Raw genomic sequence first — 144,179 nt, forward strand, 5'->3', positions numbered from 1 at the left:
ACAAACTCTGAGTTGCTGCTTATGCAGCTTGATAGACTCACCAGTTGTATTAACTTGGTAATTATGGGTCAGTTTTGGCTGTTATTTTTGAAATGGCCTGACTATATCCTTTACTCAGGAAACACGTGAAATTAAATGGAAATGAGAAAGCAAGGGTGCAAAGGGGTCTCTCCTCACTCTGGACTCTCATCTCAGTTTTGTGAGGCCAGCAGAAGCCCTGGTGCATATTTCATTTATCCATTTCCCTGTTCCTTTACACCCCAGTACATGACAGACAATATAAGGAAGGAGAGGGACTTCTTTGGAGCATGCCCTGGAGACAAAGCAGTTCAAGCCCTATTCTGGTGCTCTATTTTTGGAAGTCTTTTATTTCACCCATATCAGGAAAAGATGGACATTAGAAGAAACTCCAGCCCCTAAGAAAGTTAAATTAAAGTTGCAAATCCAAATTTAAGTAATGGGTTCCCTTTCCGTAGCTGTTTCTACATCTGTAATTGCCATGTCTCTGTTCAATTTCCTTTTGATGCTCTGTTCCTCTTCAGTCACCTCTCCCGCCCTTCATTATTCCTTTCTTTGTGCTACTAAAGCTGTAGTGGAAGCATCTCAATCACCTTTCTCTTCCCTACCTTGGTGAACAAAAGCCCTGACAAACCAAGCAGCCATTGTCGCCAAAGGGAAGAGACACACATGCTGAATGCACTCCGTTAGCACTAGGCTCTGCGAGATGGGCGACTCATGCTCCAAGAGAATTAGCAGCCTAAAGGGAATGCCAAGGAGCTTAACTGCTTCCGAAGTTCAGGTAAGTGCTGCTTTTCTGGTCAATTGCAGCACTGCTGTTCAGGAGGGTTGGTCCCTCCTTGAGGAGCCAGCTCCAGCTGTGAGAAAGCAGCCCAGCAGAGATAAGAATGGGTGCTTTCAGGAGAGGAAATTCTTCCTGCTCTGGTCTGCAGCTGAAGCTCCTATTTCCTTCTAGCTTCCCCTGAATATTACTGATAGCTACACTAGAGAATTAGCTACATGGGAGCTTCTCAGTGCTTATCTCTAGCACCACCAGCTTGTTTTTCATAGGGTGCTGTTAACGAAGCTGTGTCAGAAGCAGATATGTGTGGGAATTTCACACTATCAGACAGATGAAAAGTGCATCCAGGGAGATTCTGTCCTTCTGTGAAAAATGGTTCCCATGTCAATAAAAGAATGGCAAAGCAGAATATAAGAGTATGAGAAAATGAGAATCTGTCACTGTGCGAATGGCAGAGCAGGGTGTGTCGGAGCTAACTAAGCTGGAGATGTGGGAATCTACGAGCGATAACAGAAAGCGCTGTGAAGAGATAGCCCCCTGTGAATAGGGGACATGAACAAAACAGGGGTGTGCCAGAGCTCTCTGAGCAAGGCCAGGGATGAACGATAACAGAAATCACCATGAGCATGGTAGATAGGAGACCGTAAAGCAGGTGACTGTGAAGATGCAAATAGCTGAGTCACAAAGACACCTGAGGAAGACTCGTTACTTCAGCCTCACGACCACCAGAGAGAACCCCAGGAGGATTAGCAGGCATGCGCAACAGTTCCAGGAAAAACTGCAACCGTTTTGGGCAATGATAAAATCTGGATTACACTGCTCTGTGAGTGTGTGTGTGAGCGGGGAATAAAAACCCTGCAGCTGCATGTGTGCAGTGCGCAGCTGTGGAGATAAACTGCCTGCGCCCAGCGCTGCTCCTGGCTTGCCAAAATAAAACTCCTTCAACTTAGCTCTAAGGTTTTGGTGGCTCAATTTTAACACTTCAGAAATGATTACTTAGCCTCCAGCTTGTCACATTCTCCTTAAGGACTACCCAAGCTTTCCTTACTGTGGAATTTGAAAGCACCATGCCCCAGAGGCTCCACTGGAACGTGCTTTTCTTAAAGCTTTTTTGAAGCCTTTTCAAAGTTTTTTTTCTTTACTTCGGGGCTCTCCCGATTGGAGAAACCCAGCAGGAGGCAAGAAGTGGCAGGATACAAGGCATACGCACGCTCGAGAGTGACACAGCAGGGGCGGTGCTGGAGGTGTGGGCGATTTAAACGAGGACCAGCAACAACGCCAGAGCCTGGTTCGGGAAGAGAGCAGCTCTCCGCCAACCCCAGCCCGCAGCCCTGCAGAAAGAAAAAAAGAAAAAGGAAAAAAAAGACCCCAAAACAACCAACCCACACCCAAACCAACTCCCAGCAGTTTCTCGAAGGGAGTGAGACATGGTGAAAACTTGGTCAAAGGTTAATTGTAAAACTATGGGCACACAAAGAAAGCCCAGCCGTAGGCATACAGGCGTCCAGGCAACTGGCTGCAAGGAGTGTTGGAGCCTGGCACGCCAAGTCGAGGGTAGCAGAGACAATGGCTACATTAGGTGCGAGCAGAACAATGGTCTGCTTAACCTAGTGGCTGAACTGAAGGAAAAAGTGGAAAGGCTAAAAGGGAATGTGAAAGGGAGTCAGACCATGCTCTGCAGATGCCCTTAGCACAGGAAGCTGACCCAAGAAACAAGGGAAAATGGACACAGGTGCCTGTCAGAAGGGGCAAAGGAAAACCCTTCCAGCCTCCCTCACCCCCTCAGTTGCCCTTGAACAACAGATATGGGGCACTAGAGTTTGCGGGTGAGGCGGTTTTGGAGGCAGAAGCATCACCATCTGGGGGTTGACTAAAGCATATCAGTTGCCCCCTCGCATCAGAACGAGTACCCAAAAGAAAAAGAGGAGGGTAATTGCTATTGGTGATTCCCTCCTGAACGGAACAGAGAGCCCATATGCTGGCCAGACCCCTCCCACGGGGAAGTCTACTGCCTCCCTGAAGCCCGGGTCAGGGATGTTACCAGAAGGCTGCCTACTGTAGTGCAGCCCTCCTATTGCTATTCCTCACAGCAGGAAATGATGAGGTTGATATCAGAGGTCTAAAAGCAATCGAAAGGGACTTCAAGGCACAGGGAAAAGCAATTGAGGGAGCAAGAGTACAGGTAATCTTTTCATCTACACCCTTAGTCACAGATTGGAATGCAGGGAGGAATAGGAAATCATACCTGGTTAACAAGTGGCTGAGGGGCTGGTGCCACCAACAACATTTTGGATTCTTTGATCTTGGGGAACTTTATATGGCCCCGGGTCTGCTAGCAACAGATGGGGTACAACCAACTCAGAGGGGGAGAAAGATCCTGGCACATGAGCTGGCTGGGCTTGCTGAAAGGGCTTTAAACTGGGCTGGAAGGGGGAGGGGGTTAAACACAGCAGCACTAAAGACAAACCAAAGGAGGCTGAGGGTGGTAGGCCAGGGACAGGGGTAAAGCCAGCAGCCCAGCTGAAGTGTATATACACCAGTGCATGCAGTATGGGTAAGAAACAAGAGGAGCTGGAAGCCTTGGTACAAGAGGCAAACTACGATGTTGTCACCATCACAGAAAGGTGGTGGGATGAGTCACGCAACTGGAGTGCTATAATCAATGGCTACAGACTCTTCAGGAGAGACAGGTGAGGGAGAAGGGGTGGAGGAGTGGCCCTATACATTAGGGATGCTCTGGATGTCACAGAGGTAGAGATTAAGGATGATCAGGTTGAGTCCCTATGGGTGAGAGTTAAGGGGAAGGCCAACAAGGCTGCCATCCTGCTTGGAGTCTGTTCTAGACCACCCAACCAGGAAGAAGAGGTTGATTTATTATTCTTTAAGCAGCTGGAGGCTGCCTCAAGACCACCTGCCCTTGTTCTTGGGGGAGACTTTAACCTGCCAGACACCTGCTGGGACTTTGACACTGCAGAGAAGAAGCAGTCTAGAAGATTCCTAGAGCATATGGAGTACAACTTCTTATCTCAGCTGTTACATGAGCCTACAAGGTGTGCAGCCCTGCTTGACCTGCTGTTCACAAATAGAGAGGGGCTGGTGGGAGGTGTGGTGGTCAGAGGTTGCCTGGAGTCCAGTGACCATGAAATTACAGAGTGAAACCAGGAGGGGCATCAACAGAACCTCCACGTTGGTGGACTTCCAAATGAGTCCACGAAGGTAGGACCTACTTCAAGAAAGAACTCCTGAAGGCGCAGGAACAGGGTGTGCCATTGTGCTGGAAGATGAGCTGACAAGGGAGACAGCCAGACTGGATGGGAAGGAGCTCCTGAAGGGATTAAAGAAAAGAAAGAGGGTGTATCACCTTTGGAAAAAAGGGGAGGTATCCCAGGAAGAGTTCAAGGATGTTGCTAGGTGTTGTAGATAAAAAATGAGAGAGGCAAAAGCCCATTTAGAGCTTAGGCTGCCACTGCTGGTAAGGAGAATAAAACTTGATTCTCTAAGCATATGAATGGCAAGAGAAGGGACAAGGACAACCTCCACTCCTTATTAGATGGACAGAGGAATTTAGTAACAAAGGATGAGGAAAAGGCAGAGGTGCTTAACACCTTCTTTGCCTCAATCTTCAATGGTGGGACAGGTAGTCTCCAGGAGAACTGGCCTCTTGAGCTGGCAGATGGAGACAGGGACCAGTATAGTCCCCCTGCAATCCAGGAGAAAACAGTAAAGGACCTGCTGAGCCACTTGGATCCTCACAAGTCTGTGGGACCAGATGGGATCTATTCTAGGGTGCTGAGAGAGCTGGCAGATGAGCTGGCCCAGCCACTCTCCATCAACAGTCCTGGCTCACTGGAGAGGTCCTCGGAGACTGGAAGCTGCCAAAGTGATGCCCAATCCACAAGAAGGGCCAGAGGGAGGAACTGGGAAATGACAAACCTGTCAGCCTGACCTCAGTGCCAGGCAAGGGCATGGAACAGGTCACCTTAAGCGCCATCACACAGCACCTACAGGATGGCCAAGGGATCAGGCCCAGCCAGCGTGGGTTTAGGAAGGGCAGGTCCTGCCTCACCAACCTGATCTCCTTTTATGATCAGGTTATCTGCCTGGTGAAGGTGGGGCAGGCTGTGGATGGAATCTACCTGGACTGCAGCAAAGCCTTTGACACTGTTTGCCACAACAAGCTCCTGGTACAGCTGGCAGCTCATGGCTTGGACAGATTCACTTTGATATGGATCAGGAACTGGCTGGAGGGCCAGGCCTAGAGAGTGGTGGTGAATGGTGCCACATCCAGTTGGCAGCTGTCATTAGTGGTATGCCTCAAGGATCAGTGCTGGGCCCAAGTCCTGTTCTGTATCTTTATTGATGATCTGGATGAGGGGATTGAGTTAAGTTTGCAGATGCAGACCCAGCAAGGAGCAGGTGTGGACATGTTGGAGAGTAGGAGAATCCTGCAGAGGGACCTTGACAGGCAGAGCAGAGGCCAGTGGGATGAGATTGAACAAGGCCAAGTGCAGGGTTCTGCACTTTGGCCACAACAACCTCAAGCAGCACTGCAAGCTGGGGACAGTGTGGCTGGAGAGCAGCCAGGCACAAAGGGACCTGGAGTGCTGCTAGATAGTAGCTGAACATGAGCCAGCAGTGTGCTCAGGTGGGCAGCAGAGCCAATGTCATCCTGACCTGTATCAGGAACAGTGTGGCCAGTAGGACAAGGGAGGTTATTCTTTCCCTGTGCTCAGCACTGGTCAGGCCACACCTTGAGTGCTGTGTCCAGTTCTGGGCTCCTCAATTCAAGAGAGATGTTGAGATACTGGAAGGTGTCCAGAGAACGGTGATGAAGCTGGGGAGGAGCCTGGAGCACAGTCCTGTGAGGAGAGGCTGAGGGAGCTGGGGGTGTGCAACCTGGAGAAGAGAAGGCTCAGGGCAGACCTCACTGCTATCTACAACTACCTGAAGGGAGGTTGTAGCCAGGTGGGGTTGGTCTCTTCTGCCAGGCAACCAGGAACAGAAGAAGGGGACACAGTCTCAAGTTGTGCCAGGGCAGGTCTAGGCTGGATATTAGGAGGAAGTTCTTGCCAGAGAGAGTGATTGGCATTGGAATGGGCTGCCCAGGGAGGTAGTGGAGTCACTGTCCCTAGAGGTGTTCAGGAAAAGACTAGAGGAAGCACTTAGTGACATGGTCTGGTTGATTGGACAGGGTTGGGTGACAGGTTGGACTAAATGATCCTGGAGGTCTCTTCCAAACTCGTTGATTCTATGATTCTATGACAAGTGGCTACAATGGTCACCAAAGATCAGAACCTCCACCACACTTGGGAGACAGTACAGAGAAGGAAATGGCCAAGGTTAGAGCTCTGGCCCAATGAGTTGTTTCATTTGCTCTAGGAAAATCCTAGAGTTTTTTGGCATGCTTGCATCTCAAGATCAACACTAGAAAACACATTCCAGGAAGAGGTCACAGGTTCTTTCTTAAAAACCAATCCAGGCCACTGCCAGTTCCCGTTTACCTGATGCCAACTTGGCTTCAATGATAGGCTGGAGTTAGGCCAAAGCAGAGAGCAGTCTCCTTTGTCAGCTGCTCCTCCATAAAGAATCTTTTGACACACAAATGTTTCTAAAGGCTAAAAACCTGCCCACAGGCAAAGGAAAAGAATATCATGGAATATCCTTTCAAATCACAGCCATTTCATGACACCTCAGCAAAGCTATACTCAAATACCATAGGGTATTTTGTTTGCTTAGTTTGATCAAGAGTGATGCTGATGTTGTAATACGATTCCCTGCCTTAGCTGCATTTTGCAGGTGAGTCATGAAATCCACTAACAACTCATGCTGCAACCATGCAAACTTCACACACTGAGCTTTAACTGGAAAATCCCTCTGCTTCTATGTCCTTTCTACACAAAATAATGATTTTTGCTGTTAGCACTATTCTAAGCAGAGTAAGATTCAACAGAGTTATTTTCTGAGTGAGGCACAGTGGTCTGTGTTATGCAATAAAAATAAACCTAAACAAATTTTATTGATTCATTGAATCTTATTTTAGATATCAAATGTGAACTTCCTGCATTGACTTTTATGGAGAAATATTCTTATCTACCAATTCTGGAGTGCCTAACCTTGTGCATTTGGACTACTCTAAAACTTTAATACTGGCAAACCCGAAAGAGTGGGGATGATAAGGGAACTGTGAGACAGACCATGGCTGAGTAGCAGAGGTGAACTTAGACAGGTTATTAAATAACCTGGAGAATCAACCTCTGCCTAAGTGGTTATGCATTCCAATAAGTGCAGAAAAGAACTAACTTGATGCTCTTTTACAGTGCTTGGGGTGAATTCACAGTCTCTGATGATTGTTCAAGTTGGTCAGTGAGATCTGTCTGAAGTCGCAGTGTACAACATTAGAAGATGTTAAATGCAAGTGTTTTTAAATCCCAGACTTTGGTCAGTTTACTCAGGTTTCATCTTGCATTATGTGGAGAGGCACAGCTGTGACCCTGAAAATATTTGCATTCTTTCTACCACGGTGCCAAACAGGAGTAACTGTTGTGTTGCTTTTTGATGTAATGTAGCCTGCTGATTTAATAGATTCTACAGTCAGGGTTGGAAGGGACCACAAGGATCATCTAGTTCCAATCCCCATGACATGGGAAAGGACACCCTACCCTACATCAGGCTTTCCAGAGCCCCATCCAGCCTGGCCTTAAACACCTCCAGGGATGAGGCCTCAACCACCTCCCTGCACAACCCATTCCAGGCTCTCACCACTCTCATGCTCAACAACTTCCTCCTCACATCCAGCCTGAACCTATCCATCTCCAGCTTTGCTCCATTCCCCCCAGTCCTGTCACTCCCTGGGAGCCTAAAAAGTCCCTCCCAGCTTTTTTGTAGGCCCCCTTCAGATACTGAAAGGCCACAAGAAGGTCACCTTGGAGCCTCCTCTTCTCGAGACTGAACAGCCCTAACTCTTTCAGTCTGTCCTCATAGGAGAGGTGCTCCAGCCCTCTGATCATCCTCGTGGCCTGTCGGGGTCCGGAGGCTGGCGAGAGGCGAGATCGGGGCACTGAAGAGTTGAGACAGCAGCTTCTATGCATCAGTGTGCTTTATTAAGGCAATACAGCAGCTTATATGCTACTTGGAAGAGGCGTGCACAACTTAGTTTGAGATTGGTACAAGTGGAAGGTACAGATTGGCTCAAAGTTATGTGTAAGGCACAGATAGGTTATTCCTTATCAAAACAGCCTGCGGTTCCACCTTAGGGGCTGGCAGGGTCAGCCCCTGGAGCTGTGTCCACCCTAGGGGCCAGCAGGGTCCACCCCTCAGCAGGTGTGCATGGGTTGCTCAGTCCACAGCCTAGCTTCCTTGGAGCCTGCAAGACTCCAAGGACATCTCCCATCACAAGGTCTCGTGTTTACAGCTCATGCCCTGCTGCGGGAGAAATTATCCCACAGTGGCCCTTCTCTGGACATGCTCCAGCACATCCACATCCTTCTTGTAATGGAAGCTCCAGAGCTGGATGCAGTACTCCAGGTGGAGCAGAGGGGGAGAATCACCTCCCTCGACCTGCTGGCCACACTTCTCCTGACGCAGCCCAGGATCTGGTTGGCCCTCCGGGCTGCAAGTGCACACTGCTGGCTCATGCTGAGCTTCTCATCCACCAGCAGCCCCATGTCCCTCTCCTCAGGGCTGCTCTCCAACTAGTCACTGCTCAGCCTGTATTTGTGATTGGGATTGTCCCGACCCAGATGCAAGACCCTGTCTTGCTAAACCTCATGAGGTTGGCTTGTGCGCACCTCTCCAGCCTGTCCAGGTCCCTCTGGATGGCATCCCTTCCCTCCAGCCTGTCTGCTGCACCATAGAGCTTGGTGTGTGGCGGACACAGCTTTAGTGTCCCCCAGGAAGGCAGCTGCCTCTTCAGATTCTATTTCTGCCTCCCAGGAAACTGCTTTTTTTTAATCATCCTGTGCTCTCATAGAAGGTGAGAGCTTCTCCACCCCTCTTGCTGAGCATGTCAATATGTACAGAATCTCAGACTTGTTGGGTGGTGTCATGGAAGGTAGCAGAACACTTTAGCAGGCTTCATTTCTGCTCAGAGTCGTGGCTCACATGAAGCCAGCAATTGCAAATACCAAAACAATATTTCCAGGCCCCTGAGAAGATTCCTCCCTAGGAAGGGTAAAAGGTAAACATTGGTTCTGCTTTGATTTAGGGACCTTGGTTCTCATGCTCAATGGACACCTGTTGGGGGCTGACCCCTGGGTGGTCCTGCAGGTTGTTTTGCCTTAGGGATTGTCCAGTTGTATAGATTGATTATGGCTTTGTACCAATCTGTAAGAATAACGTAAAAATCGCCCGAGCTGGCTGAGCACACCTCTTTTGAAGACTATAAAGGCACCTCGATACCCTCTGGCTCCGAACCCTGCTGAAGGACACCCTGCCTGCACAGGCATGGCTTGCAGCGTTGGGAGCTGCGGCCTGCTCGGCACGAACCCGGCAACGCCCGATCCTTGGAGGCCAGGGCCTACCTCGGCCTGGTCCTGCAGAAGGCTCGGACAACGCCCTGAGCTCAGTAATGCTTCAAACCCTGTTGAACTGCTCTGAACAGTGAGTAACCAACAAACTCTTACTTAAAGACTGAGTGACTTATCAAGACTCAAAAGACCTCTCTTAAAATCACAGACTCTCTTTATTTTAGTCATGCCTGCCTTCTAACCTGCGCGCGCGGACCAAAGAACTTACGTGGGATGGTTACAGGTAAGTCTGGGGAGGGGCATTTTTCGTATTTTAGCAATAAATCTCTTAAGCTTTGCAAATCAGCCTCGCATGTTTTTCCCCATCAATTCCCCTAAACTGCATTCTGCAACAGGTGGAACTATGTGTGTGCAACAGCAAGCCTGACCAAAGACTGCAGAATGGGAACATAGCTTAGGAACCCACGATCCAGCTTCTGCTTCCAGGGCAGCCTTCACACTTTACAGTAAGAGCCTGTGAGGCTGGTCCAGCACGCAAGGATGTCAGGAACACTGGTACCTATGGATTTATGCAAAGGGAGGTAGGCAGCATGGGAGGTGGGAGTTTTCATGGCAATTTTGAACCTTTTCCTGCCTAGGCTTCAGCAAATGCATCCAAGTGCTTATCTTTTCCTAGGTTCAACTTGTACTGAAACAAGGGGCACTTGGATGTGACATAATACTGAAATGCAATCTGTAGTGAGCATGGGATTCAGATCCAGCATGCAGTAAGCTGCAAATGGATATTCTGAGTTTCTTACAGTCCTGAGAGTGTTTTGCTAAATAAAACCAATCTCAAACAATTTTATCTTTTAATCGACAGCAGAGACACATACTAATTAAATCATATTAAAAATGAAGTTTCATTTTGCAGTATTCAGACAGGGAAATAAGCACTGTTGTCATGAAATCTACCAACCATCAAAAGCCAGATTAAAAGTAGAATTAGCACCTGCAGTGGAGTAAGGTGAAGCAGAATCCAAGTTTTGTTTGGTTTTAGGCAATATAACGGTATAAATAACCACAGTACATGGCTGCTGTGATGTTTCTTTTTACAGCCAGATTGCATTTAATTTGCAAATACAGTCAATTCTAATTTGCCCCTCATTTTGTTTCAGGATCTCTAAAAATACGGGATGCCAAATGCTAATTCAAAATCTCAACTAGAGAGCTCAAAAAGAGAAGCACTCACATGAATCAGTTCATGATAGCCTTTAAATTAAATAGTTTGTCACACTTTCTCCTCTGTCTGACGTTTGAATGGCATTTACAAATTCTCACTAGGAATGAGAAAAGGAATGGGACATACAGTCTCCAAAAAGGGGCACAAGTGCATTTCTTTTCCAGTACACTTTATTAGCATATGAGAAGCTTACACTTTGCTGAGAGAATAAACAGAAGAATAAAATCTTAGCAAATGGAACCCCCAACGATTTGGAATGCCTGAAAGGCTAGACTATCACACCTGGAAACTGAAATCACGGCACTCTTATCCAAATACTTGAAGAGGAACAGCTATCACAGTGGTTTATTGGACTGCAATGACATAGTGGTTTGTCCTCCACATCTGGTTTTGTTGTCTACTTATTTGGTCAGTTGTTTGGTGAAAGTAGCTTCAGAAAAGAACTGCAAGTAATTTACTAGCTTCCCCAGGGCATCACTGTTAAGTCATCACACTCCCATGGGATGAGGATCTTGCTCGTGGTTTTTGAGAAGAGGTGATCTCCAAATAACGTGAAGTATGCCTAGAAGATGCTGTTACATTGCCAGGTGTGTAAGGATGCTTACATGGAACTGTTGTCTGTAGCTCTTAGTGCAGCACTTGTGTCAGTGTCCAGAGGGGTTCTGAAAAGGTTGACAATACCCTCTCAGAACAATTTGGTTCCTGACAGGTCTGTTCTGTTAGTGCTTTGTCCCTGCTTTAAAATTTCATGTTACATTTCTCTGCCTGGTTTCTGCAGTAGACACCTTTACCCTTCTTTTTCCTTCAGCAAGACACTAACTTGTAGTCTCAGAGAGCTGCAGAATGGCAGCAGAGAAGGAAAGATTGCTTCTGTTCTCCCCTGACTGCAGTATTCAACCTTGCAGCTACTAAGTATAATTTCACAGAGTAGTATAGATTGGAAAGGACATCCGAAGGTCATCAGGTTCAAACCCAAACTCAAAGCAGGGCTTAGATCACATTACTCAGAGTCTTGTCTCATAGAGTTTTTACTATCTCCAGTCGCAGAGATCTCGCAACCCCTCTGGATAACCTGCTCCAGTATTCATCTATGCTTCTGCTGTAAAAGCTTACCTTTACACTTTATGCTGAATATCCATCTCCCCAGATCTTTTGTGCAGGGCAAGTTACCAATATTTAGCTTCAATTAATATTGCCTTAGGATAATATTAATTGTAAAAGTATAGAATAAAGGAGAAGGAATAGACTTGGTGATTCACAATATTCCTTTTAGTTCTTGTCTAAGGGTGTGATTCAGCTAGCATACTTAGGGGTATGGATTTAGGGGTTCATAAATATGGATCCACATGTGAGCTAGGTGTCCAAACTTCAGTTACAGTCAACAGGTATCTAGGACGGATTCAACTGCTCGTATGTGAGCTTTTAACACCATTTGAAATTACTTCAAGTATCTTGTCCCAGAAGGGACCATTCTGCTAAGCCCATGAAGGTTTTTCTCATACTTTCAATCTTCAGTGGCACCAGACACATATGGGAAATGCTATAGGAACTGTCCATGCGCATCGTTACATGAACTACAGAAAGAGGATGGGGCACCAAGAGCCAGTGGCCTGCAGGCAAGTGATTAATTCAAAGGCTTGTGGTCCAATTTTGGACACAGTGTGAACCTCTTCCTTATGACCTCCCCACTTTTGGTAGCAGTGTACTTAAACAAAAGGAGAAGACATTGCAAATGTTCAGCTCTGTGTAGCACAGCTTGTTTTCACCTAGCTGACTCTTTTTTCAAAGCAAGGGTCACCAGTACAAACCATCCACAGGGCATGTGAAAGTCACTTCTCTTTTCTGTATACATACACGTGAAAGGAAAATTACCTCATCATTTCAGGATTTATCCCTCAGGATTACTTCATGGCACATATTTTTCCACATATCTACTGTGCCATTAATCTTTATCTTTTTTCTGCCTCCTACAGAAACCTTATTTTCTCTCCCACAAAGGCTGACAGGCTCCTGCTCTTCCAGGGGTCACAGGTTGCAGAGGAATCCACAGAAACAGGAAACCAGACTTCCTCAGTCAGTTTTGAAACACCAAAACCTGTTTCCTTTCTACAAAAATAAAGCCTGTCAGGGCATCCTCTGAACAGGCACATTGTATGAGGAATAGCTCAGGAGGAGCAAGTAGCTACAGGACTTCTTGCATGGTAAATAAATGTACGACACTTTGCAGCATTCACAAATCAGCAGAATGAAGATGGTCTTCTTGCTACTCCTACTGCACTTACAGAATGGAAGTATTGGATTTAATACTACAGGGAAGCTCTGGAACACAGGCCGGGGTGGTGAAACCCACAAGAGTCACTCAGATGTGACTCCATCTCCAACTGCAGTTTTGGGATCGCCCCACTCTGAGATCCAAGTTGCTGAAGTGACTGCCTCACCTCCCTTTGCATCTTCAGGGAAGTCTCTGGGAATGAAAGCAGTGAAGAAAACCTCCAATCCTACAACCTCTACTGCAAGCCAGTCAAACAGACATAGTGACGGTGACTTTGACAAAGATAAGATGGAAAGCTCACCTAGCAACAAAAGGGTACAGAGCAATGCTACAGAGGTCTCCCTCCATCGAGAGCTCACTACAAGCCACGATACAGCTACAGAGAAGAGACGTCTTAAGCTGTCATCCCACAGTATGCAGCAGCAAGCCAACTCCAAAGCATCTGGCTTTGAAAGTACCAAGGGAAAGTAAGGAAAGTTACTTAATTTTTCTTGTCTCCTAGGTACTTCTTAGGAATGGTTGCAAGCTGGAAAAAGTCCAAGTAATTTCAGTAAGACAGTTTTCTGGGCTTAAAGGAAGCCCATCTGAACCAAGCTAGGAACCAAAGGAGCAGGATTTACTCAAACTCATGAACTTGTGACAGAGTGAATACTGCAATGTTTTATTCCTTGGTTTGGTTAACTCAAAACCAACAGCAATGTTGGAAACCAAATATATGGGCAGGACAAGGCTATGACAGGTGCCTCCCTATTTTATGCACAGTAAACTTTAGTATATTTTTTAAAACTAATTGTAAGCCCACTTTGTCATTTGGAGTCTAACAAAAAATGACTGTGTTTGCAAACTCCTCCACTAAAATGCAAATACAAGCAATCAAGTATCTGGCAATTCCAAACACCTTGTTCTTTGCTAAAAACTTGTGAGAAGTGGTGGGTGTTGCAGGTGAATGTGCACGTAGAGCTGTGGACCTTTACTCATCATAGTTATTCATAACAAAGTATATCAAGCTGTGCTATCTAGTCATACAGCTCAGCCATTTCCATTGTTTCCCAGTGCCTTTGGTTCTCAATGAGGATGTTAAATACTGACTTTGAGATGTTGCAAGGTTCATTCAATATACGATACATGTTCAGATAATGTTGGAAAACAGAAAAACATAAACATGAAAAATGGAAGACACAAATTACTGTTTTTTTCCCTTAGTCTTTATGGTGAGTGGGTTTCAGTGTATAGATTTCTGCTTTTGACAGTACTTGCCCATATGTTAGAATCCAAAAGTAGGAAAAATGCTTCCACTTAAATTCACACTAAGCAAAAGAATTCACCCCTCAGAAATTCTCCTGCTCTGTATGCCTGAGAGCAAACAATCCTTCAACTCAGAGAAAAGATTCCCATTGACCTGACCACATCTTGGATCACACGAGTGAAATAATGCAGAAAGAGCCACAGGAAAGGAGCCCTTTGCCTCCACTCCAGTGAGGAGCTGTGTTTCTCAGACAGTTTTCCTAGCATGCTTCTTCAGTTGTGCACATCATCTGTAACAAAACCTTACTGTCCTCTTTGGCAGACTGAGTGACCCTAAGTTAAACGGGTTCACTTTATGACTGAGAGCTGATAACTGCATCTCCAACAAAACAGCCCTTAACCTCAGTTAACCACAGAGTTTTTAGAGTTTTCTCAGCTTTTGTCAAGAAAAGTATTCTGGTGAAACCAATCATCAGAAAATCCTGTGAATTTTCAGGCAGTTTTTCCATCTTTGACACAAGAGGAAGCAAAAAACGAGTCTCTGGTGAACAGGGCATCATGTGTTATTTATCATAAAGAGATGTGGTTCCAAGTGCAGATAGGCAAGATAACCTGGTCTTACACTGGCTAGCATCTTGTTTCATGAGCAGTTGAGGAGCAGCCTGCTGTGTAACATGCATCAAGGGCTTTTGGTCATGGTTTGGGGCTTTGTAATTTATTTTATTTTTTAGTGTTCATTGAGCAAGCTAATGATAAAGCTAATGATAAAGCTAGGACTACATACCGGAATTACTGCAATGGGTAGCAGCATTAAACCACAGCAGAAGACACAATGCCGAATCCCCACTGTCCTTCTCACACTGCTGGGTGCCATAGCCTTCATCTGGCAAATGTCTGCAGTTCTAGGTGTGGCTCCATCCTTTCCACACTAAGATCTTCATGTTACAGGCCTTGCCTTCCCACCACACAGAAGTGCTTTTACAATCAGCTAATGCATTTTAGGATTTTCTTCCAGTTTTGCCACTGACCGCTGACCAAAATGTTTCCAGTTTTGCTGTGACTTCACTGTTCTGTTGCCCTTTCTCTATGAATTAGACCTGGATGCATAGCAATTGCCTTTGACTCAAATTTTGTCAGTAAAGTCATGAAAAAGTGCCAAGTCAAACGAGCTCAATTTTACTGATCACTACTGTGTAACATATGGAAAGCTGCTGTTAAAAAGCAATGCGTAAGAGCACAAGCATTTTTAGGTAGTATGCACAGGTGTCATTAATTTCTAGTGTCTGTTTTCTTTTAGAAAAAAAAAATGCATCTTTATTGGAAATAAAGTGAAAGAGATGATGTAAAACTTCCAACAAGGACATTCACCTTTCTGCCAGCTTTACTCATTTAATGCCCGAGCTCAGAGTGAACAACAGCTGATTTCACAGCTGGAAAATGCACTGCTTGTGAGAGATCACAGAAGCATAATTTGCATTGGGTTTTACTTGGAATTAAAGCAAATATTTTGTTACAGATTGTATTCAAAGCAGAATGTTTGAGTGACCTTGCAGGAACTGCACAACTGTCTAATCTTGTACAGCAACCCATTGTGCTAGCAATATGGGTAGAGATGCTGGTGGTAAGAGGCTCCATAAAGGAGGAATAGGAGAGAGAAAGGAGGAAGTCAGAGAGAGACAAGAGGAATAGTTTCTTTCATACTGGAACAGAATCATCCTTGCCAAAGACCATGACTTTATTTAAAGAACTCCTCTCAGGTTGGTTTTTTAGGTTCCAGCAGAACTTCTTGGGGCAGAGACATACTGCAATAGACAGTCAGCTGATGAGGAGTTGTTGTGGAGGGGTTTGAGTCTGTGTTTGGGGTGAGATATGAGGCCGATTTGAAGGTTATTAATTTATTAATATATACAAAGAGAATTTCCCCCAAACTTCTGTACAGCTAACCCACAGAAATTCTTTGTATACAGTTGGTGAAACTATTTTACAGAATGTCTATTTACAGCCGAATGAAGCAAGTTGGTAGAGGTTTTAGAAATGTTCTGGTCAGAGAGTCTTGTGGCATAAAGTGCCACTGGCAAAGTTAATGAAATTCCTTAGCAACTTGAATCAAGAGAGTTCCAATACTCACTAATTGGAAGTCTCAGTATATACATAGTGAAAGTCACGTAGTTGATTTCACGTGGAGCTGTTAGTTCAATTCGAATTGGGGCGCGCTGTCTGAGAAGGTCCCACGGGCACGATCGGGCTGATGCGGCGAGCTGGAGCGGCGGCGGCCGGGAACGCCTCGTTGGATCATCCACTGGATCGGTGCAGAGTGCCGTGGAGCAAAGGGTCACGGAAAGCGAACAAAGGTAGTGGCCCCAGGCAGCAGGCAGGGAGAGGCGAGCGGAGAGAGAATTTGGTGTCCAGAACAAAAATGGTGATATGTTCTTTTCTACTGAGTTCATGTAAGAAATATCTTTCTTAGCCTGAGGAGAAAGACAACTGCAGTATTTAATTGTATAAAGAAGATTAAAATAACAGTGATGCTACAGAGCAAGTAGCACCTGAGAGCCCTGGGACTAGCACACTCATCCTTCCACTCTGAACCCTGTTTTATTAATTACTATTCGAGGCAGCTTCTGAATACATGAGCTATTCATTCAGACTGTAAATTAGCCCCACTATCTCCAGACTGTAGGATGGTTCTACATTACTCTTTTCTTTTAGTATTACATATATTACATACCTTCCAATTTTCACAAAACCACTGAGGATCTTCATAGACTTCCTCTGCCATTACCTTGCATAGTGGTAGAGGTGACAGTATTTTACTACTAAGCGCAGGAAGGTTTAATACAAGGACCAAGGACAGATTTGCTTAGTTGTCACACATGGTTGCAGAGTTGTAATATTTCATTCCCACGACCAGATCTCTGCATTTGTCCCTGGAAATTGTTTTGTCTGTATCAGTTTGGTAGAATTTCAAGTGTAATGACAAATTAAAATGAGTGGTTCAGCTCAGCAGGTGGTTAAAAAAGGCAAGAGACATGGAAACCTCATTTAACTGTGCAGTTAATGCAGGGTTCACAGTCTCTTTTGATCATGTCACTGTTAATGGAACAGAGACAACCATTCTTGAGTTGATTTCTTAAAATTCTGCTTCACCGTGCATTTACAATTCATGGTGTAGGTTTCCACCTCACTGTGACCTGGCAGAAGGAACCTCTTATGCTCATACTTTTGTTGCCTTGGTGGTTAATTGTTAGAGGATGTTTGACAAGCAGTACCTGCTTTGCCTTCATGAGGTTATATTCTGGCCATACAGAAGACCTTTGCAATGAGCCTCTCTTGTCTAGCAGCATCTTGAATCTTCTTCTGATGTTTGGCTGTAAGTCCACAATCTAATTTTCCTCCACGTGCTGCACACAGTATTATTTCCACTGCAGTCCTAAAGACCAAAGCAAATCATTCATCCCTGTGCAGGTACTCACTGCTTCCTTGTAATTTCATCCGTAGAATAAATGGGGCAACACATAATTACACAATTCCATAATGATGCATGTGGCATGGTACCAAAAAATGTAACCATCCCAAGAGAATTTTAAAGCAAGTGCTTTGAGATTGGTGTTGTTTTCTGCTGAGCACAGAAGTAAAAGAGTTAACAGAGGACTGAGATCGCTGATGTGAAGCAACAAACACCTTACCATATCATGAAGATTAGGTACTTAGGGCAAGAGGTACACAAGGTCCCTGTGATTCATACAATTTTTGTTTTTATCATACATTGAAGAATATTTTTCCACTGCCAATGTACCATGCACAGAATGAATCACAGGGTCTGTTTGCTCCAATGTGGTGGTCACTCTGCAAGTGGTTCTAGCACTGGGGTGGGAAGGCCATTTTTTTCTTTAAGGGAGAGAACTGGTAAACACGAGTCCATACAATTCTGTGCTGTAGATGATAATAACTGCTGAAGACCAGACAAAAATTCAGGAAATATCCAAAGTTCTGGTTTTCTGAGACAGCCTTGCAGCAATGATGGCTAGGCAAAGCCATGACAGACTGCTTTCTGTAGCACAGGAAACAACGCTAGGAATAAAGTCACATCTCCACTCAGGTTATATTTGAGACACTTAAAAAGTGCATATAAAAGGCAAAAAAAGATCAGCATCTTCTTTTCTTAGCCTCCTTAGAGTCTGGTCACTTAGTTTTAACATGATCAGATTGACATAAGGCACTGCTGTATACAGACTACTTCTGAAATGTACTCTAACTGCTGAAGTAATGCTCATGATTATTTTTGCTCTTGCTCTTTGTTTTATCTGCAATTAGAAGAGTGAGGACTATGAACAGACTGTTTTCCATCACTACCCATGCCTCTTCACCCCTCTGCACATATGAGGATTAGCATATCAAACTGAACCCCGTGTCAGGATTTATCTCCCAGCCACTGCAAAACAATCAACCCTTTGTAGCATTTCATTTAAGGGACACTGGAAACATCCACTGAAGTCTGCAACAGAAAATGTGCATCCTTACAAATCTGAATGGAATTAACATTAACTGACACTAATTCCTAGAATAGGCAAGGACAAAAAAACAGTGTCAAGGAGTCCCTTTATGTTTTTTAAAGGATTGTCTCTGTTGACAGCTAAAGGACACAAGTGTTTCAAAAGACAGTTTTTAAGCCAAAGCTCAAAGCACCTATTCTAAATTACACTTCTGGTAATTTTCCTGGTCATGAGGAAAAGTCTAGGGGAAAAAATCACTTTGAATTCCATGGACTTTAGCTCAGATGCTATTTGTTCAAGAGCATTGTAAGAAATCAATCAGTGACAGTGTAAAGATGAAGCTCTTGCATGACTAACTGGCAAACCAGGTACAAAGGAACTGATGAAGCATTCAATGAAGATAAATATGACAAGCTGCCTAAAACAACCCTATCAGCAGATTAAAGAGCAACATTCACCTGGAAGGGGGATAGCTCCTTTTTCTTTTTGTCACTTACAATTATTTTATTTTTTTTGTTGGCATCAGTACTCTGTACTTTGTGTCAGTTAGCTGAGAAATAAATTCATGTTCTGGAGTTAAAAAAAATGCAGTGTTAAAACTTTTTAAAGAGCACTTTGCTTGGATTTTCAAATATGTTTTCCTGAATGATCCTCAAAACAGGTTAATGGATATCTTCTCAAAAGTCTGAATTCTGTCTGTGGGAAAGTTTGATTAATTTGAAAGGCTCCGAACACAGAAAGGGAGGTAAGATCTACAAGAGCTGATCTGATTCACCACAGGTCAACTTTTAAAATAAAAACATAGATCAGCAAAGTGCTAGACAAGTGAATATTCTGGATTAATTTTAGCAGCATGAAGTAGAACACATACTCGGTCACAACAGATCCCTAAACTTGGCTGTTTACAGTCCAAGGCTTCAACACGGGATGTACAAAAAATGGAAATGAATGATGAAAGCAGAATATGTGTTTTGCAACAGGCAGGACAAAATGTCAGGACCCTGATGCCTGAAAAAAAAACACATTAAACTAACTTTATGACTCTTCCCACCTGATACTTCATTGTCAACAAGTCAGCTGCTTCTCCACTACAAAAACATACCACATAATATATTTAATAATCACAAACTATACTATACTGCATATAAAATGCACTTTTCAGAGGTTGTCCAGGTTTTCCATTCCAATCACCAAGTAAAACAGACTTCCCTAGTGAGTACAGAACTTTTATTCCAGCTGTGATTTCAGAGCAAAGGAAGATAGGCAATGAAAAAACCAATTAGTTCAGGTTTATAATTTTGCTTTGAACCTGAATTTGTATTTTTGGAAGATGAGTGATGTTCATTTAAAGATGAAGAATTCACTGTATCAAAAAAGTGAGAAGTCTCTGTAGCACCCTAGTGGAATTCAAAGGAAGTTGCTGAAATCAAAACCTGATCTCTCATGCAATAGCAAAACCCCCTGTGACGGTGCTTTCTATATTTGTAATCTGAGTGCTTACATTTTGTTAATATTACCTCTCCTTATCCAAGCTTGGCAGGTTGTTTAAAACAAACTGAAAATATGTAACAGCAACATACTTTCATACAACCTAATTTCAGGACCTATACACTAATAACAGAATGATGGGATCACAGCATGTTAGGGGTTGGAAGGGACCTCTGGAGATCCTCGAGTCCAACCCCCCCTGCCAGAGCAGGAGCAGAGAATCTAGCACAGGTCACACATCCAGACAGGGCTGGAAAGGCTCCAGAGAAAGACACTCCACAACCTCTCCGGGCAGCCTGTGCCAGGGCTCTGTCACCCTTACACTCAAGAAGTTCTTCCTCGTGCAGAGGTGGAACTTGCTGTGCTGCAGTTTTTATTATTCCTTCCCAGATGCATGACTCTGCACTTATTCTTGACCTTCACGTAATAAATCCTAGCTTAAAAGAAGAAAAGGCAAGAAAAAAATTCCTTCCACACCATGTCAATGTATGCACCTAGCCTACTGTATTCAGAAGACCAACCGTACGACCCAAAAGAGATATATATGTATGTGTGTGTATATATATATACATCGTAGATAAACAAAGATCATGGGTTCACAGCACCATAGGAACATTCAGGTTGGAAGGGACCTCTGGCAGTCTCTGGTCTGACCTCCTGTTCACAGCAGGGCCAAGTGTGAGATCAGACCAAGCTGCTCAAGACTTGATCCACTCAGGCAGTGGCACGACCAGCCTGTCTGTGATCTGATCCAGTGCCTGGGTGCCCTCATGGGGAACAAGTTTCTTAGTCTGAACCTCTTTTGCTTCAGTTTGGGTCTGTCTTCTCTTGCCCTCCTACCATGTATTGCCAGGAATAGTCAAGATCCAGCTTCTCAGTAAGCCTTCCAGTAGGATCTGGGATGCTGCTGTTAGGTGCTCTTGAAGCCATTCCTTCCCCTACCTAAACAAGTTCTGGTCCCTCAGCCTCTTCTTTCAAGGCATCTACCAACTTCAGATGCTCATAATACCTTTGTACATCCTCTTTGATGAGGTGTAAAGGACAATATGAAATAAAAACAGGGGTAGAATCAAGATTAGTATTTCATAAACATGGATAAATCGCATACACTGTGAAAGAGGCACAATGATCGAGCCACACATGGCTCCATCTCCAGGTCCTTTTGTATTCCTTCAGCAGGACAATAATCTCATTTTCATGATTCAGTGACATTCAGCTGCACTGATTCAATAGCATTTCTAGTAAAATCCAGGTAATCCAATTTACTGACAGATAAAAATAACTCATTTACAGGTATAACACTAAAAGGGCAGAAAAAAATCTTTATCTGTGTGATGATTTGGGAATTAACTCACCTCCACACATTCACCAGACTAGACTCAGTTGGCTGGAAGTTAAGGAAGCTATATTTATAGCTTAGCACAATTTACAAGTATATATGTGTACAGTATATAAATATTTACAGTTCTACACAAGTAATGCAGAAACACAAAAATCCTTCCTTAAACATTCAGGCTGCAATCCTCTCCCCTCCTCCCTCTCTCCCTTCTTTCCCTCCCCTCAGAAATAACCAGATTAGCCTCCATATAGCTGCAGCGATAAAGATAACAAGAAAGTTAGAGGGAAAAGGGTTAGGTTAGGTTAGGTTACAAAGATCTCATGCAAAGGAGCAAAGGCAGATGCAACAAGCCACAGACTGACAGAGAGCTGAGAAGTGGTGAGTGCCTTATCTGTATTTTGTCTAGTTGTGGCTCTCAGCAGAAGAATGGGTGATATAGGTCACTGTTATTTTTCTCTTCACAGCCAAGGAATTTAATTTCTCTCAGTAAAATATTCCAATTAGCCTCAAATCAGCACACCTGTCACGGTCCAGCTGCCACCCTGGCTCTTGCTGAGTGGCTTCCAGAGCACTGCCAAGGAGCTGTGCTTGCAAGTGGAAGCAATGGTGCGCTGGCGTAGCTGGCAGGTTCTGTGAGGGTTAGTTTGTTTGGTTTTGTTGTCAGCAATGTAATCATAGAACAGTTTACCCTGCAGACCTGCTATGGAAGGAGTCCTCGCAGTCTCACAAACTCACCTGCCCACTGAAATCTTAATTTTTTAATGTTAGTGTAAATTATGTTTTGCTTTCCAGCAACACTGAGTATCACAGCGTCAAGAAGACTGTTTCAAAGCCTGCTGAAGTTCAGTATCTCTTCTGTGAATAGATTCAGAACAATTCCGTCACAGCCCAGACAGCAAGCAGTCACTGCACTCCTTGGCGGCAAACAAATTCCTTTTCTTGTCTTGTTGCCTTCCTGTCTGCAGGCCTTCTGCTCTCCCTGATCGCGTCCTGCGAGCTGGGCAGCAGGCGGCGAGGCAGGGCGGCCGCTGCGGCCGAGGAGCAGCGCTCAGGCACGAAGCTCCGCCCCTCTCTGTGCGCCCATTCACGCGGTCACAGCGCCGGCCTGGCCCAGCCCTCTCAGCCGGCGCCTTGAAGCGGTCAACGGCGGCTTCCCTCTGCGGGCATCGGTCGCCACCTGCCGGCCCTGCTCGGCAGCGCTCCGCCTCGCAGCGCCTTATGCCTTTAGCTCTCCACGCCGTCGCCTCACGACTGCCCCATCACGCAGCCGGCAGCCGTCTGCGCTTTGAAGCGTGGAGGGGGCGCGGCCAGGCGCCGGCAGCGGCAGGCCGATGGTGACGGCAGGGCAGCCGTGGTTTCCGCACTGTGGTAGCAGCCGGCGGGGGCCACGGGGCGAGCCTCCTGCTGCTTCTCCAGGGTCAGGGCGGCAGTTCAGGCGAGGCACCTAAGATACCACCAAAGAAGTAACAGAGCACAGCATAAGACCTGCCAATTAGGCGACGGTCTTAAGAGTGCTGGCAGTAGGCCAGCGAAGCAGTAATGGCTTTGGGGCCCCTGAATGTCCTCTGAACCGGGAGGCAGGGAGTGATACATACGAGTATGTGCCTGTCCTCTAGTGCAAGTAGTGTTTCTCCCATCGTATAATGCCAAGTCCAGCGTCAGGAATCTGCACAGTAAATAAGGACACAATGTCTGTGTCTTAAGAAAGTCTAAACAAAAATCGGTAAATAACAGCTGCTGAGCCATTGCCCACTGTTGGTCCGCTAGCTGTGCGTCACAGGGCAAGTTTCTGAAGGCCACGTTTTCATTTTGCAGACAGAAAAGTAGCTGTTGGCAGGGCATCAGGGCCCTCGGAAATGGTGAGACGTTGCTTAGTAATTCACAGTGTCATAGATACACAGACAGGTATTGCCTCATTGTGAGGCTTTTGTGAATTGCTGAGAATGAGCTGATTACATGCAAACACCACAGTAAGCAGTCTTGCACTGTCAGAAATAAGCTCTTCAGTTTGTTCAGGTGAGGGAAACAGATCTGTTACTGGTACATCTTCAGCGTGAACTGGGCATTGGAATTCTTGCCATGGACACACAGCAGGCAGACCTTGCTTGCAGTTGCCCAGAGCTACTTCTGTTTCACAGTTATCCCCAGGCTGCATCCTTTCTAGTTTCTGGCTGACTGTGGAAAGAAAGAAATGCTTTAGAGGAGTATTTTCTCTGTGGAAAAGGAAATATGGCTTGTATAAGCAGAAGAGAAGAAAACTTTTCAAACGGTCTGGATAAGCTGTACAGGACATGTAAGATCCCAAAAGCTAAAGGCACGTTTAAAGGCACTGTCTGGCTCTTAGTAGTGCCCTGCCAGTGTTAGGTGCCTTGCTCTACAGCACATTAGCTTTGAGTCTGCAGTGGCTATCAATCCTGGAGAACTGAGGCCCACCAAGGCTGCAGAGTAGGCACTGCTTATTGCTTGCAAAAGGAAAACACACTGCTCTTCCTACCACCTTCTCAGACAGAGGTGAACTGTGCTTGATGCAAAGCTGAGATGGCAGTGCTTTGATTCTGTCGTGGAGGACCTGTAGACCTGAAAAGAGGCTTATTTATGCCTGCACATGCCTGGACATGTTTTTCTGCCAGGACCCCTGGTTGTAAACAAGTTGTGTAAACCACACACACCCAGCTCTTGTCTCCCTGGGGCAAATTCATGTGATCCCCATATTTGGGAGAGTCCAGGCAAGAGCCTCCTGCCTATTATGGTAAGATTTGGCTAACTGCCAACCTGATTGGTCACTCTGGTGGCCAAAGAGGCCATTGATCTCGGGTCATAGTCAATAAAGAGGGGTGCACAGCTAGACACGTGCTCAGCTCTCTGACCCTGCCTGCAGCGCAGCTCAGCCCTCTCTGACTCACCCGCAGGTGCTCTCTGATTCACCTGCAAGGATCAGACACAGCTCCGACCTTCACCTGAAGCGCTCTGCCGCTCATACTCACACGCTCAGAAGCCATTGCATAGCTCCGATGTTCAGAGGCCCAGACCTCACACTTTGATTCATTCGCAGCTTACTTGCCTGCGTACCTTAGATGCAGAGCTCATTTAAGCCTGCACATATACATATAAAAGGAGCCTATAGCCTTCTAAGCCAGCTGTGCACATCTGCAAGCTATGTTGATTTACCTACAGAGCTAAGACTCCTAGCAGCCAAGCACACTTCACATGCTCGCCGCTTATCATTGCCTGGTAAAAGCCATTGCCACTGAGACAACCAGGGACACAGACTTTGGATTATCTGCTAACACACACACGTGACCTGAACCCGTGAAGGAACTGTGCCAGAGACTGCACGGAAATTCTCTTGCTCCTGTAATCCTGCCAGTTGATATCCCTGGACACAGCATCCAGACGAAGACAGCAGCATCAAGGCAGAGATTGTCCCTCGCCAGGAGAACAAAGGTTAGAAAACCTATTTCCCCAGAGACTGGGAAGATTCACCTATCTCCCCTCAAGCTGGGAAGATTCCAGCCTCAGAGAGTCCACAGGCAGATCCCCTGAAGTCTGGACACTGGGCACAGGCTGTGACACAGCCCCAGAGCGTGATCAATAATTGATAATAACTCTTGTGAGCAAAGCTTTGATACCTCTGTAATATAAGTTATCTCTGCCATAGAGAAGAAAGAGTTTCAGCCCACCCAGGTGGGCAAATAGCATAGAAAATCCCAAGAGGCATTAATCCTCAGGGAAACTCCTCTCTCTGTTTACAGTTTGATGTTTGCTAGTTAAATAACGAAATCCCTGTATATAGTCTGTCCTAAATTGTTTTCATAACCTTGCACATAACCTTGCACCGAACTAAATTTTAATACACAGTGGTTGGAGGTGGTGAGAGTTCATAAATAATAAATTTAATAAATTATATTTTAATATAAAATTTATATAATCTCAAATTAATTTCTCTGCCAAATAGGTGTAGGCATAGAGAACCCCCTCCACAACAGATTCAAACTGGAAATATCACTGAAAATATCACGAGCAAAGAGCCTGTTTCAAAGGCCTGAGGACTCAGAGGTACTCTCCCACACTTTGCTGTCAGTGAGATGTCCTTGCCAATGTGTACAGGAGTAGGATGAAGTTTGTCACATAGGCTTTTTGCTCACTGGGAGCTTGCACCACTCTCCAGGCTGAATTCCTGTTGTATATTGCAAGGTTTATTATGTTTTGTTTGTAAATACAGCCTGACTGAAATCAGGCTAAATGCAAAAGAAACACTAGGATCCTGCAGCGCTCAACAAAGTCTGCATGTTAGAAGCTTGTGTTAGAAGCTGATCTGGAATACATTATTCCATGGAGGCTAAAGAGGATTTTCAGCTTTTCTTCTGGTTTTCTTTAACAGAACCTATCATAGTTCTTCCACCATGCTTCATCTTCTAGTTCCAAATCTACATTTTTTCACACAATTTGATTTCAAAATTGTATTTACATTTGTAACATCTCTTAATGAGCTTATTTCATTGGTAGAGTAAACCTAATTATGAGTCACACTAGGGGCTCTTTTGCTGTCAATACTTCCTCCAGTTTAGCCCAATCAAAGGTTGCTGGACCACGTGAGAACCACAGCTTCAGACATTGTACTCACATAGCTTAAGAATGAGTTAAACATTTTAAAATGAAACAATCTGTTTGAGCTGAGTTAAATTTTGGTAAGTGCCACAGATTAGTTCAGACTACCTTTGAAAACCAAGAGCAGTCCTTAACTGATGCATTTGAGATTGTCCTACCTTGTTTTTCTCTGGAGGGTAGAATCATAGAATCATAGAATCAACCAGGTTGGAAGAGACCTCCAAGATCATCCAGTTTGGGTATCCCCAAATGGGCAAGTTCCAATAGCTGTTACCTCGAAGATAGCCACCTTCAGTATTAATAACAATTAGTGGATTTATATTGTGAACTTTTAAAATTAGTTGGTGGTTTGTTTGGGGTTTTTTTGTTGGTGGGTTTTTTTTTGTTTGGTTTTTTTTGTTTGTTTGGGTTTTTTTCTTTTCAAAATGGACTCTCTGTATTCCAGAGCTTTCATGTATTTTACAACAGCTTTTTATGTCTGTTTTTATTGGGTTTATATTTTCATTGACCACATCAGCTCAGATGTAAAATAGAATTAACTTACCAAAAATTTTACCCTGACCATATGCACTGCAGAAAATGTTATCACTAACACAACTGTTATGTGTCTTCTGCTTAATCCCTTTCTGTCTGCATGTGAGAGTAGAGTGCAAAGTAGGGAGCCAGGAGCTCTTAATCTCACCGTGGTGGCCACAATTTTAAAATCTGGCTCCTCTGTTTGGGTTCTTGATATGCAGAGGAGGTGAGTTTAGCAACCAATTACTCAGGGTGTTAGGTCTTTGTTCCCCTCTTTCCAGACAGTTAACGTGCAACACTAGAAGAGATGTGGTACTGCATAACTGCTTGAAATGATGTTACCACGTCAGATGTCTTCTGATCATATTTTATGTGCTACCAGTTAATTGATGAAATCTATTCAGGAATTTTACTGTTTACGTTCTCTGTACTGAGTTTTGCCCAGTATAACTTTCTGTAGCTGTCAAGAAATGTTTAGTATCCCACCGAGATGCTAAGAGATTTGTATTTTTCATAGTCTTTCATTATAGCTGTGAAATCACAGAATCACAGAATATATTTGTTTGAAAGAGACCTCCAAGCTCATCCAGTCTAGATCAACACTAAACGATGTCCCTAAGCAACAGTTCCACAGGTTGCTTGAACCCCACCAGGGATGGGGACTCCAGTACAGCCCTGGGCAGACCATTCCAATGGTTGAGAGCCCTCTCTGGGAAGAATTATTTCCTAACATCCAGCCTGAACCTCCCCTGGTGCAGCTTGGAATGATTTCTTCTGCTCCTGTCCCTTGCCTCCAAGGAGCAGAGGCTGCCCTCTTCTTGCTCCAACCTCCCTTCTAGTAATTGCAGAGCGCAATGAGGTCTGCCCTCAGCCTTCTCTTTCCAGCCTAAACAGCCCCAGCTCCCTTAGCCCCTCCTCATAGTCCAGGTGCTCCAGGCCCTTCTCCATCCTCACTGTCCTTTTCTGGACATAAGCTGAACCTCAATATCCTTACTGTAGTGAGGGACCCAGCACTGAACACAACACTTGAGGTGTGGCCTCAGCAGTGCTGAGCACAGGGAGATAATCCCCTCCCTGTCTCTGCTACCCACCCTGTTTCTAATCCAAGCCAGAATGCCATTGGCCTTCTTGGCCACCTGGGCACTGCTAGCTCATGTTCAGTCAACTGTCAACCAATACTCCCAGGTCCCTCTCTTAAGTTGTAGCTTTCCAACCACACATCCCCAGGCCATAGCTCCCCATGGGCTTGTTACACAGGTGCAGAACCTGGCACTTGTCCTTATTGAACTTCATACCGTTAGCCGTGGCCCATCAGTCTAACCTGATTAGATCCCACTGTAAATGGTGAGAAAAGGGTTCAGTAGCAGTGCCCTGGGCAAGTTAACAAGCCTTAATCATGCTAAACAACTTCACCTGAAACCTCCACCCACACTTGTGAATCAGGAGCTTCATTTAAGCTGAGGTCTAAGCCTGTTGCCTGTGGAAAGATGGTTGTCCTTTTGGACTTGATTTGTTACCTAGTCTCTAACTGATACCTGGAGGTCTGCTAATTGACCTCTTCCTGTCATTCTGCTGCTGCTTGCTTGTCTGTTGAGCTGTGGTACTGTATACCTCTGGTAAGGTCATTGCCTGGTATATTGTGATGGTTGGGTGTTACCTGCCCCCCCCCCCCCCCCCCCCCCCTTATGAAATCACCCAGGCTTGACTCAGCTGGCTGGAAGTTAAGGAATGAAGCTTTATATTTACAGCTTAGTACAATATACAAGCAGACATCTACAATGTATCATGAATATGTGCTGCTATATACAGAAATATACAAGTTGAAAGTGATACAGAAACACAACACTCCTCCCAGAAATCAGAGTCCCCAGAAGTGGCTCCCTACCACCCTTCCACCTTCTTTCCACCCTTCTACCTTATCCCAGAGTATACCTTACGTGCAGGGTGAGTTTGGAGGATTGGTAAGGAGGATTAGAAAGCAGGAGGATTAGTTACACAGAAGCAGCCCAGGGCGCCCTCTGCGACAGAGACACACACACACTGACACTGTCTTGTCTATGTTTTGTGTTCTTGTTGTTATACATCTCATCAAGCCTATGAATGAAGCAGATATCACCACTGATTCCTTTTCACAGCCTATAATCCATTTTTTCTCATTAAAATATTCCAATTAGCCTCAAACTAGCACACTTATGTAGCTCTCCTACTCCCCTTCTATTAGAGAAAAGCCCAGTTCTTGCTGCTCCGTGATGCTCAGCAAGGAAGCCTCATGGAGGAACTGTCTTCCTTGTCATGCTTTTAAGGGAAACAAGGGCCCTGCCGTGTCCTGCTTCTGCTGAACACTTGGCAAGATGGGGTGCCTACCTTTCCTTGCTGCTGCAGAGCTGTGCTGAAAAGGGAGCAAGCTTTCTCTCTGGCTAACTCTTGGCAAAGCAATTTTTTTTGCAAAGTAATGTTATTACAAAGTAAGATGTGACAGAGCAGAAAGTAAAGGACTCATATGCCCCAGCCAGTGGAGTGGTGTAGGTCACTTCATGATCCCTCTACGAACCTTGGAAGATAAGCCTCCATTTGATTTTTGCAATTCCATGTCAAACTCATGTGGAGTTGCCCCTGGTTTCTACAGAAGCAGTGATAAATGTACTTAATCTTTAAGCTTGTGGTCGAGTGTTGCATTTAATTTTTAGCAAATATTTATTCATGGAGTCTCTAATTTATACACACAGGCTATACCTAGAAGAGACAGAATGTAAAGGCAGCAGTGAACAGAACCACAGCCTATTTAGAGCCAATTAAAAAGAACTATCATCCTAATGAAAGCTCTCAAGGAAGTGGAGAGTGAGTGAAATCAGATCAAAGAGACTCAATAAAAACTCGTATTATATGGAACACATTATGCAGCAGTTGAACAGCATGTGTTATGTGAGGGGACACCACAGCATGATAACAACAGCAGAAATGCTGGGGGGTTCACTCCGTGGACCTTGCCTAGCATCTCACATCCCTGATTTACCCTTATATTTGCTCAGAAAGAGTTTCCCAAGTAAAGCACTCCTGAGTTTACTATGAGTGCACAGGTGGGATCTCAGTAAACCAAAACAGGCACATCGGGATGTGTTTTGTGTCATTGTTCTTGCTAGAAACAGTGTACATCTATGCTAATGCTAGCTAAGTAAATGGAACTAATCTGATCACAATTGTATTTGGATTTCTGCTGTGTGGAGCCCCTATGGCAAAATACTGATTTCAAGGACAGCTGCGTGATGAAACATTGACAGAACTACTACAACTGGAACCAAAGGTTAGCAGCAAAATATGATTTTGGAAGAAGAACTTCCAAGTTCTCATACAAAAATACTGTATGGAAGTACCTGAAATTTCACAAGCCTTATGACTGAAACAATGCTATGTTACTAACTTGCCAAGTCAAAAATGAAACATGTGGCAGCATGAATATGACTCTGTGAAAGTCCGGAGTGAGTTTTTAAAAAATCACTACTTGTCCAAAGTGAGGTTTCTTCCACTGGCAGAAATGCAATGATGCCTGCTTCAAGTTGCCTTCCAATCTGAGCTGCAGGACTTTCTGAGGCAGAGGTTAATAGCTACAACCTTATGTTTTAAAAAAACTCAAAATCAACAGTACCCTGATGGCATGTTTTCCCATTAAATCCTTCGTCTGCGTTTTAAAATCCATTCTGGCTTCCAAAACATTCAAATCTGGCACAAGCCTATTTGTGGAAGCAGTCCACTGACACTTTATTTTACTTTAAAGTTTAAACTCGGGGCTTATTTTAATACTTATTTGTCACAACACGCACACACACACTGATAGCTGAATAACGAATACCATGACTTCTTTTTCTGTTTGTATCTTTTCACCTCTCTTTAGGACATAAGAATGAAGCTGAATTCTGTATTAAAACTGTGGGCTAACCATGAGCTCAGTAATGAGCTGGTGTACTGAAACAGTGATTTCTGTGGGGGGGGGGTGGGTTTTTTTGTTTTGTTTTGTTTTTTTCTGTAGCCCTTCCCTAATAATTTAATGTATTTGATTCACTAGTGAATGCAAAATGCTTAACTGGCTTACTTAAAGAGTTAATCACAGTGACTCCAATACCTTTTTCCTGATGGTAGTCAATTTAGGTGGTCATACTGTCTGTGCAAGGCTGTCTTTCTTTGTGCCTGACTCTGCATTACAAAACTGGTGGAAGGTTCAAATTATGCATTAAAGACATGTCTCTGCATGTCCTAACCATGTACCTGCATACCCACCTTGCCCCACCCTTCCAGCTTCTTGGGCTGGAAGAAGTGGGAAAAGCAAAGGCCTTGGTGCCTCTCAGTCTGCCACAGAAATGCTGTATTTGATCTTGTTTGGCACCCTGCTTTGCTTCTAGTAAGCACAGGTCATGATGCTGGGCATGTGTCTCTCCAATTTTTGGAAAAATTACCAAGGATGGGCTCCAGGGGCATCTTCATTTGTTGCTATTGGTCAAAGACATTTGACAAAATGCTTAACATTAGCCGACTTATCTGTTTGCTGCTGCTGCTTTTGTTTGCTTGCTAGCGATCTGACGTTGTGTGCCTCTGCACTGCGTGTGGCTAGAAGCCTCTTCCACAAACAGCAGACACTGGCTCTGCTGTCTCCCGAATTGAGCCAAGGGTCTGAAACTGCTTGCCCCGCTCTGGGAAGCAGTTGTCTGTCTGAGCTCAGCCGAGGCTAGGTTGGTTGACTCTGGCTGAGTTTAGTAACCACCTAGCAACGAGCTGTGACATCGGGGACCTGCTCCTGACCGATAGTGGACAGGGTCAGCCCCATGCATCACATTCTCTGGACAGCTCCAAAGCCTGTGTCAGCTCCTGGATCCTCTTTCACCCAAGTGGTTGGCCAAGCCAGTAGGTTCCTCAGAGCCACTGTGGGTTTGCTTTGTGTCTGTGGACCTTCTTAGACAACCCGTTGAATTTGAACTGCGTAAGCAGCAAACACAGACACACACACCGTGCCCACACCATTGCCACATGGGAAGGCCATCACCTGGCTGGGACTATGTTTTCCTCATTTACGCATCTGCATATAATTTTGGATTACCAATATTGAGGCTCAGGACAGTGAGTAAACGCACTCTTCTAAAGTTTGTGAAGGTTTATGCTTGTGTTTCACTTTTAAGCAGCAGTTTATGCTGTAAGACTCTCTTCAATAGTTTAATAATGTTCTTAAACTTTTCTAAAGTTGGTTAAGTCAACCTAATTGTACAAATACATTCTGCAAAGATAAGTTTTACCAACCACGTAACAGGACCTCTGCGTGTTGATTGTAAATATTTTTTCTTTATATTTAATAAACAGTTTAATATTTTTTGTATCAGCCTCATTATAATTCACATCTAACCCAGATTAAAATCCCTCCTTAAAAAAGACCTTTTTCTGACATTTTATTAGTTGGAAATTCAGAATCATAAGATTTCTGCAATTCTTCAAGCTCAGCTTTAGGTTTGTTACACAAAGCAATTTTCTATAGCCCTGTGTAACTGTCTGTCACGGAAGGTAGTTTGGGAGGATTAGGGGAAAATACGCGAAGGCTCACTTGTGAAGTTCAAGTGATTTATTGCTCAAACACGGAGATCCCCCTCCCAAACTAAATTCCCCACATGAATTCTTTTGATCTGAGGTTGTAGAGTAACATTTCAGAAAATAGCAAATAAAAGAGAGTCTGTGATTTCCTTAGAGTTCTTTTGAGTCTTTAAAGTTACTCAGTCTTTAGGTAGAAGAGTCTTTGCTTTGATTCACTCACTGTTCCGTAGTTCAATTCAGCAAAGTTCGAAGTTTTGGGCGGTGTCCCTTTGTTCATCAGGATCAGGCCTCCGTGGGCTTTAGGGCTCTGCGGCCCCTTCGTCGGGCAGGGCCGATCAGGAGTGAGAGGTCACCGGGGCAGGAACGAGGCAGGCAGGCAGGCTAGCGAGCGAGCGAGCAGGTACCCCGATCCAGGCCGGCACACCATTTATAATGCTCAAAAGAGGTGTAACCCACCAGTCCAGGCTATTTTACGTTATTCTTACAGATTGGCACAAAGTTATAATCAATCCACACAATTGGAGAATTTTTACCAAAACAGTTTCTAAGACCACCCCAAGTTCGGCCCACACCAGGTGTCGAGCAGGCATGAGAACTGCCGTTCCCCCTAGCCAAAACAGTGGCCATTGGTTACCTTTTATCTCGACTAGGGAGAGACTTTCTCATGGGACTGAAGGATTGTTTTGGTTTTGCGATGCTCCTGGCATTAATGTGAGACACTGTAACTTTCACAACAGGGAGGCCTGCTAAGGGCTTCTGCTACCCTCCATGACACTGTCATGCCAATAGATTTCTGGAGCATGCTTTCCCTGTACAAATCTGGTCAGAGCCATTATTCATTTTTTATTTCTACTTCTCTTCCCTAACCTCTACCAAGCTGCCTGTTTTCAAACTCCAATTTAAGAGTTTTGGTTTCTCGCAGCCTCCTTAGGATCTTTTTTTAAAAAAACAGACTTGGCTGTGCACTCCCCAGTTCCTATGTCCTGTGCTGCAGTGATCAAGTGTTTGATCAGTTCCTGTATGAGTTCCTTCTCTGGGTAGCCAGAGGCACAGGTAATCATAGAGCAGTGGCGCACATTATTGCTGCCTACCTCAAAGTGCATTGCAAAACCCAGTCCACATGTGTCATTGCTTGGGAAGAGAAGGAAGAGTGGAAATGGCTATCCAAAAAGAGAAAGTTATGGGTGGCTAAAAACCTTTCTAAACAATGCTTTGGATTTTGGATAAACAGTTTATGTAATCTGGAATGTGTGTGCATTGCAAGACTTATGATTACTGCAGTTTAGAAAAGCTTTTTTGGACTTGGTGCTCCACAAACATTTATAAAGAAAAAATAGATTTGCAATATAAATATATGTGGAGATGGAAAAGTGATTGTTAATAAGTAACTGAAGCACAAAGACTGAGTAATTGCCTGAGTACTTGGCATTCTGAGGGAAGCCAAAATTAATTTTCATAGCTTCATCCTATCCCTAAATAGGTGGCTTAGAGTATCGTATGTTGTTCTATTATGGCAAACCTTGCTTGTGCTTTTCATTGTGTTGACCTTCTGTATCCCACAGGAACTGGTGTGCTCACGTCCATAGCAGACTCCTACCTACTGTGGTAGTGGACAACCTGGAAACCCTCTCATCAGGCAGAGCGAAGCCTTGCACTTGGCATATTGGATCTTGTGCTCAGAGGTGTGTAAAAGCAGGAAGAGAGAGTACTTGGAAGTACCCAAATTATCACCAGATGCGTAATTAATGCAACTGTGACTTTAGAAAATGAAAACAAGATGGAGCAGATTAGCATGTGTCCAGGCCTTATCTTCATGTGTGTCTTCACAGCAAGTGTAAAAGCTCATGATTTGGCATGCCTTTACTTTGGCATCTCTGTTCACTTCAAAGTCCACTGCCTGTTCCCTTTTCTGGAGTACTGCAAGAAAAGGTGCACATGTACAATGCTTTAAAGCACATGCTGGGAAGATAATTCTTTCTGTGTGCTTTTCCAGGCTTGTGCTTTGTTGGAACAAAAGACTTCCACTGAGAGGCATGAATATTTTTGTTGTTATCTCTCTGCTGGGCACTTACTTCTAGCATAGCTTTGGTCAGACATTGAACCTAAACTGGCCTGAATATAACTTGTAAATAGAAACCCTATTAAATATATTCAGATTGGCCTTTTTTATTTTGGTGCCTCTTTGTATTCTACAAACATTTCAGCAGTAAATGAAATCGGGCTTTAATGCATGGGCCTGGAAATCGGAAAACTGAAACAGCTCCATCAGGACAGAGTCTAGCATTTTTCCTCTGGAAAAAAAAATCTTCTTGTAAGTCAGTCTGACTGTTCTGAATTGTCCTCTAGGTGGTATGACAGAGCACGCTTAAACCTCGGAGCTGAAACCAGGAATAGAGAACATCCTTAGGATTTGGTGACTAACATGTAGTAGATGGTATTGCAGAACTGTGGAGCAGACTCTCTCGTTCAAATGTTGCCACATTTTCTAATTCAGTTTAGAAAACTCACAATAATTCTGATTTCTGTAGAAAAATTACATCCTTGTGCTGCTCCCATAAATAAATCTCTACCATATGTATTTCTGAGGCTTGTCTACATGGACACTTTTAATTGAAATAGCCTTTCATGGACACTTCATTTTTATGAGTGCTTTTAGTAATAAGTTATGCTAATATAGAATAAGGTAGTTTTAACATAAAACAAGACCATCCATGCAGCAAAATGGCTGACAACTCTCTCGCTTTCAGTTCATGTTAATCTTTCTTGAGTTCTTGCTGAAAAAGCCATTTCTCAGAGGCAAAGCTGCTTGCTTGCCAGCTGCTGTGACTTTTAATATCTATAATATTACATATGTAATATCTATAATATTACGTCTCTTGTGAAGGAGTGACAAGATTACTTCTAACATAAAATCAGCTGACATTTGTTGGTCTGACAACCTTCAAATTTGTCCCTCTTTCTGGAATGCTTCAAGCAGGGATTGTGTGCCCAAAACACTGCTGTAACCAGTTTCTCCTTGTACTTTCTGAGATTTGAGGTGTTTGTGTTGCTGTTTAGCAATTAGCAGAACTGTGCCATATTCTTTTTATTCAAACGTTTTATTTAACATAGGATGAGAAAAAATTGCACGAGGGAAGGTTTAGATTGGATACTAAAAGAAAAAAATCTTCACTGAAAGAGTTATCAAACACTGGAACAGGCTTCCTAGTGAGGTGGTTGAATCATCAACCTTGGAGGTATTTAGAAGAGGCACAGCTGCGGTGCTGAGGATCATTCAGCACTATACTACGTACATAGGGCTAGAGAATTCTCGGGCTTAATGCCCTTAAAGGTCTTTTCCAACCAAAATTATTTTCCGATTCTACATAAAATAAGGAAGTACACTTGCTGTAGATAGCATCTTCTGTATGTCCTACTCCAGCATGTTCATTCTAAGCTGACTTCTCTGTGAAGATGGGAAATCTGAAATGAAGTAGTGAGGTAGCCAGGACATGCAGAATGTGTTGGAACACTGAAATAAAACTGCAGCTGCCTCTGCAGTTGCACATTATAAGAGTAATAACTGAGGCATTGTGATTACATAGCTATATCCTACTAACACCATCTTTCAAAGTGGAAATTTTCATGCTTGATTGGATTAGTGTTTTTATAATTTACTGATTTCAAATAAAATTGTGTGTCACAACTGTAATTTTGTCAACTGTCTGATTTAGTAGACCTTAGTTGCAAATTTAGCATTATTTGACTCCTGAATAAGATACTCAGGGAAGAAGTCTGACAACACTGAGTAAGCATCAGGTTTCTTTAAAATCTGTGCAGGTTATTTGAAGTCTGCAATATTAAAGCTGTGACTGCTGTTGAAAAAAAATATATCCTAGTTAGGCTTCACTTTCAGTTTCAAGCAGTTAATGAAAGGATACATTTGACATGTAGGTAGTAATGTATTTAGATGTATTTCCTACAACTCCTATTAAGTCACCTAAAATAGGTGAAAAATGTTCTTGTTTCACAGATCCCAGGCAACAACTTACCAAGCTTACAGAATCAAACATAAAATAGTAACATGGCTGGAGTGGAAGTGCTGCCCTGGGTACAGTGGGCAAGACTGCCAGCTCAGAGGTGAGTGGAATTGTAAGTTTTTTAAACTATTCACTTCAGCAAAGGAAAACAATGCAATCTGAGTTGTGAGCAAATGGTCCTGATGGAAAATCATTACAGTCTTTCCTGATAATTTAAAAGCAGAAAAAAGGGCACAGCAATCTTTGGGATTCTGGCTTTTCCCTGCACACATATTTCTAGGGAAGCTAAGCAGAATGTCTTTCCCTCTCTTCCACACTAAAAAAAAAATCAAAATCTTCAGCCTTATTTCATTTTACTAAAGTATGGGATTTGCATTCACTATGTCTCTGCTTTTGACTTTTCAGTCACAGAATGTGGCAGTGCTGGGGATGTGAAATTCAAGTTCTCTGTTGAATATTTGCTTTAAAATTAACTTACAGTGCTGTGACTCTTCCGGCTTTCAGTTTCAAGCTCTAAGAATGTATTTTAGATGTAACAAAATACTGTATTAACTTTATTTGCCTCTGAACTGAGTTGGACTTTTGCTGTTTATTTCCAGAGTGACTGAATTTTACTCTTGCCCATTGTGCCCTTTTTTGACACAGCAGAGTGTTTTACCTCTGCCCTGCTGACCAAAGAGGCAGCAATATACTGTATAATGGCTATTTCTTTGTTGTTGGCCTTAAACAAGCAGCCTTAGAAAATAAGATATGGCATCAGCATACATATTTTAAATGAATGAATATTACAAGAAAGACCATTAGTTGGGGTAGAGAATTCAATCAGTAGTGATAGAGGCTGTGATTAAAAATTAATGTTAAGGAGGGAAGATAAATCATTGTTATTTGCATCCAGGAGGGAAGTTCAAGGCTTAAGAGCCAGAGTCTCAGTAGGTCCAGAATTCTCTCCTGTGCACCTGAGCATGCAGTTGGTTATTAACACAGGAGACAGTCAGCAAGGCTGTCCAGTGAGCACAGATCAGGTATTTTAAAGGTTTGATTTGAAAAAAATGTAATTGTTAGCAAAAATAGAATAAAAGTGCATATGGAAAAGGGAGGCCACAGCTGATAAAATTGAAAGGGAAGCACTGACCAGGCAAAGAAAGATGTATGACTCAAATTGTAGTGGCATCTGTGTAAAAATAAGAATAAAGGGAAATACTGTCGAGTCTTACCAGAGTGGGTTTGAAATTACATCTCCTGAGTTCTATTTTCAAACCTCTTCTGACTTGCTGAATAATTTGGAGAAGCCACTTATAATCTGCATACCCAAGTTTACCCATCTGGGAAACTGAGATGACACTTACCTCACAGGGACACTGGGATATTTAATTAATTAATGTTTGTAGAATTGCATAAAGAGACTGAGATGAGAGGTATTATATCAGAAAGGCTCTTCTTCCCTGCTTCTGGAATCCTTCCTCCCAAGAGGAGCAGACTACCAGTGCCAGCTCTGCCTGTATTATTCAATTCCCATGAAGGGATGTCAACTAATGAATAGCTGGGAGCCCAGCATCCTTGTCTTGAGGTACTCCAGTTCTGCAGCGTTGGGGGAAGACACCTGTTCCAGTGAGTTCTGTGGGGACCAGGGAATGCTCTCACACATGAGTACCCCCTTCCAGGTACAGTCTCAACACTTTATTGTAGCTCAAATACAAAAGTCATAAAGAGAAAGGTATACTGGAAACTACAATGCTTATAGCTCAAATACTAAAAATCATAGAAGGGTATATGACAACATGTGACCAAAGTGGCTACAACATGGGTCCTTGTCCAACACGGACAGTCTTACTAAGACTGGGGAAATGTAGACATTGTTTCTTATACGTTTCATGAAAGCAATTAATAGATTTGTAGAATGGTTTGGGTTGAAAGGGACCAAACACCTGCCATGAGCAGGGACACCTTTGACTACAGCAGGTTGCTCAATGCAACAAATCATTGTTTTGATTTGGGGATATCAAATGCTTAATTAGCAGTATGACTTTGTAATGGAGGGGTAATTACTTAATTGTGAGATGGTATTTGCAAAATTGACATGTTTATTGATTTTGGTATTCAAAACTCTCACCACCCCCAACCACTAATTTTAATAGTAATTGGTTCTTCACATGGTCATGGAAACATTACACAAAGGAATAACATAGATCCAGAAATAACTAGCAAAAATGTGTAAACATTAATTGAGCTGGAAGAGAAGGTTCCTGTGGTCAATACACTGCTTGCAGTTAATTGCACCACTTGTTCACTAGATGGACTCAAGGAGCTCTTTTGTGCTTATAGAAGAAGGCAATGGTGAATTATAAAAGGCTTTAAGTATTTACTCACAAAATTATCTCCTGACTCGTGAGGCTATCTACAGCTTCAGGCAGTACCCAAATGCTTTCAGGGAATTCTGTTACTGTCTTGTCAGCTGCTGAGGCTTCTGATTCTTCCTGTCAGCCTGACCTCAGTGTCAGGCAAGGTGATGGAACAGGTCATCTTGGGTGCCATCACAAAGCACCTACAGGATGGCCAAGGGAACAGGCCCAGACAGCATAGGTTTAGGTCCTGTCTCACCAACCTGATCTCCTTTTATGATCAGGTTACCCACTTGGTGAATGTGGGGCAGGCTGTGGATGGAGTCTACCTGGACTTCAGCAAAGCCTTTGACACTGTGTGCCACAAGAAGCTCCTAGCCAAGCTGGCAGCTCATGGTTTGGACAGATTCACTCTGTGCTGGGTCAAGAACTGGCTGGATGGCAGAGCCCAGAGAGTGGTGGTGAATGGTACCACATCCAGTTGGCAGCCGGTCACTAGTGGTGTTCCCCAGGGACCAGTGCTGGGCCCAGTCCTGTTCAATATCTTTACTGATGATCTGGATGAGGGGATTGAGTCCAGCATCAGTAAGTTTGCAGATGACACCAAGCTAGGAGCAGCTGTTGATCTGTTGGAGGGTAGGAGAGCCCTGCAGAGGGACCTAGACAGGCTGGATGGGTGGGCAGAGGCCAACAGGACGACATTTAACAAGGCCAAGTGCAGGGTTATACACTTTGGCTACAACAACCCCATGCAGCACTACAGGCTGGGGACAGAGTGGCTGGAAAGCAGCCAGGAAGAAAGTGACCTGGAAGTGCTGCTAGATAGTAGCTGAAGATGAGCCAACAGTGTGCTTAGGTGGGCAGCAGAGCCAGTGGCATCCTGACCTGCATCAGGAACTGTGTGGCCAGTAGGACAAGGGAGGTTATTCTTGTGCTGTTCTCAGCACTGGTCAGGCCACACCTTGAGTGCTGTGTCCAGTTCTGGGCTCCCCAATTCAAGAGAGATGTTGAGATACTGGAAAGTGTCCAGAGAAGGGCAACAAAGCTGGTGAGGGGCCTGGAGCACAAACACTATGAGGAGAGACTGAGGGAGCTGGGGTTGTTTAGCCTGGAGAAGAGGAGGCTCAGGGCAGACCTCATTGCTGTCTACAACTACCTGAAGGGACACTGTAGTCAGGTGGGGGTTGGTCTCTTCTGCCAGGCAAATATCTGATTTCCGTATTTTTCATATTGCCTGAAATAATTTTGCATCCTGTCTTTAAAAATACATGGGACAATAAATCATAGAATCATAGAATCAACCAGGTTGGAAGAGATCTCCAAAATCATCCAGTCCAACCTATCACTCAGCCCTATCCAGTCAACTAGACCATGGCACTGAGTGCCTCATCCGGTCACAATACATTTGATAATAGCAGCATAATATTAAATTCCTGTGTGCCCTACCTGATACTCAGAAGTGCTGAGGATGCTAAAGCTCCTGGAGGAACTGGAACTCACCATTTTTGGTTGTTGTTGGTTTTGAGTTGGGTTTGTGGGTTTTTTTTTGTTAGAGTTACTTTGTTATTGCTATTGGCACCTATGAAATGGTTGTAGCAGTTTTTTTGTTTTTAATCTCTTTAGCTTAAAATTAGCATGGCACATCCAATTTTTAAGAGGACTTGAACACAAGTCACTTCATGGCATTTTCTGCCCTAAAGAGTATATATATGTATATTACAATTTCATTCTAGTGCTCCCATAATATCTGCTGCTATTCAGCATCTGGGATGGGGAATATCATCAGCTGTGTGGAAAAAGAGCACATAAGACTTAATCACCACATGATGTATCAGAGTGGTTCCTTGGGAAAAAGACTGAGCCACACTGGAGGGGTGATGTAGGAGAAGCTGTATTGTCAGTGACTGTTCTGAATTTGTCTCGCAAATGAAACCCCTGGATTTCTAATGCTGAGAAATACTTTTCCTATAGAGTGATGAAACTGAATAGCTACAATATAAGGTATTGTATCTGGGTGGATATTTTGTGCTCCAACAGAGTGATACTGTGTCATGAGTTTTACAGATATTAAGTTATCTGAACAGTTTAAAGCATTAGTAAAACACACAAATTATTAATATTTATCTCAGAAACTCTAAAAGCAAATCAAACTGAATGGGTATGGCATACAGAATGGGTATTCTGTATTCTGTAATGTGAAGCTGTGAGTGAGGCAATTGATTGAATATAGAGGATGAAATATATAAATGCTGGTGTCTGTAGCACTAAAAGGGGCAGTGGTTACATTTAGAGCAACAGAATGATAGTTAAATTAAAGAATAATGAAAAAACGGATTAGCCTTTATTGCAGGCAAGTAACTGACTCCCTTGACATATATTCTATCATCACATCACATCACTACCTGATAAATCCTTTGTGATGAGCTGGGATGAATGCAAGTATTACTTCTGTCAATAACCATGCCACAGAAAGATAACAGAAGCTATTGAAATTATCCCTATTTGTGTTTAGCAGACAATTTAAATAAAGTCTATGACCCTATCAGTTCCTGTGATAATTTCCTTTGAGTTCATACCCTAATTGTTGACCCCCCTACCCCTTAATTTACAACATAAACTGCATTATATCATCCTTGCATCTAATCTATTGATACTCATTTAAACTCCTAATGGGCTGATGAAACAGGGTATTTCTTGATTCAGCCTTTTATTCTGTTTCTTTGGAAACATACATTATGGCCAGACCACTTTTACAATTTGAAGTGGAAAATAATGTCACTATACCCAAGTGACTCTGCTTGTACTATACTAAAGACTGAAAATTCTATCAGTGCCAGGTAAATAGCATTCCTTAGGTTCCAGCTGGAGCAACACTCACTTCAAAATGTTTCATGAACATGAGCAAGCATATAAAAAAAATGGTGTGATTTTACACTAGCAAATTTACAAGCTACTATACATGTATTTCTTTGATTTTTTAAAAAGCAATTACTAAATTAAACAAGAATAGAGAATTCAGGCAGATGGAAATCTCAGTTTGTGTCCCAGCTATCTTCTCAATTGTTACTCTAGGTTTCTGGAATTCAGGTTCTCCAAGTGTAATATCGAAATAATAATAATGTTACTCTAGGTTTTTTTTACAAATTACTTGGAGATCTTTGGGCTGAGACATAAAATAATCACAGAAAATCTTGCCTGGCATGACTGAAGGAAATATTTAGAGTCTTAGTATGTTTGTGAAGTTTTTAAATATATGTACCAATTGCAAATCTCAAATGATATTTGTTCAGATTGGATTGTGTTTTGAAATGTTTTTTTTTAATTATTATTTTTCAAGTGGTTCAACAATGTCATATGACCAATAGTTTTAGTGGGAAGATTGCCATGGTTGAAGAGGGTATGTAAAGCATGAGTGCCAGGAGGATAGAGTGAGGCTCTGCTGGGTGATGCCTGATGACAGGACAAGGGGCAATGGTGGAAGCTGAGGCATAGGAAGTTTCATTTAAACATGAGAAGGAATTTTTCCCCTTTCAGGGTAACTTAACACTGGAACAGGATGCCCAGGGGGGTTGTGGAGTCTCCCTCTCTGGAGGTATTCAAAACTGGTCTGGATGTGTGCCTGTGTGAACTGGTATAGGTGATTCTGCTCTAGCAGGGGAGTTGTCTGGGTGAGCTTTTGAGGTCCCTTCCATCCCCTGACATTCTGTGGTTCTGTGATTCTATGAAGATTTGTGTAATCTGTTCAAAAAAGACAGTTTCAACAAACCTGTCTGATTTTGTATATGTACCTCCCACCCTTTTAGTTTTATAGATTACAATCTCTGTATTATCTCTGTACTGATGTTTTGTATTCATCTTAAATATTCATTTAGAAATGTTAGCCCCGGAAATTTTAGATTTCTGTTCATTATAGGGCAAGTTTGACATTTCAGTATTAATATCAACCCCTGCCAGCCTCAGGCTGCCATTCACTGTCTTCATCTATGTGGTCCCACACTGCCTGTAATGGTCTGAATCAGAACAAAGCAGGTCAAAACGACTTAGCAGATTAGCCTGCTGGTTTTCCCAAGTAAGATTAAAAAGCTCAGCATTGACCCCAAAAAATAGATGTAAAAATATATTTACTGAGCCAAATCATCTAATCATAGTACCAAGTGCATAATTCCTTCAGTCTATTTGCAGAAAAACAGAGCACAAAGCAGCATTGAGCAGAAGCAAGTGAGCCAAAAACCTAAGCCAATAAACTGGTCCCACATCCCTCCTTGCCCTGCCACCATCCCAGTGGAAAAGAAACATACCCAAATGTCATGGTTTGTGTGTACCCCCACCCCCCACACACTTTAGAAATCACCCAGAATAGTCTCAGCTGGCTCTGGGAATATAAATGAAGCTATTTATTTACAGCAGCACAATATACAAGCAGATAGTTACAGTATATACAGTTATAGACAGAAATATACAAGGTAAAAGGTAATATAGAAACACAACTCCCCTCCCAGAAACCTGAGTCCCCAGGAGGGGCTCTTAACCACCCCTGCACCTTCCCCCTGCCCCTCTCAACCTTACCCCAGTCCTAAGGAAGAATAGAGGTTCAGCCAAGAGGTTATGAAGCAAAGGTGGATTAGGCCAAGTGGAAAGTGAGGTTAAGGAGTAAGATGTTGCTCAGCCAGCAGCCCGAGGCAGAGTGACAAAATGGCGAGAGTGTTATCTAATGTATTTGTTTCTTCTTCAGCAAGACTCTGAGGGGAGTAGACATCACAATTGTTTTCCTTTCACAGCCTATGATCTAGTTCTTCTCACCAAAACATTCTACCCTGCTTCAAACTAGCACAATCCACCCCTGTCCACTTCACTCAGAGTATTGCTGAGAACTATTTGGTCTAATCTAAACCAATATTTACACTAATGAATATTACAAGTTCAGTTCACACTTCATTCCAGCTATCTCAGATGTAGGTGGTTCAAAAGCTCAGAATAGTTTGTCTCCTCACAGATGAGATGAGAACAGGGACTCCCAGGTGACGTTGGGTTCGTGCTCATGTACTGTAGATTCTTTCAGTGTTGGACGCCAATGGTACCCAAAACAGACAACTCCTAACAGCTTGTATTATACACTCTGAATTTAGACTCTCTCAGCTAAGGTTAAATTTCTCTGTGGAATACACTGGATTTCACCATTCTCCTGCATTACCCAGTAGGTGTGACCAGGACCTTCAGCAGAAACCACCCCTTGGACAGGTTTCCCTTCGCCCGAAGGAGAAAATACCCAAACAGTTTTCCCTAACAGATTCTTTTCACCTACAACAGGAACTTTATTACTGTCTACTGTTTGGACCAAGTCTGATTGTGCAGGTCCTGCTCTGTTTACTGAACCTCTGCTATTTACCAGCCAGGTAGCTTGTGCTAAATGTTTGTCCCAGTTTTTCAGAGTTCCACCCCCCATGGCTTTTAGGGTGGTTTTCAGCAAACCATTGTAGCGCTCAATCTTCCCTGAAGCTGGTGCATAGTAGGGTATGTGATAGATCCATTCAATACCATGCTCTTTGGCCCAGTTTTTCACAAGATTGTTCTTGAAATGAGTACCATTGTCTGACTCGATTCTCTCTGGAGTTCCATGTCTCCACAAGATCTGTCTCTCCAAACCAACAATGGTGTTACGTGCAGTACCATGTGGAACTGGATAGGTTTCCAGCCATCCAGTGCTGGCCTCTACCATTGTTAGCACATACTGCTGGCCAGAATGAGATTGAGGTAAAGTGATGTAGTCAACCTGCCAGGCTTTGCCATACTTGTACTTTGACCATCTCTCACCATACCATAAGGGCTTGATTCGCTTATCCTGCTTAATAGCAGCACAAATGTCACAGTCATGGATGACTTGGGTGATAGCATCCAGGGACAAGTCAATTGACCTATCATGAGCCCATCGGTATGTTGCATCTCTGCCTTGATGTCCAGGTGAATCATGGGCCCACCGAGCTAAGAACAGTTCACCTCGGTATTTCCAATCAAGGTCAAGATCAGAGTTGGTATCAACTTGAGAAATCTTAGCAGCTTGGTCTGCCTGCTGGTTGTGTTGGTGTTCCTCAGTGGCTCTGCTCTTAGGCATGTGTGCGTCTACGTGCCGCACCTTCACTGGAGTTCTCTCCAGACGTGCATCAATGTCCTGCCATAGATCAGCACACCAAATAGACTTTCCTTTCCTCTGCCAACCATGCTTCTTCCAGTCTTTCAGCCAACCCCACAGAGCATTGGCTACCATCCACGAGTCGGTGTAGAGGTAAAGGATAGGCCAATTCTCACGTTCAGCCACATCAAGAGCAAGTTGAACAGCTTTTACCTCAGCGAACTGACTGGATTCTCCTTCGCCATCTTTCGTTTCGGTAACTCTCCTGGTAGGACTCCAGACTGCTGACTTCCATATTCGCTTGTTCCCAACAAGACGACAGGAACCATCTGTGAACAAAGCATAGTTCTTTTCCTGATCAGAGAGATCACCATAGGGAGGAGCTTCCTCAGCACGAGTTATTTTCTCCTCTGGAGGTTTGGAACAGTCTGTGCCTTCCGGCCAGTTGGTGATCACCTCCACCAGACCAGGTCGATCAAGATTCCCCATTCGTGCTCGTGGGGTTATCAAAGCCATCCATTTAGACCAGGTTGCATCTGTGGCATGATGTGGTGATGAACCTTTCCCTTGAACATCCAGTTTAGAACTGGCAGTCTAGGAGCTAAAAGCAATTGTGACTCAGTTCCAATCACTTCAGAAGCTGCTTTCACTCCTTCATAAGCTGCTAGCATTTCTTTCTCTGTTGGGGTGTAATTTGCCTCTGAACCTCTGTAGCCACGACCCCAGAAACCAAGTGGACGACCACGTGTCTCATTTGGAGCTCTCTGCCAAAGGCTCCAAGTTGGACATTGTCACTGGCAGACGTGTACAGAATGTCCTTAATGTCCGGACCAGATCTCACAGGTACCAAGCCCACTACATGGACTACTTCTCACTTGATCTGATCAAAGGCTGCTTGTTGTTCAGGTCCCCACACGAAATTGTTTCTCTTACGAGTCACATCGTGCAGAAGTTTGACAATCTGACTGAAACCAGGAATGTGCATTCTCCAAAATCCCACTGCACCCAAGAAAGAGAGAGTGTCCTTCTTACTGGTGGGAACTGCCATGGTGGAGACTTTGTTGATCACATCCTGAGGAATGTGACAGCGACCATCCTGCCACCGCACTCCCAGAAACTGAATTTCTTTGGCAGGTCCTCTGACCTTGTCTCTCTTAATGGCAAAACCTGCTTGCAACAGATTGTCAATGATTTTGTTACCTTTCTCGAAGACTTCCTCAGCAGTTTGGCCCCACACAATGATGTCGTCGATGTACTGGATGTGCTCTGGAGCTTTACCTTTCTCCAGTGCATTGTGGATGACTGAGTGACAGATGGTTGAGCTGTGTTTCCATCCCTGTGGCAAACTGTTGAACTGGTACTGGATTCCTCTCCAGGTGAATGCAAACTGAGGCCTGCACTCCTTTGCTATGGGAATAGAGAAGAAAGCATTAGCAATGTCTATGGTTGCATACCATTTAGCCTCCTTTGATTCCATCTCGTACTGGAGTTCCAGCATGTCCAGCACAGCTGCACTCATGGGTGGAGTCACCTCGCTGAGGGCATGAAAATCAACTGTGAGTCTCCAGTCTCCATTAGACTTGTGCACAGGCCAGATGGGACTGTTGAAAGGTGAATGAGCTTTCTCGATGACAGCCTGACTCTCCAGTTGACGAATCAGCTGATGAATGGGCAACAAAGAGTCACGGTTAGTTCTGTACTGCCTGTGGTGCACAGTTTGAGTTGCAGTTGGCACCTCCAGATCCTCTATGTCATGATGTCCCACAACTGCAGATTCATCAGAAAGTTCAGGTCTAATAGACAATTTCAATTTACCATCCTCAGTCTCTACAGATGCTATTCCAAAAGCCCATTTGTGACCCTTAGGATCTTTGAAACAACCTTGTCTCAAAAAGTCAATTCCCAAAATGCAAGGCGCATCAGGACCAGTTACAATAGTATGTGTCTTCCACTCTTTACCAGTTAAACTGATCTCAGCCTGTATCTTAGTTAACTCTTGAGATCCACCAGTGATTCCAAAGATAGAAATGGACTCTGTCCCTTTGCAAGTGGATGGCAACAAAGTACACTGAGCACCTGTGTCAACTAAAGCCCTGTATTGCCCAACTTTCGAACTGCCAGGCCACCTAATGAATACATTCCAATAGATTCGGTTCTCTCCACTATCCCTTTCCTCCTCCTGGCTGGAGGCAGGGCACCCCTAATGCTGAGCATGGCATGTAGGTTGTACACAGTGATTGGTGTTGTTGTGAGAGAAATGGCAATTTTTGGAATAATTGCAGTTGCTCTGGGGAGCTGAAGAAGTGACAGCTACTTTTCTGGCATTATTGCCTCTGTTTCTGCCACTCTGCAGTTCCCTGACTCTCTTTGAAAGAGCTGAAGTAGGTTTACCATCCCATTTGTTCATGTTATCACTGTATGTGTCACGCAGAATTATCCACAGTGACGCACGTGATTGCTGATGTCTGGGTGGAATTTGTCTCCTCCTGGGCTGGAATTGCCTTGCAGGAGGTGGGTGTCTGTTCCTGATGGCAGACATGCACCCATTCAGATGATGCAGGGATGGTATCTCTTACCAGGTTGGAAATTGAGGTTTTAAGATCCTCCTTCAGTTCTTTCATGATGTCTTTCATCCCCTTTATCTCTGTAGTCATAGCATTTATGGTAGAGACTAGGGCAGAATGTGACAAGCTGTCCTCTATCTGCCTGAGTTGGTCAGTGAATTCACCAACAGAGATAGACCTTCCATTATCACTCCTTGATAGAAACTTGCTGGCCAAGATGTTAGCATAGGATGAAGGAGCAAGCTTAATAAGCTTCTTCATGAGACCTGTTCCAAGAGGAATGTCATCAGGCTCATGTGTGCCATGATCTCCATAGAGCACTTCCTTCACAGCAAACTCCTTCAGAAGCTTAATTCCCTGCTCAATGGTGTTCCACTTCTTGGCTGCATATGACAGATCATCTCGGGAAGGATATGTCATAGCCACAGCCAACAGAAGGCGTGTCCACAAGCTAACCTTACCAAGAGGACTTGCTAGGTATTTGTCCACTCCACTCTCCTTGGTGAGTGGTCCTAGCTGCTTGGCAGACTTGCCTCCTACCTGCAGGGCATTGGCACCAATGCTACAGCATCTCACTAGCCAGCTTAGGATTGGCTCTCCTGATTCCCTCGAGTATTCCTTCCTAACTTCCCTGACCTCTCTGAGAGGATCATTGAAATCCTGGATGTCATCCTTCTCCTCTTCTTGTTGATCTGTTTGTCCTTGGCCTAGAAACAGAACCTTCCTAAGAGCATTCTTAAACTCATTGGAGCCATCCTCTTTCTTGGCAGCCAACCTCACAGCACTCTTCTCATCAGAGTACTGGGATCTGAGCATGTTTGCCAGATCTCTCAGACTAAATGCCTCCTCTTCCTCCTCTTGCTCACCAGAGGTCCCCTCTCTTACATCCTCCTTTGAATCACACTTTGTCAAAGATGTCGTCTTGGCTTTCGCTTTAGCAGGTGCCAAAAAGGCGTTCTGCACAGCGACAGACTTTGACATGTCTGCTGGAGAGTTTGAATCATTTGGGGTCTGACCTGAGGCCTGTGAGTTCAGATCTGCCTTAGAGCTAACAGGGTTGTGGTCTGCTGGCTGGGGATCGAACTGGCTGAGTTAGTGTTACTAGTATTACTGGTAGTGGGAACATTCTGGCTTTGAGTATTTGCCTGTGTTCCTGGGACACCTGCCAATCCTGCCATGTTATCTTTGCCACTAGGAGTATTGGCAGCCTTCTCAGAATCTGGAGAGGGAGATGTAGTGACTGTCCCTGAATTATGCTAGGAAAGAAATGGTGTTCCTGAGTTATCTTTGTTTTGGTTTGGATAGCTTTTTTTTTTGCAATACTGTCCCTTTCATTTTGGACACAGAGACCTTCATAGTTCTTACAAGCATTGCACTCAAATTTTTCACACATAATGCCAGAATTAATATGAAAATCAAAATTACAAGTCATACATTCACACCCAACAGAAACACCACAGTCTTACATGAACAAAATCCTGAACAAGGGTCTGGCATCTCAGTTCTGGGATAAATTACTCTCATCAATGCAGTGGATAAAGCAGTACTTCCACTGATTGTAATATTATTGGTAAATACCCCTGTAATGTTACTGGTAAAATTTTCAGTGACATTAAAACCAGCATACCCAAGAATGAGATCGCCCCAGGACCAGAAAATGGTTGTGAGCTTAGCTTTAGCCTTCTTATAAGCTACATTAAGAAACAAATAAACAGTTTGGGCTTTGATCCAATTGTACACAAGAAAACAGAAAACAGGCCACACAGTAGCCCCCACCAGGTACAACAGCTGCTTCATTAGCTTCATTCTGATTTCCAGAGTTAATTAACAGTCACACAAATGAATTTGCCCCACCTTGGGGAAGCCAAATAAAAATATGTGATGGTTTGGGTGTACCCCGCCCCCCACACTTTAGAAGTCACCCAGAATAGTCTCAGCCGTCTCTGGGAATATAAATGAAGCTATTTATTTACAGCAGCACAATATACAAGCAGATAGTTACAGTATATACAGTTATAGACAGAAAGATACAAGGTAAAAGGTAATACAGAAACACAACTCCCCTCCCAGAAACCTGAGTCCCCAGGAGGGGCTCTTAACCACCCCTGCACCTTCCCCCTGCCCCTCTCAACCTTACCCCAGTCCTAAGGAAGAATAGAGGTTCAGCCAAGAGGTTATGAAGCAAAGGTGGATTAGGCCAAGTGGAAAGTGAGGTTAAGGAGTAAGATGTTGCTCAGCCAGCAGCCCGAGGCAGAGTGACAAAATGGCGAGAGTGTTATCTAATGTATTTGTTTCTTCTTCAGCAAGACTCTGAGGGGAGTAGACATCACAATTGTTTTCCTTTCACAGCCTATGATCTAGTTCTTCCCACCAAAACATTCTAGCTAGCTTCAAACTAGCACACCAAATATCCTGGACCCAGAAGTAGTAACCAGAACAGGAAGCCTTCCGTGTTACCATCTGAACTTCAAGCCCTGTACTCCAGCAAGTACTTTGATTTGTGAAGCGGACATGAGGCAGGATGGTTTTGAATAACACCAGCAGATTCAGTTTAACCAATGGCAGTGCCTTATAGATGGACTTAGCAGATAACAAGAGTCATTGCAGGTGGTTGTGCTTTGGTAAAGTTGGCACAGAATAGATAAGGCAATTGTTGTGGAGTTCTGATTTTCACATTCTGCATGTTGCTCATATTGTTTATTTTTTCTACCTTTTTTAGCTCAAGAACAACCATCTCTTATACACAGCAACCAGGCTGAGAGCAGCAGAACCATCATCGAGAAGATACCTGTTGCTCCTCAGGACCCCACTGGGCCAGGTCAGCTGTTATAATTACAGTCACCTCTAGCCCAATCACTCCCATATGACTCAATAAAATCACTGCAAAAAACATTTGACAAAAATCCCTATATGTGGGAGGGACTCGAATGAACTGTTAAGAGTTTCTAGCAGTCATATCTCAGCAGCAGGCTTCTCTAGTAGAAACAGAAGAAGCTGGAATTAATGCTACCAATAAATTAGCATATATAGAATGCCTTGTGACTAAACCAAACCCAGGAAAGTAATTCTGCACAGAAATATTTAAACTATTATATTACAGAGTAAAATAAGTTAATTAATGGGGGGGGGGGGAGGGGAGAGAGGAGGTGCAACACAACAGAGCCTATGAAAAAACAGCTCCTTAATTAGGAGTAATATAGACCAGCATTGGTCATAAGAGAAAATTGTGTGATTACTGTTCTATATTTTCTTATAAACATTGGTGCTTTATTCAGAATTAGTACAATGATGCTTCAAAATTTAGCAAGGGTAGCTTAGGTGTGTTTTAAGCTACTTCTAGGAGGATTGAATAGAAAGCAACAGAGGAAGGGAATATTATACAGATCTGTATGACTTAGCGTACCAGAAAATTAATTTCATAGCTGTCTGCATAAGTAGTCATAGGAATGGAGTTTTATTCATGCAAAGTGTGTTTGCACACTTACTAAACTAGCAGCAGAAATAATCATGGTTTATCAGATCATTCCAATTAACCATGAATTCAAATACTAAGTGTTCACTACAAAAAAAGTTGAAAAGGTATCCAAGATATAGGTGTATTCAAGTAGTTAATAGTCTATATGATTTTCCTGTCTGTAGTACCTACCTTTAAGGGTGCAGAGATGTTGACAATTTATACAATTTAATAATTAATTTATTAAATAATGGTAATATTAATATCCAGGTGAAAATTAATAAACTATGGGAAATTATTTATTAATAGTAAATCTCACCAGAAAACTTATTTATAAGGTTCAAACACACGGCTGTGGGTGTTTACACACAGGGAGCAAGCAATTTAGAACAGTTAAGTAAAGCTAGCAATACAAACATTAATTTGAACTGTTGGAAAAAGATCGTTGCAATCAATTTGTGGGAAGACACAGTAGAGTTACAAAACTAAATCAGAACTTTAATTACAAAGAGAGTTTTTAGAATATTTACTCACAAACTGGTATCTCCAAATTTCTGGGGCTGCATTATAGTCCCAGACAGTACTCAAACACTTGGAAGGATTGTTGTTGGTGATATGATAGCCATTGGAGGCTTTGGAGTTTCCCAGGGCTCTAGCAGAGTGCTGGGGGTTAGCATGATCTCTGATCTCGTCTTGATTCCTTCCAGGGCAGTGTGCAGGCAGACATGATGTCTTGCTGATGGCTTATTCTTGCTTACAGCATGGAGGCACTTAATGCCTTCTCCCTGGTAAACTGGGGCATGGCAGTGTCCAGGTGGACAAGCTTGAATCATCAAAGCTTGCTGTACACAGCACAGCTGGCCTGAAGCATGGCAAGGCAGAGCACAACAAGGCAGAGCAGAGCGAAGCACCATGAGGCAGAGCACATTGCTTTACAGACTCGCTCATATTCATCAGTTTCCTGAGTTCTGGCTCCATTTGTCCACAGAGATTCACCAATCAGAGTGGCATTTTGCCAAAACTGACCATATTAGGTGAAACTGGGAGCTTGCTTTACCTTTATTTGAGAAAACACAGGCTATGCATAAACAAGTTTATGTACTCTGGTTGCTATGCATAAACAAGTTTATGTACTCTGGTTTTCCACCAAAGCAGATGGGTGGCTCCAGGCCTTTTGTCTTCTTTCTCGTGCTGCTCCTCCCTTCCCTGGAAGAGGGAGCAGGGAATCTGTCAGGACAAGTGTGGCCAGCGGATCGAGAGAGGTGATTCTCCCCCTCTACTCCGCTCTGCTGAGATCCCACCTGGAGTACTGCATCCAATTCTGGAGCCCCTACTGCAAGAGGGATGTGGAGATGCTGGAGTATGGCCACAGAGAGGCCACAAGGATACTAAGAGGGCTGCAGCACCTCTGCTGTAAGGAGAGACTGAAAGAGTTGGGGTTGTTCATTCTGGAGGAGTCCCTGAGGTGACCATATTGTGGCCTTCCAGTATCTGAAGGGGGCCTCCAAAAAAGCTGGGGAGGGACTTTTTAGGCTCTCAGGGAGTGACAGGACTAGGAGGAATGGAGCAAAGCTGGAGGTGGGGAGATTCAGCATGGATGTGAAGAGGAAGTTCTTCACCATGAGAGTGGTGGGAGCCTGGAATGGGTTGCCCAGGGAGGTAGTTGAGGCCCCATCGCTGGAGGTGTTTAAGGCCAGGCTGGATAAGGCTCTGGGCAGCCTGATGTAGAGTAGGGTGTCCCTACCCATGTCAGGAACTAGATGATCTTTGTAGTCCCTTCCAACCCTGACAGATTCTATGATTCTATGTCTGGACAAGCCAGAACGTGTATTAAGCCTATTATTGGCCTTCCATGATAGCAATGCAGAATTATTTAGTCTGAGTACTCAGAGAACTTCTAACAATCAGCATATTGTGTTCAAAAAAACAGCAAAAAAAATACACGAAACATACTTGAATAAAGAAGTTGTTTGAACAACTAATTTTCTGTTTCTTACATATTCCCCAGCAGTGTGACAGACTGCATTTGTCAGGTATTTTTGGTGGCAAATTACATGCAAGTTATCTGGCAGTGCTCTCTAGGTACTGTTGAATGAGTTTGCATGGTGAGGAACAAGAGGACAAACAAGAAAGGAAAGGCAGCGTAAATCTCCTTCAGCTTTCTTGCTACCTCTGCTTTCTTCTGGGTCTCTTGATATTTCAGTTATGGATGGCTACACTGTCCTTTCATGTAATTATCAGCTGTGACACACTATGGTGTTATTTTTACTCCCATAACTGGCCTATATCCAAAAATATGTTATGGAAGCAAATAATAAAGCAAGTTATGTTTTCAGCTCTGTGCATTGCAGTTGTCATTATACTGTTCTGGTGCTAGAATATTCGTGCATGATGAGAGGACATGATGTCAGGGGATGCAGAGAAGGCATCGTTCCTGAATGCTTTCTTTGCTTCAGTCTTTGCACCTAAGGCTGAACTCCCCTATGGACCTCAGACCCTGGATGAAGGAGAGGAAGCCTGGAGGAGGGAATGCTCCCCACTGCTCAGTGCAGACTGGGTTAGGGATCAGTTACACACATGGAACATTCACAAGTCCCTGGGCCCTGATGGGCTGCACCCAAGGGTGCTGAGAACTGCCGGAGGTTATCACTCTGCCACTCTCCATCATTTTTGCCAAATCGTGGCAGACAGGAGAGGTGCCTGAGGATTGGAGAAGAGCCAATGGCACTCCAGTTCTCAGAAAGGGCAAGAAAGGTGTTCCAGGGAATTACAGACCAGTCAGCCTCACCTCCATCCCTGGAAAAATGATGGAGTGGCTCCTTCTGGAGGGCATCTCAAGGCACTTGGAAGAGAAGAAGGTTATCAGGAGCACTCAGCATGGATTTACCAAGGGGAATTCCTGCTTGGCTAACCCGATAGCATTTTATGATCTGAACTGAATGGGTAGGAGATGACATTTTAGTGAGCAAGCTGAGGAAGTGTGGTATGGAAGAGCAGACAGTGAGGTGGATTGGGAACTGGTTACAAGATAGAGTTTGAAGAGTGGTGATCAATGGTGCCAAGTCCAGCTGCACAGCTGTAACCAGTGGAGTCCCCAGGGATCAGTGCTGGGTCCTGTCCTGTTCAACATCTTCATTAATGCCATTGATGAGGGCACAGACAGACAGTGCCTGCTGAGCAAGTTTGATGATGACACCAAGCTGGGAGGCTTGGCTGATACAGCTGCAGGCTGTGTGGCCATCCAGTGAGACCTGGGCAGACAGAGAGATGGGCACAGAGGAACCAGATGAGGTTCAACAAGGACAAGTGCAGAGTCCTGGATCTGGGGAGGAATTGATTGGGCAGGGCTGGAGGATAAATTGGACTGGATGATCTTAGAGGTCTCTTCCAACCTGGTTGTTTCTATGATTCTATGAATAATAAAATGCACAGGCACAGGCTGGGAGTTGACTGCTGGAGAGCAGCCCTGTGGAGAGCGACCTGGGAGTGCTGGGGGAGAACATCCATGGCACAGAAATATGCCCTTGTGGCCAAGAAGGCCAGTGGGATTCTGGGGTGTATTAAGAAGGGTGTGTTCAACAGATCAAGGGAGATTCTTCACCCTCTCTACTCTGCCCTGGAGAGAATTCAGTTTTGGACTCCCCAGTTTAGGAGGGACAGGGATCTAATGGAGGGCTCCAGTGAAGGACTACAAGGGTGATTAGGGGACTGAAGCACTGTCTGATGAGGAGAGGCTGAGGGACCTGGGACTGTGTAGTCTGGAGAAGAGCAGAGTGAGAGGGGATCTAATAAATATTTATAAATATCTGAGGGCTGGGTGTCAGGAGGGGGGGACAGGCTCTGCTCACTGCTCCCTGAGGTAGGACAAGCAGCAATGGATGGAAGCTGCAGCACAGAAGGTTCCACCTCAACACAAGGGGGAACTTCTTGAATGTAAGGGTCCCAGAGCACTGGCACAGGCTGCCCAGAGAGGTTGTGGGGTCTCCTTCCCTGGAGCATTTCAAGGCCTGTCTGGATGTGTTCCTGTGTGTCTTGAGTTCTAATGCAAGTTCCCAGAGACTCTAATAAATTTGATAGACCCAATAACAATTTGTAGAGTACCCTCCCCTCTTCCCCCTGCTTTCCCAAAGACAGGGATTAGATATAGGGAGAGAGAGAGAGAGAGGTAAGAACACCCAAATAAATCAATCTCACTCGATTTGGAAGTTAAAAGGAAAAGTTTAACAATAACTTAGAAAGGTATTGGAGGTAAGGAAGTTTACAAAGGATAGGGAAGGTAAAATAGCAACATACAAAAGGTATAAATACAACCTGAGTTGTGTGATGGTGGTTTTGTCTGCCTCGTGTCTGCCCCGTGGTATGCTGGTATGCAGGCAGAGCTGTGTGGAGTGAGCTGTGTGGCAAGAGAGAGAGGAGCAAGAAGCCTCTCTCCTTTATAGGACAGGCAGTGGGGGCAGTGGGCTAACCATCACCTGGAGTGTGGCCCACCCCTGGGGAGGGGCCAAGACCCCTAGGGTCAGGTTCAGGGTTACTCCCCCTGGATTGTTAACCCTATACACTGTGTGACCTGAGCTAGATTGTATGGTCCTGCTGTGGTGGGGAGTTGGACTCAATGATCTCTTTGTGTCCCTTCCAACCCCTGACATCCTGTGAGCCTGTGAGCCTGTGATGCCTTTACAGCCAGGAGAGGATTCTCAGGGGTGATGGCATGCTTCATCTGCAGTGACTGGGTGCATCTAATGACTTTTCTGTGTTTTCCCAAAGGCTGCTGAGTTAGATATGATGTGTTCCTATGTTATATACTAGAATTTGGAAGAATAAAAATCTGTTCAGAAGTATGTATGCTTTTAAGGGCGTGTTTTGTTGCTGTAGTCTTTAGACCCCTGTACTTTTGTGTGATTTCTGATTATAAGTGTTTACTGCCATGGGAATAGACGCTGATGCCATGATGAAAAGTGACAAAAGTTCAATAACAAAATGGTAAATTCACATTAATAAAATATTTGTATGTACTATTAGAGAATCTCTCACATAGCCATGTTTTTAAGTCATGCTATGGCCTGGATCATGTAAGGTTAATACATCCTGTGTCTAAGGTAAGCCATTTATGCTGAATTGTTGAAGAAAGTGAGCTTTACTTACAGGAATTAGGACATTTCGTTTGCTCAATATCTTCTGAAAACCCCAGACTAAGTCCTGACAGATGTGAAACTCAGATGGCTGACTGAAATTGTGTGAATTTGCGAGACCCAAGGCCTTCTTCACCACCACATATCTTAAAACATCCAGCTAGGGCTTTTTATACCTGGAGAGGCTGCAAGCGTCGGGAACAATTTAGGCAGGGTTTAAAATAAACTTGACTTCATAAGTTGAGCATCATTTCTTAATGGCTAATGATTATTCCAAAGTGATATATCTATTAGCTGGTTTTCTTTCCTGCTGCTGTGTTGAACAACCTTTTTTTTTTCACTCCAACCCTGAAAAGATTCTGTGTTCCTTCAAACACTGACCTTGCAAGTTCAGCAAGTTATGTTATAAATGGCAACAAATCAATGCTTTCATGATTATGTTGAAGGACATAGACTGTACACTGGAATGTAACGGAATGTTCCATAGGATGCCAAGTGGAGGGAGAATGGCATTATGCTGATTAAAACATGCTAACTGTTCAAAATACTCTTGTAGAATTATAAAGATTTTATAATGGATACAGATGCTTCAATATTTAGTTACTGCTGTGCTGCTGCTAATTGCCACTAACTTAAGATACATGACAGAAGTCAAGTTAATTCACTCAAGATTAAAAAGTCAGAAACTTTTCAGCCCACTTAGAGCTGTCTCTCAAATCAATTATGCTTTCTTTTCTTTCCCCCTACAATGTTTTAACAGTATTTTTTTATTCTCTTCTTCTCACTTTGTTCTGTGACCAAGCACTCACAGAAAAAATGAATGAGAAGATTAGCAACCAGGAGATGGAACTGACTTCTCTACAGGAAAAGGTTGACAGCGTTGTTGCTGCAATGAATGATATGAGCAAGACGCTTTCTTCTCTGGAAGGCAAAATCAATGAAGATAAGGGCAAAAGCTATCAGCCTTTTCTAAAAGGTAGGAAAACTGAATCAATGTAATCATTCACTCTGTTCAGCATTTATGGGGAGGACTATTTTTTTTAATTTCGTAATAGAAGGACTTACTTATTTTGCCATTTGTTATGGTGTATTCTATAGTGACAAACCCCACAATATTCATGGGTACTATCTTGTCTGTATGGTCAACTTAAGCCACTATTAAGGTGTTTTCACTTACTTAGAGCTTCTGCAAATACTCTGTATTTTGTTTATCTGACAGCTGCTAAAGGACATAGTGTTTGCTTTGCTACCAAATCTAAGTAGTACTCTTTAATGCTAGGGGAAATCATAAGGAATTCTGTGGTTGTTGGATTTATAACATGGCAAACATCCTGCTGAATAATTTGCCTCTGATCTTATTAAGCTACCTTTGCTAAACATCTATACTCCTGCTCAGTAGATGAGAACTGCATGGCCTGGGATCAGGAGCCTGGGCAGACTCTTAGCAACAGAATTATGCACCCGTTCCTTATGAGTCTGCAGCAAGATCCCTTTGTTATCCAGCTACAAGTGGTGCTTAACAAACAGATTAGAGCTGAAGCTTGCATTTCCTTAACGTGCAATGTTTTTCAGGAATTTTCCCCAGACTGTATAACATGTGTGGGAATCCAGAGGACTTCTCTATTGTTTAAAAATAGAACAAGAGAACTGAAGCTTCTTACACGAGGAAAAATAAAACAACCAACAAGCTTCTGTAACTCACTTGAATTTATCCAGGCATGCTCCCGTTTCCTGTAATTATAGGTGTCTTTCTCCTGAGCTGCTTGTGCCACATGCTAGATGGCTCTCTTGTGCCCTGGATCAAGCTTATCACATCTTTCAACGACCTGCTTTCACCTCTCCATATACTGCTAGATGGCATTTTTGACCCTTGGGCATACATTGAATTTGGTTTTTAATATTTCCCATTTCACTTTTTCTTTCTCTTCATTCTGTTCTTAATATTCCACTCATTCTGTCATTTTCTTACTACTCCAGAGGTCTTTCACTGGATTGTGTGCTCCAACTTCTCTGTTCCCCTAGCTGTATAAAAGGATCCAAGTCCTAGTTAAAATGTGTACTGCAGAACACCCAATTATTTCACACTTAGCTGCAAACATGTTTCAGGTCTTTATTGTTTTTATCTGCAGTGTTCTATATTATACCTGGTTAGATGAAATCTCCATCTGCATAGCCTTTCTTGATTTACATTCTCAATTTATACCCTAATCAAGTAGCTCCAATGAAAATGCTGGTGTCTTGGGTTCAAATGCAGGTTCCCAGAGACTCTTATAAATTTGGTAGACCCAATGACAATTTATAGAATTTATAGAGTGCCCTCCCCTCTTCCCCCTCCTTTCCCCAAAAGACAGGGAGAGAGATAAAGGTAGGGACACCCAAATAAATCAATCTCACTCGATTTGGAAGTAAAAAAGGAAAAGTTTAACAATAACTTAGAAAAAGGGATTGGAGGTAGGGGAGTTTACAAAGGATAAGGGAGGGAAAAACAGCAAAATACAAACAGGGATGGATACGACCCGAGTAGTGTGATGGTGTCTCTGCCTCGTGGCTGCCATGTGTTGTGCTGGTATGCAGTATCAGTGTGTGGTCATGAGTGAACGCAGGTAAAGGAGAAAAAGGGAAAAGACAGGAAACTCCTGTCTCTTTTATACCGCAGGAAGTGGGGGGAGTGGGCTAACCATCACCTGGAGTGTGGCCCACCCCTGAGGAGGGGCCAAGACCCCTAGGGTCAGGTTCAGGGTCACTCCCCCAGGAGTGTTAACCCTATACATTCCACCCCTTGGTTAGACCACTTCCACCTTCCTAAGAACAGTCTTCTTCTCCAAAGATGGGAAAAAGGTGTCCATGGGTTAAGAGTTCTTAAAGTCCTTCTTGGTCCCCGGCTGTATCTCAAGGCGATGTGCTCATCTGGTCCGGTGCAGGTTGCTGAGATGTGAGCAGGGCAGGAACGGAAGAAAAGTCAGTGAAGCAGGAACAGTTCTTGTTGGAACTCAGGAAAGTCTTTTCCCTCTGTGAAGAAAAAACATCAGGAACAGTCTCTCTTGGTGTCTGGCATCAGGGGAACAGGTGTGGATGAGATGGCTGTAGACATCCTCTGGAGGGAAATCAGGAACAGTCTCTCACTGCAGGGCATCAGTGACGAATCAGATGCAGGGTTCTGGTTGGACGCCGTGGTGTGGTGTGATGCGATGCTGTAGGACTCTGGATAGCTGCTGCTGTCATGTAGGTTCTGTTGGACGCCGTGTACTGGTGAGGGTATAACTACAAAAACAACTTGTAACCCCTTATGAACTATGATACAAGTATTGCACAACTATGATACAACTATGATACAACTATTATACAACTATAATACAAGATAACCTGAAATATCTGGAACACATGGAATCAACTCTGAGATTTCAAAACCTTTTCAGCTAAAGAGAGACTTCTCTGAGGGACACACTCGATAACACCAGTTTCCATCATCACCCAGTATGTGTGACCAGGACCCTCTGCAGATACCACCCCTTTGATAGGTTTTCCCCCACCAGAGGCAGGAGCAACCCACACAGTCTTTCCCAGTAGATTCCTTTCACAGACTACAGGAACTCCATCTCCCTCAACTATGGGCAGTAGGGCAGACCGAGCAGGACCAGCTCTGTTAACTGATCCCCTGCTGTTCACCAGCCAAGTGGCTTCTGCAAGGTGCTTCTCCCAGTTTCTGAGAGTTCCACCTCCCATAGCCTTCAGGGTGGTTTTCAGCAGACCATTGTGTCGCTCAATCTTTCCTGCAGCCTGTGGGTAGTATGGGATGTGATAAACCCATTCTATCCCATGCTCTTTTGCCCAGTTGCTTACAAGGTGGTTCTTGAAATGGGTCCCATTGTCTGACTCAATTCTCTCTGGGGTACCGTGTCTCCACAGGATGTGGCTCTGCAGGCCCAGAATGGTGTTACGGGCAGTAGCATGAGGTACTGGGTAGGTTTCCAGCCACCCCGTGCTTCCCTCCACCATGGTTAACACATACTGCTTGCCACTACGAGACCGAGGCAGAGTGATGTAATCAATCTGCCAGGCCTCCCCATACCTGTACTTTGACCACCGTCCCCCGTACCACAAAGGCTTCATGCGCTTAGCTTGCTTTATGGTGGCACAGATGTCACATTCATGGATAACCTGAGTTATGGCCTCCATGGATATGTCCACGGACCTGTCTCGGGCCCATTGGTATGTGGCATCTCTTCCTTGGTGACCAGAAGAGTCATGTGCCCACTGAGCTAAGAACAGTTCACCTTTGTGCTTCCAGTCCAGGTCAATCTGGCAGATGTGGGCAGCCAAGTCAGCTTGGTGGTTATGCTGCTGTTCTTCAGTGGCTCTGCTCTTTGGGATGTGAGCACTGATGTGTCGGATTTTAACTGGCAGTTTGTCCAGGCGTGCAGAAATGTCTTGCCGGAGATCAGCAGCCCAAATAGGCTTCCCTTTTCTCTGCCAATCATTTCTCTTCCACTCCTTCAGCCACCCCCATAAGGCATTTGCTACCATCCATGAGTCGGTGTAGATGTATAGCATTGGCCACTGCTCTCGTTCTGCAATGTCCAGGGCCAGCTGGATGGCTTTCACCTCAGCATACTGGCTGGATTCACCTTCTCCGTCTCTTGCCTCTGCAACCCTGCGTGTGGGGTTCCAGACGGCAGCCTTCCATCTTCGCTTGCTGCCTACCAGGCGGCAGGATCCATCTGTGAAGAGAGCATATGCCTTTTCCTCCTCAGGGAGGTCACTGTATGGAGGGGCTTCCTCGGCACGGGTCACTGCCTTCTCTTCTGCTGGTTTTCCAAAGTCAGTGCCCTCTGGCCAGTTGGTGATGACCTCTACAATGCCTGGATGCTCGAGAGTCCCCATCCTAGCCCTCTGAGTTATCAGAGCCATCCACTTACTCCCAGTGGCATCTGTGGCATGGTGCGGAGTCGAACCCTTCCCTTTAAACATCCAAGTCAGGACTGGAAGCCTTGGAGCTAAAAGGAGTGGTGACTCCGTCCCAATCACCTCAGAGGCAGCTCTGACTCCCTCATAGGCAGCTAGGATTTCTTTCTCTGTGGGGGTATAATTGCTCTCTGAGCCTTTGTACGCCTTGCTCCAGAACCCGAGTGGGCGGCCTCTTGTCTCATCAGGAGCTTTCTGCCATAGGCTCCAGCTAGGGCCATTCTCACCGGCTGCTGTGTAGAGAATGTTCTTGATCTCTGGGCCGGTTCGAACTGGTCCCAAGGCCATGGCATGGACCACCTCTCGTTTGATCTGGTCAAATGCCACCTGCTGCTCAGGTCCCCACCCAAAGTTATTTCTCTTTCTTGTAACGTCAAAGAGGGGTTTCACAATTTGACTGTACCCGGGAATGTGCATCTTCCAAAAGCCCACAAACCCCAGGAAGGATTGTGTCTCCTTCCGGTTAGTGGGTTCCACCATAGTGGCCACTTTATTCACCACATCCATAGGGATGTGGCGTCGGCCATCCTGCCATCGAACTCCCAGGAACTGGATCTGTCTGGCAGGCCCTTTCACTTTGCTTCTCTTAATGGCAAAACCTGCATCCAACAGGATATTAATGATCTTCTCACCCTTCTCGAAGACCTCCTCTGCTGTCTCACCCCATACAATGATGTCATCGATGTACTGTAGATGTTCCGGAGCTCCACCCTTCTCCAGTGCAGTCTGGATGATGCTATGGCAGATTGTAGGGCTGTGCTTCCACCCTTGAGGCAGTCTGTTCCAGTGGTACTGGACTCCTCTCCAGGTGAAGGCAAACTGTGGCCTACATTCTTCTGCAATGGGGATGGAGAAGAAAGCATTAGCAATGTCAATTGTGGCATACCATTTGGCCTCCTTCGTTTCCAGTTCATACTGCAGCTCCAACATATCAGGCACGGCTGCGCTGATTGGAGGAGTCACTTCGTTCAGGCCTCGGAAATCCACCGTGAGTCTCCACTCCCCCGTCTCCTTTCGCACTGGCCATATCGGGCTGTTGAAGGGCGAGTGGCTCTTGCTGATGACAAGCTGCTGCTCCAGGCGGCGAATCAGCTGCTGTATGGGTAGCAGGGAGTCTCTGTTGGTGCGGTATTGCCTGCGATGAACTACACGAGAAGCAATAGGTAACTTAACATCTTCCACCTTGTGGGTACCAACCACGGAAGGGTCATCTGACAAGCCAGGCATGATAGACAGCTGCTCTTTGTCTGCAGTCTCTACAGCTGCTATGCCAAAAGCCCACTTGTTCCCCTTCGGATCTTTAAAGTACCCTTCCCGGAGAAAGTCGATCCCCAGGATGCAAGGTGCATCAGGGCCAGTTACTATGGAGTGCTTCTCCCACACATTCCCGGTGAGGCTTATCTCAGCCTGCAGCACAGTCAACTCCTGAGACCCCCCTGTGACTCCTGCAATTGTAACAGTTTCTGTCCCCCTGTGGCTGGAGGGGATCAGAGTGCATTGGGCACCGGTGTCTACCAACGCTCTGTACTTCTCGGCTTCAGAAGTGCCAGGCCATTTCACAAACACGTCCCAATATACTCTGTTATCCCTGGCCTCCGCCTGGCTGGAGACAGGGCACCTCTAATTCTGAGCAGTGTGACCGCATGAGGCACATGGACCTGAGTTACTGGCTTCACCACCCCTTGAGCGAGAGGGCTGCCTGCGGGACACTGGGGCAACCCCTCTTCTGGAGGAGTTATTCCCTGTGTTTGTCCTCTGCAGTTCCCTTACCCTGGCCCATAGAGCTGAGGTGGGCTGGCCATGCCATCTGTCCATGTTTTCCCCATGGTCACACAGTGTTCTCCAGAGTGAACCCCTGTGTGTACCCTGTCTGCTCTGGGCTGGTCTCCTGCGGGGAGGAGGAGGAGTACAGCGGCGTGTGTTCCTTACAGCTGAGACTTGCACCCATTCTGAAGGTGAAGAGCAGTCATCCTCTGCCTTCTGCATTTCAGAGAAAGAGGCTTTTAGCTCGTTCATTTCTTGGGTGAGGGTCTCTACAGTGGCAATTAAGGTTTTCCTCGACAAACTGTCTTCAAACTGTCTTAGGTCATTCACAAACTCCCTGATTGTGGGAAGGTTGTTGGGGTCTCTGCCCAGCAGCAGTGCTCCCAATGTGGGGGCATATGTGGAAGGGGCACACTGAGTCAGTTTCTTTAAGAGGGCTGGCTTCATGCGGACATCATCAGGGTCTGAGGGCATCTGGTCGGCTCCATAAATTATCTCTTGAACCGCCATTTGCCTCAGGTATGAGATCCCCTGTTCCATATCTGTCCATTTAAGGGGATGGAAAATCATGTCATCCTTAGTCGGGTACCTGTACCTCACAGCTATCAGAAGCCTGGCCCAAAGTGAGTGGGTACCTGTCGTGGAACGCAGTTTCGCGGCAGAGTTATGGGGAAAATACGCGAGGCGTTGACTATTTTATCAGTGATTTATTGCAAAGAATGCAGATTCCCTCTTCCCGAAACTACACTACCACTGTGAATTCTTTTTAATTGAGATCAAAGTAACATTTCCGAAAATGGCAAATTAAAGAGTCTATGATGTTTAAAGAGAGTTCTTTGAGTTTGTGGTTTGAGTTGATTGTTCGTCAGCTACTCACAGTCTGTAGCCTGGCAGGGAGTCCCTTTCTTCCGATGAGAGTCCATGCATGCAGGTTTTAGTCTCTGCGACTCGGGTGTCCACCCGGGGCGAGACTAGATCGGTGAGCAGTTTGTTGTTGTTAAGTCCGGGGAAAAAACCAGAAAGGCTGGAAAAACCCAGAAGTGCAAGAGGCAGGCTAGGGTAAGAGCACGAGCAAGAGCAAGAGAGAGAGAGCCCCGATCCTGGCCTGTCCACCATTTTTATAATGTTCCAAAACAGGACTATCCCACAATTCAGACTACTTTTACGTTGTTCACATATATTGGTAAAAGACAGTAAGCAATCTATATAATTGGATAACATTACCTAAACAAAGTAAAGACCACTCCTCAGGCCAGCCCACCTGCAGGTGCTGGGCAAACTTGAGATAGTCGTTCCTACTTAACCAAAACAATATCCTGTTGTCTGAAAAGCGAGGTCAAGTGGAAAGGAAAACATGGCCGGTGTTTACCTTTTCACCTACCCTGGGGAGAAATCTTCCCATGGGACTGAAAGATTGTTTTGGGTTTTCGATGCTTCTGGCTTGAATGTGAGGCACCAGAAACTACACAATATAGCAAAAGCTTAGAGAGCCTTTTGCTACTCTCCATGACAGTACCATCGAGCCTTCCCAGCTCCTTATCCACACCTCCATCCCTCGACAAGGATCCCAGCTGCTTTGCCTCCCTCTGATCTAGGTCCACGGTTTCTGCTCCTGCATCCCAGCATTTCAAAAGCCAGGCTAAAAGGGACTGTCCGTTTGCCCTTGCATACTCCTGCCTTATGTGCCTGATTTCCTTTCTGGGCGTGGAGCTGATAAGGATCACTCCATTATCAGGTCCATTTCCAGCTGGTTGCTGTTGCTGGGGGGTGCTGGTTCCCGAAGAGGTCCCTTGCCCTGGATCGGTATCTGCGGGAGGATTTGCGTTTGATCTTGCTGGCCGCGTGGTAACCGGGGCCAGATGGAGTGGGCTGGGCTGAGGGGGCAGGGTCCGGGGGGCTGCCCTGGGCGGGACCGGAGGCGGAGTTCGGGGCGGAGCCGCGCTAGGGGCGGTGCCTGCGCTCGGGGCGGCCGGAACGGCCTGACCTGTCGCCCAACCCCCGCAGCTGCAGCTCGGGCAGTGAGGGCCACCCCTCCCCCTAAGCATCCTAATGGCGGCGCCCACTCGATACTTCCACGTGTCTAAGTTCACAGCTACCTTATTAATTCCCAAACCCACATTTACACACAGTGAAATAACAGCTATCCAGTACCATTTCTCGCCCAAAATATCTGGAGCTTCTGTGCTCCAATGCATATACTCAGATTGATTCCATGTTCCAGAAACATTTCTAAACACAGTGATATTACTAACAGAATTCAGGAAATAGGCATAGACTCGGGCAGGCAAATGCTTAGAATATTCCCAGAGCATATCAATGACAATCCAGAAGACATGGTAACTTATAAACTTTAACAGCCAGCCCCACAACAGCCATGCAAAAGCGTTAATGATTAAGACTTTCAGAATATCCATTTTTTAACTTCCAAATCTTCTCTGAAAAGAATTCTTTCTACCTAGCCCCACGTTGAGACGCCAAATAAATTGTCTTGGGTTCAAATGCAGGTTCCCAGAGACTCTTATAAATTTGGTAGACCCAATGACAATTTATAGAATTTATAGAGTGCCCTCCCCTCTTCCCCCTCCTTTCCCCAACAGACAGGGAGAGAGATAAAGGTAGGGACACCCAAATAAATCAATCTCACTCGATTTGGAAGTAAAAAAGGAAAAGTTTAACAATAACTTAGAAAAAGGGATTGGAGGTAGGGGAGTTTACAAAGGATAAGGGAGGGAAAAACAGCAAAATACAAACAGGGATGGATACAACCCGAGTAGTGTGATGGTGTCTCTGCCTCGTGGCTGCCACGTGTTGTGCTGGTATGCAGTATCAGTGTGTGGTCATGAGTGAACGCAGGTAAAGGAGAAAAAGGGAAAAGACAGGAAACTCCTGTCTCTTTTATACCGCAGGAAGTGGGGGGAGTGGGCTAACCATCACCTGGAGTGTGGCCCACCCCTGAGGAGGGGCCAAGACCCCTAGGGTCAGGTTCAGGGTCACTCCCCCAGGAGTGTTAACCCTATACATGGTATCAGCTTCTTTCATTGAGTCCTTAATTATGGAGACTCAGTGTGCTTTGAGGCTAACTGGAATATTTTATCAAGAGAAATTAGATCATTGGCTATGAAAAGAAAATAATAGTGATGTCTATATCGTTCATTGGTTTTGCTGAGGGACACAGATAGTCAAAATATAAACAAAGTCACTTCTTCATTCTGCGTGCCTGGCTGCGTCTTGCCTTCAACTCCTCTGCATGAAATCTGTGTAACTCGATCTAATAATTTCCTTCTAACCCCTTATTGTCTTCGGCATCTCACCACTGCTTATTAATTAAGTTTTCAAATGAGGGTTTATTTGGGCTATTTCTGAGGTAATAAGGGGTGAGAATACGGAGGGTGAGTTGGTTGGGAAGCCCTCCTGGTGGTCTCGCTGTTCAGGAGGAGTTTTGAATTTCTGTATTACTTCTAATTTGTATATGCTTGTAAATATCGTGTATATATGCTTGTAAACATGTGCTATGCTGTAGATATATAGCTGCAGCTTACCTCCAGACATCTGAGCTAGTCTGAGGAGTCAAAGTAGGGAGAGGGAAGCTCCCAAACCACCACACTCAAATACAGGATATTCTTGGCTAGTGCATAGATAAACAGCAGAAATGACGGGGAAAGGGAAGCAGAACAAAGTTCATATTTCTGATGGCAAATGCAGTTGCCAAGTCCCCTGCCCATTGAGTCTTAGTCATTCCCCAGCTGGGCAAAGAGCATTGTAAAGTGGCAGGAGCTGGAAGGAGTTTTCTTGCTGTCTTCTAACTTGCAATTAATGTGCAGTCTCAGCAGAACAGGCTTGCTAAATATTATTCTTAGAAGCTCACCTGAAGCAAAACACAACTTTCCCCACTATCACTACCATCCTGAAGCAATGTGCTTTTGCAGAATAGTTAAGTCTGTAATTTCCTCATGATATTCAGATATCATCCTTCTTGCCCTTTCCATTTTCTTCCCATGATACCCACATCCATTAATCACCTTTTTTCTTATCACTGCAATTCTATGACTGAAAAAGAAGTAAGGTCTGCTTCTGTGAATCAACACTTCAGGAACTTACCAACTCTTTCCTTCTTGTTTTCATCAGTGAATAGAGTGGTCCCACAAAGCCATCATTTGTTGCTACAGGATGACACTCATTGGAGTATCTGATATACTCCTTTAATTTGGTTAGTGAAGCCCGTTGTGCATTTTTTAAATTGCTTTCAGTACTCAGGAGACTTTAAGTAAAAAGTAAGGAAAATAATCTGGTGTTCTCCTTTTAATAAAGTTTGCTTACGTTTTAATATTCTTTCTTCCTCCTTTCACCTCACACCAAGCCTTTTTATAGACTCCTTTTCTCTCCGTTAATAGTATGTACAGTTCTTTAAAAATTAACTAAGAAATGGAATTGTAATCACTTCCATGTCACTTATGATGGGATATATAACCTTAACTCAGTCTCCTTTGTACATACATTTATTTTGTACATTATTCTTCAAATAATTGAAACTGCAAAGGGAGCATATGTTGGTTCAAAGTGATTACACACTTTGGATTTCAGCCAGGAAGTCAAAATTTAAATTTATAATCTCATAAAAAGTGCAAGAGATTTTCCTTGCATTCATATATTGGTTCTTCCTTTCAGCTGCCAGGGCATCCTTGTTCTCAAGTATCATATTTTACTGTTTTTCCTTCACCAAAGCTCTCTTGCAACTCTCTATGTGTAGGAGTGCATGTTCATATGCATACACGAGTGCATACATCTGTCTAATCATTTACTTGCTGCTTTGCTGTTCAGTTATCAAAAAGTAAAATAGGAAAGGGAATCTCAGTATTATTATCACTTCAACTGGTTTTATACTTTGAAAAAAAAATTGCTGTGAGATCTGTGACCACAGTTGATGGTCATTAAGTTTATTGTTTAGGAAACTCCACACTGTATTTGTGAAGTGGCTCTTTTTTTGGGTGAACAAACTTCTTGTACCTGCCTGTTCTATCCTGCCTTGAAAAAAACCCAAGTTGCTAGGTGAACAAATGAGATTTCTTCCCTAAGCATCAGTTGTTTACAGTCCATTTTACCAGACATAATGAAGACTGAGCCACATTTATAGTTCATAAAAAGCAAATATGAACAACTACTTTGTTTCCAGCTGAAAATATGCTCACAATTGAAGCATATCTCCTGAACAGAAAAAAGAATAACTACTGTGCTTCCTTCCAGCTGAGCAAACCCATTTTCATTTGGAATCATTTTGCACCTATGGAGCCCAGAGTTGAGCTGGGTTTCATGAACCTGATTTCCTGCCATTTTATTGCTCTTGTTGAGAATGTACTTTTAAATAAGCTTTCAAAACATGCCTTGCTATTTTTGAGGTGAAGCAATAAAATCCAGTGTCTGAAAGGAAAATACAGGAAGGCAACAGAATGTCTGCCTTTCTCAGTATGGTTGTAATCAGTGAACTGATGGTCATCAAGGCATTGCAGAGGTAGAAATATGTAACTATGATAGAACAAGTTGGCTGAAAGTGCTTTAAAAAAATGTTCAAAGGATGCTTCAGTGTTTTAGCTGGACATAGCGACTATCTTCAGAGAACAGATCAAAATTGTCATCCTAATCTCATACCAGAGCATTATCTACTGCTCTTAAATTCAAACATGTTATGCAACATTCTTGGTGGACACTATCTTATGACTCTCTGAACCCATCTAGGGGTATACAGGAGACATATTTTGATGTTACTTACATGTTACTTACAACTCTAACCCTAACCCTATACTTGGCACAAGTCAGGATCAGTATTTCTAGGAGTTGTAGCATGCAAGGATAACTGAAGCTTTGCATCTTTTGCAGAAGTTGTTGTATCACCAACTTTAGATATTCCATCAAGCTATTCTTTTCACTTTGCTTCTTTCTCACTGTAGTGGGTTGTATGATCACCTACCACATACAGTACAAGAGGCAGGTAATAATCTCTGATTTCACTTTTTGACCATGATGTTGATAAAGTGGGCTTTTTTTTCTTACTTTCATATAGGAGAGAGGACACATCATTATGAGCAAGCCACAAAAGCACACAAATCTCCTCATTTTAGTGCTCAGAAACAGCTTAGCTTGGAAATCAAAGTTAGTACCACATGCAAAGTCCAAACCTGCTCTGCAAAAATAATTGCAGAACTCCCATTCATTTCAGTAACAGTAGGGATGAGTCTTCAAGTGCTATTAGCCAGCCTCTATATTCCTCAGCTTTGACTTTTTTTCTCTGGGTGTGTAAATTGGGGCAGGGATGTGTGTGTTTTATTTCTGTACAGCACTGTGTTTCCTCACATCATAGGAAAAAATCAGATATTGCTAACCCAGTTGGTCTGATTGTTTTAATTTTTCTTCTTTCCCCCAAAGGTCTCAAATCCCATAGCATTAATGAATTAGTCAAAGACATTGTCAGAGAACACTTCAAAATATTTCAAGGCACAATGCAAGAGACCACAGCTCAGATTTTCAAAACTGTGTCTAGTTTGTCAGATGATCTTGAAAATACAAAAGAATTGATGAAGATTCTGAATGAAACACAGCAAAAGATTGCTCTGGAGAAAGACAGTGGACCAACAAAGCTTGACATTCTGGAGCTAAAGAGTCATATGGTGCAGATGAAAGAGGAAATGACCCTTACTTGTGACAAGCCTATGAAAGCTTTGCAGGAAAAGCAGAAATCTTTGGAAGATAACCTGGAGCATCAACAGTCAAGAAGTGTCATTTATTATGAATCTCTAAATAGGACTCTTAGCAAAATGAAAGATGCTCACACACAGCTGCTGTCAGCTGAACAGTCTTCAAGTCAAAACATCCCTGCAGCAGATAAAGTCACAGAGCAGAATGTTACAGAGTACATGACCACACTGCATGAGAAAGTCAAGAAACAGGGTATGATGGTGCTGCAGATTTATGATGACTTAAGAGTCCAAGACAGCAAGATCAGCAATCTCAGTGTTGCACTGGAAGTTCAAAAAGACTCTCTGCTGGGCGTTTGCAATGACATGTTGTCAGAGAGCAGAAGAGATTTCCAAATGCAGTTGGCAGCAGCCCAGGAGAACATGCTTGTCCTAAACAAAAGTCTTGCTGACCTGGTCCTGCCTTTGGACAGTAAGGTGGACAAAATGACCGAGCAAATTAATGATTTGTGCTATGATATGGAAATCCTGCAACCCTTGATTGAACAAGGGGTACCTTTCAGTCTGACATCACAGTATGAACAACAAATCCAAGCTGAAGAAATCGGGGAGCAGCTTCAAAACCTCACTACTGTCATCAACAAAATGAGTTCCACAATTAAGGAGCTTTCCAAATCTCAGGAAGGACTTAAAAATGAGTCTCAGGCTTATCAGGAACTGTTTGAGAGTCGTGTTAATGAATGCTCAATGGAAATAGAGGATGGATTAAACAAGGCCATGACAGTAATAAACAGTGCTATTGATTCTCTTCAAGATAACTATGTACTGAGAGATACTCTACGTGCTCTGAGAAATGAGACTGAAGTCTGCTGTGGCAGAGCTGAGAAACTGGATGGCCTCCTGCAGCTGAATGAATCCCTCCAGACACTGCTTGTTGGCCAGAAGCATGAATCCACTTCGCAGGTAATGCCATCACTTTTTGACTTTCCATACGAGAAGTCTGACAAAAATATCCTCCACAATTTCAGAAGAGTTTTCTCTATTTTAAATGATACATCATCAAAAGTAGTCAATCAACAACAAGATATCAGCCGGCTGGAAGAAAAACTATTTGAGTCAGTGGAGGAATCAAAGGACCATGAGGTTCGCCTTCTGAATGTGGAGTCAAAAATTTCCAAGTTTTTGGCAAATAATTTTGTCTCATTGAAAAAAAACAAAGCTGCCTTGGCAGGAAAAGAGCAAGTGATCTCCCTTCAGCTCCAGTCCCTGAGCTCCAGGATCAAGGCCGTGGAAGCCAAATCAATCCACTTCTCAAACAGCATTCTGCTTCTGAACAAGACTGCCTATGAGGCCTGGGGGCTGTGTCAGGATGCCAATAGCAGCATCCAAAAAGTAAATGCCAGTCTACCTGTGCTGATTAAACTTCTTCATCCAGATATCCCCCTGCTGCAGACAGGCCTCAAAGACCTCGTTGAATCTGTGTTTGAAATAAAAGCAGGAACTATCTTGACCAATTTAACCCAGTATGTCGATGTAACAGTAGCAAATGCAATGAATAACATCACCAAACCTCAGAAGCCAGTGAAACCAGATGTGAAAAAAACAGCCCCAGTGAAGAAAGGAGCAGCAAATGTTACCCTGAGCCTGGCAAGCCGAAGTCAGAGAAACACGGATAATGCCATAGATCCAGGTAATGCATCTTCTGCTGCTCAAAATTAGAGGGTTTGTGATAAAGGCTTTTGTAACCATGCAGTGGCAGAACTTGGCTGAGAGTGGGTGAGAAGTCCAAAGGCTGCCATAATGAGTGTTTCAGATGAGAACTTCAGTTTAGTCTAGTCTCTTGCTTGCAAAAGGATTTATTTCTCTTATGAGGGGACTGCATTAAGGCATCTAGAAGCTCCATTTAATTTTCCTTAATGAAATCACATCTGATCAGGTTAACATATCTGTGCAGGCATACACTTGGCTGAGAACCTGGCATTTCAAATGTAACTGCCAGTTTAGACACAATGAGAACTACAAGAATTTTGTGCCTCGGGTAGCAATTTCAGTAAAAACCCTGTGCAAGCTGAGAGGAATCTAGAGTTGCATCAGTGTCAGCAGCAATTAAAAGTATGAAAATGTTGAAGCAATTGAAAACACCAAATGAGGGTAATGAGGCTTGTGCCAGGTCCTTCATCACTTCATTGAGATCAGTAGTGCAGTTACAATTACATCAGTGTGCTCTTGCAGAATCAGAAGCCCAGTCAATTAAGTAGGTTTGACTCAAGTCTGGAGAATGGTTCAGCTGGGTAGGAGCTGCCATGACCTTCTGAACTTAAATGCAAAAATCATCATGTGACAGAAACACATAGGGAGGAGTTCATAGAAATACAGACTCTGAGTTACAACTTTTGGCATCAGTTTTGAGTGAAAATCAGTAGCACAGGTGAATGTTTTGTGCAAAAATAATTTCTAGGAAAACCTAGCAGCAGTTAAAGGACTGGAAATCCTCAGGAGAGGAGACTGGTTCGTACTAAGATGAGATGGGTTCCTAAATGACAGCTGTTCAGATGCTTTAGAAGACCCCTACCTAAATCTTCTCTGCAATTATTCTAAAACTTGTGAATGTTTGGTCCCTATTTGTGGTGCTTTGGCCCTGGCTGGGGGCCAGATGCCCACCAAAGCTGCTCTATCTCTCCCCTTCTCAGATTGACAGGGGACAAGTAAAATATAACCAAAAGCCCACAATAAGAGAGAAGCAATTCGATAATACAAAGCACAACCCAAGGCCGGTTGCGGAGGCTAGAGCAGAACTATTACTGTCTGCTGCCCATCAGCAGGCAGTGTGTGGTTACTCCAGGGAATCAGGGCTCTGCTGAAGCAGGACTCTATGTGTAGCAGCTGCTCCAGAGGGCAGACACAGCAACGGATGTCCTCAGATTTCTTTCACTTAGCTTTTTACTTAGCTCAGCTGACATCATATGGTATGGAATCATAGAATCAACCAGATTGGAAGAGACCTCCAAGATCATCCAGTCCAACCTATCACACAGCTCTGTCCAATCAACCAGACCATGACACTAAGTGCCCCATGCAGTCTTTTCTTGAACACCTCCAGCAACGGTGCCTCCACCACCTCCCTGGGCAGCCCATTCCAATGCCAATCTCTATCTCTGTCAAGAACTTCCTCCTAACATCCAGCCTAGATCTCCTCCAGCACAACTTCAGACTTGTGCTGTTCTGTACTGTGGAGTACCCCTTTTGTCAGATTAGCTCAGCTGGCCTGGCTGTGTCGCCTCACAAGTTCTTGCCTTCAGGTACTCTTGGGGTGGGGAAACATTGGAGGACTACAGCCCTGGTGCCAAACCCAGCTACAGCACTGAAAAACACAGCACTAGAAAGATGTTCTGAGGAGAATTAACTCTAGCTCAGCCAGACCAATACACTTTAAAGCAGATGTAGTAAGAACTGCTACTCTGGCTCATGTGCTAAGATCATGTGCAATCTACTTCTCCCTCTTCCCTTCCACGCCTCTTTCCTCCTTTCACCCTTTCCCTCCTTCATCCTCTCCTGTCCTGGGCACAGCGTTTTGCAATAATCAATGGAAAGGCTGCTTTTTAAAGCCCCAGTAGTCCATGAGCAGCTCAGCTTCTGCTGAAGTCATCCCCACTGAAAGATTTCAGTTCTTGGTTGTCTTTTCAGGTAAAGATGATACAGTACACAGGTAATCCAACAAAAAGTCACACTTTAAAATGCACCAAGATTTGTCAGATACTGACTATAAAGACATTTGGATATTTTTATATGAAAAATGCCCCTTTTTTAATATTAAACATTACAATTCCTTTTCAGTCATTTCAGCAATGTGCCCCTGTGGCTGAGACGGTCAATGGCATCCTGGGGTGCACTAAGAAACCCTAACATTCTGTGATTCTGTGATTTTTGTTTTCTGCCTGTTCCTGCCACTACACTGAATGTAGATTCAAACCCCTTCTTCAGTGTTGGGAGAAGGAAAGAAATGGACACCGCATCCAATATTCCAATATGGATTATAAGCAGGTGATAACTTTATTGGAGCAGTAGCGTTCTTTTATAGCAAGCAGCTAATGTATTCCACTGTCAGCAATTGCTTATCTGTAGCTCTATGGGATGCACTTGTGCAGTTCTTCCTTCAAAACAAGTATGTATTCCTTCTTCACAACAGGAAACACATCCTTTTTCCCCTTGTTTACCACTTTGCCCAAGGACAGTGTCCTTGGTCACTTTGTCACATCAGCATGTTGCAATCTCTTCATTCTGCTGACCCACCAATTTCATATATTCTCCATGCCCATTCTCTCTTAGCCATTCCTCAACACTTCAGAAATAAAATTAAGAGATGCCTTTGGTCCTTCCCAAGTCTTCTACTTTGTAGGAAAATGTCTGTAGTGCTACCTGCCTGGAGCACAGGAAGATGCTCCACTTTTTACTTCACATTAATACATTAATATAGTCCTTTTGATTATTTATATATTATACTGGATTTTAACAAATAGTCTCCTTGATAATATTGGTTATGTGCTCACTCTTAGGGAAAGGGGAGATCTCTGCAAATGTTGGCAAGCCCTGGTTTGAAGCAGGACTTTTCTACAGCAGTGTCTCTGCAGACTTTTCCATTAGTAAGGAGTGTTTGCACTCAGTGCTCTTTCATGCCCAGCAAAGTCACGCCTTACGCTGCTGTAAGTTAATAGGAGTAAGACCCTTATCCTAACTAACAGGTCTCCATCTTTTGTCTGGGTAGGTTTTACTTCTCCAGGAAAGCTTTTTCTCTCAAGTTCTGGGAGACCATCCAGAGACATGTGCTGACTTTACTAAAGTTTCTAGAAGAAACCCAAAGGCATAACTGACTAATTATACAACATATTTGATCTTGTATTAGCTTTTTCAATGCAAAAGGATGACAATAAAATTCTAGAAGAAGGTGAATTATGATTCTCATTGATTTCATATTTGAACCTGCTCTAGCAGATTGAGGTTTTTGCTAATTTTATTGTGTTCAGAATTTAGTAATTTTTTGAAATAAAAGAGAAACAATAAGAGACTGTGTTCCATATGCAGGTATATAGAGTTTTGCAGACTTCTTATACTGTGGAAGCAACAAAAGAAAAGGTTTATGTCAGCTAGAGGCTGTAATATGTATATGAGGGATGAAATATCTAACATTTTAGCTGGTACTAACTGTAATGGCCATCCATGGTGAATAAAAAGTCATGGTCTTAAGACAACTTCAGGTATCTAACATATGGAAAATGACAGCCTTTAAAGAAAAAACATACAGTGAACTATTCCATTGTTGTGGTTATGTCTGCTCCTACTTTCCAATGCACTCTGCTGCAGAAACACGTGGTGCAGCTTGAGGGCAGCTTAGTTAGGTTCCTATTTTCCCATTGCCATTTAGTGTCCTGCCTCTTCCCTCAAGAATCTCGAGGCTGCCCTGCTTTCCAAGGTGAATGTACTCTCTTGTTGCATGTCTTGTATTAGTTGTGGTTTGGCTTACTTCACATTATGCCACAAAATGAATATCTGAGAGTCCAGCTGTGTTGTATTTATACATCGGAAACAGTGCAGCTGTCTGAGAAGGACATTCTCACTTTCTGTATCTTGTTTCTGTTTCCTGACTCCCAGCAGAAATGTCACTGGTTTTTAGTGATCCTGAAATCATCAGACTGGAAAAATTCTGTTTAACAGAGAAGCAAAAGTCTAAGTAGCTCAGGTCAGCCTTGACAGCCTGTCCCCATGCAAAACTGGAGGGCAGGGCTGAGGCATTTCTCCTTCTTGCCCAGGAACACTGCTGCTGAACCTTTGTGCTTTTCTGCACCACAAACACCCTACCCAGCACTTACACCTGAACTCCCTGTCAGCGTCCTGAGCACACCAATAGCCTCAACTCCCTAGGGCATCCTGACTTAGCCCTCATACTACACACCCTGCCCGTAAGCTGGGGATCTGTTTTTCAGCTAAGGCCAAATTCCCAGGCCTGTCCAGTCATGCTGGGCTATGATTAACCCTGGTTATGGTGATGACCCTACCATGCCGTGCTTGTCACCTCTCCAAGTAAGACACCTTGAGTTCCTGGATACCTGCACTGTGGGCTTGCCTTTCTTCCTTTGCTCTCTGACACTCATTGCATGTAGGCTCCTGACAATGTTCATCACTCCTGTTGCTTTCAGATTGAGAGCACTAAGACAGAGGTGATTAATAAATGTAGCCTGACAGTTACTTATAACTAAATTGTGAGAATGTTGGTCAGTTCCTTCCTATTCATACATTACCAGACTGAACCACTAGAGTCACTTCTTTCCATAGAGAAACAGTTAAATTCCTCACTATTTGATTTGCTTCTAAATAACACCTCAGTAGATACTCAGAACTTCATTATTTATTTAAAGATTTGTTTCTACAGCATTGAGAGTCTATTTCCCAAAAGAGCTTCTGTCTGCTTGCTCTGATGAAGAGTAGCAAAGCTCAGCATTAACTGGCTCTCCCCACTCCTGCCATGCTGAGTATGAACAGCAACTGCATTCTCCACTAGAAACACCAGCAAAAGCAGCACACTACTGTAATATCACATACAAGTTACAGAGACATGACCTGCTCAGTGGAGATCTGGGGCATTTGCCTAGTACTATGAAAATCCTATCTTGACTTAAACCTCTTCACAACTTCTCCTAGTGCTAGCAGATGAATGCGGCTCCTCAGCTGCCAGTAAGCAAATCTGTACCTGAGGGTTTAGTGTAGGTGAAGCTATGTCTGAATTTAATTTAACTCCAAGGTTAAGTGCAAGCAAAGCCCTCCCTCAACAGACTGTAAAATGGTATCCTCAATCTCATTACCATTTTCTTTTTGTGATCTTTTTCCTGTTTCTTGGCTTTACTTCTCATAAGCAGGGGCAAATTAGCAGAGAGACTGCTGTGTTCTTACACAAAGCTTTTCTATTTTGGGAGTAAGACAAAGTCAGTACAATCAGCAGTTTGCCTTAATTTTCTGCTTCCTTTCATGCTTGGTGAACATGTGGATGCTTGGTAAATGAGAGTGAAATGTTGTGGATGCTCAGTAGATAAGACTGATAAATAACTACAATTAAGCATGCAGCAACAGTACTATATGAGATGAAAAATACTGTTTTCTTGTGCCCAGCTGCCTGTGCTGCCATGACCCCAGTCGTGACAGTCCTAAATTTCTTTACTGCAGGCATCATGGGATGGTGACCCAAGAAACAAGGGAAAATGGACACAGGTGCCTGTCAGAAGGGGCAAAGGAAAACCCTTCCAGCCTCCCTCACCCCCTCAGTTGCCCTTGAACAACAGATATGGGGCACTAGAGTTTGCGGGTGAGGCGGTTTTGGAGGCAGAAGCATCACCATCTGGGGGTTGACTAAAGCATATCAGTTGCCCCCTCGCATCAGAACGAGTACCCAAAAGAAAAAGAGGAGGGTAATTGCTATTGGTGATTCCCTCCTGAACGGAACAGAGAGCCCATATGCTGGCCAGACCCCTCCCACGGGGAAGTCTACTGCCTCCCTGAGGCCCGGGTCAGGGATGTTACCAGAAGGCTGCCTACTGTAGTGCAGCCCTCCTATTGCTATTCGTCACAGCAGGAAATGATGAGGTTGATATCAGAGGTCTAAAAGCAATCGAAAGGGACTTCAAGGCACAGGGAAAAGCAATTGAGGGAGCAGGAGCACAGGTAATCTTTTCATCTACACCCTTAGTCACAGATTGGAATGCAGGGAGGAATAGGAAATCATACCTGGTTAACAAGTGGCTGAGGGGCTGGTGCCACCAACAACATTTTGGATTCTTTGATCTTGGGGAACTTTATATGGCCCCGGGTCTGCTAGCAACAGATGGGGTACAACCAACTCAGAGGGGGAGAAAGATCCTGGCACATGAGCTGGCTGGGCTTGCTGAAAGGGCTTTAAACTGGGCTGGAAGGGGGAGGGGGTTAAACACAGCAGCACTAGAGACAAACCGAAGGAGGCTGAGGGTGGTAGGCCAGGGACAGGGGTAAAGCCAGCAGCCCAGCTGAAGTGTATATACACCAGTGCATGCAGTATGGGTAAGAAACAAGAGGAGCTGGAAGCCTTGGTACAAGAGGCAAACTACGATGTTGTCACCATCACAGAAAGGTGGTGGGATGAGTCACGCAACTGGAGTGCTATAATCAATGGCTACAGACTCTTCAGGAGAGACAGGCGAGGGAGAAGGGGTGGAGGAGTGGCCCTATACATTAGGGATGCTCTGGATGTCACAGAGGTAGAGATTAAGGATGATCAGGTTGAGTCCCTATGGGTGAGAGTTAAGGGGAAGGCCAACAAGGCTGCCATCCTGCTTGGAGTCTGTTCTAGACCACCCAACCAGGAAGAAGAGGTCGATTTATTATTCTTTAAGCAGCTGGAGGCTGCCTCAAGACCACTTGCCCTTGTTCTTGGGGGAGACTTTAACCTGCCAGACACCTGCTGGGACTTTGACACTGCAGAGAAGAGGCAGTCTAGAAGATTCCTAGAGCATATGGAGTACAACTTCTTATCTCAGCTGTTACATGAGCCTACAAGGTGTGCAGCCCTGCTTGACCTGCTGTTCACAAATAGAGAGGGGCTGGTGGGAGGTGTGGTGGTCAGAGGTTGCCTGGAGTCCAGTGACCATGAAATTATAGAGTGAAACCAGGAGGGGCATCAACAGAACCTCCACGTTGGTGGACTTCCAAATGAGTCCACGAAGGTAGGACCTACTTCAAGAAAGAACTCCTGAAGGCGCAGGAACAGGGTGTGCCATTGTGCTGGAAGATGAGCTGACAAGGGAGACAGCCAGACTGGATGGGAAGGAGCTCCTGAAGGGATTAAAGAAAAGAAAGAGGGTGTATCACCTTTGGAAAAAAGGGGAGGTATCCCAGGAAGAGTTCAAGGATGTTGCTAGGTGTTGTAGATAAAAAATGAGAGAGGCAAAAGCCCATTTAGAGCTTAGGCTGCCACTGCTGGTAAGGAGAATAAAACTTGATTCTCTAAGCATATGAATGGCAAGAGAAGGGACAAGGACAACCTCCACTCCTTATTAGATGGACAGAGGAATTTAGTAACAAAGGATGAGGAAAAGGCAGAGGTGCTTAACACCTTCTTTGCCTCAATCTTCAATGGTGGGACAGGTAGTCTCCAGGAGAACTGGCCTCTTGAGCTGGCAGATGGAGACAGGGACCAGTATAGTCCCCCTGCAATCCAGGAGAAAGCAGTAAAGGACCTGCTGAGCCACTTGGATCCTCACAAGTCTGTAGGACCAGATGGGATCTATCCTAGGGTGCTGAGAGAGCTGGCAGATGAGCTGGCCCAGCCACTCTCCATCAACAGTCCTGGCTCACTGGAGAGGTCCTCGGAGATTGGAAGCTGCCAAAGTGATGCCCAATCCACAAGAAGGCCAGAGGGAGGAACTGGGAAATGACAAACCTGTCAGCCTGACCTCAGTGCCAGGCAAGGGCATGGAACAGGTCACCTTAAGCGCCATCACACAGCACCTACAGGATGGCCAAGGGATCAGGCCCAGCCAGCGTGGGTTTAGGAAGGGCAGGTCCTGCCTCACCAACCTGATCTCCTTTTATGATCAGGTTATCTGCCTGGTGAATGTGGGGCAGGCTGTGGATGGAATCTACCTGGACTTCAGCAAAGCCTTTGACACTGTTTGCCACAACAAGCTCCTGGTACAGCTGGCAGCTCATGGCTTGGACAGATTCACTTTGATATGGATCAGGAACTGGCTGGAGGGCCAGGCCTAGAGAGTGGTGGTGAATGGTGCCACATCCAGTTGTCAGCTGTCATTAGTGGTATGCCTCAAGGATCAGTGCTGGGCCCAAGTCCTGTTCTGTGTCTTTACTGATGATCTGGACCAGTGGATTGAGTCCAGAATTAGTAGGTTTGCAGATGACACCAAGCTAGGGGCAGGTGTTGATCTGTTGGAGGGTAGGAGAGCCCTGCAGAGGGACCTGGCCAGGCTGGATGGTTGGGCAGAGGCCAATGGGATAGAAGTTTACAAAGCTAATTGCAGGGTTCTACACTTTGGCCACAACAACCCCAAGCAGCACTGCAAGCTGGGGACAGTGTGGCTGGAGAGCAGCCAGGCACAAAGGGACCTGGAGTGCTGCTAGATAGTAGCTGAACATGAGCCAGCAGTGTGCTCAGGTGGGCAGCAGAGCCAATGTCATCCTGGCCTGTATCAGAAACAGTGTGGCCAGCAGGTCAAGGGAGGCTATTCTTTCCCTGTGCTCAGCACTGGTCAGGCCACACCTTGAGTACTGTGTCCAGTTCTGGGCTTCTCAACTCAAGAGAAATGTTGAGATACTGGAAGGTGTCCGGAGAACGGTGATGAAGCTGGTGAGGGGCCTGGAGCACAGTCCTGTGAGGAGAGGCTGAGGGAGCTGGGAGTGTGCAGCCTGCTGCAGAGGAGGCTCAGGGCAGACCTCATTGCTGTCTACAACTACCTGAAGGGAGGTTGTAGCCAGATGGAGTTGATCTCTTCTCCCAGGCAACCAGCAAGAGAACTAGGGGGCACAGTCTCAAGTTGTGCCGGAGGAGGTCTAGGATGGATATTGGGAGGAAGTTCTTCCCAGAGAGAGTGATTGGCATTGGAATGGGCTGCCCAGGGAGGTGGTGGAGTCACCGTCCCTGGGGGTCTTCAAGAAAAGACTGGATGAGGCACTTAGTTCCATGGTCTGGTTGACTGGTTAGGGCTAGGTGCTAGGTTGGACTGGATGATCTTGGAGGTCTCTTCCAACCTGGTTGATTCTGTGATTCTATGATTCTATTATTCTATGATTCTATGATTCTATTGTCTGTGAAAAGAATTACTGCTGTGTTTTGAAGTCTCTGTGCTCTGTTGGTGCAAATCCAATCCATGCAATGTGCTTTAGCATTCTGCTTACTGAACTGCAATTTCTCATGGAAATAGTTTGTCTTAATGAAATGGCTGGATAGGAATCTGCAGATAACTGTGGGAATTACTGAAGTAACTCTGTGAAGATCCAGTTCAACATTTCCCTGGAAAGAAATAGACCCTTTCCTGGAAAGCTCCCACTTGCCAATCTAGGTTTACTGTGAAAGGACTGTAAAGTTCTCTCTCCAGAGCTCTGCTGGCAATTCCTGGTGAAGCAAATTGTCGTTTTCTGAAGCAACTGACTCCTGTTTGACCACAGCAAGAGAAGGAAAAATGTATGGCTTGGGAACACTTTGTGTTGAGAATTTTTCATGGCAGTTCTTGGTGTGCTGTTCTTCCCCTTCCAACTGCTATGACCATACATTACACAAATTCAGTAATTGCCGTCTCAGACCTGAGCAGTGCTGGATTGATAGATTTCTCCTTATTGGCTGGGTGTGATCTGGCCAGCTTACACATGGTCAGGAAGAGACCCAAGGACATCCTCAGTGAGGATGCTCTGCATGACTACCCCTTTGGTATAAGTTGTGTTGCTTGTGGTAGAAAAATTTGCAACAATCTTGGTAGGCATTCTGGAACTGAATTATTTGCAGGCATGAAGAAGTAATGAAAATGGTTTGGATAACATGTAAGATCTTTTCTCACCAGCAGCCAGACTCTCCTGCAATGATTGTGACACATCGAGGTGAGTAATGTCATAGACCAGAAAGTTCAACCTGTACACTAGCAGTACAAAATCTGTGTTTTGCTACACCCAAGGATAAAGTGGCTCTGTCTGAAAAGGTCAGCCTCAGCTAGTGGAACCAAACTAAGGCACAGATTTGCATGAGCCATCAGGAACAGGACTACTCCTTTTGTCTTGCCAAAAAAAAAGCAAATAATGGTGGATATGTCACTATTGTCTGTTCCAGTCTTTGCCATTTCTCTCTGAAGGCCTCCTGCAGTATCATCAGCTCCAAGTCTCTCAGCTTGGAGCTTGTGTCTTGGCTTCCTATAGTGTCTGAGGGCTAGCATATAAGAAGGAGAGAAGGAGGCTGAGCCAGCTATATGTGGCTCAGCACAAAAAGTGTACTGTCACCATGATCAACTGGAAGAGGGAAGTGAGCAGCTGGTGTTGAGTGGTCAGGTCTCTGTGTCATGCTATGGCAAGGAGGGGTAGGTTCTCAGCCTCCTATCTCCCTGTGTTCTCCAGGTTGAATCTGTCCTGAGGGCCACCTATCTTGCCTTAGATTATTATGGAAAGACTTGTGTAGGGAGCAGCAGAAGGAGAACTTCCTAATGCTTGGTTGTAGCCACACTTTACTGGCTTTAAACTCACATTGCAGGGAGGCCATTATACTAAGGAGGAGAGCAGAGAAGAGCAGGGTTGGTGTTTGTTGACAGGAGTCTCTTGGAGTGTGCAGTCCTAGATGTTCAGATATCCCAATGTTTGGATGGTCCTCATCAGTGAGATGCTCTGAGACAAGAGCTCAGCATTCATAGGTAATTCTGAATACCTTGGAGGGTCTGTCTGAGGTTGTGCTGTGCTCAGGTGAAGAGGGAGGCTACTCTAGTGAAGAGTCTGAACAAGGCTGGAAGAGATCTAAAGTTGACCTCCACACACAACCTCAGCAAGATTCCACTGGCTTTTGGAACTGATAGTCACTTGGGGAGTGTCACTGTAATGGCATTGTGAACAAGGTTGTTGGTTTTCCTCTCTCTGTCACAGGGCAATATTCCTCTTGCATCAGTTCCCCATGCCAGAATGGAGGAACCTGTATCAACGACAGACAGAGTTTTGTTTGTGCTTGTCGCCACCCCTTTGGAGGAGTCAACTGCAGCACCAAGCTGGTGAGCGACACTTCTCTGAGTGTTGGTAAGTAAAGGATTTAGTAGTGCAATAACCAGCAGTATGGGCCTCTGCCACAGGGCCTAATTTAAGAGCATTTGTTGGTCAAAGGTCACACATTTCATTTTATGGGTGCAAACTCAACTAGCAGCACCCCATGTTTTGGTGCTGAAGACATCAATCCTCATCTGTGGCTCATGATCTCTTTCTTTAGTATGACCAGATGCTGGGATGAAATTGAGCTGGGAGCAGCAGTAACAGCTGGAAAGCTCCCTACTGAATTGTGCAAAGTAGGAGGCTGAGCAGCAGGTATATTTGAAGATGATGGAGAATTCAAAGAGGGAGGTAAAAATCACATCAGTGGGGAATACTAACTTCGGCTTGGCCATAAATACTCCATACATATGAGCAGCTACTATGACTTGTGGGACTGTGTCCTCAAGGAGTCTTTTTAGTCATGCCTCTCATTTTCACCAGCAAACCATTAGGGCCGTGAAAAATTATTTTGGAAACAAAAGTCCAAACTGTGCTGATTCAGTCCATAAAACAAATAAATATTTTGCATCCAGGCTACATGGGATGTGAATTTTATGCTGCTCTCAGCAGCCGTTTGACTTCTCACTCATAGCAGCATATGAATAGCAAATAAAGTAATTTGCACAGTGGCAGGGAATCATAATGTGCAGGCTCAGCTTGAAGAGAAAAACGTATACTTTTATTCTATTATTTAACATTGGGAGTGCTAAGCCTCTTCAATGCTTCTCTAAGATTTGTGGAGAACATTCTTGGCTTCAGCACAGCCATATGAACAATGGCAGAAAGCCTGGAGTGGGAAAAACTTTTGAGGGGAGAGTGGAGGATGGAGAAGAACAAAAAAAGCAAGCCTAATGATACCATATTGTAGACAGGGACAAATTTCCCTTGCTGTTTCTGGGTTTATACCCAGTGCTGTGAAGACAACAACTTTCTCTGAGATGGCACAGGAGTGCTGTTTCAGCTGCTGAAGCTGCTGGGCTGTGTGTCTTCAGAAAGCCTGCTTCTGATCTTCTGCCTGCTCTGAGCTGCCATTCTACAATGCAATATCACTTGACATTTTCCTTTGTCCCTGTACAGATTTTTCTAAAGGATCATACAGATATGCACCTATGGTGGCTTTTTTTGCCTCTCATACCTATGGAATGACAACTCCAGGACCCATCAGATTTAACAATCTGGATGTCAACTACGGAGCTTCATTTGCCCCAGCAACCGGAAAGTTCCATGTTCCATATCTGGGTGTCTATGTTTTTGAATACACCATTGAATCATTCAGTCCCCGTGCCTCTGGCTACCTGGTCATTGATGGAATAGACAAACTCACTTTTCAGGCTGAAAATATTAATAACAATAAGTACACTGACAGAGTCATTACTGGAAATGCTTTATTAGAGTTAAATTATGGCCAAGAAGTCTGGCTCAGACTGGCAACTGGTTCTATACCTGCCAAGTATCCACCAGTAACTACATTTAGTGGTTACTTGTTGTATCGTACCTAGGCCACTCACAAATGTCAAAAGGAAGCATCTTACATATGAATTTCTCTTTAAACACTTTGGGTTTCTAATTGCAGTCAGCTTCTCAAAGTAACCATACAATGGCATTTGAAGTGCTAATTCTCCCAGAAGGCACTTGGCTGTAGTCAGCTGGATAGCTACAGAGAGTCCACAGTTTAGAAGTAGGGGAAAACTGAGCGTCTTTCTTATGTGCGCATGTCTGGGAGGCACAAGTATAATTGCTTGCTACATTTACATGACATAAACATGCTTACACAAGGTTACTGAGAATCAGTTAAGATAAATCAAAGCTGGTTTTGATTACTCCTCTGAAACCTGAATGCATCACAAAGGTGATGGATACATTTCAATGATTCAGAAGCTGGGATACTGCTTAGCTCATTGTATCAAGTGATAGCCATGTGTGTATACCCTGTTTGGGAAAAAGTACCTTTCTGTTTCATTGTGCCTGACATTATTCACCACATATCTTTTTATATCAGTGCTTGCGTCATGATTTTTTAATGTAACTGGTATGATAATAAACTGATTCTTTTATCAGGAAAAAAAAAATTGCTTGTTGATACATTCAGAAGGTCTTCATTTATAGTAGTGATCATAACTAGTCATGAGAAAAACATTATAAAGGATTTAGCTGCATCTCTCTTTTGCTTGCAGTACATAAACCACACCTGGATTTCCCTTAGGTTATATGTTTTTGAGCAAACATTGGCTTTGTGTAGATTATAGCATGTCAAGTTCAGCCTACAACATACATAAGGTTCAAAGAGGTAACTGTAATACTTTCTACACTTCAGCTCCATACATTTCTGAATTTTTTGTTTTGTTTCTGAATTATATTCACTAACTACTGAGGCAAGATAAAAGCTGTTTCAGTCTGTGTAAACCAGAATTTGATTTCCAAGAACCAGTCCAAGAAAAAAATACTGTTAGTTCATGGTATGACTGCCTGAAAAAATAAACCCTCAAGTTCACATACTCATCAGTTGCAAGTCCTGGGTTGCTGCAGTTTTTTACTACCTCATTGACCAGTGTTGCTAATAAGGTTTGCACCTGGTTGTTGATTTGGTTAACACCGATGGAGTCGTGCATCCCTTTGTGTTTGTCTGCCTCCCTTTCCTTAACCTCACACCTGAAAAACAACCTTTCTCACACTGCATGTCCTTACCAACTAGTGCTACCAACCAGGTTTGTGGTCATCACTACCTCCCTCCTGTGTGTCATGCAGCTTTGTCTCTGTGTGCTCTTGTTTATGGATATCTTAAAGGACCAGATGCTTTCGTTCCATTGCCTTTACACTCAGTGTATTCTACTGCTCCAAGATAGCTTATTGAAGCTAAAAATGTTTTGAAACTCCCTGAATTCTTTTATTTTCCACTGTCTGGAACATTTTTTGAAAACACCTGAGAATCTTCAGCTTTCCTCTTAGTCCTACTTAGTGTATCTTACCAGACCTGAAGACGAATGTCCATAGCATGCTTGTGCCAGTAAGATAATCCATCTTCCCTCAGGGGTTTAAAGCTACATTTTCTTGTTCAGAACTGAAATGTGCATTCTCCACCAGGAGCACAGGCACTGAGACATGTCTGTGGAGTGCCTGTGTGCACTGGTTACCTGAACTTCAGAAGCTTGAAGCACTGAAAGGCATTCTCCCAGCTTCAGGGGGAGCATCCTACCATAGCTTGTGGTTAAGGATAGCAGTTTAGAATTCATGAACTCTTTCAATCCAAACACTTCTTGTGAGGCCCTAAATCCAGTAATCAGTTGATAAAAGATCTTGCAGCACATAAATGGGTATTAAAATATTCCCTATTTCCTCTAAGGGTCTGGGGGGGAAAATGAGCCATTATTCTAAAGGTCAACTGCAAAACTTGTTATCAGCCTGGGAGGTTTTGTGGTTGTTTTGGTTAGGTTTGGGGTTCTTTTTGAGACAGAAATCGTCTCTTCTTGGTACCTGATGGATTCTTAATGTACCACGAACACTGAAATGAACATGCTATAGACCTTTCTCCTGTTGCACACCATATTTTTCTGCAAACACTCAAAATCCTTGATGCAGCACTGACTCCACCTACCACATTATAGTGACCACAAGCTCAAATCCTTTCTTGTATTACTTTGTCATTTTAATGTGTTTAGTCCTCTGTGTTCCTGCTGTGGCTATGGCTAAATGGCATGAAAATTACTCTGCAGATGAAATTCAAACGACCCACCAGAGACTGCATCTCTGTTTTAATGTGGCTTACTTTGCCTTTGCTGCCCTTGCTACTAAATTCTTCAAGCTGGGTCCTCATCTTCACAGGTACAAATTTCCCCTGACAGCTAGATACATTCAATGTCCTTGTACTGGTTTTCTTTCCACTTTTGTCTTTCTTCCTTTCTTTTTTTTGTTTATTTTTCTGTTGTTGTTTTGTTATTTTTTCCTCTCTTCCTCACAAAACTCCAAATTCATTTGAGTAGAGTAAGAATTTCTTTTAAAAACACATCTGTAAGACTAACACATAGAAAAATAATTTTCTTAGATAGAAAAATGATTTCCTTAGAATATGATAGTACTGAAGCTTATTATTCAAAATATGGGAGAAATATTTTAAATATAATAAATATCCCCTCCCCTTTTTATACTGTGTAATAATCCATTTGATTTTTCCTTAAACATAATGAGATGGAGTCTACCTGTCTGTCTATTGCTACAAACTGAACTGCAGATTATTCACCATGAAGACAGGTCTACATTGACCATTGAGGCTTATTTACAGGCTTGCGACTTTGCACCAGGGCTGCCTGAACTGATGAAGCAAACAGTATTGAAAGATAATGGAGGATCAATAAAATCAGTCAGCCTACATGTTATACAGAACAGGTAATCAGTCTGAACTTCTTAGGCATCAACCAGGAAAAGTGGTTCCTGAGGCACCTTGTCACCCGTCTGCTTTCATTTGCCTGCTCCGATTTGCATTCCCTAATGACAGCAGGCAACAGATCTGAATGTTCATCTCTACCCACAGCCCTCGTGAGGGACCACAAAGCTATCCTCAGCCTTTGTGCTTCAGAGTGAGCTGCCGTCTCTTTATTTGGGTGACTCAATAACCATGGCAACATTTTGTCTGGTTTGGCTTTGACAAGCCCCTTCAGTTTCCTCCAGAGCTTGCATTATCATTTCCTCACCTACACCAACCGAGTTATTACTGAATGCAGTCCGCAGCCCCTCATGCACTGAGCATTCGTGCTGGCCTCAGCAGCGTATTTTCCAAACATACCCTTACCAGCTCAACAGCCACTAGAACCCTGCTCAGCTCCAGTTCATGCCGAACCTCCCAGCTAACGCACCTGCCTGATGCTGACTCGTGGACATTGCCTTCTGTCCTTCCATCAAGGATGTTTTTGTGTAATGATTTTTTCCCCCTCAGAAATAATAACACCTACATTGTCAGCAAGCTGGAAGAAAGCCATTATTTGTGAATTCAAATATTGATCTGAATGCCTCTGGTAGAAGCAACACTGCAGCTAAACCCCACCAAAGCCAGTGGCTATCTGGTGATTGAATGCTTTCAGCTGAGGTAGCAAGTACTTTGAGACAGTTGCTAAGGTAAATCTTCCTAGCAGCTAAATTCAGGCAGGTGAGCAGAAGAGTGTGAAACAAAACAAAATAAGAACAAGACTTCTACTTTTGACATTTCCAAGGAACAAAAAGGTATACCAAGGCTTTACACATCTTTCACTGGTCGCTGCTGCGTGGGTGAAGGAGCTGTTGCCTGACAGCTCCGTGGAAGCCGTTAATGCCTTCAGGCCAGCAGATATATCACAGTGTTAACAAGGGCTGCATTCTTCCATCCAGCTTGTGCTTGCTTACCCCACGCTCCTTTCTACATTCGGCTGACTGCTTTGCAAAAGCAGAAGGGAATATTCTTCACCTGTTAGGCAAGTTTTTTGTACTTGCTTACTGACTCTTACTGGTGTAATCACATTTTCAGGAGAGTTCTGTAAGAGTACAGCTATTTATCACCTCTTTGCATTTAAACTGCACAGAGGAAATCCCTTTATAGTACTTTTTTTCCTTTGCAGACCTTCCATTCCCCATTCTTGTATGACAGCAGTGGTGGCAGGAGAGCTGTCAGGGGTGGGATAGTATGAAATGCTGTCTTCAGGTGGGACTCCAGTCAAGAGTGCTTGGTAAGAAAACTTTACCATCAGCAACTTCCTAGCTAAAGCTGCTATAGATACGTTACAACCAGCACCCTGGCTGGTAATGAAATTCTTTGCCCTGCTTCCCCACCCTCAGAAGTCTCTGGTGGCTGATAGCTGAAGACAGCCTTCTGCATTCACATATTACATGTAAACAAACTGAAGTGCTACTGAAAATATTTATTGTGATGGTTGAAGATTCCTGTCTTAGGAAATACAAGTGGCAAACAAAACAGATCTTGGGTGTTTACACACAGTATTCAAGTGTTTCCAGAAAGCTCACTATTGGAATCTGAAGAGTTGGAAGATACCACACAAATTATCTGAAGTGCCCAGAAGATCTTTATAAATAACAAAAGCCTTTCTGAAAACAGTTTTAACCTATTAAGCAGTGTATCCCAAATCCACACCGATTTAGAGTGATGATGGCTTGAATACCTCCTGCGAAATCAGACATTCGACACTAAAAATCTGATAGGGCACCCTTCCTCCTTATCTAATGGCAGAGTCAAGAATGGTGGCAATTAGTAATACAATCACGAAATGAGGGTCATGTTTAGGTAATTATCCTCAGTCCTATCTGGCTGTTCTGACTGCTGTGCAAATTGCCTTGGCCGGCAATAAAGAAAAGTTCAGTCATCCATTCCTGGGCGAGGGCTTCTTCCTTACTGAAGTGAAAGAACACACTGGAGAAAAGTGTTCATGATTACTTTCTGACAAAGAAAGGGCCATTGCCAGTCTATACAAGCAAGAGGCAATTTTTAGGCTCAGCATTTAGACATGTTCTAGAAAAGTCAGTAGACTTCAAGTGCAATTTCCATCAATTATTTCTAGTGTCTAAGCTGATCACTGTTACCTTGGCCTCAACACCTGAGCATTCTGCAACTTACCAATAGGCACTCACTATCATGACACATTTAATTCTGGGACAACAGGAACTATGCTTACAGGAAAAGGAAGGCAATTTCACTAAAAGTTAAAAGGTGGCAAAGGAAATCACAGGATGGCACCATCAATGTGTTAAATACCACCTATCTTGGCCAAAAAGTGCTAAAGATCAGCCCCTACCATGCTGAATTTCTTGTGTGAAGTAAACAGAAATACAAGGAGAGATATGAGGAACTCCTACCTTCTAGAGCAGAAAGTGCAAATCTAGATCCACCCTTCCATTTGTGGCCTTATCTTGTTTGCACAGGTTTGGACTTTGCCTTAATTAGTACACATGGCCATTATCCCCAAAGGGAGTTCATGTGCTTAAATAACTGTGAAGGAAGACACAGGTGCATAACCCAGGGAAATAACCAGGCCCTGCTTGTACCTAGCATAAGATAAAACAAACATTTACCCTTTTGCTTGTTTGATGTACCTTACAAGCAACAACATAAACAGTCTGCAAACATCTGCAAATTTTCCCAGTGAATGCTAATGAGATAACACAGGCACATCAAAGGCTCTGTACTGACAGAGGAAAATAATCTCCAAATATTTTTTTTACAACAATAAGAGCACTTGGAGATCCTTTTGGGTTAACATACTGCTGGTTGCCCAGCAGTGCTACCCAGCAGCAGGTTGTAGCCAGCAGGTAGACCTTGATCTAGTATTTGAAGCAGAATTAGGAGCAGGTTCAAATATATGAAGGTAGAAGACAGTTAAAACCAGAGAAAAATAAACAGAGTGCAGGGAGACTTAGCTGAGAGCTAGGAGAATTCATTGCCTGGTGCATAGGACAGGCTTCTAGAGCTTTCTAACACTGCTGAGAATCAGGCTAAAGTTCTCTTCTGTGCTGATGAGAAAGGCTTCCTGTTTGCTGAAGACAGAGTGTGAATGACAAGCCGTATGGATCTGTAAAATCAGATTTTACAATGAAAGCATTTAAACACAAGTAAAGTCTTGGTGTTCACCTGAAAGGGAAGGGAGGTACAGAGCAAAGAATCCTGCAACTTACGAAACATCCCAGGGATGCTACTGATGAGAGGAGCAAAACTTCAGTGGGCCTGAACAGTGTACTTGCTTTGTTACTGGGAAGGAGATGATTAAACTAGGGACATTCAGGGCATCCTAGAGGATTTCAGCTCTTATTGTGCCATCTCCAAGAATGAAATAAAGACTAGGGTGTTACTCACAAAGGTAACTCCAGCCTGTGCATTGATGTGTATATACAGAGCTTCCCTTGGCTTATGGGAACTGGGAAAAGTAAAGTTAACAAGTGAACTATCTCCTGCCAAATTACCTGATGTCAGCTGCCTGAAGTTCTGAGGGCACTCTTGCATTATGTTACTATGGAAAAAATTGAATCCTTATCTAAATGAGAACCAAGTAAATGTATTAAAAAATACATTTAAGAAAATAATGACATTACATTTTGCAGTTAAAAATTCCCAGACAAACTTTTAAAAATGTTAGTAAAAAAGACCCAACAATTTTCCAGAATATGTTGAGGGAAGCTTTAAATAAGGAATTCGTTTTGCAGCCCTTTAGTTCTGCTATCTTGAACACGCAGGAGGGAGGAAGTGCCTTTTTCCTGCACCCAGAAAGCAGTGCTAGTGGCAGAGTTAGTGTAAAGTTCTTAGAATCACAAAATTACAGACTGTTAGGGGTTGGAAGGGACTTTCAGGGATGTTCAAGTCCAGTCCCTCTGCCAAAGCAGGATCACCTAGGCCAGGCTACACGGGAACATGTCCAGGACAGTTTTGAAGTTATCAAGAGAAGAAAACTCCACAACCTCTCTGAGCAGCCTGCTCCATTGTTCTGTCACCCATACTGTGGAGAAGTGGCTCCTCATGTTGAAGTGGAACCTCCTGTGCTCTGCCTTGTACCTGTTGTTCCTTGTCCTATCCCTGGGCAGCACCAAAAAGAGCTTGGCACCTTCATCTTGCTCCCCAACCCTCAGATACTTATAAACACTGATCAGATCCCCTCTCAGCCTTCTGTTGTCAAGCTTACGCAGGCTCGGGGCTGTGCGCTTCCCTTCTCAGGCCGTGTGATTCAGGCGCATGGCCTTTCCGTCTGCTGGCAGAGGGCTGGCTGGGGCACACGTGCATGGCAGGAGCTGTACTGCAGTGGTGTTGGAATGTGTCATGTGTTTGACAGAGGGAAAATTACATTGGTAGTAGGCATTTAAAAGGGTGAAGTATCAGAGAAGTAGAAGTGCCTGAACACTGGCAGGCTAAGAGCTAGTGTTCCACTCACATCAAGTTTTCTTGATGGTCTCCTGTTATGTTTACACCTTTTCACCTCCAAGCTGCTCTCACCTGTGATCGTGAGTCTTGCAGCTTGTGACCAGAGTGCTCTTTGTGTCTTTTTGCCATCTAGGAAGAGTGTGACCAAAACTACTGAATGCTGGCAACTTGCTCCTAAGCCTAACCAAGTGTTAAGGTGGATCAGTCATCTCAGGATGAAGTGTTACCTATGATGAATTATGCTGTTGTCTTTGTAAAGTGGCTAACCCTTACTTACCAGCTGTTGGCTAAAATAACGACGTCTGGTGCAAAAGGACTGTCCTGGCACAACCTTTCATCGCCACTACTGCTACTTTTCAAAAGTGCTGGGAATGACAGCTTGGGTATGAAGCTGCTTCCCAGGTAACACCTTTAATGAGAACTGTTTGTCTGAGTTTTGATCTTTTGCTAGCCTGGTGACTAACCTCTGTGGAATCAAAGCAGCTCCTGTGCACTGAGAACAGCATGCTGCAAGTGCTGATGTTGTTGGACCTACCTCTCAGGCCTGACACTTTACCTCTGAAACAGTCAATACTCCCACAGTATTTAGATCTTTCTGTAGTGAATCCCACACAGTTTTGTGCTTTTTACTTGCTTTTATTTCCTGCTGTTTCACTCCAGATACACTGAAATCTCTCAAGATCTTGGTGTTTGTATCCATGCTGCTCTGATACTCTACATTTCTTTGGAGCAGGCAGCTGCCTTGGTTCTAGTTTAAATTCCCAGAAACTCAAATATATTTGATAGAGCCAATAACAATTCTTTACAGTGCCCTTCCCTCTTCCCCGCTTCTTTCCCAAAAGAAAGAAAATTAGATGTAGAGAGAGGAAAGGCAAGCACACCCAAATAAAGAATCTCACTCCGATTTAGAAGTTGAAAAAAAGAAGAGTTTAACAATAAATTAGAAAGGTATCTGAAGTGCTGAGTTGGCCTCACTTAGGCTGCACTGGAGTGGGGAAGACAGGCTCATACCAGTGTGGTACATAGGTGGTCAATCTGTTTATTGAAGCTAAGTGTGATGCTTATACTGTGGAGTTCAGTACAGGGGCATGTACTTCTGATAGGCTTACATAGCAGAGAGTGGGCTGTCCATACATATAGAGGCAGACCTGACCAACTACCCTACTTAATCGCCCTTTGTGCAGCTAGCCACAACATTTTCTCATTCCCAAGGCTGACCAGCCTGCCCTCCTTGCACATCTCAGAACTTTCTCAGCTTCTCTACTAGCCTCCCAAGGCCACTTTTCTGTAGCTGTGCCTCCTTATCAGAATGACCTAAGTCTGCTCAGTTACTCAGCCCTGCTCAAACCCCAGCATCTCCCCCTTTCTTTTAAATATTGCAGATATTATGCCTCTGATCATACCTCACGCACATCTTGCTACATATGGTAAATATACAATGATGTATACAGTCATATCAACCAGGCTTCTAAGCCATCCTGCTAGTCCCCAGTCTCTAAGGATCTTGTCAAGCCAATTCCATCTACCTTCTTTCTTGAGTCTTAATACACCATCTTTCAAGTGCTGGATGCTGGCATGTCTCAATTCTGGATGATCAGATAGGTTCCTCGAAATCTTCACCCCCGTGGCCTTGTGCTAGAGGCAGAAGGTCAATGGCAGCCCCGTTTTGCAAAGTCGCATGTCAAATGCTGTCAACATCTAATAACAAACCCCACAGAGCTTTGATAGTAGCATTAGTTTGTTTAGCAAGCCAATAGTTAAGCTTATCTAACAACCCCAAAGCTTTTCTGGCTGCTACCCCTGGTGCTATGAAACTGGCAGTGAATCGCTGTTCAAAAGACCAAAACTCCAGATGATCATCCCCGTCACAGAAGCACGCATGTACGCTACATTTTTGACTGGGCTCTGTGCGGTAAGCGATGCTGTAGAATCGTAGATGTATTTGGAGTTAACAGAGAAAGACACCCTAAACTACTATATTCCTTAGATGTGAAGGAATATCAGGCCAAACTCTGTCCCCACAGGTGAAAAAATGAGAGCCCTGATTCAGCCTGGCTTTCCATTGTGCTCACCTAGTGGGCCAGTATCTTTTCCTCAGACTCCCACTGTTCTGGACTCACTCTATAATTGCAGGAGTTTTGATGTTTTCGCTGCACTCCCTTGCTATGACCTGTGTCTGTTGTCTATTATGCTTAAGAGCTACTAATTTCTGAATATGAGACAAAAGAGATACCCTAGATCTAACTACAGTGTAACAGTATCCATGGCTGACAAATGGACTTGTGGGTGTCACAGCCCTGCACATTCAGACTCCATCCATATAGACTTAACTCCCACAATTCCTCTTTTTGTTTTAAAATTAAGGCAGTGTTTCTCATCTTTTGCAGGGCTCTTCACAAAAAGATACCAAACACAGCATTTTAAACATTGCTAACAAAACAGTTGTTCCTCATATTTGCCAGTGAGTGGGTTTGGCCCTAATAACAGAGGTCAAATGAAATACCTAACTCAAAGCGTGACCAAAACCTACACACAAACCATATCTCATACACATTTCTCTGCACAGCAGTCTGAGCTCACTGCCAAAAATCTTGTGCACATAACAAGCTGATATCCATCAAACAAACCCAAGCACATTCATTCCATGATTTTTGAGTTTTCCTCTTCTCTCTCCTTTTTTTTGTTTTTTGTTTTTTTAATCCTTATCCACAATATTTTGTGATTCCCAGGGCTGAGCAGCCTGCCCTCCTCGCAAAGCTCAGAACTTTCTCAGCTTCTCTCCTAGCTTCCCAAGGCCACTTTCCTGCAGCTGTGCCTCCTTATCAGAATGACCTAAGTGTGCTCAGTTACTCAGCCCTGCTCAAACCCTAGCACTGAAGTAAGGAAGTTAGAAAGGTATAGAGAAGGGAAAACAAATACAAAATGTGTAAATACAACCAGATTTTTGATGGCAGTGACCTTGTCAGCCTCGTGGGTAATGGCCACGTAGTAAAACAAAGAGAACCAGGAACAGGATGGTGATGGTGGTAAGCAGGAAGGCAGGGAGCACAGAAGGAGAGAACAGGAAGTTCCCCCTGCTTTTATGGACCTTTAGACAGGAAGGGGCAGTGGCCTGACCATCACCTGTTAGTGTTCAGACCCACCCCTGGGGAGAGGTCAAGCCCACCTAGGGTCAGGTTCAAGGTCACTCCCCCTGGAGGGTTAACCCTGTACATTCCACCCCTTCTTTAGACTGTTTCCACCTTCCTGAAAACAGTCTCTTTTTCCAAAGACAGAAAAATGTGTCCATGCATTAAGAGTTCTTAAGTCCTTCTTTGTTTCCGGCTGCATCCCAAGGCAATGAGCTTCTCCGGTGCAGGTTGGTGAAGTGAGGTGTGAGCAGGACAGGAAAATGGAGGAAGAATCAGGGAAACAGGAACAGTTCTTGTGGGAAACTCAGGAAAAAGTCTTTTCCCTCTGGCAGGAAACATCAGGAACAGTCTTTTGCTGTAGGGCATCAGGGGAACAGGTGTAGGTGAGATGGTTGTAGACATCCTCTGGAGGGAAATCAGGAACAGTCTTTCCCTGTAGGGCATCAGGGAAAATCAGGTGCAGGGTTCTGCTGGACACCTTGTTGTCATGATGTAGAACTCCTCTGGATCACTGCTTGTGTGGCATAGGTTCTGTTGGATGCTGTGTGTTCTGTTGTGATGCGATGCTGTAGAATCCCTCTGGATAGCTGTTTGTGTGGTGTGGATTCTGCTGGACGTGTTGTGATGAGGGTGTAACTACAAAAACAACATACAACCACTTAGAAACTATTATACAATTATTATACAACTATGACACAAGGTTACTTGGAACCAACTCTGAGATTTAGACCTTTTCAGCTAGAGTGAGGTTTCTCTGGGGAACACACTCGATAGTACCCGTTTCAAGCATTACCCAGTATGTGTGACTAGGACCCTCTGCAGATACCACCCCTTTGATAGGTTTGCCCCCAGAAGCAGGAGCAACCCACACAGTTTTCCCCAGTAGATTCCTTTCACAGACTACAGGAACTCCATCTCCCTCAGCTATGGGCAGTAGGGCAGACTGAGCAGGACCAGCTCTGTTGACTGATCCCCTGCTGTTAACCAGCCAGGTGGCTTCTGCAAGGTGCTTCTCCCAGTGTTTGAAAGTTCCACCCCCTCATAGCTTTCAGGGTGGCCATTGTGTCACTCAATCTTTCCTGCAGCTTGTGGATATTATGGGATGCAGTAAACCCATTCTATCCCATGTTCTTTTGCCCAGTTGCTTATGAGGTTGCTCTTGAAATGGGTCCCATTGTCTGACTCTATTCTCTCTGGGGTACCGTGTCTCCACAGGATGTGACTCTGCAGACCCAGAATGGTGTTACAGGCAGTAGCATGAGGTACTGGGTAGGTTTCCAGCCACCCAGTGCTTCCCTCCACCATGGTTAGCACACACTGTTTGCCACTGTGAGACCAAGGCAGAGTGATGTAATCCATCTGACAGGCCTCCCCATACTTGTATTTTGGCCACCGTCCCCTGTACCACAAAGGCTTCATGCGCTTAGCTTGCTTTATGGCGGCACAGATGTCACAGTCATGGATAACCTGAGCTATGGCATCCATGGGTATGTCCAGGGACCTGTCTTGGGCCCATTGGTATTGTCCATGTTTTCCCCATGTTCACACAGTGTTCTCCACAGTGAGCCCCTAGGTGTCACCTGTCTGGCTTAGACTGGTCTCCTACGAGGAGGAGGGGGAGTAGGGCAGTCTGCGTTTCTAACAGCTGAGACCTGTACCCATTCAGAAGGTGAAGAGCAATCGTCCTCTGTCTTGTGCAGTTCAGAGACAGAGGCCTTAAGCTCATTCATCTCTTTGGTAAGGGCTTCCAGAACTGATATCAAGGCCATTCTAGAGACACTGTCTTCAAACAGCCTCAGGTCATTAACAAATTCCCAGAAGATTGGAAGATTGTTCATGTCTCTGCCCAAGAGCAGCCCTCCCAGTGCGTGTGTGCGTATGTGAAAGGGGCACCTTGGGTCAATTTCTTTAAGAGGGCTGGTTTCACAGGGACCTCATCTGGATCCAGAGGCAGTTAGCCATTTCCATAGATTATCTCTTGCACAGCCATTTGCCTTTGGTACATGATCCCCTGTTCCATATTTGCCCACTTAAGAAGGTGGAAGATCATGTCATCCTTGGAGGGGTATCCATGTCTCACAGCTGTGAGGAGTCTGTCTCAAAATGTGTGTGTGCCATCCAGCCTCCCCAGCTCTTTATCCACACCCCCATCCCTCAACAAGGACCCCAGCTGCTTATCTTCCCTCTAATATAAATCCATGGTTTCTTCTCCTCCACCCCAGCAGCTCAAGAGTCAGGCTAAAAGAGATTGCCATTGGCTCTGGCGTACTCCTGCCGCGTTAGCCTGATTTCCTTTCTGGGCATAGAAGTGATCATTACCACATCGCTGTCAGATCCATTCCCATCTGGTGCACGTTGCTGAGGGGTGCTCTTTCCCACAGAGCTTCCTACCATTGGATCCGTGTCTGGGAAAGGTCTCATCTTTTGTAACTTAGTTCTGCTGGTAGTCACAGGGACAAGAACGAGAGTGTCAGAAATCGTTGTCTGTGGGGGTTGTGCTCAGGGCAGAGCTTGGGGCAGGACCTGGGCTGGAGCTCGGGGCAGAGATCAGCACATCATGACCCACTGGGCCAGTCCAAGTGCCCCCACGGCTACAGCCACATCAGTGCCAGGTACCAGGCAGACCACCCCTCCCCCTGCTTATCTCTTTCCCAAAAGTCCTAATGGCTGCAGACAAATGTGGCTTGCACATGGTCCAGGCAAAAAAAGGGAATAAAACCTCCCTGAATCAAATTTTAACACAATGAAAATCTTGCTAGGAAGTACCATTTTCCCCCCAAAATATCTGGACCTTCTATGTCCCAGCGTACATTCTCAGAGTTGTTCCATGTTTCAGAGGCATTACAAGAAATGGTTAGATTTCCAACAGAATCCAGAAAATATGCATACACCCGCACAGGAAAATTCTTAGAATATTCCCAAACCATATCAATCATTATCCAGAAAACATGATACGTTATGAACTTTAAAATCCAGGACCAAAATAGCAATCCAATTGTTTGAATTATTAAAACTCTCAGAACATACATTTTTAACTTCCAAATCTTGTCTGAAATAATTATTTTCTACCTAGCCTCACGTTGAGGTGCCAAATTAATTGTCTTGGTTCAAATTTAAATTCCCAGAGGCTCAAATATATGTGATAGAACCCCCTTCTTTCCCAAAAGAAAGAAAATTAGATGTGGAGAGAGGGAAGGTAAGCACACCCAAATAAAGAATCTCACTCCAATCTGGAAATTAAAAAAAAAAATAAGAAAAGTTTAACAATAAATTAAAAAGGTATCTGAAGTGGGGAAGTTAAAAAGGTATAGGGAAGGGAAAACAAATACAAAACGTGTAAATACAACCAGATTTTTGATGGCAGTGACCTTGTCTGCCTCGTGGGTGATGGCCACGTGGTAAAACAAAGAGAACCAGGAACAGGATGGTGATGCTGGTAAGCAGGGAGGCAGGGAGCACAGAAGGAGAGAACAGGCAGTCCCCCTGCTTTTATGGCTCTTTAGACAGGAAGGGGCAGTGAGCTAACCATCACCTGTTAGTGTTCAGACCCACCCCTGGGGAGGGGTCAAGCCCACCTAGGGTCAGGTTCAAGGTCACTCCCCCTGGAGGGTTAACCCTGTACAGCAGCACACAACATGATTTCCACCATCATTGTTATGCTGATGATTCACTGGTTTGTTTATCAAGTGCTTGGGAATTTGCTTTCAAATCCTGTTAATTCTATAACCCAGGAGTGTAAAGGGGACTGTGGGGACAATGTCTTTGTCTCTTCCACCTCAGCACACTTTTGTGCTTGTTTTCAGGGATGTGTTGTCACTGGTACGTTTTGTCTTATGAACTTTACAAACATGCTGTGTTCCCTCCCAGCTGTCTTGAGTCTGGTCTGGGAACATACTGATTCAGTCACCTCTCAGCAGCTGATTCTCAGGGGCCCTAAAAAGTGAAACTCTCCTTTTGGCATAGCTTCCATTCAAGGCTGCAACAGAGCAGCTTTCTGTTCCCCACTTCTCTGGCAGATTTGTTCCCATGACACAAGGATTGCAACTGAACTTTCCATTTCATCAGCCTGGGCTTTCATGCCCAACTTGAGGACACTTGGCCTAAGAGCACTGTGGACAATTTTTAGATGGAACCAGAAAGTGCCACAAACAGCCAGAGCTCACGACAGCTTAGAGACTCCTTACTTCAGCAAAGCTGTGCTTACTGCTAACCACCGAGGCTCTAGCTCCTGATCTGGTGTCGTACATGGCTTTATACATTTTGAACTATAGGCTGGATGTTAGGAGGAAGTTCTTCACAGAGAGAGTGATTGGCATTGGAATGGGCTGCCCAGGGAGGTGGTGGAGGCACCGTGCCTGGAGGGGTTCAAGGAAAGCCTGGATGAGGCACTTAGTGCCATGGTCTGGTTGACTGGATAGGGCTGGGGGATAGGTTCGACTGGCTGAGCTTGGAGGTCTCTTCCAACCTCATTGATTCTATGATCCTATGATTCAAAAAATGATTTAAAATACATCGAATGATTCTCTTTTCCTCTCTTCAGGGGATAGCTTTGATGTCTGGCAATTTATTGTTGGAGGCAATATTTGTCACAGAATTTCTAACAGTTAGCTTGAAACTCTGTATTCTTCCAAAGTCCCCTAACCATTTGAAGCTAAGGACTTTAAAATTCAAAGAGGCTTTGCTTAAGTATACAGATACAAAAATGCTTTTACAGAAACAGTTGCAACTCTTTTTCAGAACCTCTGGGTTTTCACAGACCCTTGCACTACCAGACTGTTTCTCCTTGAAGCTAGAAGCTCTAAATTGCACATTTTGAAGCCACAAATCTTCCCTCCATTCTCCTAGGGGCTGTGAACCCAGTTCCTCCAGAAAACTATCCTGATTGTTGAACTGCTCTGATTTTCCAGGAAATGGTGATGTTTTGCTTTGGAGACTCCTCTGATACTTGCATGTTGCCAGTTTTAGATGAATTGCCAGATATTCCTGAAAGTTTAAAGGCCTCCAAATTAACAGTCTTTGTTGCACACGAGTCCTCATGGTCCTTTTATCTGACCATAGGGAATGAGTCTGGGATTTACAGCAGCTAATGTGATAATTATTGTATTGTGCAGAATATACGGAAGAGTAACAATTCAAGGCTTAAGGAGAAACTAAGTAAGAACAAAAGGAAAGCATCATGTCCCCTCCCTTCCTTTGTACCAATAGCATTCAAACCAATTTTCCCCATTAAGAGTAAAACAAGCAGCTAAATTCTTAAGGATAGCAATTATTTTTCAGTGCTTCAGTGAGTATAATTACACTGTCAAGAGTTCACTTGTGTTCCTTAAGTAGCCATGTGGCTCTGTTTCAGATTTCCAGTTTCTGTCTTCTACAAGATCCAAGCCCCTTAAGGAGTTGTGGTTGCTGCCAGTCTAGTACATTTGTACTCGTGACGTGCTGAGCTGCTCACCACCTGCCCACGACTCTTAGTGCTGAGCAGAAGAACATCACACAGTCTGTTCCCCAGAGGCTCCCACTCTCTGCTTCCTAACAGGTAGCTGCACGGTAGGATCCAAGCCAGGAAATGAAAGTGGGAAAGAGAGAAAAGGAGACATTGTGTTGAGAATGTATGGCAAAAAAATCCACCACCTTTAAAAGCCAAGTTGTGAGATACACCCTGATAATGATGAAAGAAAGTATGGAGTATGTCACCTGAGTGAGAAAAGTCAGCATTTAGAGAAAAAGATGAGGTGTGAGCTGAAGGCTGATGTGCTGTGGAGGAGAGCATTCAGAATTGAAAAGCAGAAAGCAACAAAGGAAAAATAATACTGGACAAAAGACATTGAAACAGGAAAGAAAAGTGGAGGAAAAAAAAGCAGGATAATAGCAGGAAAAACTATGGTGGGCAGTAATTCATCACCCAGCATGCATGGAATATGTGTGTTTTCAGAGGGCTAATGCTCAGCTCAAAGTGTGCTTCAAAATATATTCAGGTCTTCTCAGGAAAGGGGAAATGAGTCCAACTGATGAGCAAGACAAAGCAAAGAGCAAGAAAGACAATTGAAGTATCTTTCTGTTCCAGATACTTGTCAGATTTTTTTTTTAAGCCAGATGAATTTGTCCTCATCCTGCCCTATAGAAACCTTTTACAGATCACTGCTACTTGTTTCCATTCCTACTGATCCATGCTTTATAGCTTGTGTTACATGAAATAGGAAAGCAAGGGATGCCTGAGGGGATGTGGAGCAGGAAAAACAAACAAACAAACATGCAAACAAAAAAGGGGTTTCCTTGAAGATAAAGCTTAGGGAAAAAAGGTGAAACTCCCTGGGGCCCATGGAGGCTGGGCACTTGGCCTTGTTAAACTTTGAATGGCTGGCCTCAGCCCATTGATCCAGCCTGTCCAGGTCCTTCTGCAAAGCTTTCCTACCCTCAGGGAGATTAACATTCCTGACAAATTTAGTTCCATCTAGAAAAATTCCAGCATCTCTGTGTAGTTGGTGGGTCTTGTCACATGGTGAATTCTTCCTCATTCACTAGGTTTCTGCAGGAAAAGAAATATTTTCTTGAGTTTTAACAAGATCAGTACAAGGCTCCCTCCCAGTTTGAGATGTTCTGTGATTCTATTCCTTCCTTCAACTCCATTGCAAGTGATACAGGACATGCATGGGATTAGAGGTAAAACCCAAGTGAAGACCAGTGTTCACTGATTGCCTGGTTTTGGTGACTAAAGTCTACTCTGGCTGTAAAGTGCAGAGGTTGCAGCAAGGTGCCTCCTGTGCACATTTGGCTCATCATGAACTAATCAAGAGTGGCATCAATATTGACTGCATTTAGCAGATTCAGCAGGAGACGGAGAAAGAAGCAAAAAATAAGTGTGAATTAGGTGAGTGTACCAAGACTTTTCCTATAAAGCAGCCTGTTCAAATCTGACAAACCAGTCCCTCCCTTTCTCTTGGCTATTTTCAGGAAATCACCTCCACATTTTGGGTGAGAATCCTCACAAAAATGCATTATATTTGCATTAAAATAATGAACTTGGATTTTTTGTTTGTTTGTTTGGATTTTAGTTGTCTGATTTTCTAACTCTCAAATCTATTGCCTAAAGAATCAAGGGTGGAAATATGCGTGGGCTGGACTGGAGGGAAAAGGTAGCTTTGAGTAGAGATTGAGAATTTTGTGTAAACCCTGGCTTTGTGATCTGCACTTTCAAGAAAGAGTCCAATGAGGTTCTTGGAAACTTAGTGCTGTAGTTGCTTGTCCTGGGTGTCAGGTTTGTGTGCCACAGCTGATAAGTCATAGTCTATATGAACTATGTCTTGAGCAGACTTGCCCATCCTTTTTTCCTTCCAACACAGCATTTCTGACTGCCACATTGCTGTTGAATATGAGCACAGCAATTACCTATTAGGAAAGGCAGGGATTTGGCAAAAATAAACTGTAGGAAGAATCAGTGAGTGTGCATGTGCAAATAATCATGGGATGCTTTTGTTACTGAATCTGAAGTGCTGAAAAAGCAGTGCTGTATCCTGCCCAACTAATGCTTTGCATATAAATGTAACTCGCAGTTGGTGACAGATGCTGAAATAAACACACGAAGGGGTGTGAAGGTGTGAGTTTATATACAGTCATTTATCTTCTGATAGCATGAGCAAAGCTTAAGTCAGATACTGTTAAATGAACTGAAGCTTCATCAGGGCCTTTTGAACTGCTTGAATTAACAAAATCAATCCTCATTAATTAAACTATCATTGATCTATGATGCAATTAAGCTCTATAATCAAAATACACTCTGGGTGCATGCAGCTTAACCGTACTTGTTCCAGCACTGAATTTTAAACCACTGCTGGCTAACCACTCCTGCCATGCGGTGTACAGCTCCCATCTGGCAGGGGAGATACTAACACTATGATACAGGATTTTGTTTCCATTTTTCAGTTTAGGCTGACATCTGCTGGTCCCTGCAAATGGCAGGCAGCCCTGATGAATGCAAACCAGTTTGAGGTGGTGGCTCTTTCATTTTTTCCTTTTGTCATTTTTCCAGAGCTGGGGACAGCAAGCAAGCCATGTATAAACAAGGAAAATCCAAGCAGAATAATGACTCCCTGGAATAGGAAAGGCAGAACCAATACCATCTAAAGGAAAATGAGTCTGATGTGATAAATTACAAGTGTGCCCATCCAGTGTTCTGTGCAAGTACTCGAAGGAGCCGATAGCAGCTGCTCTACATTGGCCAATTAGACCTACACAAAAAGGTGTTATTTCAGGGCACCACACAGTATGCCATAATGAAGAGGCTGTGGAAAGGAGCTCTCTCTTTCACTTTCTTAATCAAGCTAAAGAGAGGCAGAGAGTGGCACCACATTGGGCAATCAGCACTAGATGCTTCAGCAGGGATGTGGCAATGCTTGGTGTTGGAAGAGCTGAGAGGTTCCTTAAGACTCTACCAGTACGCTGAGAGGAGAAGTGCTACAGACATCTAGTCAGAAGCAGCAAGAAAAATGGAGGCTTTCCTCCACTGCTCTGATTACCTAAAACAAGAGACACTCAATGTTCTCAGCTTGCTGTTGGCTTCTTGCATCTGACTGTGATTTTAGAAAACCAAGTTGATTGGTATCTTATGTTGACTGCAGTATTCCTTGCACAGTCAGCCAGCCTCAAAGTCATTCAAATGTGTCTCTGGTGGTTCATCTTCTATCCTTTGGAAACCAGGATGGCATCTCACGGTCCTTCCTTACAGCTACAGCTTGGACGAGCCAAGAGCGCCTGAGGCAGTGAAGGAGAGGCCTTCCAAAGATGCTCATTCCACCTCAGTGAGCTGCCATGGCTGGTGAGATACTGGGGTGCAGTTTCACAGCACACAGGGAAAAACAGAAGACGCAGATAAGATTTGGGTCTTTTTATTGTCCTCTGTTCCTCTAACATTTCATCTCTCGCACTAAGAATTACAGTAGCACTAAGGATCGTCCAGCTGACCCCACCCAGAAAAGCAGACAGCCCCCCTGGTTTCGGGAGGAATTAGAGCAATGTGTGTTCCTTTTACATGCTGCCAGTATTTCAGCCAGAAACCTGGAATGACATTGGGGTTTGACGCAAGATTAGTGACGGTGACTAATTACAATTAGCCGTTATTGTCTGTTAGGTGCTGACTGACATGAAAGGAGGCAGTGCCACCCCTCAGCACAATAACAATCAAATACATCAGCAGTTATTGCCATTAATCTTGATCCCAGCTACTGAGGTGCAGCTGAGGTACAGACTTGGACTTCACGAAGAAACTGCAGATAGCGTTTGGGTAGCATTCATATGATCTGTCCAGAAGAGTCCTGCATGTTTTAATTGCTAAGATAAATCTGCAGCACTTACAAGAATAAAATGCAATTTCAACAAGTCAGGACCCTCTGGATCCTGATTCTGAGGATGTATTCAGGGAAATGCATGACTTAACAAGTTAACTTAACAAGGTGAGTTTTCTCTCTTAGTACTTCAAATCATACTAGCTACATGAAACAGAAAATTGCAGGATTGAAGCTGGCACAGAAGTTTGTCTTGATTTTTCTAATGTGTAATGTGGGCAGGTTCTTCGCATTTAGGTTTTAACTTAAACAATTAAATAAAATAACTAAATTTAAACCCTCATTATAACAATTATGTAAAAAACAGTAGAGACCTATTTTTAAGGAGATGCCATGGCCATACTGATGTAAGCAGCAAGAAAACCTTTGAACTATCTTGAGCTATTAAATAACCTCTTATATTGCAGTTTGGACTGTTGTTTGGACTGTTGTAGAAGTAACCACTCTGATACTTGGTGGTTCTTCAGGTCAAAGCCTTCTGAATGTTCCTGACATCTCTGAATGACATTTCAGATTGATCTGTGTAGTTATTTCCAGATGAAAATGAGTACATTTATCACGAATTTATGTGCTACTGCTGGTGTTGATTTCTCACTCTCAGCTTCTGCAGATGCCCTGTTCCTAACACATGTGTAATAGTGACATTCGTGTACTGACAGACACACCCAAGCATGATGCAATTTACTAGAGCTGATGGGGAAATGTTCTCAGACCTACACTTGCAAAACGTAGCTGGTTTATAACTGTTATGACTGCTGTCCTTGGGAATTTCACATCTTTGAGAGTGCTGAGAGGCAATTTTCCCTGTATATCATCATAAACACTTTCAGCACAGATCAGTGAACTGTAAATCTGAACAGGCTCCTGAACTTTTCACACAGTAGAAGCATCAGAGAATTTGAATTTGTAACAAAGGTAACATAACTTGTAGCACAGATATCTTGCTGAGGTGGTTCCAGATGTCCACTGCCAGATCTGAAAAACATCAAGACAAGAATTTGTGTCTGCTTACTGCTATGGTTTTGGTAGTAGAATTGAAACAGAGTGATATGCTGTATGGTTGGATGGGCCTCTGAAATTCTCATTTAACAGGATTCCTGTAAATGCAGAATGATGTCCAGTGGATTCAGTCAGTCTGGTAGAATCACTGTGTATGTACATGCCAAAATCCCTGTTTATGTACAAGGTACAGCAGAATAATGGTGTGCCAAACATCCTTTAAGAGTTTAGCCAAAAGGGGAACCAGAGATTCCCCAGCTGTATTGCCTCCTAGATTACTAGTGGAAAACTTTGTTGTAGATCACTGCTACAGTTTGAAGCCACAGAGCATGACTCAAGACAGGAGTGTGGCACATGGTCTTTTACTGTTGGGTCACTGTGCTTCAGTACCAACAACTTTTGCCAGCTGTGTGTGATATCCACAGCTTTTCTTGTGAAAGTTCAGGTGAGTAATTTCACATTCATTAAAACGATATAATGCTGCCTAAGCATTTATGACATGCTGTAGGGACGTCTAATTTTGTGACATTGTAGGCATTCATTTCACAGAAGTGCTGCCCTCCTTAAACAATTTCTTTAATGATGCATTCACTGCTGGTGAACAAGGCCTGTAGATATTAATCTTTCTGGACTTGAAGTGCAATCAATCCTGGAGGATTTCAGCTGATCAGGATCTCATTTGAACTGCAACATAGTTCTCTACAGAGATAAGCATAGACAGGAGCCAGAACTGCAGCAGTTAAGTTGTGTAGGACTTTGTTTTCAGACTCAGTTGACAACAAGAATCGTCTTTACATCCTTTTAGTATTTCCCTATGAAACATCCAACTTGTTGTTGGAGCTCACTAGGTAAAAAAATGCACTGGTCCAAACTGAAGATAATAATCTCTGAAGTCTTTTCAAAGAGCTGGGATTAGTACAAGGTTTATAACCCCTCAATTTGAAAGAACAGAGACAGATGGAAATTGCTGGACCAAACTCTCTAGATGGCCTTTCAGTGGAGTCAGCAGTTTGGAAAGGGGATGGAAAAGCTCATATTGCATGGAAGAAGTTCCAAAGCAGTAATGTGATTTCTTGCCTGTGAGCCCTTGTTTTTCACAGACAACATTGCACTCTTGCTCAGAGGACCACTTTAAAGCTCCTGGTGCAATTCTCCAGAGCCTTCTGCTTTGTACCCACTATGCCAGTTAGAGGACTTGCGAACCATTTTAGGAAAGCACAGATGGTAACATTTCTGCCTCTAGTGACCAAGTGTAACAAGCTGCTGGAATTTAATGCACAGGCAATAGGGTGCAATCTGTCACAGGTTCAAATGCTGACCTGACAGAGGAAGATGAGGAAGACCTCTACAAAACAGAGCTCAGGGCAGCACAGAATGAGTGAAGCTGGGTGATCTGTCAGCCGCTGCAGCAGCATCCAGCACTGAGACAAGGGTAGAATATAAATTGGCGAGGCTGCTCCAAGTCATGCTAGGATGGCTGGTCACAGCCTGACTACCTCTGAGGATTTGGGGGCTGCAGGGTGAGTTCAAATCCTCTCTAAGCCTCAGCAGTGAAGAGCTCAGTCCAAATACCTTCAGCAGATCTGTAGAGTATCTCCCTCTGTTCAGCTCCCTCAAGAATGCTTAAGCAGCAAAGCTTAAACTTAATCAAGTTGTGCAAATCATATGTTATGCTGTTGCCCTATAACCATTGTATGCTTCTCAAATATTTTGCTTAAAATCAAGGCAGTAATTTAGAATTCTCCTAACATAGTTTCTCATTTTCACCTCTTGGACTTGCTGCTCTGTGAGTCAGGTGGGCTCAAGACTCCATCTCTGAGGATCATTATGTTCTGCACAGCTTTCACCTGACCTCAGGCTGCAAGAGGAATGTCAGGACCAGACCCTAAGTATCTGAATTAAAGGCTTAACTTTGAAAAGCACACTGTTTAGTGGTCAGAAGGTCCACGGGGCACACAACACAGGCTATTGTGCACTTAGACCCCTGCATTAGCTTTCTATCTGTTGCCAGCAACCAACGCTGAAAGAAAGTGCTTGTGTTGCAGGTAATGGCATGAAAAATAATCTGAGATGAAAAATAAAGAAGCAAAACTCCTTGTGGAAAGCTCTGATTTGCAGAAGCTGCCATTTCTACCTCATTCCTACAGGTTCACAGGAATGAGACAGCAAACTCTCCCTCTTGTTGTAGCTGAACTCACCCAGTCTCCCACTGTTGCAGTATCTTCAATCCTCGCTATCTTTCCTACGGAGCACCTGTAACAACTATAAAGCCTTGACAGAGATAGAGCTTCAATTCTGTAGATATCAGCAATGCTTTCTTGGTTCTGGCCTTCTCCAGCTCATGCTTCCCATCTCAGTGTGGGAGCAGGAGCAACACACTTGTGTTCCAAGGCTTTGTGGCTCCCAGGCATCTTTCTTCATGATTCACACAGAACCATTTAATTTACAGGACTATAGTGGCCTAAAAGAATAAATGAGTAATACTGCAGAATTATTTGCTCAACAAGGAGAGTGTTTTCCCAAAGATCTCTTGTTTTAATTTAAGCCATTTGTCATTTTGAAGGCAGAGTATATTCATTTGAAAGCAGCATTTCAGGAGGATCTGGAAAGCTCAGAGGATTTCTAAGGAGTTACAAAGTAGCTTTTTTCCTCTGGGTTACCAGTTTCAAATCTGACCATGTTATTATTTGTGTTAGTTTGAAGCAAGCTGGAATGTTTTGGTAACAGAACTAGATAACGGGCAGTGAAATGAAAACAATTGATGTCAACTTCTCTCACAGTTACGCTGAGAACTCTGGGAAGAAGAAAGACTTTTTCTCCATTTTGTTTCTCACTCTTGCTTTTGCCTTAGACCTGGTCACATCTCATTAACCCTGCTCCTACTAACCTTGCTCCCTAACCTCTTGGCTGCACCTCTCTTCTTCCTGAGAACTGGGGTAAGGTTGAGAGGGCCGGGGGAGGTGTTGGGGTGGTTTGAGAGCCCCTCCTGGGGACTCAGGTTTCTGGGAGGGGAGTTGTGCTTTTTGTATTGTTTATCCTTTGTATATTTCTGTATATAATTGTATATAACTGTATATATTGTAAATAGCTGCTTGTAAATGCTGCTAGCTGTAAATAAATTGTTTCATCTATATTCCCAGGGTCCGTCTGAGTTAGCTGGGGCAAATAGCAAAGTGTGGGAGGGGCGGGGTAACCCCCAAACCATCACATTATTGATCAGAATAAGTCATTACAGGCTGACAGATGTTTGGCTGCTTATGTAGAAGTGAGCTTGTCAGATTAGTAAGATTCTTTGTTAAGAGATACATCCCTACTCAGGCACACAAACCCCGACTCCCTTTGCCAGCAGCTTGCTGGTTGTCCTTGCAGCACTGGTAAGGACAGGGCAGAATCAGAACAGGGGGATGTTGGAGGCACGTGAAGGCTGATCGAAACGTTTTCAAACCATCTAGTGGTGTGCTTGGAAATGTCCATACTGATCCTTTACTGCATAACACTTTGCTCGTTGTGAAATGTTTTTTCAAGGATCTGGTGACTAATTGGGTTTTTACAATCACCACTAAGTGTACAAACAGTAAAACATTCTTAGCACAAAAGTGAATTTGAAGTAAATTTTAAAATGAGCAGAGGCACTGCATACAATTTATTCAATAGCTTTCAGAATGAGGACCAAACTGTTCTTGGTCCCGTGCTGTGTGTGCATTTTGCAGATGTTTCTGGCCAATACTTTGGGTAGGGAGGAATCTTACAATATCACAACAGGCACTTCAGCACAGCCTGGTAGTTCTCTTTTTTGCACTTTGAATGAAACTATTGTTTTGTGCACCACAACAGCTGCCACTGGTGAAAGAAGAAATCTCACTTAGCAAACCAGTCACCTCTTTGGCTTTATCCTTGTCTTTTATAATTGCCCAGGGCAATCACCTGGAGTGTATGCACAGGAACTTTCAAATGCAGGCTCTTAGAGGAATCCCCTGTGGTTTTGGGGGATACTTCAGCTTGGAACAGGACTTTTTCCACTGTCCCCCAGATGGGAATCAGGGGGAATTTAACCAAGTGAAGAGAAGAGTGGGGCTCTGATGGCTATGAGAACTTCTGCACAGATAGCCTGCATGGGGGATACATCCCATTGCTTCTCTGAAGGAGAAGAAAAAAATGCCAAAAAGTCCAGTGGGATCTCAACAGGACAGATGAGGCAGGGTTTGTAAGCTTGTCAGCCTGTGCTGCAAACTGAGATAGAAAAATCACTTTGGGGTGGTCATACTTCTTACATCATCAGCAAGAGATGTCAAAGCTGATTTGATAATTTTGTCGGCAGGAAAAGTGGAGGTGACATTGGCCTTTATTGTGAACAGCAGCTGGAAGCTCTCTTGGTAGGTGAGGCAGGTAGGTGAGAATTTGTGCTGCCAATTTCTGCTTTTAGGGAACCGAATCAGACCTTTTTGCTGAGCTAATGCACAGGGGAGATGCACAGGGTCTTCTTTTATCCTTTGTAATCTCTCTGCAAGAGTCTTGTAGGATATTGAGTGCCCAGCCCTTTGGGGGCTCTGAGAAAAACAAACTTTTAAATATACCTTGGCATGTCCTTTAAGCAATTATAGCATCTGAAGTTGGCTCTTTTTGTGTCCAGAACATTTGTCCTAAAATGTCACTAGGATATTGGAAGCTGTGTCAAGGCTTCTGTGTACCTTCAGCCATTCTCAAGGTGATGAGAATGTAAGGGTGCTTGCACCACTGACTTTAAAATGGCACCTTAGTCTTTTCTAAGCAGAGTAATGCACATGCTGTTCAAGTCTTGGACAAAAAGGTAGGATAGCACCCTGTATTTCAGAGTTAAGAAGTAGGAAACAGATCACTGGAAGAAAGAAATGAAAAAAGAAAATAATAAAAAAAGGATAAGCAGGCATACACTGCCAGGGCACCTCAGACACCAAACTTCACCTATTTGATTCAATGAGGAGCTTTAACCTGCCTGGTATGTGTCTTCTTTAAGGTATAAGTAATATTTGGTCTTCAAGTAGTGTTTTAGTATGTGTATTTTATACTGACTTGCCTCTGGATAAGAGCAGTTGTAAGAAATGCTCACCAAGTGCTCACAAACCCCACAAATGTGACCTTCTGCTTGTGCCCCAGTGTGCTAGTTTGAAGCAGGCTAGAATGTTTTGGTGAGAAAAACTAGATGATAGGCTATGAAAAGAAAACAATGGTGATGTCTCCTTCCCTCAGAGTCTTGCTGAACAAGAAGAAAGTAAACATTAGATAACAATTTCACCATTCTGTCTGCACTTTCTGGCTGGGCTCGGACTGAGCTGCATCTCCCTAACCTCACTGCCACTCACCTTTGCTTCTTAACCTCTTGGCTGAACCTCTTATTCTTCCTTAGGACTGGGGTAAGGTTGAGAGGGGCAGGGGGAAGGTGCAGGGGTGGTTGAGAGCCCCTCCTGGAGATTCAGGTTTCTGGAAGGGGAGTTGTGCTTCTGTATTACCTTTTACCTTGTCTATTTCTGTAAATAACTGCTTGTATATTGTGCCAGCTGTAAATGTAAGCTTCATTTATATTCCCAGAGCCGGCTGAGTCTAGTTTGGGTACCTTCTAAAAGTAGGGAGGGGGGGGGGCGGGGTACATCCAAATCACCACACCCAGTAATACAGAAGGCACTGGGCAGGTTTATGGGTTTTATAGCTGCTGATAAGGGAAAAACAATACACTGAAACATTTGTCTTTATTTTAACAGGAAAAAGGTAAAACAATCAGGCAGCTCTGACTCAGTCGCTGTAGTAACAGATGTCGCACCGTGCCTTGGGTTTTGGCGAGTCTGTGACACATTAGGAGATATTGTTCTGACCTAGACTTAACTGCACATTTTTTTAGTACTATTCTTTGGCTGGAGATACGAACCCAGTGAAAACTCTTTCAAATAATGTGTGCCAAATATACCTGACAGGTGTATCCCCCCTGGCAAAAGAACAAAGATGGCAGCTGAAAGCCATGTCAAAGTGAATCTGTGAATGGGAATATTGATGGTTTGATGAAGGCTTTCTGTGATGGTGTAGCTCTACTCTAAGCTTGTTCTACTGTAAGTTCTGTCAGCCTTCCTGGAGGTGGTGCGTCCTGATGGACTCAGTGAACCTTTCAAGACAGAGAGCCAAATTAATTTAGATCACCACTGAAGGCATATCAGAATAACCTGGCTAGCTTTTCTAGGAGGACTCAGAGCCTTCACATAGCCTAGGAAAGCTCTTAACTGGGATGTTGCCATGACGTAATTGGGCAACAACCCTACATTCCTCTAAAATAATCACGAGAGTTCATAAAGCAAGTGAAAGGTTCAGAGTAGTAGAGCAGAGCTGCATTGCAAGGCTAGAGTAGCAAGAACCATGATTTAAGAATTTCCCTCTATTCCCACTAATTTTAGTTCTTTCTTGTATAAAATATGAAACAACACTTTGAAACAAAACCTTAAAACAAAAGGTTAGGGATTTTATGAGGTCAAAGTTAAAGACTTTAAAAGTCTTGCAAAAGACTACTGTCACAAAAAAAAAATGTAGAAAGAGAGAATATGAGGGTAAAAACTTTCAAAGGAGCTAATGAGTACAGCTTCTTTAGTATATTCAGCTAGAGCCAACAATTAGGCAAAGGTAGCCATGTGGAAAATCAAACAGTGGATATGGAGAATTACGATTTCAAGGGGCACAAAAAGAAACCTGCAGCAGAGTTGGGAAGGCACAGCTATTAAAGCAAAGAATTTTTTAAGCTACAGGAAGATGTGCTACACTACATGAGATAGAAGGGGAAACTAATCTTTGCTGACCAAGTAGCCTTTCATTATAAAAATAAAGTATTAAAAATGCAAGAGTTTGTGCAGTGGATGTCTTCTTTTGCATTTCTTCCTTTTGGCCCACAGATTTCCTCTCCGGATCAATAAATACAGTACATATCCAAAGTGTAAACACATCACTTTCTTTTCCTGGTCATTTCTTTGCACTGCTACAAGGCCTCCAAAGGATGAGCCAGAGAAAGATATAAAGTCTTTGCAGCCCAAGCTCCAATTCTTGAGGCACTACGGCAGCTGTCAGTATGATCATTTGCAGGGCAAGCAAAGAGAGAAGCAAACAAAAGCAGCATCTTGCCACTTGCTCCTTCAGCCAGTGCTGGCTCAGACTGTTTCTACACCAGCCACGGCCAAGCAGCGTTGTGCCACTTGCTCCTTTGGCTAGTGCTGTTTCTACACCAGTCACCCACAACAGCCTGCAATGTTCCTGGGAAGCTGCCTCTTGTAAGTGCTGTCTCTAATCACAGAATCACAGAATCAGCCAGGTTGGAAGAGACCTCCAAGATCACCCAGTCCAACCTAGCACCCAGCCCTGTCCAATCAACTAGACCATGGCACTAAGTGCCCCAGCCAGGCTTTTCTTGAACACCTCCAGGGACAGCAACTCCACCACCTCCCTGGGCAGCCCATTCCAATGCCAATCACTCTCTCTGCCAACAACTTCCTCCTAACATCCAGCCTAGACCTGCCCTGGCACAACTTGAGACTGTGTCCCCTTGTTCCGTTGCTGGTTGCCTGGCAGAAGAGACCAACCCCACCTGGCTACAGCCTCCCTTCAGGTAGTTGTAGACAGCAATGAGGTCCCCCCCTGAGCCTCCTCTTCTCCAGGATGCACACCTTCAGCCTCTCCTCACAGGGCTGTGCTCCAGGCCCCTCACCAGCCTTGGTGCCCTTCTCTGGACACATTGCTCCACAGTACCTCAACATCCCTCTTGAATTGAGGAGCCCAGAACTGGACATAGTACTCAAGGTGTGCCCTGACCAGTGTTGGGTACAGGGACAGAATAACCTCCCTTGTCCCAGTGGCCACACTGTTCCTGATCCAGGCCAGGATGCCATTGACTCTCCTGCCCACCTGGGCACACTGCTGCCTCATGTTCAGCTACTATTTACCAGCATCTCCAGGTCCCTTTGTGTCTGGCTGCTCTCCAACCACTCTGTCCCCAGCCTGTAGTGCTGCTTCGGGTTGTTATGGCCAAAGTGTAGAGCCCTGCACTTAGCCTGGTTCATTCTCATCCCATTGGTCTCTGCCCACCCATCCATCCTGTCAAGGTCCCTCCGCAGGGCTCTCCTACCTTCCAACAGAGCCTTCACCCTTCCTTCGCCCTTGGTGAAAGCCAACAAGAAAGCCTGGGCTGGATGTCTTCAGGACACACAAACACTTCCTTGAACCATGGCTGCAAACAACTAATCTCTCTTTAATCTTACTAACCTCTTTGCCTTGGCCGTATGTTGGGGTTACAGTTCCTGCTGACAAGATTAAGTGCTGCCTTGGACTGGGGCCCACCTGGCTGATAATGCAGTTTCATTACAATAAAATGTGTTAAAGGGTGTGGATCTTTCTGCTGCGGGACCTCATCCAGCTGCTAATTACTTGGTATCAGAAAGGTCTCTTTTTGCTGTCCTTTCAGGGTCTATGTGTGTCGCTCTGATGGCATTTTACCCTTGCACACACCCTTGTGTGTGGCCTGAGCTGGATTTTTCCTGCTTGAATGCTGGATATCTGGATGTGAACTCAAGTCTACATTAATGGTGTGGTTTGTCTTCAGTTTTCTTGTAAGGCTGCACTTTTAATCTGAGTGACACCTGCTGTAACGCCCTTCTGAATGCCAAAGCTGGTCACACCTCAGATTAAATCCTCTCCTTGTAGAGCTGGCACACTTTCCCCGTGTCACACCATTTAGGTCTCACTGCTCTGTTCTGCTGACAAACAACCCCTTACAGCCACGTGAGGCTGAGAAGTACAGCAGCATTCTAGTAGTCTTTAGCTTAAAAACTCATCTGCAAACACTGGTGAAACAAAGTGGCAAAAGATTGTTTTACTGAATAATCTGAGAAACAGCAGCTGTTAGAGCCTGAACATTGAAATCAAGGCTTTACTCCTCTGTCACCAGCAAAAAACCTTGACCCACAAGTTTAAATTTAGGCACATCTACAACTGTCCTGGAGTGACTAAATGCTTAGGTCACTTTAGACATATGTGGGCAGACTGAGCAGACCCTTGGACACACCCGGGAAGGTCTGGAAAGCCTTCCAAAGCCGATAATTTCTCAAGATACAACACTCACCCGTGCAGCATTTTAGGACAAAAGGCAAACCCCTTGCGGGAGAAACGCCCCACCGGCCCGGGGGACCAAAGCCTGGCTTTGCAAGGGAGAGGAGCCTTCTGTAGAGCAGCAGGGGAGTGCCTGAAAGCACTTCTGGCCCCAGGTGTACCATAGCACATACGATACAGATCTCCTGGCTGCTTGAAGCTCTTTCCTGGTAAAGCTCCCTACTGAAGGATGGGAGCAGGGTGTAGTGGAGAAGGAGGGATTTCTCCCGTTTCACAGGGAGAATGCCCTAAGTGAATGGCTCTAGCCTAAGAGAAGTCTGGCTGGCTGGAGAGCAGTGCTTTGCCAAAGGAGCTATGTGGGGCAGGCCTGCACATGTGTCAGATCAGCCTTGCCTGTGATTCCAGCTGCGTGTGCCAGGAGCTACCTTCACTGATACGGAGTTGTGCACTGGTAAGATAAAAATACAAATTTCCTGATGTCCTCTTAAGGGCTATGGAGGGAAGGAAGTGAGGAAGGGAATCAAAGAAAATATACTACTGGCGACAGTGGTGGTGCCACAAAGTGGGAAATGCTAGCATGAAGCAAAGATCTGGTTAATGGGAGCACATGAGGGTAAGCAGCCCATCGTGCACCTAAGCCTAGGGCTGTGGAGAGGCACAGGTGAGGGAAAGAGCTGGCTGATACCCCTTTTTTAAAACCATTGCAATCCTGGTATCCCAAGCATTCAGCACCCTCTTTAGTTGGCATGACTCTAATTCCTCTCAGTACATTTCTCCTCTAGAGAAGAGATGTCCTCTTCCTTTCCCAAATCTCTGCAACGCTCCTGTTCTGCAATACTGCTGCTAATAAGATCAAAGTTTGGTTCCATTTTGACATTGTGAAATTAATTGCTTGTAACTGTAATTACTTTTCTTACAGGTTTCATTTTTATTACTGTATTATCTAATATTTTCAAAATTAAATGTTTTCTTTATTCAGAAAAAGATCTTCCAAGTGAAATACTTGTCTTCCCAGGATATTTCTTTCCTAGAGATTTCAAAGTTGCCATGTTTCATTGTAGCTCATAGATGCCAAGAAAGAGTTTGAATTACTTAAAGCCTTTCCAAATAATTATTTCATCCTTTTACCGGGTCTAGTTCAGACTAGCAGCAGGATCTGTTCATCTTGTATTACACATTCATCCTGCCACTGTCATGCAAGACTTGTAAACAAACGTGAGTCCTCCTCTTGGCCTGTAGCTACATTTCCCTGATGGCTTAGTTTATATTCATCAGGTTATTCATCGGGTAAACTCTCTGTTTTTACTCGTTTCCTAGAGGCTCAAAGCCCTTGCTGAATCAGCAGCACAGTACCAGTGCCTTATGGCAGGCACTTTTGGGAATGCTTGGTATGACTGTTCTGCCATTACTATCTTCCTAAAGTAAAATTTGCATAGCTCTCAATTTACATGTTTCTGCAATATATATAAGTGCACACAACCCCCCTGCCCCCTTCCAGTCATTCTCTGCATTTAACTAATATTGGCATTTTTTTCATCTATAATAAAGGGGCTCTTCTATGATCAGTACAGTTTCCAGGTGAACATTTTACTGTCTAACTTATGTCTCTCCTCAGAGATCTTGGCTTCGTATTGTCTACCATGTTGCATTCAAAATATTGTGAAATTGCAAGATGCCCAACCCAGATTAGCAAAATTATCTGCTTAAGAGTTATTATTGTGAGTTGGACAGATAGTACATGCTGCTTTTTTCTGTATTAGGAAAAACTTTCTGTTTCTCTGCTTTGAAGCAGAAATAGAAAATGTGGTGTTTGGAGACCCTGAAAACATTACAAAGCAGGAAAGCTCATGTGTTGCAGAATCAGGCCAGTAAGCGATTCATGAGTGTAGGAACATTCAAACATCCAGAAGGGAGGTCAAGTGGATGCAGCCATCAAGCCTTGAAAAGGTTTATCTTGACATTATCAGAAACCTACTTCATCAGCACTTAAATCTTCCACATTTGGTCTTCACAGTAAAACGAGCCATGGCCTGTACTGTAGATGGGAAGCCACCAAGACTTTGATGAATGGGACTTGTGAATGCAGCCCAGGTGTCCATCTCACTCATGATGCCATGTTAGCCAAAGGCCTCACCTGGTGAGTCCCAAGCCCAAGAATGTGCTGGTACCAAGCCAGTCCTATAACAAAATTTACAGTTATCTTCAAGACAAACAGAAAAATGAGAGTTCAGATAAAAACTTGTACTGGATCAGTATATGTAGTTATGCCTGAAGTATTCTAGAAACTTAGGTGAGTAGATTATAAGTCCTGCTGAAAAGACACTAACGCAAAAGCCCTCCTGAGGTTTGATTTTAAAAACACCTACTGACACTTTGCTTTCAAATCAGGTAAGGATGATAGCATGTCTTGGTGAAAACCCTTTCTTCTCACTTTGCTAAGGAAAGGAATTGCTGAGATTCTGCTGGACAGCACTGCTGGAAAAAAAAGAGAGAGAAAAAGACAGGTCAGTTGAATTAATATTTCATACAAAGAAGCAATGCAATTGTTTTATCAGGAGGCTGGGAAAAGGAAGCATTGGGGGCAGGCAAGAACAGCTCCCTGGATGATCATGGTTATGACAAACAGTCTTCATTTGAAATACCACAGACCGTGAGCCCCTTTCTCTTAGTCTGGTAATGAATGAGTTTGTGCTTTGCAATATTATTAACACATACAAGCAGAGTAAAATTGTTAGATGATTTTTCAATAGATGACTGTTTTCTTTAAAATATGTAATTTTGTTCCACTTCTGCAATCCCAGAACGCCCATGCTTCCCATGAAGCTAGTATTAAATGAATCTGTGACTGCTGGTAGGATGAAATCTGCTTTCACAAGCATCCTACTGCTCAGAAAAACTGCCAGTCTCTCTGGCATTTGGCAAACCAGCTTGAGATTTCTGCTTTCCAGCATGACTGCATCTTGGATGGGGGCTGTTAGGTTGGGTTTGTTTCTGGGCCTAGTAAGCACAATCTAAAATATTCCAGTGGAAGAATTCTTTCCCCTGGTGGAGCTGACTACTACTTGAAGTTGCTTTGCAGCAATTGGAAGTGGTAAGAAAGCAAGATCATTTTATCACACTGATGAGTTGCTCGAAATCATAGCATCGGGAAGAAGGATGAAATCACGCTTGCAGCACTACGGCATTATTTTACTGTGTTATACACACAGTCCCTCTTCACTGGAGGAGACATGTGAGTAGTCCAGTAACAGAGACAGTGACTTCTAGGCATGAATCCAAGGCCTTCCAGACAAACTTTCAGAGAAAAAAGACCTTGCACATTACAACCAGTAGAGCTGATCTGCTGGAGAAAAGCAAGTTTGTCTCCAGCTCCCCTTCTGATCAAAAGGATGATGATGGACAGAGGGGAGGGTTTTAACCAACAGCCAGCCAGCACTGTTAGAAGCTTCACACCAGAAACTGCAGCTCTGCTTCCACAGGAAACTCTCTCAGTCTTCCTACTGAGAACAGCTGTAATATATTGCAGGAAAATCCACATTTTAGGAAAAGCCAAAATCCATAAACAAAACACCCTCGAGTTCTAGCAGCCTTACACTGCTGGGGACACAAAGTGTCTATGTGCACTTTTTCCTCTGTAAACAAACAACTGGATTAGAGGGCCCATGAGGGTGATGATTCAAACTTCACCTTGCCAGCAGTAGAATGCCTGCCTGCCTTCTGTCTTGCACAGTTTGACAAAGAAAAACTATTTATATAAATTGTTTTCTTGACAGTGCATAGAAATCTTTTAATGTGGTTGCTAACTGGAATACACAGAGGTTAACAATGCTGTAATCCCCTTCTGATGTGAAAATACACGGGTTAGAATAGAAATGTCTTTGTAGCTAAGGAATTGTCACCTTCCTAATTAACAACCACAAATCTGTCTGTCAATTCCACAAATACAAATAAGTATCAAGCCCCAGAGCAGCTTTGTAGTTCCCCCTGTTCTCTTTTGCACATTTGTAATTTGAATGCAGAAACTCTTGTGTGAAGATCACTGCAACAAGCACCAATGCGTTTACTTTTTAACACAGGCAGAAACTATGTCCACAGACAACAGTGTTTTGATGTTCACTTACAATGTTGCTTCAAGAAACATAGCTAGTCCAAAAAAAGGGTTAGTAAAAGAACAAATTACCAGTTACTTCCTGCCCTGCCCATGTTTTACACTGATCACAATCGGATGGCTCCTGCTATGAGTATGTGAGGTGGTGAGAGAAGGATAAATCCTCTGCAAAATAAATTCTTTTCCCATAACAACATATTTATTATCCCAGTTCTCTCCTTCCCTTTTGGGACAGGCTTACTGTAGAACATGGCATCTTTTGTGTGCCAGCTATCATCAAGTCAAGCTACAAAGCTTGGGAAGATGGAAATCCGAAACTGAGACGGGGTTAGTCCTGTATTCTGAGGCAGAATAATCAAGCCCCAGACTGAACAAAGCACTCAACTGCCAGCAACTTCAGTTCATCTGGCAAATAAGAAAGCAAGTATTGCACTTAAATTGTGTCACCCATTGAAATGCTGTTTTTGACAGAGGAGGACTGAGCATCCCACATGACTGGCTCAATTGCTCAGGTCTGAAGCTAAAGCCACTGAAGTCAAGGAAGCAGTATCAGTGGAAGTGGTTGTCACTTTCAGCCCTGGAACTGGGCCTTCTCATGACAACATTTTTTCTGAGCTTGCTTGAGCATTTTTAGCTTGAATTAGAATAAGGATGAAGATGGAGATTTCGATGCAGCTTCATAATTTCCATCTCTTTAATAAAATCTCCTCCTAAAACTTTCACTATACTATTGCATTACTTGGGTCAGCTGTTTCTTTCCTGTCACCCAGGTGTTCGTTAATGCATAATTTCTCATACTAAGTCACCATTTTTCTCTTCTGAGTGATTGATATAATAGTGCATTAACCTTGACATTACAAAATTCTTGTTAATTTGATTAACCCCCTCATTTTCCAGTGGACCTGCTTTTCCCTGCTGCTTCTTTTATGCTCATTCCATTAAACAGACTTTCATTATCCCCCTTAGCTTTGTCAGCTAGCAATAGTCTTTATGGGTCTTTTCCTTTCTCGACCTTTTCCTGTCCACTGCTGTTTGTTTTCTGCTTTGTTTTTTTCCTCCTCCTCCTTCAAGTGTGCCTCTTCCTTTCAGCTCTCTGTGAAGCAGTGGTAAATAGGCATTTTCAGCCAGCCACCATATGGTGGTTCTTTCCTTCTCTTTGGATAGCTCTGAAAGTAAGGAGAACATAAGAGGTGCACCCTGAACCCATTCCTCTGCATCTTTTCCTCCTCTTCATCCAGTCTCCCCTTCAGCTTGTACTCCCCAGAGTACATCAGCTCAGGAGTAATCTTTCTCTGCTGTTGATAAAATATGAGCTATTACTTTTAACTTGTGTATTTCTGTATACAGCTGCAAATATTTGTAATATATTGTAAATATCTGCTTATTTATCATGCTAAGCTGTGAATATAAAACTTCATTCCTTAACTTTGAGCTGGCTGAGTCTAGTATGGGTGATTTCATAGGAGTGGGGGGGCAGGTAAGTCCCAAACCATCACAATGATGGAGGAAAGAAAGAATATATTCCCAAGTATTTCAGTATCCTGCCATGTTTGGTGGCATATTCCATGTTGCTGCATAAGTTCTTTTCTAAGAAATGCCTGCTTCTCATTCAAATAAAACTGAAAACCTGCTGTTAGTTTCAATGGGACACACAGGTCTTGTTAGTGTTGGTACTGGTAGAGCCACAGCTGGAGTGCCTGTGCTCTTCCTTCAGCCCTGCCACCATGCTGGCTGCCAGGTCTGACATCCTACAGAAGCTCCCCTGAAGACTGCTCTTTCCACTGCTGCTAATTCTTTGCTGTTAACCAGAGTGTCAAACTGAAATCTGAAAACGGAGGCCAGCCTACATCACTCAAAAGAAATCTCCTTTACTCTTCCCTGATCTCCAACATCTGAGTGATTTCCAGCCGAAGTGCCAGTGATCAGGAGAGGGAGGAAATTCTGTGGCTTAACATCTTTTGTACTCATTCACATAGTCTCTACTTAGGTGACCAAAACACTAGGATTAGAGTGAAAGCACAGAAGCAATCCCAAAGGAAATGGCATAAGCTATTCTGTCACTTGTTTGCCTAGAGCACTCATCACATTGAAACCTCCCAATCTCTAAAATTGGTAGTTAGAGAAGAACAAATCACAAAAGAGCAAAGTAAAACAATGCTGCACAACTGAAATGGTAGGAAATCCTGCAAGCATAGAACTGTATCAGCTTCATCTGTGTCAGACTCTTCTCAAATATGCATCACTGGCCAAGATTTCTGAGAGTGGTATTTATCCAGAGGGCTACTCTCTGTCAAATTACTGGTTAAAATCTGTCATGGAGGGCCTGCCCAAAATGAGGCTTATTTACACCTTATCTTGCCTGGACATGTTTTTCTGCCAGGACCCCTGCTTGTAAACAGGTTGTGTAAGCCACACACACCCAGCTCGTGTCTCCCTGGGGTAAGCCCATGTGATCCCCATATTTGGGAAAGCCCAGGCAAGCAGCTTCTGCCTATAATGGTAAGGTTTGGCTGACTGCCAACCTGACTGGTCATTCTAGTGGCCAAAGAAGCCATTAATCTCGGCCCACATTCAATAAATAGGGGTGCACAGGTAAACAAAGTGCTCGGACCCCATTGCAGTGCTCAGCTGCTCTGACCCTCACTTGCAGCTCAGATGCTCAGCCACTCAGAAGCTCAGAGGCTCAGACCTCATGCTCTGACTCATTCACAGCTCACCTGCCTGCATATCTTTCTTGCAGAGCTCATTTAAGCCTGCCTATAATATATATATGAGGAGCCTATAGTCTCCAGGCAGCTGTGCACACTTGCATGCCATTGTGTTGTCAGGACCAGATCCTGTATTGCCTTTGCCTACGGAGCTCAGACTCCCAGCAGTCACACACATCCTGCATGCCCACTGCCTATCATTGCCTGGTAAGAGCTGTTGCCGCTGAAATAACCAGGAAGCAGATTTTGAATTGTCTGCACACACACACAGAGCCTGCTAGCCGTGAAGAACCGTGCCAGATACAGCACGATATTCACCTCCTGCTCCTGAGATCCTGACAGCTGAGAATTCCTGGACAGAAGCATCTGAAGGAGCCAGCAGCACCAAGGGCAGAGGTCGCATTCTTCGCCAAGGAGAACAAGGTCAGAGAACACCATTTCCCCCACAAACTGGGAAGATTCATCTTTTCCCCTCAAGCCGAGAGGATTCCAACTTCAAAGTCCACGGACAGAGATTCCCTGAAGTTTGGACACTGGCATAGGCTGACACAGCCCTGGAGGGTGATTAATAATTAATAAGAGTTGTGAGTAAAGCTTTCATACCTCTGTAGATATCTGTTACCTCTGCCATAGAGCAGAATCAGTTTCAGCCCTGCTCTGCTGGGCAAATGGCAGAAAGACCCCAAACGGCATTAAGCCGCAGGGAAAACTCCTCTCTCTGTTTATAGTTTGAATGTTTGCTAGTTAAAAATGAGTTTCTGTACATATTTTATCCTAGATTGTTTTCATAACCATGTACCGATATATCGAATATTAATATACAGTGGTTGGGGGTGGCGAGAGAGTTCAGAATTATTGAGATTAATAAATAAATATTTTTATGTTGAATCGTCTCACCCCAATTAATTTCTCCCCTCGCCAAAAACAGTGTAGGTGCTGCGAGTCCACATACTGTGACAAAATCTGAGCAGGCAAATGCAGGCACAGATTTACCTGACCCGTGGGTGTGTAGATTGTAGAGGACAGAGGCATTTGGTGTTTTCTCTGTAGATCTACACATCAGGAAAAGACAAAGGAAACATGGTAACATTCTTCCTATCATACTCTGTCTCTTCTAAGTGTTTTCATGCTGACAGCAGGAAATACAGAGCAGAGACACTTAAAATCACATCAGCTCGAGAGTTCCCTTGCTTTTGCTGCAGCAAGTGTCCCTCTCTCCTCCTCAACTGCAAAGATGCTGCAGACACAAAATTGCCCCCTCCCAAAACCTGAAAGCACGCTGAAGGTGGTGTTTCTGTAGTACTTTCATTCATTGTTCACAGAGCACCACAACTGGTAGGGTAACCTAGAATATGCAGCGAGCTCAGTGATGCATGGATGTTAGTTGTCATGGGGAATACGTACGTTTCCACCTCCCATTCCTAGCAAATGAAGTTTTCTAATGAAGCATGCATATTTAACACACTCTATCCATCAGAATCAGACAATAGTGTCATTTTATGTAGTCTTGTCAGTAGACCTCAAACATACAAAGAAAATCTGCTTGTATCTACTCCAGAAAAAACACAAAGTTTCAGAGAAGCTGTTCCCAGAGTTTCCCCCCACTCTGTTGACTAACCAGAAGTGTGTCTTACTCTCTTAATTTTTTTGAGACTACCATAGACCATGACATGGCTGCATGCTGCTTAGAACAGTATCGTTACTTGTTTAATCCTCTCACTGTGCATTTTCCCCCTCCTTTCATTCCCTGTTTTTTAAAATCCTGACTTGCACACCAGCTGGGACACTGCACCGGCCTCTATTTACAAATGCAATATTTCATCTCAGTCCTCACCCCCCACATCTTTCCTTAACTTCCAGTCTCTAGCATGGGTCTGTAAGTGACCCTATCTTGGCAGTGTAGATAGGCGGCAAACAAACTATCATGACCTAGATTTTTTTTTAAGGAATTATGCATTGCTTCTAAGCAGATGTGACAAGATAATATTTAATCACTGCAACATTCTTGACATCCACTGGGCTAAATGCCTAAAGTCCACCACTAGTATCAGAAATGCATGATTGCAAAAAGAGGGGGGGGGGGGGGGGGAATGCTATTTGCTTTTTTCTTCAATTGCTGTGGAAACACAGATGCACAGCTGGTTTTGTTCATTAGCCTGTAGCAGACAGAGCATATATGCACTGTGGAGTAAAATAACTGCAAGCAAAAAAGGGAGAGACAGAGAAGAAAGCCTTGTCTAATTAAGGTAATTTGTTGGGAACTGAGAAATGTGTAATCCTTCCATCCATACCTATCATTTGTTTGCACTGTGTTTGCTTCCCTAGATCTGCAAACAAGCCTGCAGCTCTATTCAGATGAAAAAAACACCAAGTTTACTCATTTGGTGTTCATGGTGTGCATTCATCTGTGCCTCTGTCAGACTGCATTGGCGTACTACTTGGCTACTCAGAAGCACTGTCTGACACAGGAACGAAGTGAGGGCAGAGAAGGCAATTGACTTTTTCTACCCATAACCATGCAGACACATCTGGATTTGTGGGATTGCCATAATAAATCTCATCTTATTATCCTGCATAAGAAGTACAACTCAGCTAATGACCATATGGAGCAGATTAATGTGAAGCAGAGTCTCATTTAGTAAAGACAGAGTGGAAAGAATGAAAATTTTGCTAATCATCTAGGGCAGAAGTAGAGCAAACAGCTAGAATCACAGGAGTACTGCATTTAAGGCACCCTCCATCAAAATGTTTTAGTGGCATATATGATCCAAGGCAGCTCTGGAAATGCCTGGCACTGCCAATGCAATTGTAAGATGCAATTTGTGTAACCGCTTTGAAGATGATGTTCTTAGGAATAGATTGAGTTTTCTTTGCCCGTGCAGCACCTCCCGAGGGGATCGCAAGTGCAGGAGGTGGCTGCCTACAGTAGTGACAGAACGATCTCAAGGCAGAGCAAAGGACTCCTTCCAAAAACCAAGCCACCTAGAACTTGCTCAGCATGAACCAAATGACAAGGTTGATTCAGACACTGCTTCCCAAGTGGTGTTACAGAAATGCTATCTCATCCAGGACAGCAATCTTTTGTCAGCAGCACCAAAAGCAGCTTTCAAATACGATCTTCAACCTGTACAGGGGGTGGTCCAGCATGGAGTGTCCGCTGCTGCTTTTGATTCCCTATCCAATCCAGGCAATTCCTTTGATTACTACTGTACCTCTCAGAACCCATTTTTCCCCTCATTTATTCAAATTAGTCCTGGTGGATGATCACTGCATCAAAGTCTGTGGAGGGTGCTTCTCCTGTTCGAGTAATAGTCTTTAACTGTTTGGTTTTTTTCTATAGCACTTGCAGATCCCAGCGGCTGCGCGCATGTGAAGCATGCTATACAGACATGGAGCCTTCTGTCTGAGAATCAGAGCAGGAGGAAAGTGATTTCTAGAACTCTAGACAGAAAGTGAATTTTGAAGTCACTTTTCACAGTAAACTTGAAGTCTGTTGTTTTGGTTTATTTTCATTATCAAGTGACCATAACTGTATGTAGCTAATGAAATTTGAAGCATTTCAGACTTTTAATATTTTTTTAACCTACAACTCTTGACTTTTCCAAAGTGCAGAAAACAAGACTGTATTTCTTTGTATTGCTGACAGCCTCCCTTCAGTCTAACTGCCATTCTAGCTACCAAGTAATGTCTTGGATTATGTATAGCAAAATGTAATTAAAGGTGCATATTCCAGGGGAGAGGTAGAGTCACCACAAAAAAGAAGATTTGCCAACCTTGAAATGAGGATTAAGGAAGAAGGTGGTTTGCAGAGACTTGAATATATTTAATTTTCTTAACAGCTTACATAGCATTTCAGAGACTTCTGTTGTGTAGAGTGTTGTTAGTGTCTGCCTTGACCTGAAATAAAGAACGGGTATACCTGTGTGATATCAGATGAGATAATATTTCATTTTATATACCTCCAGGGCTTCAAAAGAATAGCTGATGAACTGTAGCCAAAGATTAAAGTGGCTAGGTCATCAGGGAAAAAAATACATGGTCCACTTGTCTTTAGGACTGCAGTTAAGTGAAAATCATAGAATCAATCAGGTTCAAAGAGACCTCCAAGATCATCTAGTCCAACCTATCACACAGCCCTGTCCAACCAACTAGACCATGGCACTAAGTGCCCCATGCAGTCTTTTCTTGAACACCTCCAGCAACGGTGACTCCACCACCTCCCTGGGCAGCCCATTCCAATGCCAATCACTCTCTCTGGGAAGAACTTCCTCCTAACATCCAGCCTATACCTCCTCCAGCACAACTTGGGACTGTGTCCCCTTGTTCTGTTGCTGTTGGTCAATGAGATTATTTTCCCAGATCTCATTGTTTTGCAGTGCTTGTTGGACTTTTCTTCCTTTGGACTTATGATGAACTAGACCTGGGAATAAGACAGAAATGTGCTGTCTGTGAGTTGTTGAGTCTCAACTCATAACCCAGATTTTGAGTTACATCACTTAAACACAGGTTAGGTGTGTTTTCTTTATGCTGAAAATGCTTGCCTTGATTTTATAGGAACCTGCACAATGTAATATTGTTTTTTCCCTGGATATGTTGACATTTATTTGTAGAGCCTCAGCAATGAAAGATGTGCAGCAAGCCTGAAGTTCACTGCAGCTTTTGTGTTTTGTTCTGTCAACTGTGCATGCGTAAGTGATTTACTTGTGAATAAATATTAAGGCTTTTTTAATTCAGGGAATGTTATGAGAGCTGAGCTTTCTTTCGACGGGCTGATTGTTGGGAGAGTGAGAGTAATTCCCTCTGAAGTTTACTGTGGAGAGATTTTTGCTAACAGGACATGAAATTGTAAACATGAGCAACCTGTGCTGGGAAGTGTCCTTGAGTCCATCTTGGGCTTAAGATACCAGGTGCTGGGTGGAACCTCACACATGAAGCTGCAGGGAGTCAAGTACCAGCTGCATGCGGGCAGGGTTAGCCAGCCCAAGGGGGGCAGGTTAGCTGGCCATGGGGCTGGCCTCATAGATTGTTGTTGTAAGACCCCCTATCTGTACCATGTTGGTAATCCTGGACCAACCATGACCTATCCACATATACCAATCCTAGACTAAGTTAGCTGTGCACACCTCTTCCAAGAAAGCATCTAACTCACTGTAACATGGAAATAAAGTGGAGAATGACCATCTAACCATACTGGTGAACCCAGAGTCATTTTATCCCAGATGCAACACCGGCAATTTACACCCCACAACAAACCCACATGGGCTCATTTAATCTGATTCTGCAAACTGTGCCAGACACACAGAGCAGACAACTTTCCTTTAGGTCTTTTGGTTTGACTATAGTTTGCTTCAGAGCTGGTGGGACAGTGGAGCAAAGATCTATAGGAGGCAAAAGGTTTGCCCTAGTGAGGATATTTGCAGATTGTCTACCCCTCGACTTCGGCTCCATGGGAAGGAGCATGGCAGCTGAAGTTTGATCCTGCTCCTCATGCATGTTCTCTGATGAATTCTGTAGTGTTTCCCAGATCTTACATACAAACATTGATCTCTTTTGCAGCAGAGGCTGGCTGAGACTGCTTTTCTCTATTATTCACATCCTCAACCTCCCAGAAATCTGTAAGAAGCAGAGAGAAGAAAAATTCCTGCTTAAAGCTGAGAAATTCAGAATGCAGATCTGGATTCCCCTGCTTTTGCTTGTCTAGTGGGAGGGATGTTTACAGCAACCTTCTGTACAGAAGCTCTTTCCAGTACCTTTCTTTCTTCCATTGGCAAGACCATTCTAGCACACAGCCCTGTGTCCAGACAGATGAGGATGGGTAGCTTTAAATTATACACTTTTTTAAAGTGTGTGCATGGGTTATATAGTAGAAAATGCAATGTATTTTTGCCCAGCTGAATAGCCTGGGGGTCTTGAAAGAAGGAGCTCATTATGCCTAGCCTATCAGAATAATCGCACCATCAATGACCTGGACTAAGAAGGTCAGATCCTTTTCATTCATCTCCCAATTTAATGTTACTTTTGTCAGGAGCTTAACGCCCACGCTTAGGTAGTCCATACAATACAATTAGAAGGGAATGGCCATGAGCTTAAACTTGAAAAGAGGAGAGGGAAAGGTAGGATTTCCCCAGCACACACTGCACTATTCACTGGTTAGCTCCTGTTGTACTGTTAGCATCGGACACAGATGTCAGTAAATGAAGGCCAGCCCACCCCAAAGGCAGTCTACCCAGCATTCAGTCACCGTCAGACTGTTTTGTCTGCAGAAGTTTGTCTTTTCTTTTGCTTCACTGAGCGCTTCACTGTCTCAAGTGTTACAGAAACTATGGGGGCATCTTCAGTCTTTTTTGCTTTTTTTTTTTTAAATGACCCAAAGCCCTCTGCAATTAACTGTTCATTCATCTTCTGGCATGAGAATGCCCTGAACACACTGTTTACAAGAGCTGACTGAGCGTGTTGTACTTTTTTAAAGAGAAAACCATGTGCTTTCAGGGCGACGAGGTGGGGGAGACCCGTGAGGAGCGGCTGAGGGAGCTGGGGTTGTTTAGTCTGGAGAAGAGGAGGCTGAGAGGGGACCTCATTGCCCTCTACAACTACTAAAAGGAAGCTGTGGTGAGGCTGGAGCTGGTCTCTTCTCCTGAATTACTAATGATAGAACAAGAAGAAATGGCCTCAAGTTGCATCAGGGGAGTTTTAGTTTGGATGTTGGGAGGAAGTTCTTTTCTAAGCAGGTGGTCAGGCACTGGAACAGGCTGCCCAGGAAGGTGGTGGAGTCGCCATCCCTGGAGATGTTTAAGAGGAGAGTGCATGTGGTGATTGAAGTTGTAGTCTAGTGATGAAGGATGCTGGGATGAAGGTTGGACTGGATGATGTGCCAGGAAAAGTATAGGCTGGATGTTAGGAGGAAATTCTTCACAGAGAGAGTGATTGACATTGGAATGGGCTGCCCAGGGAGGTGGTGGAGGCACTGTCCCTGGAGATCTTCAAGAAAAGACTGGATGAGGCACTTGGTGCCATGGTCAGGTTGACTGTGTAAGGCTGGGGGATAGGTTCGACTGGATGATCTTGGAGGTCTCTTCCAACCTGGTTGATTCTATGATTCTATGCTGGTGGTCCTTTCCAGCCATAGCGATTCATCGTGATGAGATGTTGTACTGAGAGATTTGGTGTAGTCAAGAACTTGTCAGTGTGAAACTAATGATTGGCTTTGATGAGCTTGAAGGTCTTTTCCAATCTAAGAAATTCTGTGATTCTGTGATCCTGTGTGAACTGCACTGAGTGCTATATAATGCTGTGTGTTCTGAAAAAATCGTCATCAAACAAGACCCCCACGGTGAAAGTGTCTCTGCGTGCCAGTTCCTTTGCTGTGTAAGAGAGATGCTATCATCTCCTCATCTCAAAAAGAACATAATGAAAATTAATTACTTTTTGCTGTACATGCAAGTATTAGTGGTATGAGATTCCAACTTTCACTCCACCAGCTTTTTGGAATATCTAACTCCTTTCCATCTTATTGATTCCTATTTTGATCTTCACATTCACCCCATTTATAAAAGTCATTTTTTTTTCCAAAGTACAGACAAAAATGAAGAACAAAAGTGTTGCCCAACATCAAATGTTTCCTCTATGCAGCATAAAGACTTCTGCTTTCAGCTAATTTAGCCATCTTTTGTCAGTGAAATGAACATGCTACGTCCATTTAAAATTATTTGAAAACTTCTATATATAAAAAAAGCAACAAACCAACCAAGAAAACTCTTCCCCTCTTACTCATCTATTTTATGGCAAATATAGCTGTTAAATTTGACTTGAGGGCAATAACCCCATTTTGTTCCTGTAGTAAGCTAAAAATGGCCAGAGCTGAGCTAGTCCTGCTAGTCCAGTAGCTAGTCCTGCTAATAAAGTAAGTACATAACATCAGCCCTGGGTATTGTGAATCAGTTCAGCTGAGAGATTCAAACAGGGCCCTGCTTCAGATGAGAGGAAAACTTTGGGGATTGCTTTAGGGTTAACTCACAGGATAGTTTCTATATTATCACTCAAGGGCTAGCATGAGGCCTGACCAAATGAGGACAAGAAAAGTCTTACTCCTTTATTCTTTCTCCTCTTCTCTGTCACAGCAGGTATACCTGTATTATTATTTCCACTTGTTTCAGGGAGAATCATAGAATCAGTCAGGTTGGAAGAGACCTCCAAGATCATCCAGGCCAACCTATCCCCCAGCCCTATCCAGTCAACTAGACCATGTCACTAAGTGCCTCATCCAGGCTTTTCTTGAACACCTCCAGGGATGGCAACTCCACCACCTCCCTGGGCAGCCCATTCCAATGCCAATCACTCTCTCTGGCAAGAACTTCCTCCTAACATCCAGTCTAGACCTCCTCCGGCACAACTTGGGACTGTGTCCCCTTGTTCCGTTGCTGGTTGCCTGGCAGAAGAGACCAACCCCACCTGGCTACATGCTCCCTTCAGGTAGTTGCAGGCAGCAATAAGGTCACCCTTGAACCTCCTCTTCTCCAGGCTAAACACCCCCAGCTCCCTCAGCCTCTCCTCATAAGTGGACTGTGGTGCTTACAGTTCTGGGATAGTTAAGGGCTGTAACAAATCTGAGATGAAAGGAAATCTTTTTCAGGTTGTGACGCCTGGAAAAAGTTAGATCAGCTTTGTTCCAGCTTATAAAGATACTGGGAGTGGGGGAGGACCACACCGTTTATAATGGAAATGAGGTTTAGTATTGTTTCCTGAAGGGGTTCTAGTGATTTGATTGACATCTTTTCTGGCAACGTATGGCTACATCATGAGTTGTTTACTAGCAATATGTGGCAGCTGAAAGAGACTTTACTTTTCTTCATTGCTGCTTAACTGCTCAGTAGTAGGTGTGTCTTCCATCTGCTGTGTAAAGGGATAGTAAAGGCTTCTGTGAAGGGCTTCTGCTCATACATATCTGTGCCTTCTGTAAGCAAAGCCCAAAGAGGAGGTGGGACAGGGGTGAGAAGAGGCCCTTATGATTGCTGTCAACATTCAGAAAGTAGAACTAGAAGCAGTCAACCACTTTGCTTTGCTGCTCTTTTTATTACCGATAGGCATAGAAAGGCTGAAACATCACTGTGTAAGTGCATTTAAATATTGATAAAACACCTTGGTTGGGCAGAAAGGGAGCAATGAAGAAATGGTGCCTGGCCTTGTTTTGCATGGGCTGGGCTGTAGCTGCAGCAAGATGATCAAAGGAAATTGCAAATAGTCACACTTTCTTTTGGCATTCATTTCATTTTCTGTATAAAACCATTACTAGTCTGAAGTGTTTGCACAGCAGCCATGCAAGCTTGTCCTTATATTCTGCCTAATTGTCAAAACGTATGCTGAGGAGATGTGAAATTTCACACTGTAGTCTCAACTTGTTCCATAATATTCCAGTTATGATAATAGGTAATTAAGAAAATGTGAAATTAAAATGCATGCTTATCTAGGGGAACCAAAATGACAATATAGAAGAAATCTGGGAGGATTATACAGTGAAAAGTGTTGCCTCTTAACATTCCATCTCTATAAGCTGCTTCTGAAATGCAGTGTGATAAATCAAGATATTGAAAAGTGATCTTAGAGAGGAGCTGTGCCTGAAGAGATGCCTAAGCTCCCATCTCTGCAGAAGCCATCAGGAAGTATTTCTCATGAAGTTAATGCCATTAATATAGATATTGCAGGTTTACAAGGACAGATCTAGCAAAAGGAGCACTTTTTGTCTGTACAACCACCCTTCTCAAAGCACCTGGTAAGCAAGTGGTCACAAGAGCAAGGACCTGTGAATTCCTGTGTTCTGGGTCACAATTGTTTTGACTGTTCTTATATCCCATAGTCCTAAAGAATTAAAAGACTGCTATTCTGGAGTTCAGTTGCATACCTATATGAAGTACTTTTGCCGTGTAGCGTGCATGTACATAGAGATCATTCTACCTACTTGTATTAATCACTAAAGACAATCTTTAAGCAAGGCTCTGTTCCCTAGGATCTCTTTACCTGACATATGACTCTTTCCTGCAGAAAATTTTCCCAAGCCTTCAGGGTCATGATGGGTTTCTTTTGCCTTCTGTGCTGGATTTGTCTGCATCCTACTGATACTCCTGCTAAAGGATTATTCCTGTTTTGAAAACATGATGCACTTGTCTGTGTTCTAGGAGGCACATACTAAAACATGCCTGTGCAGACAGAAGCCTGTGAAATAAACCCATAGTTTGTATTATTTATCTATTCTTAATCACTGGCATGTGAAAGGGTGTTCAAGCTGGAGAATATCCAACCTGTAATTACTGTAGATACCTCTCTTTTAGTTACTGACAAAGCTGCTGATCCCTTCCCTGCTCCTCCACCAGCTTGTTGCCATACGGAGCTACATGTTTTCCACTGCTTCAGGTTCTGCTGTGGTGTATGGCTTAATTACACAGGACAGCTGGAGAGTGTGACCTACTGTTCTGCAGTGCAACATTTCACTCCTGGGAGGTTATGTCTCTCCAGATTCAATTTGCACTTTCGGAGCTCTCTAAGATGATTTGAACTATGTCTAAGAAAATGTCTTAAGTGAGCATCCATATTCTATATATTACATGAGTCCTTTACTGATCTGCATGTGAAACTCCCATCTGGAGTAAGTTTAAGTGATTAATGCGACACAAAAATGTCAATGGCAAAGGTGCAAGCCTTTGCTCAGATGCTTCTTCTGAAGCTGAAGAAGGCTATACAATTCCGAAAGGGTGATTTAAATCTTAGTGGAAACATTTTCCTGTCTCTGAGCCTTATCTGGGAAATCCCTTGTTATTAATAAGCCACACTGTTCATCAGCAAGTATCTGTCAGGCTGGTGTAGGATGATGGGCATTTGTAAGGTACTTGGTGCTGTGGAGGGCCTGCAGGCCCGAAACCAGGCTTATTTATGCCTTACCTTGCCTGGACATGTCTTTCTGCCCAAAGCAGAGGTAAACACATTAAATGGATAAAAAGGGCACAATGGGCCTGGTGCCATAAAGTCTGGTCTGCCCAGGACCCCTGATTGTCAGCATGCAGTGTAAGCCCCCCATGCCCAGCTCCTGCCTGCCCAGTGTAAAGCCCATGTGTTTACCTTGTTTGGAGAATGCAAGCCTGTGGCTTTTGCCCATTATGGCATTGTTTGGCTGGCTGCCAACCTGATTGGTCATTCTAGTGGCCAAGGGGCCATTAATCTCGGCCCACCTTCAATAAGTAGGGGCACACAGGTAAACAACATGCTCAGACTCCCCAAATTGCTTGCCTGCCTGCGTACTCACTTGCAGAGCTCACTTAAGCCTGCCTGTATGTATGTGGAGCCCATAGTCTCCCAGCCAGCTGGGCACAGCTGCATGCCACTGTGGTGAGTTATCAGGGCCAGATCCTGTGTTGCCTGCCTTTACCTATGCAGCTCAGATTCCAGTGCAGCCGTGCACACTATTGCATGCCTGCTACCTTATCACTGCCTGGCAAGCTCCTCTGCTGCTGAGTTAACCAGGAAGCAGACCCTGGATTGTCTGCACACACTCGGCCTGCTAGCCAGTGTGAGACCGTGCTCAGACTGCACAGCATCCTGCCTCCTGCACCTGAGGTCCTGCCAACAGTCCCTGGACACAGCATCCAGAAGAAGCCAGGAGACAAAGGCAGAGATTGCATCCTTCGCCTGGAGAACAAGGTCAGAGACAGCCATTTTCCCCAGAAACCAGGAAGAGACTGTCCTTTGCCCTGAAGCCAGGAGGATTCCAGCCTCAAAGTCCACAGGCAAAGACTCCCCTGAAGTTTGGACACTAGTAACAGGCTGTGACGTAGCCCCGGAGGGTGACTGATAATTGATAAGAATTGTAAGTGAATGCTTTAATGCCTCTGTAATATCTATTGCCTCTGCCATAGAGCAGAAAGAGCTTTCAGCTCACCTGCTGGGTGAATAGTATATGGACCCCAAGCGGGGAAAAATCTCTCTCTGTTTATAGTTTGAGCTGTTTGCTAGTTATTAACAAGTTATAGTGTGATATTAATCCCAGAATGTTTCCATGACCGTGTAGAATCCTTTTACTATTAAATACAGTGGTTGGGGGTGGCAGAGTTCAGCATATTGAGTTTAATAAATATTTATTTTTATAGAATATTATCTCGCACCAATTAATTTCTCCCCTCCCCCACAATCAGCGTAGGCAGCAGAATCCCCCTCTGTGACACTTGGTGTCTGTCCCTAGAGAATAAGATGCAGTATCTCCTTTGTGTTGTGCACACACCCTTGTATGGCACACAGTCACTATGCTATCTCATGTGCCATTGACCTCTCTGAGAGCAGGCAGGAGTGTGGGTCTGAAGTTTGCTGCATCCTTCAGTCTGAGTCAGTGCTGTGACAGTCAGATGAAGAGTGTGGGCTTGGGGTGGCAGTCTACAGATCATAGAATCATAGAATGGTTTAGGTTGGAAGGGACCTCAAAGCTCATCCATTTCCAACCTCCTGCCATAGGCAGGGACACCTCCCACTAGAACAGGTCACTTAAGGCCTCATCCAACCTGGCCTTGAACACCTCCTGGGAGGGAGCAGCCACAACCTCCCTGGGCAACCTGTGCCAGTGTCTCACCACCCTCACTGCAAACAACGTCTTCCTAACATCCACTTTCAATCTCCCTTCTGCCAGTTCAAACCCATTCCTCCTCATTCTAGCATAACAAGACCTTGTCAATAGTCCCTCCCCAGCCCTTCTCTAGCCCACTTCAGATACTGGAAGGCCACTCCAATTTCTCCTCGAAGCCTTCTTCCTCCAAGCTGTACAGTCTCAACTCTCATAGCCTGTCCTGATAACAGAGCTACTGCAGCCCTCTCAGCATCTTTGTGGCCTCCTCTGGACAGGCTCCAACACTTCCATGTCCTTCTTGTGTTGGGGGCTCCAGAACTGCACCCAGGACTGCAGGTGGGGTCTCAGGAGAGCAGAGCCAAGGGGCAGAATCCTCTCCCTTGCCCTGCTGCCCACACTGCTCTAGCTGCAGCCGAGCACATGGCTGCTGTCTGAGCTGCACTCACACTGCAGGCTCATGTTGAGCTTTGCACCTACCCAGACACCCAGGGCCTTTTCCTCAGACTTGCTCTCAGGCATTCCCCACCGAGCTTGCAGTTATGCTTGGGATTGTACCCATGGAGGTGCAGGACCTTACACTTGGCCTTGTTGAATGTCATGAGGCTGGCCTGGGCACACCTCTGCAGCCTCCCCACATCCCTCTGGATGGATCCCTGCCCTCTAGCAAGTCGACTGTAACTCACAGCTTGGTGTCATCTGCAAACTTGCTGAGGCTGCACTGATTGCTCTGTCCATATCACTGACAAAGATGTCAAACATCACAGGTGCCAGAACTGACCCCTCAGGGACACCACTTCATACTGGTCTCCAGGTGGACATTGTGCCCTTGATCACCACTCTCTGCATGAGATCATCCATCCAATTACTTATCCAGCAGTTCTCCACTCATCCAGACTGTTTTTCCAGTTTGGTGACCAGGATGCCATCCGGGACAGAGTCAAATGCCTTAGGTCCAGGTAGATGATGGCAGTTGCCCTTTCCTTGTCCACTGTTGCTGTGAATTCATCATAAAAAGCCACCAGACTTGTCAGGCATGATTTGTCCTTGGTGAAGCCACTGCTGGTTACTACCAATCACCTCTGCTTTGTTTTCCATTTGCCTTAGCAGAGCCTTCAGGAGGATCTGCTCCATGATCTTGCCAGGCACAGAGGTGAAATTAATGTGAAAATTATTTAAAGCCTTCTTTGTGTGGGCACACTTCTGTCCAGCAACGCAGGCTGGGAGTGAGAATTTTACATTTCTTTTCAACACTGAGCACTGTCTGCTACTGAAATGAATTTATGAAGGAATTGTTTTGTTTATCACATGCTTAGGTGAAAATGCCTATGGTTAGGGCTGGTGTGATCCTCTATTGACTGGCAAACAGGACTAGTTTCTAAATGTACTGGGAAATAGTGAAATAAATCCAAGCTGCCTAAATGTATATTCAGGGGGAGATACACAAATGTTTCTACTCCTATATTACAGGTGGGATCACCTTAAGGAAGGAGCTGACAGAAGGGATGTAGCAAATGCATAAAGACTTGATTTTTTTTTATACTGTCGCCTGCAGGAGAGAATTACCTCAAGTGAATTCAGACCTCTGTGAAGGATTATGCAAAATTTATAATCTGTATTAACTTTTCTATCCAGGCAATGATTGTTAATAACTATGAAAACTGTTATTAACATTGAAACTCACCAGAAACTTATTCACAGGTTCAAAAAACAATGCACAGGCTGGAAATTTATACAGGCAGAGCACAGGCAAAACTAGAGCACTTATTTCTTACAGTAGCAAATGCAAATATTATATTGGAAGAGGCTTTTAAGTATTTACTCACAACATTAGAAACCAGAGAGTACCCAAAGCAGGTGGAAGTCTGTCTGATTGGCCGCCGAGACTTGATTTCTCCCAGGCTTCTGGAAAGGAAGCAGACAATCTCTGACCTTGTCCCTGGCTCCTCTGGATGAGCTGTGTATCTCCAGGACTTGTCTTAGCAGGAAGACTTTCAGGGGCAGGCAGGATGTCTTGAGGTGTGCATGGTCTCAGCACAGTGTCACTCTGGGGCTATGCAAGGCGACTGCGTACAGGCATTTGGAGCCTGTTCCTGGTAAGCTCTCCAGGCAAATTCGGGATGCAGAATGAGGCAGCAGCAGCCTCATGCTACCTGCTCATCCCTTCTATGAAAAAAAAAAAAAATTAGTAATAAATTGCTTAAAACTCAGGTTTCTAATGCAGGCTATACAGAATCTCTATTTAATCACAGAAGAAAATAAGCCAGGAGTTCTCTCAGAAGATAAAGGGCTTAGTGTCAGTGTCTAGTAACTCCTAATGCAGATCGCAGTTATAACCCTGTGCTGCTCATGTAAATGAAGGCATAGCTCAGCAGAGAGATAGGACTGGTAACAGAACATCCCCCTTTTCTCATAGCCATCTTTGGGTTATTGATGCTGAAGGGGTTTACTGATAGTTCTGCCAACACATGCTTCTGAGAACAGGCGTAGGCAATGTACTATCACAGGAAGAAGAATGGCTGTGGTCTTGCCTTTTGTGTCCAGCTTCCTGTCATGCACAGAGCATCCTTGCAGCCTCCCAGCACTCTGCTGAATGTCTACAAAGGTCTGTCTGCATTTGTTGTGAGATGCCTCCTATTGCTGGAGATCTGAGAAATGGCTTCTGGTTATGCTTGGGGTCATGCTTGAGGCAGTGGTGTTGTACACTCTAAATTTGGTATCTGGGAGAGCCCTAGAGAAGCCTGAAATGATGATAAAGATGTAATTTGAAATTATTTTCCCCTCCATGGAGAGTGCTGGGATTTGGCTTGCTCTGGAAGTCCAGCAATGACTGACTTCTCTATGAAAGAGACATTTTTTTTCAAAGCATAAAGGTTTCTAGGCTCACCATGGTGCTCTCAGGCTGCTCTTGGGTGTGTCCAGAGTCAGGTACCTCACGACAGCTCGCACTGAGCTTGTGCTTGTGGATGATGCTTTGTGTAGGACTCTGCATCTAGCACTGCAGTTGTTTGCTTTCATTTTATCTGTCAAACTGCTTTGCAGCTCTGTAATAACGGATAAAGTGTGCACATCTGGATTAATCTGTGTGGGCTTGTTAAGATGTACAGGGACTTTCAGACCCATTGAGTATCCTGATAACTTCTATTGATAGATATAAATGAAACTACTTTTTTAGATGGCAAGAGGATAAAATGTAACTGGAGGGGAAAAAAGCTAGACTCAGTTTCTTATTTTCCAGCTTCTGGTAGAACTTTTTCTACCATAACTTCAACTTGTTCTGTCTGGTTGATGGGATATTTCCAGCCCACTAACACATGGAACTATCTGAGTAACTTGATGGTCTGATCCTTGGCTAACTTTCTTTTATGCTGTTTTTTATGGATGTAGCAGATCAAAAAGAGCAAAATCATGAGAATTTTTACTGCTGCTTGAATCCAGTACTATTTAAAATGCATATTGTGTCATTTAATTAAACACAAAAAGCTTTGCTGAGATGGTGCAGCATCTTTGCCCGGTTTTAAACAGAGGTACACACACGAAGGCTGCTGCCAGTCCTGGTGGAAGATTCACATGCAGAGCCAGTAGCTTCTGACCCTTATTTGTGCTTGTAACCACAAGTCGCCCTGTGGCCAGCTGCAGAAATCATCTCAACTAGGTAACCACAGAACAGAGGGGGAGCTGCTGAAGTGCTGTACAGGGCTGTCTTCTCTCCTGTTTGCAGTAACAATAGAAGTAGTTGGCCGCATTTTCTGCTGATCCCTGTGCTCTCATTTGTCTAGTCTTGTATTGACTTGGTGATCCTTGGCAACTGATGCTCTGTTTTGCTGAAAAAGATGAAATACAAAAGTGCACTGTCAAGTGTCATCTGATTTGCAGTGGGGTAGTTCATGAATGAAGGCAAGCTGCAGGCATTATGGAAAGCAGAGTATTGAGTAGGCAAATTCCAAGGATAAGCACTCATTTGTTTCATGATGCAGATGCAGAACTCAAAAGTAAGGCATAACAATCCAACTCTCTCTTAACTGAGTTAATCTGTTATGGCTCTGAAGCAGTACTGATTGTCATGATCATTTTTTTTGTCCCTAGTGCTTACATACTTCTGCTGTGCAATTACCTAGCAGCATTAATCACTACACTTAAAATAGTTTACTGTGAAATCATACTCTGAATTGTTTAAGTGGTAAACCCACATGCAGCAGAAATATCTGATAGTGTTTATGAGTGCTCATACACGCACAGCTATCAACAGTGTGTTTTAATGTACATAGTACTGTTGATGTTCATTCTCTGTAATTAAGCACCACAATTGGTTTTAATTATTACTAACCTTGCACTAGCTGTTTCTGTGCCAGACATTTACAACAAATACTTAGAGAGGAGGAGTTCTCTGACAACATGTGGTAGTTTGGGAGTTTCCTGTCCCTTCACAAATACACCAGCCTAACTCAGCTGGCTGGAAGTTAAGGAATGAAGCTGTATTTACAGCATGGCACAATTTACAAGCATATTTACACCATATATACAGATATTTACAGCTATTGTTGTGGAGGGCCTGTAGGCCCAAAAGCAGGCTTATTTATGCCTGCTCTGCCTGGACATGTCTCTCTGCCTGCACCAGGGGTAAACGAGCACAAAGGGGCACAACAGACCGGGACCATAAAGTCAGTTGCCCAGGACACCTGAGTGTGTAAGCCCCCACACGCCCAGCTCGTGCCTGCCTGGTGCTAGACCCACATGATTCCCATATTTGGAGTCCAGGCCTGCAGCTTTTGCCTAGTATGGCAAGGTTTGGCTGACTGCCATCTGATGGGTCATTGGAGTGGCCAAGAGACCATTAACTCTCGGTCCACATTTGATGAATAGGGGTACACAGGCTCATGTGCAGCCTTCCCCACATTACTTGTGGCTCCGCCACATTGCTTGATTGCCTGCCTGCATACTTCCTTGTAGCTTTATGCCTGCCTTTATATGATTACCTGGTATGTGCCATTGCCACAAGTTGCAGGAGCAGATCCACTTGTCCCATTTGATCGGCCTGAGTAGTCAGTGCTAAACCCGTGCTCAGCCTGCACCTGAGATCCTGCCTACGTACCCCTGGAGAGAGCAGCCAGCAGAAATCAGCAGCACAAGGTCAGAGCCTGCCATTTCCCCTAACGCCAGAGGATTCCAGCCTTAAAGTCCACAGGCAGAGACCCTGAAGAATTGGACACTTGCAATAGGCTGTGACATAGCCCTGGAGGGTGATTATTGATTAATCTGAATTGTGAGTAAATGCTTGAATGCCTCTGTAATTTCTATTACCTCTGCCATAAAGCAGAAAGCAGCTTTCAGTTCACCTTTGCTCGGCAAATAGTATAAGACCCCAAGCGGCATTAAGCCATGGGGAAAACTCTCTCTCTATTAATAGTTTCAGTGCATGCTAGTTGTTATAATAGTTAATGTTTGATATATATTCCCATAATGTCTTCACAATTGTGTAAGAATCCTATTAATATTAATATACAGTGTTTGGAGGTGGTGAGAGTTCAGAATATCGAGTTTAATAAATGTATATTTTTATAAAATACTATCTTACATCAGTTAATTTCTCCTCTCCGCCACAACTGGTGTAGGTGGCATTATCCCCCTCCACGACAGCTATATACAATAACATGCAAGTTAAAAGTAATACAGAGATATAAACCTCCTCCCAGACAGCAGAATCACCCAGGAGGGCTTTCAACCAACCCCTCACCTTCTTTCCATCCTCTCCCTTATCTCAGAATCCCCCTTACATGCAGGGTGACATGCAAAAGGTCAGCAAGAGGTTAGGAGGGAAAAGATTAGAGCAGGTTACACATATCCAGGCAGAGGAATTAATGCAGCAGCAGACAGAGATGCACTGACACCTTTTTTTATATATTTCTTGTGTTTACATCTCTCAGCAGAGCCAATGGGTAATATAGACATAACTATTATTTCTTTTTCACAGGCAATGATTAATTTCTCTTGTTAAAATATTCCAATTAGCCTCAAACCAGCACACAGAATTTAAAACTTGAGCTTTCAGGAAAATAAGTGACTGAAAAGGAATAATAGAAACAAGATTTCTGTTACTCACCTGCAGAGATGTATGCAACACTTGACTGTTGAACATATGCAGCATAAAAGGAGATACCTGGCACATGGTGTAGCCCTGCTCATGTTATAGTAAATGATGCTCTTTTGTAAGCCAGTGTCTGCAAGATCTGTTTTGTTGTGGATGGAGCAAGTACACAGAAGTGGCAGTAGCTGTTTATGGTTATTTAAGGCTAGCTGAGCAGTCAAGTTTGCTGGAAAAGCTGGGACTTTACGTGCTAAAGGAAATGTCTGGTGCTTGGCCTTCGTTAATGAGGTAATTGGTTTAACTTCAGAGGTCAACACTAAAGAAACAGCAAACTGAAAAAGATGGAAAACCAAAGGCAAGGTTAAAAAGTATTTGTAGCTCAGAATACAAAGCTTCTGCATTGCCCGGGAATGGCAGAGAATGCCAGAGCTATGTTTTCCTGCAGTTATTCCTGTTTCTTCCAGACAAGGAAAAAAAAATTCTTCCATTAGTTGGCCTGAAGAGGAGCTGCTATGGGTGGAATATCTGCAGACTCCCAAACCATCATCACCTCCCATGAACTGTAGCAGAAGTCCAGGAAAGGATTGGCTCTGAGAACCTAAAATTCCAAAGAAAACTGATGGAAATCTTCTTTCTTGGTCCTTTTAAGCTGGCTCAGCCCAACTGGTGCTGTATTGGAGGCACTAAGGTAATATACCTCAGTTATGTTGTTCTTGTGTAGACTGAGGAAACCTGTGTATAACATAGTCATGCTGTAGGAATAAAACAAAGACAAAGGAAAAGCTGAAACACCATTCTGAGATTTTCTTGCATCTGCCTGAGTAGTATTAAAAAAATAAAAAAGCAGTGTCTTTTGCCTTAATTTCTTCACGCTTCTTAATCTGCATGTCAATACTTCGGTGACTAATTTTGATGACACTGCAAGTGTTTAGCTCTGCAGACAGTCTCCGTCAATTGTCAGATACAATCAGAAAACCACTGACAAGCTACCTAACCAGTGGCTTCAGAGGCTAATGTGTTCAAGAGTCTAATGTGTGAGAATTTAATTTCTCATGAAATAAGGAAAACCCAAGATTCCTACAAGACTGTCTTTTGTTTGGGAATGCATTATGTACCACACTGAAAAATTAGAACCAAAAGAGAGAATCTGATCGAGGTCTTTTCTCTCTCAAGGCCTATTCAGCCTTGAGACATCACTTATATGCCCCAAGCTATTTTAACCAAAAGTGCTCCATATCTTTATGGATATGGAACTACCACTGGGCTTTCCCTATAACTGGACTTTGAAGGTCATCTTTCTGAGCTAGTGCTGATGTTGCAGACTGGCCTATCTTTATCTTAGCACCTTTTTTTAGTTTCTTATTCATCCCCTCTGTGAGTAGAATTTATGTATCTGTGAATGGCCGTTTGTGATGTTGCAGCAGCAGCCTGAGGCAGAGTGGAGTGTCTGTGCTCCAGTGTATTTTGTCTGGCAGAGGGTTTGTCTCTCCCTAAGCCATGGGGAATGTAGGTGCTTGCTGGGTTCCTCAAAGTCTGTGCAGGAGACTGGAAAGACACGAGCTTATACCAGTATGATACACAGAAGGTCAATCCGTTTATTGAAGCCAAGAGTGGTACTTATAGAGTGGATTCGATACAGACGTGTGTACTTTTGATAGGTTTTGTAACAGAAACATCCACCTGTTCCCAGGTCTGCAGATAGCAGCTTTCACAGTTCTCTGCTAGCCTTCCCGAGGCTGCTTCCCTGCAGCTGTGCTCCTTATAGGAATGACCTTAGCATTACCCTTTTCTTCTTCACTTCAGCCTTCTTAATTCTGTCCAAACCCCAGCAGCTGATGGATTTTCACATTAGCACAGGGGTAGGTGTCATGCTTTAGAGCTTAGTTCTCCTACTCGGTGAGGTGATCCATACTAAAGAGATTTTTCTGTCACATTTCAGCAAATGGCAGAGGAACCACCCCTTTGTGGTTGACAATTATTTGGAGTCACATAGTGGATTTAAATTACAAAACAACAGGAAGGTGCAAAATTGGTTTTCTGAGCTAAGATAGATTTAATGGACTGGTGTAAACTGGTTGAAGGGAAGAAGTCAGAGAGTTGTGGTCAATGAGATGGAGTCTAGTTGGAGGCTTATGACTAGTGGAGTCCTTCAATGGTCACTACTGGGACCAGTTCTATTCAATATACTCCTCAGCAATCTGGATGAGGACACAGAGGCACTGTCAGCAAGTTTGATGATGGCACAGAACTGGGTGGAATGACCGACACACACCTGAGGGTTGTGCTGCCATTCAGACAGACTTGGACAGGCTGAGAGTTGGGCAGGGAGAAATGGAATGGAGTTCAACAAGGGTAAGGGCAGGGTCTTGCACCTGGGAAAGAACAACCTCATGGAGCAGTATAGGCTGGGGACTGATCTGCTGGAGAGACCTGGGCGTCCTAGTGGATAGGAGGATGCCTATGAGCCAGCAATGTGCTCTGGTGGCTAAGAAGGCCAAGGGCATCCTGGGGTAGATTAGAAGTGGTGAGTAGGTCTAGGTCAAGAGAATCTCTCCTGTCCCTCTACACTGCCCTGGTGAGGCCACATCTGTCCAGTTCTGGGCCACTTAGTTCAAGAAGGACCTCAGGGTTGAGACAGTCCAGCACAGAGCCACAAAGATGATGAAGGGAATGGAACATCTCTGCTATAAGAGCTTGAGGGCATTGGGGCTGTGCTGCTTGGAGAGAAGAAGACTGAGAGGTGACTTCATTCATGTTGATAAAGATGCAAAGGTGAGTGCCAAGAGGATGGAGCCAGACTCTGCTGGGTGATGCCCAGTGACAGGACAAGAGGCAATGGATGGAAGCTGAGGCATAGGAAGTTTCATTTAAACATGAGAAGGATTTTTTTCCCTATAAGGGTGACAGAACACTGGAAGAGGCTGCCCAGGGGGGTTGTGGAGTCTCCTTCTCTGGAGATATTTAAGACCTACCTGGATGTGTTCCTGTGTGATCTGCTCTAGGTGATCCTGCTCTGGCAGGGGAGTTGGACTGCATGAGATTTCGAGGTCCCTTCCAGCCCCTATCATTCTGTGATTCTGTGACTCACAGTGGCCAAAAACAATTAAATACATATGGTTGGGAGTTCAGAGTGCTATTTTTTTCTTGCCTGCTTGTTTTTCCTTCTGTCTCTTCCTCTGGCTTTGTCTGCTCTACGCCAATCATTGTTTGGGTTACTGGTAAGAAGAGAGAAATTATATTGTGGCAGCCTGGGCTTTATCTGGGGGGTAGCTGGGATTTTATCTGGTTGGATATGTATATGTATGTGTATATTTTTATGTGTCTATTACCTTTTATATTTGGCCTACTTTTTGTAAGTAATAATTTAATTTTACTTCCAAATTTTGAGTAATGTGTTAGCTTACCTTTGGGGGCTAACCACAGAAGGGAATGGGAAAGCAAGGAGACAACTCAATATGAGTTAGCTGTCCAAGTGATCCACACTTTATTGAGAGCATCAGGCTTCTAGTTACAAAGCACATACTTGCACTTAGGGTGAGAAAAGTGAGCACACACAGCATGCAACGTGGTACTGTTCACTAGCATTTGGCACATCTAAATATTTGAATATGCATAGTCCTCCCTACTTGTGGCTACTGCAAAAGCATTTAGTGCACCTAGATACTGGAATTTGCATATCCCTCCTATTTCCCTCCTACTCTGGACAGTCCCACAGAATCTGCTTATCAGAAGGCTCAAAGACAAATTCCTCTGAGCTTCTTCACACACAGCACTGTGGTTTACTGCAGCTCCAATGCTCACCCAAGGATTGATTGTATAAGCTTCTAGGGGCTCATGCCCCCAGTTTTCCAGCCAGTTCCCAACAGCTAACTCCCAAATTCTAAGTGGTGTAAAAGCACCACTAAGAAATAAGCTTGAACTGATTCCTAAACCCCATTAGGGTTTGGTAACAAAAAAAATGATACCAGAGCGAGACCTTTTCTGGCCTGTTCCCAGGGTGTCCTGAAGGGCCTCCTTGTCTTTACTCCTCTTTCCTGTGATCATGGGGTTGCTTCCCAGTTGCTCTGTGGCTGTAGGGCTCCCAGGAGAGCCCATTGTGTGGGGCAGGTGTGTTCCTCGGGTGTCTGGCCCTGGTGCACAACACGTCCTGCTGTCCTTGCTCCCCAGCTGCAGAGGGGATGGGGAACACACATTTGTCAACACACTGCTGTCACGATTTGAATGGAAGCACTAAGCTTTGTGTCCAGCATGCACTTTTCTCTCCACCAATTTTTTACATTTTATCAATGTAAAAAAATACACAATTATTTGCATGGTAGTTACTCGCTGTTTGACTGGTTTGCCAGGGTCGCTTAACAGCTCTGATGCATGGATGTTGCCACTTCTCCAGACACAAATATGCTAACGATGCTGGAAAGGACCAAGGTGACATTTTGGGGATTTCTGGTTTAAGGATTTGTCCTCCCTGATGGCTCCAACCTGCACCCCTGAAGGGTGAGAAAAATGCTGGACAGTGTGGAACCATGCTCAGATGCTCTTATATCAAGGGGGTGCTTGGAGGAAGCAGTAAGCACTGAGAGCACATCCAGGGCAAATCAGCTTTCCAGCCTGGGGAGCTGAGTGGGACTCTCCTCTCCACATGAACACCCATCTTATGCAGTCAGCCTGGCCTCTCTTGCAGGGAGAGGAGGTGCTTGAGAGGAAGAGGCGGTGTTCAGTCCCCCAGAAGGTGGACAAACCTGAATATCTGGTTCTGCCATGGTTCACACAGTCTGCTCAGTAAAGAGATCAAAGTGTATTTATTTTTGGCACAGGACTGTCCTGTGTCTGTGTACCAGCAGCACATGGGTGAGCTCTCTGACTACCTGGTTTACCACAGCCACACCAAGACCATCAGACACCACCCCTTTGGGGAAAACAACTTTTCAGCTACCAGGTCAGCTTTCCCTATTAACTGGTTTGTTCATGATCAGACACATCAAATTCTCTTCCATGCTTGCTATTTTTGATAGTTGTGTTATGAAATAAATCATCTCAAGTTTTCAGGCGGGTGAAGTATCTGTGAAACAAGATGATCAGCTGACTCAGCTAAAATCGTGCCATGAAACTTGGTCTGGCTCAGATTGCATCTGCCTGGATCTTGGGCTCTGCAATTGAAAAAGAAAAAGTTTACATGAATGTTGAAACTTTCTATGCCTTGCTCCTATCCCACTGTAATTCATTAGCTGCATAGCTACCAATCTAATGTTCAAATAGTTTTATTAGACTTTTTTCCTCCTTTCCTCAGAATTCTTGTCAACTTTTGAAGAGGCTGCTTAGCTCACAGCATTTCCCCCACAGCTCTCTACCACATCACGAGCTCTGTCATA

The 144,179-nt window shown here is 44.0% G+C and overlaps 1 protein-coding gene across 1 annotated transcript; it reads left to right on the forward strand.

The window, feature by feature from the left end:
- The first annotated feature begins 12,696 nt into the window (after positions 1-12,696).
- On the forward strand, positions 12,697-84,355 carry MMRN1 (multimerin 1). Its single transcript, XM_064149358.1, has 8 exons — positions 12,697-13,225; positions 33,578-33,697; positions 36,028-36,134; positions 49,784-49,882; positions 56,450-56,623; positions 68,791-70,749; positions 81,705-81,851; positions 82,938-84,355. Exons 1-8 carry the CDS (start codon positions 12,732-12,734, stop codon positions 83,357-83,359), a joined length of 3,522 nt encoding a protein of 1,173 aa, XP_064005428.1. The 5' UTR covers positions 12,697-12,731; the 3' UTR covers positions 83,360-84,355.
- The last annotated feature ends 59,824 nt before the right edge of the window (positions 84,356-144,179 follow it).

Source organism: Pogoniulus pusillus, chromosome 9 (assembly GCF_015220805.1).
Source record: "Pogoniulus pusillus isolate bPogPus1 chromosome 9, bPogPus1.pri, whole genome shotgun sequence".
Classification (NCBI taxonomy): domain Eukaryota; kingdom Metazoa; phylum Chordata; class Aves; order Piciformes; family Lybiidae; genus Pogoniulus; species Pogoniulus pusillus.

Bases quoted from the DNA above. Each gene is read 5' to 3' on its own strand.
- MMRN1 (XM_064149358.1), top strand. From the start codon at position 12,732: ATGAAGATGGTCTTCTTGCTACTCCTACTGCACTTACAGAATGGAAGT. The intron at 13,226-33,577 runs GTAAGGAAAGTT...TGTATCCCACAG, and splicing joins TTTGAAAGTACCAAGGGAAA to GAACTGGTGTGCTCACGTCC. The intron at 56,624-68,790 runs GTAGGAAAACTG...TTTCCCCCAAAG, and splicing joins CTATCAGCCTTTTCTAAAAG to GTCTCAAATCCCATAGCATT.